Here is a 143,254-nt window from a genome sequence, read left to right on the forward strand (position 1 = left end):
TACAAGTGCCATGACTTCGTTCACAAGGAAAGAGGGGAAAGTGAGGAGCGGGCGTTTTGGGCTACACAGTCCTGGGAGGTGGGCTGTGCTTGCCACAAGGTTTCGTAGACTGGAAAATTCTCCATACATGGGAAAGGGGCTTATATCGTGGGCAGCTAAAGAACCGAAAGGGAACCACAACAACGAGGAGGAGGAGGAGGACACTAGGCTCTCATTCCTTTCACAACTAAACGTCTTTATTTATTTATTTATTTATTTTGTTTATTTTTCGGAGAGAGAGAGACAAAATGCAAGCAGGGGAGGGGCAGAGAGAGGGGGAGACACAGAATCCGAAGCAGGCTCCAGGCTCTGAGCTGTCCACACAGAGCCCGACGCGGGGCTCGATCTCACGGACCGTGAGATCATGACCTGAGCCAAAGTCAGATGCTCAACCAACTGAGTCACCCAGGCGCCCCCGCAGCTAAATTTCTTGAAAGAGTACCCCTGGCTCACTTTTCTCATGGCCCACTTCACTTCTGTAGTAATCAGTTACTACCACACTAATGAGGCAAAATCCAGTGGTTTACAACCACGAGCAGCTATTTTTCTCACTCATGCTTCAGGCTGCATGTCGGCTGGGTTTAGTTCCGGGCTCCAGTCTGGGTTTCTGTCTGCTACACGTCTCTTCTCCACCTGGGACCAGCAGCTCCCAGAGTATGCTACGATGGTGAATGGTAGGAGTGCAGCGGAGTGAACAAAAATATATGACGCCTCTTCAGGTACATTGGCATTTTTGCTCACATTCCATTGGCCGGAAGAAGTCTAGCAGGGAACTATATACTCCATCCACCCTCATGCATGCAAGGTCACGTAGAAAGATGGAGGAAAGAACTGAGGACAATAATCCAGTCTACCGTAACTCTTCACCTGGCTCTGCCCAGCTGAGCCATTTGGGTCCATAATAACTCTACAATTGCCAAATCAAACAGTTTTCAGAGGATGGGGGAGCAGGCAGGTGCCGGGCCAGCAGTACCTTTTCGGGCATGGTTAGGAGTTTGGGTTTTATTCTAAGTGTAGTGAAAGCCATTTAGTGGTTGAATATGTGGTCTTTCTGCAATGCAAATCTGGTCATGCTATGCCCCTACTTAAACTTTCAGTGAATGTCCACTTGACTACAGGACAAGGTACCACAACTCTCACATGGCATTAGAAGTCCACCACGATGGTTCCCTGCTCCACTATCTACCATCACTGCACCCCATTCTGTGCACTCTTTGCGGTTCCCATGTAGTGCTACTTAGATTTTATTTTAGTTTGGACTCTCCTAGGAGCAATCTCTAAGACAAGGACTTGAGAGCCAGTAGTTTATTTGGGAGGTGATGGAAACACCAGTGGAGAAGAGGTGGAAAGTGATACAGGGGAGGAATGTAGCCCATAAAGGATGAGCCATGAAGCTAACTACCACAGTGAATAAGAGGAGCTTAATCCTGTTAAGACACTGGGCAACACATGCCTCAGAATTATCCCATCTGAGGGGTGAAGGAGCTGGTGAATTTACACACCAACTCCTGAGAGTTGTTGGTTGAGGGCTGCTCCCGGGAGGAGTTAACTCCTAGGCACTAATAGTACACTGGGAGTTTGTGCACTGTTTTTTTTTTTTTTTCTTTCCAGTTTTGGGGAGTTGGAAGAAGAGCCTTTGGGCAAAGACAGCATACATAGAGGTCGAGGGATGTGGGTGAGGCACCGACAGCGTCTCCTATGTGGTTTTTCAAATGCAACTTCTCTTCTAGACCACAGTTCCATAAATGTTTCATCCTTCTGCCTAGGATGCTTTTCCTGCCCTCTCTGCCTGCAAAACTCCTACTCATCCTTCCAGACTTTTCCCAGCTTCCTAAACAGAGAGGACCACACTTCACTCTGTTTTTTTTTTTTTTTTTTTTTTGGATATAGTGCACACTTCTTACCTTTATTACTTATCACACTGCTTTACTTATGAGCCCGACTCTCGTACTAGATTATACATTTGTTAAGGGCAGGAGCTGTACTTCACAGCTCTTAATATAGTTTGGTGCCTGGAATATAGTACATGCCAAGGAAAAGCTAGTTGGATGGAAGGATTAATTTCTGTCTACAGAGTCTGGCGATGATCTGCTGGAGTGCGACATTGAACTGTGGCCAACCTGAGGGTAAATAATAGCAGTTTTTACGCTCCTTTTCATCTCGATGACATTACCTACCCTTCCTTCGCCCAATATCCTCCTCTTCTCTCTCCCTATCCTTACATCAAAATCTGCTCCTAGATAACTTCTTTTACATCAAAGGAGGATCAAACCAAGAGACAGGAAATGTGAGTTCCTGTTCCTCTTCACCAGGTCCTTGAGCAATTTCTTCTTCTGAACTTCAGACTCCTCACTTGTAAAGTGATCTTGAATGTCCCTGCCCCTACTAAGGGGCTCTGTAAGAAGATCTCTAGAAGGGGGGCACAGAAGGAACTGGCAACGGTTGCCGCTGAAGGATATATGGGTGGCTCTGGGACAAAGATGAGAGGGAGACCAACTTTTTCTTTACATCCTGGGTTAATTTCTTAGGACTATTGCATCAAATTGCCATTTGGTGACATAAAACAACACAAGTTTGTACTCTCACTGTTCTGAAGCCTGGGAGAGCACAATCAAAGTGCTGGCGGGGCCGTGCTCCCTTTGAGGATTTCAGGAGGAATCCTTTCTTGCCCCTTCTGGGTTCTGGTAGCTCCAGGCATTCCTCGACTCGTGACTGCATCACGCCAATCTCTGCTGCCATAGTCGCACCACCTCCTCCTCTTCTGTCTGTGTCTTCTCTCTTGTAAGGACATTTGTCATTGGGTTTAGGACCCAACCAAGTAAAACAGGACAATCTCGTTTCAAAATTCTTAACGTTATTATTTCCACAAAGACCTCCTTTTCCAAATATGGTAACATTCATAGGTTTCAGAAATTTGGACGCGGACATGTCTTTTGGGAGGCCACCATTCAACCTATTACATACCTATTTGGATGTCTTGAATTGGTATCATGTGCAAGTTTAAGAAAGGAAGATAGGAAAGAGGAAAGAAGGGAAGGAAAAAAGGAAGGACCTGCTTGACAGAATCGTAGGAGATTTTTTTTTTCTAGGATTCCTAATAGTTCAAACAAAGGTGGTCCACTCCTGTTATTGATTACAAGCCCAATACCTCCCATCTCCACGATTTTCTCTTCAAGATATGCCCATAATTAAAAAAAATTTTTTTTAACGTTTTATTTATTTTTGAGAGAGGGAGAGACAGAGCATGAACAGGGGAGGGTCAGAGAGAGAGAGGGAGACACAGAATCTGAAACAGGCTCCAGGCTCTGATCTGTCAGCACAGAGCCCGACGCGGGGCTCGAACTCATGGACTGCGAGATCGTGACCTGAGCCGAAGTCGGATGCTGAACCGACTGAGCCACCCAGGCGCCCCAAGATATCCCCATAATTTTGAACAACAAAACATTTGCTTTCAGTACAGAGCACTCACACAAGAGAGTGGCAAGAAAAAGGAAGGAAAGAAGAGAGACTTGGATGTGACTGAACAGACACTAAGATTTCTATTTTTCTGCTTCCCGTTCAACCCAACTTTGACGGATCTGGCTTTGAACCAGCTTTCTCTCCTCAATTTTTATTTACTGTTGAAACCATGTTGTAGGCGATGAAAATGGAACTCTCATCCCATGCAGGTAGAAGAATAAAGTAGTACAACCACTCTGAAACATGATTGAGGGGTGCATGGGTGGCTCAGTTGGTTGAGTGTCCAACTTCAGCTCAAGTCATGATTTCACAGTTCCTGAGTTTGAGCCCTACTTTGGGCTCACTACTGTTAGTGTACAGCCTACTTCAGATGTTCTGTCCTTCTCTCCCTCTGCCCCCTGCCTCTGCTTGCAGGGCGAAAATAAACATTTTTAAAAAGAAACACAACTGAACACTATTTTGCAAAGTTGAACACATGCACACAGATCAGCAATTGCACTCCTACATTGATGTCCTAGAGAAACCCTTCCCCCCATGCACTTATCCAGGAGACATGGATGAGAGTGTTCATAGCAGCAGAGTTCACACTAGCACAAAATGTGAAACAACTGAGTGCTGATCAGTAGTCACGCAGATAAACTGTGCTATTTCTAAATTTTTTTAAATGTTTATTTATTTTTGAGAGAGACAGAGACAGAATGTGAGTGGGTTAGGGGCAGAGAGAGAGGGAGACACAGAATCTGAAGCAGGCTCCAGGCTCCGAGCTGTCAGCACAGAGCCTGACGTGGGGCTCGAACTCATGAACCGTGAGATCATAACCTGAGCCGAAGTTGGATGCTCAACGGACTGAGCCACCCAGTCTCCCTGAACCTGTGCTGTTTATAAAATGGAATACTGTACAGCAGTGAAAATGAGCAAACTACACTCATCAGTGTGAACTAAAGCTAAATCTCAAAACCCCAGTGTTGTCTAGAAGCAGCAAGCACAGGGGCTCCTGGGTGGCTCAGTCAGTTAATCGTCTGACTTCAGCTTAGGTCATGGTCTCACGGTCCGTGAGTTCAAGCCCCACATCAGGCTCTGTGCTGACAGCTCAGAGTCTGAAGCCTGCTTCCAATTCTGTGTCTCCCTCACTCTCTGCCCCTCTCCCACTCATGCTCTGTCTCTCTCTCTCTCAAAAATGAATAAACGTTAAAAATCTTTTTTTTTTAGGGGCGCCTGGGTGGCGCAGTCGGTTAAGCGTCCGACTTCAGCCAGGTCACGATCTCGCGGTCCGGGAGTTCGAGCCCCGCGTCAGGCTCTGGGCTGATGGCTCAGAGCCTGGAGCCTGTTTCCGATTCTGTGTCTCCCTCTCTCTCTGCCCCTCCCCCGTTCATGTTCAGTCTCTCTCTGTCCCAAAAATAAATAAAAAACGTTGAAAACAAAATTTAAAAAAAAAATCTTTTTTTTTTTAAAGCAGCAAGAAACAGAATAGGTACAATACAATGTCATTACTATAAAGAATACATCGGGGAGCCTGGGTGGCGCAGTCGGTTAAGCGTCCGACTTCAGCCAGGTCACGATCTCGCGGTCCGTGAGTTCAAGCCCCGCGTCGGGCTCTGGGCTGATGGCTCAGAGCCTGGAGCCTGTTTCCGATTCTGTGTCTCCCTCTCTCTCTGCCCCTCGCCCGTTCATGCTCTGTCTCTCTCTGTCCCAAAAATAAATAAACGTTGAAAAAAAAATTAAAAAAAAAAAGAATACATTATTTAAGGTTATGAACATAGGTGGAAAAGTATAAAGAAAGACAAGAGGACAATACAAAACTCTGCACAGTGGTTGTACCTAAAGTGAGGAGGAAGGGGAATGTTAACTGAACACTGTTCAAAATTAAACAAAAATTAGAGACAACAATTGAGGAATATTCACAGAGTGGAACACAATATTAGAGCTACTATGAATCAACTAAAGCTCCATTTATCAACAGAATACTGAATGAAAAAAGCGAGTGGCTGAAGTTTATGTGTAGTGTGGCGCTATTTATAAAGTTTCAAAATGTGAAAAACATGATTATGGACATTCATACGTAAAGTAAAAGTTTGCAACATGCATAGAAAGCTGAACACATAACTCAGGATTGTGGTTTCCATGGAGAAGGGGAGGGGAATAGGACCAAGGAGGAACAAAAAGGGGACTTCAGGTTTACTGTAAATTTTTTGTTTCTTAACCTTGTTCTTATGTGTTCTTTATTCTTTTTTTATGTTTACTTTATCTAAAAAAAATTTTTTTTAATGTTTATTTATTGTTGAGAGACAAAGGGTCACAGAAAGTGAGCAGGGGAGGGGCAGAGAGAGAGGGAGACACAGAATCCCAAGCAGGCTCCAGGCTCCGAGCTGTCAGCACAGAGCCCAACGTGGGGCTCAAACTCACAAACTGTGAGATCATGACCTGAGCTGAAGTCGGATGCTTAACTGACTGAGCCACCCAGATGCCCCTATTTTTTTAATTATTATTATATCATTATTATTATTTAGTCTTTACATCTTTAAATAGTTGAAAAAAACTGAAAAACTAATATTTTATGATGTGAAAATTACATAACATTCACGTTTCTGCATCCAAAAATAAAGTTTTGTGGGAACACAGCTACACTAGTTTATTTTCATATTGTTTGTGGCTGCTTTCATGCTACAGGGCAGAGTTGAGCAGTTTCAACAGAGCCCGTATGGCTGGGAAAGTGGAAAATATTTACAGTCTGGCCCTTTATAGAAAAAGTTTACCTACCCCAGGTTAAATATCTGGCATATATTTCAAAATAGCAAAAAAGAAAAATTCTGGAAATAGAAAGATATATAATTCCACCACCTAACAAAATTTCCTTAATTTTCCTATGTTTTCTTCAGTCTGACAAAACCCATCTATTTTTAAAAAATTTTTTAAATATTTATCCATTTTTGAGAGATGGAGAGAGACAGAGTGCAAGCGGGGGAGGAGCAGAGAGAGAGGGAGATAGAATCCCAAGCAGGCTCCACACTGTTAGCACAGAGTCTGATGCAGGGCTCAAACTCACAAACTGTGAGATCATGGCCTGAGCCGAAACCGAGTCGAACACTTAACCCTACTGAGCCACCCAGGCTCCCCTGTGACCACTCTAACTCCCTTTACTCCAACAACCTCTTGTTCCTTCAGTCTTTTTGCTTATCGCTTTGCCTTCTCTAATATAACTGATTTCTCTCATTTTGCTCTTTCTAGAGGTTGTTTAGATATCGAGAAAGCTCTGTTGCCTTTAGATCCCAGGTTGACCTCACCATCCCTTTGGTAACTCAACAGAACATTCTGTGGTGCATTGTGAGGGCTGCTCCTTGCTCTCCTGTCTTAACCCTTCTTCTCATCACAGGGTCCACTCCACTCCTTTGCAGAGGTTAAAGTCTGCCAGTGATCTCCTGGTAACTCAGTCCAAAGGCTTTTTCCTCGATTTTTATCTTCCCCAATCAGGCTCCTTTTTACTATTCTTCAAGTCTCTCTCCCCCTCTCTCCCTCTCTTTCTTTTTCCTATGGTGTCTCTACTCAGGGCTTATCTCTTCACAGAACTTTCTCTAAGGATTGGGATACACCCACCTCTTTTGAATCCTCCTGCAACCCACACATGGATCATTCCCTTAACTCTACTTTGCCCCCGACTGAGTTGTTTTACTCTCCTTTGAATGAAGATGCAGTTAAGGAGGGAAAGGTTTAAACCTTGCAGGCAGATTACATTGAGAGTCTTCTATTCATACTTTCAAAATAATCAAACCTGGGGTACCTGGCTGGCTCAGTCCGTAGAGCATGGGACTCTTGGCCTCGGTGCTGTGACTTTGAGCCCCACATTGTGTGTAGAGATTACTTTAAAAAATACATTTAAAAAAATCAAATCCTTGAGATAAACTCAAGGGTCAAAGGCCATAAGGTGCTTGAAACAGATCTATGAAGGGAGGTCCACAGATAAGCAGCATCAGTGTCACGGGGGGGCTTATCAGAAATGCAGAATTGTAGGGGCGCCTGGGTGGCTCAATCGGTTAAGCAACTGACTTCGGCTCAGGTCATGATCTCGCGGTTCATGGGTTCGAGCCCCGTGTCGGGCTCTGTGCTGACATCTCGGAGCCTGGAGCCTCCTTCAGATTCTGTGTCTCTCTCTCTCTCTGTTCCTCCCCTGCTCATTCTCTGTCTCTCTCTGTCTCTCAAAAATAAATAAACATAAAAAAAAAAAAACCCAAAAAGAAATGCAGAATCATAGGCTTTAGCCCAGACACGCTGAATCAGAATCTGGGCTTTTAACGTGATCTCTATGTGATCCACATGTATATTAAAGTATGAGAAGACTGGCCTAGAAGCTGCAAAAGAGTTTGAAGAGGACAGTCTTTCCAAGATAGGAAGGGAGACTGTTCTTCAACCAAGAGTAGCGGCAAGCTTGTAGTCTTTGGTAAAGTGGACGCATCCTAGTAGGTGTTAGAAAACATGGTTTGTAACATGTTTTCCAACAACAGCAAAATGTTTATGAACAACATAGAGCCAAAGGACAAGAACAGTTTATACTTTTCGTTTTCCTACTTAGTCAATATTAAGCACCGACTATGTGCCAAGTGCTATCCCAGGTGAGAATAGCAGAAAACAAAACAGGCAAAATCCCTGCCCCAGTGGAGCTTACATCCTAGGGATGGAGATGGGCAACAAAGAAGTGCATAATAGGCCAGGTGGTGATCATGTCTTTTTTTTTTTTTAATGTTTTTATTTATTCTTGAGACAGAGAGAGACAGAGCATGAGCAGGGGAGGGGCACAGAGAGGAGACACAGAATCTGAAGCAGGATCCAGGCTCTGAGCACAGAGCCCAAGGCAGGGCTCGAACTCACAGACTGTGAGATCATGACCGGAGTGAAGTCGGCCGCTTAACCGACTGAGCTACCCAGGCGCCCCGAGAGGGTTTTAAAGAAAAATAGAGTGGTGGGGACCGCTATTTAAGATGAGTGGTCAGGGATGGCATCCCCAATGTGAAGACACTGAGGGAGCAAGCCATCCAGATCTTTGTGGCGAGAGAATTCCAAGCAGAGGAAATGGCTAATACAAAGGCCTGGAGGTAGGAACATGCTTGGAGGATTCAAGGAACAGGGAAACTGCCAGTAAGTGCGGTTGGAGCAGATTAAGCAAGAAAGAGAGTGGAGGGGTCTTTAAGGAGCTTGGATTTTATGCCAAGTGTGATGGAGCCATTGCAAGGTACTGAGCAGAGGAGTGACATAAGGTGACTGACATTTTATTTTATTTTATTTTTCTTCCCCTGAAATATACATGTTTATTATTTTTTTAAGTTTAATTTTTTTTTTCAACGTTTATTTATTTTTGGGACAGAGAGAGACAGAGCATGAATGGGGGAGGGGCAGAGAGAGAGGGAGACACAGAACCGGAAACAGGCTCCAGGCTCTGAGCCATCAGCCCAGAGCCCGACGCGGGGCTCGAACTCACGGACCGCGAGATCGTGACCTGGCTGAAGTCGGACGCTTAACCGACTGCGCCACCCAGGCGCCCCTATTTTTTTAAGTTTAAATCCAAGTGAGTTAACATATAGTGTAATGATGATTTCAGGAATAGAATTTAGTGATTCATCCTTTACGTATGACACGCAGTGCTCATCCCGACGAGTGCCCTTCTTAATGCCCATTGTTCATTTAGCCCATCCCCCCACCCAACGCGCCATCAGCAACCCTCAGTTTGTTCTCTGTATTTAAGAGTCTCTTATGGTTTGTCTCCTTCTCTGTTTTCATCTTAGTTTTGCTTCCTTTCTCTTATGTTCATCTGTTTTTTTTTCTTAAATTCCACATATGAGTGAAATCATATATTTGTCTTTCTTTGACTGACTTATTTTGCTTAGCATAATACCCTCCAGTTCCATCCACATTGTTGCAAATGGCAAGATATTATTCTTTTTGATTGCCGAGTAATACTCCATTGTATATATACCACATCTTTATCCATTCATCAATCAATGGACACATGGGCTCTTTACATACTTTGGCTGTTGTCAGTTGTGACTAACATTTTAGAAGGCTCTCTCTGGATGCTCTCTGGGGAAGAGACTCTAAGGGGGAAAGAGTGTAAGCAGGGAGGACCAATAGGAGGCTGCTGTATAGATGTGGTTGGTTTAGATTTTGATAATGATGGTGGTGGTGGTGAGAAAAGGACCAACAATCTCAACTATCTTAATAGAGACTATTTGGGTTGAGGTGGCTGGGTGCTTAACAAAGACTATTTAAAGGGCCACGTGGGTGGCTCAGTTGGTTAAAGGTTGGACTTCAGCCCAGGTCATGATCTCACGGTTTGTGAGTTCAAGTCCCGCATTGGGCTCTCTTCTGTCAGCACAGAAACCCCCCTCTTATCCCTCCCTCCCCAAAAATAAACACTGGGGTGCCTGGGTGGCTCAGTAGGTTAAGTGTCTGACTCGTGATCTCAGCTCAGGTAATAATCTATAGGTTCATGAGTTCGAGCTCTGCACTGGGCTCTGTGCTAACAGCATGGAGCCTACTTGGAATTCTCTCTCCCTCTCTCTCTGCCCCCACCCCACTCCTGATCACTCTCTCTCTCTCAAAATAAATAAACTTAAAAAAAATAAACATAAAAAAAGACTATTTAAAAAGTTTTTGTCAGATGACAAGAGTGATTTTTTTTTTCCTTTGGGTGAGAAACTGGCTTAGATGTAGAAAACAAAGAGTAGGAATAATAGCACGTCTCTGGATTGAACGATGTTAACAGCATCCCCCGGGAATCAGTGTTATTTAACATCTCATAAACAATTAAGAAAAAGGAATACTTTAAGACATTTTTTGGTGTACACATTACAGTCTGCTTTCCACATAGTGAAATGTCAAGTCAATAGGGAGCATCTTCTGGAATATTTCTAAAGCTATGTGAGTAGGCTGGAAAGTGGCAGGTGACTTGCCACATGGACAGTATAAGGCAGCTAACACAGGGGGACACAATTCTGAACTGCCAGTTACCACCAAAGAAAGGGATCTAGAAGTTGCTGTACATTATTCCTTTGAGATGCCAGCTCTTGTAAAGTCCAAAATGCCAGCAAAAGTTCTGGCTGTCCAGAATAAAGACAAAGCATCAGTTTCAACAAAAACCTCGGGAAACTCCTCGTGGAGCCCAGTATGCAGTGCTGGTCACTGCATTCGAAGAAAAAGAAAAGCCAAAGAAAGGCAGCTAAAATGATTTAAAGGCTAGAAGGGCTTTTGTTTTTTGGATTAAGTGCCCATAAAGGTGATTATCTGAGACTATGAAAGTCTATGAAAGCTTGAAAAATTTATAGAAAGTAAAATAGCCCGTTTCATGGTTGCAAAATTTACAAAAGAAGCTTGAAAATGGGGGTAATGTCTATATAGAAAAAGGCCATTGGAGGGCATATGTTCTTTTTTAGACAGGGGGTCCTTAAATGTTCTCCAATATGTGGGAGGATGTGTTGTAACAGCAAACAGAAGCTGGGATGGAGGACAAGCAGCCCATCTCAACAGTTCTTTTTTAGGACAAACATTACTTTGGACTAGGGTGTGCTCTCTGCCCACCCCCTCATTCTCCCTGCTCACCCCAATCACTGTAGTATACAACCACAGAAACTCACAAAGAGCAAAAAACACTGACAAGACATTCAAAGGATTCAAAAACGCTGTATCAAATCTCATTCCAAGTGAAAACTAGATTGAAAATGAATTCAAGGGTGATAGATTTATAATAGATTAATAAAGGGGATTAAAGATGTTTGGGGGTATACCCTTAATCTTTGTGATTCACGCCTTGGAGATATGCTATGTCCCGGCAGGAAATGTTACTTAGTAGTCTGAATTGGATGGAAAAAAATAAGAGCATGTCCTAAACAGTCAGTTATCTGGCTTCTCATAGTCAGAAAGTGGCAGTTAATGATAGAAACACGGATTAAATTATTTGAATTTTACCCCCAGAACAAATCCTTTACTAGTGATCAATTACCAGACGAATGGGAGACTCTTATGAACCAACCGTTACTCATGTGTTGAACAGTTAGCAACCCTGGGCTATTGGATACATATTGATCTTCCTTCATAGATTTAACAAAAAAAAAAAAAAAAAAAAAAAAAGACTCCAAACGGAACAGGGAAGGGTGAGGAGGATAATAACCAGAGTGACATTGATTTGGGAGATGTTAAAAATGGGCTGCAACCACCACATGGCCGTTATTTTTAGGTCAAAGATTTATATATATAAATACATATGCTCTGTCTTTCCAAAAAATATTAGGCTCAGGAACCTCATTCCCTCCCGAAAGAAAACAGTACTCTTTCTTCCTTCCCCATAGGCCCCTTTCTTTACCTGCTTCTTCCACTCCCAGGGTTAAGGAACTTTCAGCTCCGCCTCCCTGCTCTTCCAAGCTCCTCCTTCCCGGTCCACCTGTGTGCCCAGTGCCTGATGTCACTTTTCGGCTTCAGCGGCCTGCAGGATTCCGGCTCCCTATTGGTCTGTCTGACCACGGCCTGCGCAACCCACCAATGGCAGCGGCGCTGGGTGGGGGGGTGCCCACATCCAAGATGGCGCCCCCAGGAGCTGGGAGCGGGTGACCGGCGGCGGGGAAGCGGCCTGGGTTGGCCCTCCGATTACGGGGTCCTGGGGGCATCTCGCCGGGTACCCCCTGGCCCGCCTGCAAGGCCTTCCCCGGCCAGAGCAATGGCCGCCGAGAACAGCAAGCAGTTTTGGAAGAGGAGCGCCAAGCTGCCGGGGAGGTAAGCCCAGGACGCCGAGAGGAAGAGATTGGACCAAACCCTTCCAGATCCTAAGCCCTAAATCCCGCGGCCCTGGGGCGCCACCGACCTCGAAAGGCTGGTTTGGGGGAACCTGGGCTGGGGGAGGTGGGACTGCCTGGTGGCGGCGGGGCAGCTGTCGAGCAAAGGTAGCGGGCAGCGAGCTTTGGGAATGGCTGGGTGTGGGAGCACACCAGGGTCTGGGAGCGGAGGGCGCCGAAGCCGGTGCCCTCCGCCGGAGGTGGCCGGAGTCTGGGTGTAAAGGACAGGAGTTGGGTGGATAGCCAGTGTCGGTCCTGGATTTGGAGGGTCATCCCCAAAGCTGTCTCTCACTTTAAATATAACTCCTTCTTGGGGGTCTCTATCACGCACAGGTGGTTGCTTGCATAAGGGCTGGCCCCTTCCCTTGCTTCCCCAGATCTTTACGTATGAATCTTTTCTTGGACTCTCAAAAGATTCTGGTGGGAGCTTGGGATCGTATGCAGGGGGACAGAAAAAGTGAGGAAAATTCTCCAGCTCGACCTTGCTTTATCTTGAGTTGGCTACTTCCCATTAGGAATTATTACAGAGTGACTCAAGGATCGAGGTTATTTCTTTAGCATTTTCTATGGATTTGTTTAACCCCAAGTGACCTCTTCCCTCTGCGTTGTAATGTTCTTGTGCAAATGCACGAGATTCTTTCATTCTTCATAGTTTAGTTGGAGAGCAGACCTTTTAAGCTACTCGACTCCCCTCCCCTTTTTGATGTATGTTGAGAGCTTAGCATTTGTACATCCATCAATCTGCTGTTGGTTTATAGTTTCAATTTGTTTTGGGCAGAGCCCTGAGAAGCATAAGGAATGTATGTCTCAGTCAGGAATTTAAGATTTCCACCAGCCATAGGCCACTGGGTGATGAAATACATGTTTGCTTGTGCCCCACATGCTACTTTTCTTAATGGATAAAAGGTCTTTTCCTTCAGGGACAATCCTTTGAATTTGTGTGTATATGTGGATTTTTTTTTTTTTTAATAGCAAAATGGAAATTAGGGTCAGTGATGGCTATGTAGCAGTCTTATTTAGGATCCTATTAGACATAGGGAGAATGGGAATCAGCTTTTAGTAACACATTATTAGAATAATGCAAGAGAATGCAGAAATAGCTTCAGATTAAAGTGCTGTGGAATTACAGTGTTAATACTAATGCTAAAGACTTCTATGTTTTTAGATAGGCACCGTTTCCTGCCAACTGATTTGTTTTCCTTCCTGGTCTAGGGAGCTCTCCAGTGTCACAACTGCTGTTTTCTGGGGTTTTCCATGGTGAGATCATTCAATTTTGACATCCTAAGGTTATAGTCAGAATCAGTGGGAAAACTGTTAAGTCAGGAAGCAGTATTTGAGATGTGGGATATGGCGGGGTCTTTTACGCCTGCTGACTGCTGATTGTTATGAACAATTTTTTGTTTTCCGTATTTCCTCTTTTGGACTATAGGAGCAGTCAACTTTTTTCAGAGCATTGCTTTTGTGCTCTGTAAGTAAGAGGAGTCTTTTCTGTTTCTTCAAGTTTCTGGCTTCCTTTTTCATTTTGAAGAGGAATAGAGGAGAGAACATTTGAGTTCAGAAAGGCCTGAGTTATTACTTGGACTCTTACCTGTGTGATCAATGACAAATGATTTACTCAATCTCTCTAGACCTCAATTTTCTTATCTACGAAGTGAGGATAAAAATACTTCCTCGGGGTTACTATCAGGACTAAATTAAACATCCTATTTGTAAAGAACCTAGAACGATGTTTATTTAGCACATTATAGTTGCTTAATAAATACTAGTTATGAGGATTCTTGTTATTAGAGCAAGTAAACATTTAAAAGAATATTTCTCAGCTCCTTACTCCAGTACTAGGTATTTATGTTTATTGTTTATCTTAAGGCATTGAAATGTTGGCACAGCTCATAACAGTTTTTAGTACCTTGCTGGTTGAAGAGAACTATTGTTTAGCTGTGTTCTTTCAGTGGGGAGCCCTAGCAGCTGTTGGTTATGGGAGAAAATTAAAGTTTTTTTAGATAGAAGGTGCTTTGATTTAAGGAAAAGACTAGGGCGTTTTCCCAAGAATAGAAGTTTTGCATTTGTACTCTTTCAGTGTTTGTGAAGAACTTTCTCCTGGGTGGGGAAATGACATCAGTAACTTTCTAGGTCCATGGCAGCCTAGAAGTGAAACTAGTTTTCTCTGCAAATTGAAAGGTAAAAATTCAAAGTGATGACAGTTACTTTCAGTTTCTTTGATCATGGTCTAGCAACCTTAATGACAACAAATAGGAATTTTATTTCGTAAATTAGCCTAAGTTCAAAATGAATGAAACATCCTTTTTAAAAATAACATCCTTTGTTAACAATAGCTTTATTGAGATGTAATTCACATACTATGAACATGCGTCCTTTTGAAGTGTACAGTTCAGTGGTATTTGGTATATTCGTCCAAAGTATAGATGGTTTTGTGCAACCAGCACCACCAATTTCAGTACATTTTCATCACCCCACAAAGAAGCCTTGTATTCGTCCCCTCACCTCGGCCCTCGGCAACCACTAATCCTTCTATTTCAATGGATTTACCTTTTCTGGGACATTCCATGTAAATGGAATAATGTGAGGGGCGCCTGTTGGCTCAGTTGGTTAAGCGTCCAGCTCTCGATTTCAGCTCAGGTCCTGATCTCACAGTTTGTGAGTTCGAACCCTGTGTCTGGCTCTGTGCTGGCTCTGTTTTTGAAGGCTCGCCCATGTTGTAGCATGTATCAGTATGTTGTTCCTTTTTATGGCTAGATAACATTCCACCGATTATACTTCATTTTGTGTATCCATTCATCAGTTGATGACGTTTGGGTTGTTTCCACTTTTGGGCTATTGTAAACAATGTTATGAAATTCACGTGCAGGTTTTTGTGTGGATGTGTGTTTTCCATTCTTTGGAGTTTATGTAGAAGTGCTGAGTTATATGGTAACTGGATAGAATTAAACATCTTTTAAAATTTTATTAATTTATTTAAGTTTAGTTTATTGAGAGAGAGAGAGAGAAAGAGAAAATCCTAAGCAGGCTCCCCACTGTCAGCACAGAGCCCGATGCAGGGCTTGAAGTCACAAACCATGAGATCATGACCTGAGCCAAAATCAAGAGTCAGACACTTCACCAACTGAGCCACCCAGGCGCCCCTGTTTTTTATTTCTTGAGAGAGAGAGAGAGAGAGAGAGAGAGAGAGAGAGAGAGAGAGAGAGAGAAAACGCTTGAGCAGGGGAGAGGGGCAGAGGGAGAGAGAGGGTAACTCTTAAGTAGGTTTCATGCTCAGTGCAGAGCATGACTGGGGGCTTGATCCCATCATCCTGGGATCATAACCCGGGCTGAAATCAAGAGTCGGATGCTCAACCCGACTGAGCCACCCAGGCACTCCTTAAACATCTTTTAAGATTCTCTCAGTTATTTATAAGAGCCTTACGTACTTACTACATCAAATGGTTCTTCTCTAGATGCCTAGAAAGATAGGCAACACTCTATACCATGTGGTTAAGAGTTTAGGCTCTGGAAACTTGCAACTAGGATAAATAAGTTCTGGAGATCTCATGTACAGCACAGTGATTATAGTCAACAACACCGTATTATAAACTTCAAAGTTGCTAAGAGACTGGGTCTTAATTGTTCTCACCACAAAAAAGAAATGATAATTATGTGACTTGATAGAGGTGTTAGCTAATGCTAAGGTGGTAAACACTCTGTACACTTTAAAATTTTTTTTTAATTTATATTAGAGAGAGCACGAGCGGAAAAGGGACAGAGAGAGAGGGAGATGGAGACAGAATCTGAAGCAGGCTCCAGGCTCTGAGCTGTCAGCACAGAGCCCAACCGGGGCTGGAACGCGCAAACTGAGATCATGACTTGAGTTGAAGTCGGATGCTTAAATGGCTGAGCGACCCAGGCGCCCCTGCACTCTGTACACTTTAAACTTATGCAATGTTTTATGTCAATTATATCTCAAAAAAAAAAAATGCAGATTCTGGAACCTGACTGCCTGGGTTCAAATCCCAGCTTTGCCACTTTCTAGCTGTGTGACCCTGGGCAAGATACATAACTTCTCTGTGCCTCAATTTCTTTATCTATAAAATGGGAGCAGAGTACCTATCTCATAAGGCTGTTGGGAGGATTAATGAGATAATACATAGAGAGTGCATAAGAAGGACTCAATAACATTAGCTATTATGAAAATGATAGTTATGGTTGTAGTAGCTCATTTTTAATTTGTTTCTCCCCCTTGCTCTAGTTTCTGAAACTGGGATTCAAATTGGGCCGCCTGGGTGGCTCAGTCGGTCAAGTGTCCGACTTCGGCTTGGTTCATGATCTCACGGTTCGCGAGTTCGAGCCCCGCGTCGGGCTCTGTGCTGACAGCTCAGAGCCCGGAGCCTGCTTCGGATTCTGTCTCTCCCTCTTTCTCTGCCCCTCCCCTGCTCACACTCTGTCTCCCTCTCTCAAAAATAAATAAACATTGAGACTGGAATTCAAAAACTTTGATCACTGGTATGTCTGGAGCCCCCAGTGAGTCCTGGGTAAAGAAGAAAACCCCAAACAAAGCACCCCCTATTGCTAATCAGGCAGAAGATTTACAGAGACGCAAAGAAGCCTAATGCAGGGCAGCTGTGGCTATCAGGTGTTCATTACCACCGAGGAGTATGATTGTGAGCAGCGGTCCTAAAACTTTAGACTTTGGTGAGTCACCTGCAGGGCTTGTTGAAACATAGATTGCCAGGTTTCTGATCCAGTAGGTCTGAGATGGGACCTGAGAAGTAGACTTTCTCAGAAGTTCCCAAGTGATTACTGCTGCTGCTAATCTGGGGGCTGCATTTTGAGAACCACTGGGATAAGAGCCCTGAATCAAACTGAAAGCAGCCTGAGTTCCAGCGTTGGGAGCCTTTGCCATGTGGATTTTGAACATTTAACACATCTCCGCTTGGCTGTGCGATAAGTGTCTCATGCTGAACGCACCCACACAGAACTCCTGATTTCCACATGTGCCCTCTCCTGCCAAGCCACTCATTCCATTTCATTTAATGGTCCCGCCATTCACCAAAATCCTAACGTCTGATCCTTCTCTTTCCTTTCCTGCCTCATTCAGTTCATCAGCAAGTCCTGTTGGCTCGTCGCAATATACTCTGGGTCTGAGCCGTTCTCTCCTCTCTCTTGCCTGGACTACTGCGTCAGCCTTCTAACTGGTGTTCCCGTTTCTCTTCTTGCCCCTCTCTCTCATTTGTAATTAGAACGAAATCCAAACTCTCTATGTCTTCCAGGCCCTTCATGTTGGAAAGATAGGCCGAGTTAAGGACTTTGATATTTATCCCAAGAGCAGTGGGATGCCGTTAGAAGGTTGGTGGGGGTAGGGGCGCCTGGGTGGCGCAGTCGGTTAAGCGTCCGACTTCAGCCAGGTCACGATCTCGCGGTCCGGGAGTTCGAGCCCCGCGTCGGGCTCTGGGCTGATGGCTCAGAGCCTGGAGCCTGTTTCCGATTCTGTGTCTCCCTCTCTCTCTGCCCCTCCCCCGTTCATGCTCTGTCTCTCTCTGTCCCAAAAATAAATAAACGTTGAAAAAAAAAAAATTAAAAAAAAAAAAAAAGAAGGTTGGTGGGGGCTGTGGCACGATCAGATTCACATGTATAAAAAAATATTCTGGGTGCCCTGAGGAAAATGGCCTGGACCAGCATTTTCTTTCTTTTTTTTTTTTTAATTTTTTTTTAACGTTTATTTATGAGACAGAGAGAGACACAGCATGAATGGGGGAGGGGCAGAGAGAGAGGGAGACACAGAACCGGAAGCAGGCTCCAGGCTCCGAGCCATCAGCCCAGAGCCCGATGCGAGGCTCGAACTCAGGGACCGCGAGATCGTGACCTGAGCCGAAGTCGGACGCTCAACCGACTGAGCCACCCAGGCGCCCCATGGACCAGTATTTTCAACAGTTAGGGATGGGAGACACACAGTTGGTGTTTTGGGTGGGTTAAATCTGGGCTGTACTGGACTGTGGGATGTTTAACACCCCTGGCCCTTGCCCACTAAGTGCCAGGAAGACCCACCATTTATTGGGACAAACACCTTTCCCACATACAAGTTTCCAAACACTTCAGTCACCACCCACCCCTGCCCCCCACTGGGGATCAGGATGAGTATAGTTAGGTGGCCACTGCAGTCAGTGGAAGGAGAGGTGATGATGGCTTAGACTAGGGCAATGGCACATAGAGGTCAAGTTTGAGAATATCAAGAGGCCTTGGTAAACCACTGGATTTAGGGAGTGAGGGAGAAGGAGATGCCATTCCCAGGTTTCTGACTTAGCTGGTCAGGTAAGAGTGTGATGTCATGCACTTAGAGAAAAAGCCAAGTTTCAGGACCAAGTACTTAAATACTCTATGCTCAGTTTCCATATCTATGAAATGAGAGTTTTGGATTGAGTGACCTCTAAGGCTGAAGCTGAGGATTAAGTTTAAAGTTCAACTAGTATTCAACGAGCTTCAACTCATGTCAATGGGTATTTCTCTTTTGCTTTGTCACTCACACCCGGCATGACTGATAGGTAAGAGTAGATGGTGTGGGGGCCACTGAAGGTGGGCTTTTCTATCTCGTGCTTTTGGAAGTAGCAAATTGCTGGCCCCGTGAGCATCTGAGTGTCGTGAAACTGTAGAATGTCTAAGGCCACTGCAGGTAAGGAAACTGAGGCCAGAGAGGGAAAGTGACTTGCCCCAAATCACGCTGTATAGCTGCAGATTTCTTGACTCTGGGTCCGGTGCTTTTTCTGCTACTTCTTCCCTCAGTCAGTCTCTGCCAAGATTAGGACACCTGTCGAGGCACCTCATCCAGGCCAGGGGTGTAGACGCTTCCAGTGAAAAGATGTAGATAAGACCTGGAATAGGAGAGACCACTGTGAGCCAAAGCCCAGCTAGTTTCCCACATTCTTATTTCCAGTCCTTCTGGGAAGGGCTTCTCCCTCTTTTTAAGCAAATGTGTTTATTGTTAAAATTAGGGAGGGGTGCCTGGGTAGCTCAGTCGGTTAAACGTCCGACTTCGGTTCAGGTCATGATCTCACTGTTCATGAGTTTGAGCCCCGTGTCAGACTCTGTGCTGACAGCTCAGAGCCTGGAGCCTGCTTTGGATTCTGTGTCTCCTTCTCTCTCTGTCCTTGCCCTGCTCATACTGTCTCTCTCTGCCTCTCAAAAAATGAATAAATACTAAAAAAAAAATTAAAATCAGGGAGTGCTTTTTAGCATTAAATGAAGTTGAGAAAAGTGTCTAATCACTTAAATTATTTAGGAGCTTGCAGATTTGCAACTAAAAACCTCTGTCATTTGGTTATTTTCCATAACACTTATGAATCTGATAGTGGACTCAGTGTTATGGTCCCAGCCTGTCTGGGCACGTACACTGTATTACAACCTATTCTTAGTTTGGAAATGTGTGACTGATAAAATTAAGTGGCTAGAAGATACTAAATTATCACAGAGACAGCATAGAACCCCAGTTCTGGAAGACTTCCATCAAATGAGTGTGTGAACCTGAATCAGTTGCCAACATGTTTGGCTTTAAATCACATAGGTCTGTTCCCATATTTGCTTTTGCTCCTTTGTCAGCACTCAGCAAACACCTGTTGAATTTTCCTACCAACGGTTTTGCACTATGGCGACGATGCAAACCAGCTATATGCCAATACACCCTGTGGTGTTGGTTTTATTAAGGAGAACGTCGGAGGTTGACCAGGAGTTTTGCTCACTTTTGTCTCCATTGCGGTACGTGCTATGGCATTCATTTCTCTGCATGTGCAGCGTGATTTCTCCCAAGATGCCGGGTTTGCCTCTAGTGTTGAGGTTTAATGAGCCACTAGTCTGCCTAAGCAGAGGCCTGGGGTTTGTAGAGTTCCAGTCTTCGCTCATTAAATTTTGTGTGTGTGTGTGTTTTGAAGTTTATTTTTTGTTTATTTAGAGAGAGTGAGTGCACACACGTGCACAACCAGGGGAGGGGCAGAGAGAGAGAGAGGAAGAGGGAGAGAATCCCAAGCAGGCTCTGAGTGCGGACCTGATGCCAGGCTCGAACTCACAAACCGCGAGATCGTGGCCTGAGCCGAAGTCGGACGCTTAACCGACTGAGCCACCCAGGCGCCCCTCGTTAAGTATTGTTAGTAAGTGCCTGCTGGAGTGTGTTGCACTCTGCCGGGTGGTGAGGGGACTGCAAAACAAGACATGGCGTCACCACTGCTCCCTAGAAGTGGGAAGTCTGCTTGGCACCGTGGCTTCCCCCGTGAGGACGCTGTGTATCATTGACTCTTGGGTTTCTCCACCACACATATGTTACTCTGCAATCAGAAAAACTGAAAAGTGCAGCGGGGTGAAAACACACTGTTGAGTGAGAAAAGCAAGACGTGGAAAGGTAAGTGGCGTGTGGTCTTTTGTGTACGGTTTTAACACAAAACAGTATTTTATGTATGCATGTGTGTGTAGAAGTATAAAAACAGATGGAACGGATTTCATACCCACTTCAGGAGAGTGGTTATCTCTTGGGGACAAAGGGGAACAGGATGGGGGACTGCACTTGGGACTTCAGTAGTCTTCCCCAATTTTATTTTCTTAAAAAAAGAAATGTGACACATATTAACATTTGTTAAATCAGAGTGATGGGCTCATGGATGTTTGTTAATTTTTCTCTGTACTTGTCTTTTTGTTTGAAAATGTGAATAAAGTGCTTTCTGCACTTGTGTGGAGCAAATGGTTTTCAAATTTTGTGTTGGAGAGACCAGTTAGCCAGCCATGAAATTAAGTAAATTTAAAGTAGCATTTATGACTTAGGGTCAAAATAAGTCATATGTATAGTGTGGTGCCATTTATATAAAGTTTTAAAACACATGGAAAAAATACTATAATACTATAATATTCTTTAGAATATTATTTGGAAAATAAAAACATGAAGACAAAAATAAGGGTGAAAAATGCCAGATGCAGTAAAGTGGCTTCTGAGGACGGGAGGGAGGAAGAGGTTGGCAGGGTTTGAAACCCATGATGTCTTCTTTCTTTTTTTTTTTTTATTAACTTGTTTTATTTTTTATTATTATTTTTAATTTTTTTTTAATGTTTATTTATTTTTGAGACAGAGACAGAGCATGAATGGGGGAGGGTCAGAGAGAGAGGGAGACACAGAATCTGAAGCAGGCTCCAGGCTCTGAGCTGTCAGCACAGAGCCTGAGGTGGGGCTCAAACTCACGGACCGTGAGATCATGACCTGAGCCGAAGTTGGACGCTGAACCGACTGAGCCACCCAGGCGCCCCTATTTTTTATTTTTTTTAATTTACATCCAAATTAGTTAGCATATAGTGAAACAGTGATTTCAGGAGTAGATTCCTTAGTGCCCCTTACCCATTTAGCCCATCCCCCCCCCCACAACCCCTCCAGCAACCCTCAGTTTGTTCTCCATATTTATGAGTCTCTTATGCTTTGTCCCCCTCCCTGTTTTTATGTTATTTTTGCTTCCCTTCCCTTATGTTCATCTGTTTTGTCTCTTAAAGTCCTCATATGAGTGAAGTCATATGATTTTTGTCTTTCTCTAATTTCACTTAGCACAATACCCTCCAGTTCCATCCACGTAATTGCAAATGGCAAGATTTCATTCTTTTTGATTGCTGAGTAATAATCCACTGTGTATATATATATATATATATATATATATATATATACACACACACACACTACATCTTCTTTATCCATTCATCTGTCGATGGACATTTGGGCTCTTTCCATACTTGGGCTATTGTTGATAGTGCTGCTATAAACATGGGGGTGCATGTGTCCCTTCGAAACAGCACACCTGTATCCCGTGGATAAATGCCTAGTAGTGCAATTGCTGGGTCGTAGGGTAGTTTTATTTTTAGTTTTTTGAGGAACCTCCATACTTCCAGAGTGGCTGCACCAGCTTGCATTCCCAATGATGTCTTATTTCTTATGTACGAGTGGAGCACTGACCTCGGTATGCCTTGTATTATGATCTAAATCGAATTCATTTAAAAAAGTTATTTACTTATGGGGTGCCTGTGTGACTCAGTCAGTTAAGCGTCTGATTTTGGCTCAGGTCATGATCTCGTGGTTTGTGAGTTCGAGCCCCGTGTCGGGCTCTGTGCTGACAGCTCAGAGCCTGGAGCCTGCTTTGGATTCTGTGTCTCCCTCTCTTTCTGCCCTTCCCCTGCTCGCACTCTGTGCGTGTGTGTCTCTCTTTCTCCAAAATAAATAATAAAAAATTTTTAAAAAAGTTATTTACTTATTAGAAGTAGTATAAGCCCTGATTTATATATTTTAGGGAATCAGAGAAGGCATGGGTTAATGGATGCTATGGGGTAGCGTCCGGGAAAATCTCATGGTGGAAAGTATAGAATTTGAAGGGAATGTTTCACTTAACAGAAACCCATGGGGGAAGGGAAGGAAAAAAAAAAAAAAGAGGTTAGAGTGGGAGAGAGCCAAAACATAAGAGACTGTTAAAGACTGAGAACAAACTGAGGGTTGATGGGGGGTGGGAGGGAGGGGAGGGTGGGTGATGGGTATTGAGGAGGGCACCTTTGGGGATGAGCACTGGGTGTTGTCTGGAAACCAATTTGACAATAAATTTCATATATTAAAAAAAAATGAAGGGAATGTTTCAGATTGGATATGATATTGAAATGGGAGAAGAGCCTGATTCAGTAGCTAAGAAATATTTGGAAGGCAGAGTGGAGACCAGCCCGCTCTAGAGTTGAGTGTGGTTTGGGAGGAGTAGGGATGGTCCAGGCTGACAGGTGAATTATAAATGCTGAGAAATTGAGCACCTTAATCACCAGGCTTTCAGTCAGTCTGCATTTAGTCTCTGTTTCATCTTCGTTTCTCTTTCTTTTCAAATGTCTGGGCTACTTTTTGAGATTCCGTAAACTGATTAATTAAAGTGTTTTAGGTACAGATGCATCATGGTTTTTTAGTTCAAGAGTACGTTAACAAATTCAACATGGGCTCTGATACCTTTGCTGAAGAAGTCCATCACTTACCTTGGCCTTTCTGGCTGTGCCGACACCTTGAGGCTGACATAGACAAAACAGCCTACCAGGCACCTGGGTGACTCGGCTGGTTAGGTGTCCAACTTGGGTCGTGATCTCATGTTTGTGGGTTCGAGTTCCACACTGGGCTCTGTGCTGGTGGCGCAGAGCCTGCTTGGGATTCATTCTCTCTCTGCCCCCCTCTCTCTACCCCTCCCCCACTTGCTGTCTGTCTCTCTCAAAATAAGTACACTTTTAAAAAATTAAAAATATGGGGGAGAGGGGAAAATGGGTGATGGGCATTGAGGAGGGCGCTTGTTGGGATGAGCACTGGGTGTTGTATGGAAGCGATGAACCACGGGAATCTACCCCAAAACCAAAAGCACACTGTACACACTATATGTTAGCCAATTTGACAATAAATTATACTAAAAAAAACAAACAAAAGCAAATAAAAATAAAACACAGCCTACCATGATTTTAAGATCTCCTTCCTGGATGGTAATTAATAGACCTGCACAATTAGGATTGCTTGTTTTTCTGCATGGACTACTGGCAGGTGGTATTACTTTTTTAAAAGGGAGACTCTAAGGACCTTCTCTTATTTTTCTGTCCATTCACCCAGTCTAACCAGCCTGTTGAAATCTTCCTGCAGGGTTTATCCTCTGGTCTTTATATTTTACTGTAAAGAGGCTTGTGGAGTTGGAGAACTCAAGCGTACTCACCTGCGAGTGTTTGCAAATATTAAAATACAAAGAAGTGGCCCTTAAAAAAAGTTTTTATTTTAATTCCAGTTAGTTAACTGTTGTATTAGTTTCAGGTGTACAGCATAGTGATTCAGCAGTTTCGTACATTACTCATCATGCCAAGTGCACTCCTTAATCCCCTTAAACCATCACTTAACTCACCCCGCCCCCCCCCCCCCCCCCCCCCCCCCCCCGCCAGCCTTTCCCTCTGGTAACCATCAGTTCTCTATAATTAAGATTCTGGGGCGTCTGACTTCGGCTCAGGTCATGGTCTCGCTGTTCGTGGGTTTGAGCCCCACAGCGGGCTCTGCTGTCAGCGCCGAGCCCACTTCAGACCCCTTGTCTCCCTTTCTCTCTGCCCCTCCCCTGTTTGTGTTCTCTCTCTTTCTCTCTCTCTCCCCTCAAATAAACATTAAAAAAAGATTTTCTTTCTGGATTTGTCTCTCTCTTTTTTCCCTTTGCTCATTTGTTTTGTTTCTTAAATTCTACATATGAGGGAAATCATATGCTATTGGTCTCTCTCTGATTGACTTATTTTGCTTAGCATTATATTCTCTAGCCCCATCCATGATGTTGCAAATGGCAAGATTTAATTCATTTTTATGGTTGGATAATATTCCGTTGTGTATGTGTGTGTATATATATATATATACACACACACACACACCGCATCTTCTTTATCCACTCATCAATTGATAGACACTTGGGCTATTTCTATATCTTGGCTATTGTAAATAATGCTGCTATAAATATAGGGGTGCAGGTATCCCTTTGAAATAGTGTTTTTGTAGTCTTTGGGTAAATATCCAGCAATATGAATCCTGGGTCATATGGTAATGTTATTCGTAACTTTTTTTAAGTTTATATTTACTTTTTAGTAATCTGTACACCCAACGTAGGGCTTGGACTCACGACTCTGAGATCAAGAGTCACATGCTCTTCCAGCTGAGCCAGTCAGGTGCCCCTATTTTTAACTTTTTCAAGAGCCTCCATAGTCATTTCCACAATGGTTGCACCAGTTTGCATTCCCACCTACAGTGCAAGAGGGTTCCCTTTTCTCCACATCTTCACCAACACCTATCATTTCTTGTGTTCTTGATTTTAGCCATTCTGACAGGTATGAGGTGATATCTCATTATAGTTTTGATTTGTATTTCCCTGATAATCAGTGTTGATGAGTATCTTTTCGTGTGTCTATTGGTCATCTGTGTGTCTTCTTGGAGAAATGTCTGTTTATGTCGTCTACCCATTTTTAAATTGGATTATTTGGTTTTTGGGTGTTGAGTTTTATAAGTTCTTTCTATATTTTAGATACTAACCCTTTCTCAAATAGGTCATTTGCAAATATCTTTTCCCATTCAGTAGATTGTCTTTTAGTCCTGTTGATTGTTTCCTTCGCTGTGCAGAAACTTATTGTTTTGATGTAGTCCCAATAGTTTATTTTTGCCTTTGTTTCCCTTACCTCATAAGACATATCTAGGAAAGATTTGCTATGTCTGATGTCCAAGAGGTTGCTACCTATGTTCTCTTCTAGGATTTTTTGGTTTCAGGTCTCACATTTAGGTCTTTAATCCATTTTGAGTTTATTTTTGTATATGGTTGTGTATGTGTGTGTATATATATATTATATATATATATATATATATAGTCTTTAATCCATTTTGAGTTTATTTTTGTATATGGTGTAAGAAAGTGGTCTAGTTTCTTTCTTTTGCACATTGCTGTCCAGTTTTCCCGACACCATTTGTTGAAGAGACAGTCCTTTTCCCATTGGATATACTTTCCTGCTTTGTTGAAGATTAATTGACCATATAGTTGTGGGTTTATTTCTGGGTGTTCTAGTCTGTTCCATTGATCTATGCCTTTTGGCTTTTTTGCTTGTGTTTTCATTTTTGTTTTGTGTCAGCCTTCTCTCTGTATGCCAGACTTTCCCGTTATTCTTTGATCCCTCTTATTTTCTTTCTCCTTTTTCTCTGCCTAGGAATCTCTGTAAACATGTTAAAATTGTATTTGTATCTCTATAGTAGTATAGGTAATGGTTTGTTTACAAATTACTGAAGAACCTTTCAGAAAAGTTTGGGGAGTTAGAGATTCTTAATAGCTAAAAAGGTCAGAGCTATATCCATAAAGATTGTACATAAGAACATTCCCGCTGGAATCTTAGTAGAAATCAATATGAAAATGATTGAATTGGCTGCATTTTTATTTAAAAGCAACTTTGGGATCACACTGGTTATGTCAAACAAGGTAGTTGGTAAACTTGTTCTACTTTCTAAATGTTGGTAAGGAATAAATTACCAAAATGGGAGGGAGGAAGAAAGCCAACATTTCTTGGGCAATGAGCATGTGCCAGGTGGCATTCTGGATGTTTGCAAATCTACCTCATTACCTGCTAGTATTACTACCCGCCAGGAATTGTGCTAAAGGGCTTTTTACACGTTGACTCATTTAAACCTCCCAACTCTCTTAAGATTGCTTCATTTATTTCCTAAAAAGGTGATACATGTCCATGATACCAATTCAGAAAGTTTGTAGTAAAAACTCAGCCTCTCTGCTGCCGGGTTCTCCAGTTCCTCTTCTAAACCCCTGCTGCTGGTGTCATGTGTATTCTCTCAGAGATCTCTAATCATAGAGAAGTATGCGGATTTGTTTTATTTTAAAGGTTTTCCACAGAAATGACGGCATGTTATGCATACAGTTCTGCATCTTTTTTTTAATGTTTTGTTTATTTTTGACAGAGCACAAGTGGGAGGGGGCAGAGAGAGGGGGGGACACGGACAGCAGCGTGCCCCTGCATATGTTTTTAATTAAAACATTTAATTGATGTTTTAGAGTTTGTTTCGTGCCAATGGGTATAGAATTGCCCCATTCTTTTTTACAGATGTACCAGCATTTATTTAATCAGTCCCCTCTAAATAATAATTTTCTTTTAATGGGTAAGTTCAGCCCTTTTGTATTTGCTGGAATGACTGATATATTTTATTGTAGCTCTGTTTTTAATGTTTTCTTAAAAAAATATTTCACTGTAAGGACTACTTGCTTTGGGAGAGCGTGTGCATGTGTATATTCTGATAATTGGGAAAGTTTGTGTTTTTATTCTAGTGATTGCATTTATAACTCTATACTGTATTTCTTGAGACATCTATTGACCGCCTACCGTGATCAATGATGAAATTGGTAGTTGCATTTCTTGCCCTTTCCTCATCTGCTTTTACTTGATTATATTATTTTTCTCAAAGTTTTTTTTTTTAATTTTTTAAAATGTTTGTGTGTGTGTGTATGTGTGTGTGTGTGAGAGAGAGAGAGAGAGAGAGAGAGAGAGAGAGAGAGAGAGAGACCGGGCATGAGCAGGGGAGGGGCAGAGAGGGAGGAAACACAGAATCTGAAGCAGGCTCTGGGCTCTGAGCTGTCAGCACAGAGCCTGATGCGGAGCTCGAACCCACAAACTACAAGATCATGACCTGAGCCAAAGTCTGACATCTGACCAACTGAGCCACCCAGGCACCCCTCAATTAAAGTTTTTTTTTTTTTTTAATTTATGTATTTATTTTTGAGAGTGGGAGAGAGAGAGCACGAGAGCAAAGGAAGGGCAGAAAAAGGAGGAGAGAGAGAATCCCAAGCAGGCTCTGTGCTGTTAGCACAGAGCCCAGTGTGGGGCCTGAACTCACAAACTGTGAGATCATGGCCTGAGCCGAAACTAAGAGTCAGGCACTGAACCAACTGAGCCACCCAGGTACCCCTATTTTTCTCAGTTTATCTCCTGTCCTAAAACATACTTATGCCTCTATGACTTGAGCTATCACCTTTAAATATCTTTTGAGCCTTGTCCGTGAAAGATGAAGAAACCAACATACTTTTTAAAAAAAATTTTTTTAATGTATATTTATTTTTTGAGAGAGACAGAATGTGAGCTGGGGGGTGGGGGCAGAGAGGAGGGAGACACAGATTCTGAAGGAGTCTCCAGGCTCTGAGCTGTCAGCACAGAGCCTGACTCGGGGCTCAGACTCACAAACCGTGACATCATGACCTGAGCCAGGGTTGGACGTTTCACTGACTGAGCTGCCCAGGTGTCCCAGCCAACATACTTATTTGTCCACTCCATCCTCTGTTCCATTTTAACCTATGCCACTTACATTGTTTTTACATTCTCTTCTCTAATCATGAAGCCTCAAATTTAAGACTTAGTCTTAAGGCTAAATTCACTAAATTCTTTACACGAGTCCTTTCACTGTAGTTTCTCTATCTCATTGTTCATTGAAGTTTTTCTTCTAGTAGTTTCTTCAGGAAGGAGTCAAGGAAACCATATTTCCTGGGTTCTTGCATCTTGCAACATGTTTTTCTGTCACCTTTGTATTTGAACAACAGTTTGGCTGGACATATAATTATTCTCAAGTCACTCTTTTAATGTTAATTTCAAGAGTGAGTGTGAGTGGGGGAGGGGCAGAGAGAGAGGAGTGAGAGAGAATCCCAAGCAGGCTCTGCACCATCAGCACAAAGCCCAATGTGGGGCTCAACCCTACGAAACGTGAGGTCATGACCTGGGTTGAAACCAGGAGTTGGTCTCTCAACTAACTGAGCCACCCAGGCACCTGGCCCCTCAAGTCACTCTTTTTTATTGTGACCTATTCCATAAAACAGTTGTGTGGTATGATAACTTGATGAATAATCACAAAGTGAACACCCCAGAAGTGAGCAGGTCAGAAGCCCCTGGATCTGTTCTCGACCACAACTCTCTCCTTCCCTCTGAAGTAACCACATCCTTTTGTGTTAATCCCTCCTTCCTTTATGGGGTTATTGCTATGGATGCATCCCTAAATATATAAATCCTTTTTGCTGTTTTTGAAGTGTATATAAATAGAACAATACAGTATTTACCCTTTTATTTTTTGCTTGTTTTGCTCAGCACATTTGGAATACTCATGCACATTATTACTTGTGTGCCCCATTTTGTATGTTTATGTTGCTATATAATATTCTATTTTACGAACACATTACAGTTTCTGTTGGACACTTGGGTTATTTCTAGTTTTATTTCTTTTCTAGTTTTATTTATTTTTATTTCTAGGAACTATAATGCTATGAATAGTCTTATATATGTCTTCTGATACACATATGTATGTATTTCTATTAAGATACAGATTTGAGAAGAATATGCTAGGCTTTAGGGTATGCATATTTCGTTCCTCCTGGATATTGCCAACCTGTTTTTTTGAAGTGGGTTGTATCACTTTATGCGCCCACCAGCCATCAGTGAGTCACTTGGGTCACCCTTCCCTTGGTAGCTAGTGTTGCTTCACTGTTGTTTAGCCCAGGTGATCTTTTGGGGTAGGTGATCCTCTCATTTTACAGACGAGAAAACTGGCTCAAAGTGGTCCAGTAATTTCGCGCAAGTTTACAGAGGTGGCGGATGCCAGAACTCGAGTTCTGGTTCAAACCATGCTGTCTCCAGCTCAAAAGCCTGTTATCTTTCTGTGCTGTCGTCTTTACCGATAGGACTTCCAGTCTGTCAGGTATATAAGGTGCTGAAGCCCCAGTGGGAAATGAACATTCTCCAGAGACTTAATTTTTTTTATGTTTATTTAATCTGTATACCCAACGTCCGGCTTGAACTCATGACCCCGAGATCAAGAATCACACACTCTGCCTGCCCCCAGGCTGAAAGGCTTGGATGTGGTTGTCTTGGAGGAGACCTGTTTCCCAAAGTCCCTTCCAATTTTGTGATGCAGATGATACTTACCTGACATATTTAGCTTTCTGACAATTTTCTTCTTTCTTTTTTTCTTGGTTCCAGCATCCAGCCTGTGTACGGAGCACAACACCCCCCTCTGGACCCTCGGCTCACCAAAAAGTAAGTCAAGATAGTTTTCCTTTCATGCATGTACTTCTTTTTTTTTTTTTTTTTTTTAATTTTTTTTTTTCAACGTTTATTTATTTTTGGGACAGAGAGAGACAGAGCATGAATGGGGGAGGGGCAGAGAGAGAAGGAGACACAGAATCGGAAACAGGCTCCAGGCTCTGAGCCATCAGCCCAGAGCCTGACGCGGGGCTCGAACTCACGGACTGCGAGATCGTGACCTGGCTGAAGTCGGACGCTTAACCGACTGCGCCACCCAGGCGCCCCTAATGCATGTACTTCTTTTAAAACTCTCAAACCTTCCCCTACTTTGTTGAAATGACAGTTTCTACTTTGATCTTTTCTGGCTTCTCCCCTGCTCTATTTTGGATCAAGAGATGAGCAATCTTCTTACCTCTAAATGATCTATTATTAAGTGGGAAATTAACTCACACCAGAGATTTATTTTCCTGCATTGGAAGCTGGTATATGCAGGGTTTGGTGTTGGACCCTTTGTTCTGATGGAAGGGTCTTTATTGGTTAAATATCGTCTCCAAATTGGATGACTGATGACCTTCTGGTAGGAGCCTCCTTTCTGGGGTTCATTGCTTCTGAATATATATAGGTCTGCCATCTTGTCTTCACTTATACTATGAGGACTGGGGCGAATAGAATATAACTGTAGGGCTGGTATTCTTCAGGTCCTCTTTCTCCAGCCTCAAAGAAATCTAGCCATACAGTAGAGTTAAAAGCTCCCTGGAGGTTATTTCTCTAGTAAAATTCTAATAAGTTATTTTCGAACACAATAGAAACCCTGGTCAAACCCAAGATGTGTGCGTGTGTATTCATACCCCCAATTATCACTTCATCGCTCCTTTCTCTCATGGGCCATCAATCAGCCACAGTGAATTTAAATGAAGAGATGCATCATCTTCTCAGATTTTCTAAGAATTTTGGGCTCTGTCTCTGGGCACGCTTCATCTTAAGACTTATTTCCAGGAAAGCTGTAGTTTGTGGTGAAAGCTGAATGATTTGAGAGGTACAGGAGACCTAAGTTGTCATCTTTCTGGGGCCCATGTAATAATATCTACCCTTTCTTTCCTTAACAGTCAAGGAAGGAGTAAAGATAATGTATATTAAAGTATTTTGAATACCTACAAAAATGCCATAACAGATGTACATTATCAATGTTTTAATATTTAAAGTTTTTTTTTAATGTTTCTTTTGAGGGAGAGAGTGCATGTGTGTGCACGCAAGCGGGGGTAGGGGCAGAGTGAGCGAGAGAGAGAGAGAATCCCAAGCAGGCACTGCACTGTCAGCACAGAGCCCAGTGGGGGGCTTGATCTCACAAACCGCAAGATCATGACCTGAGCCGAAATCAAGAGTCAAATGCTTAATTGACTGAGCCACCTAGGCACCCCGGCATTTTAATATTAAAAAAAATAATAACTTAGCTGAACATGTGGTGAACTTTCTGTAATTCTACCAACTCATTGCAAAAAGATGGCAATTTGGCCGGTATGTGGAAGGTACGGTCTTCTGAATCACTTTGGAAGCGCGACTGCTATTCTTTTCTGTAATGCACAGTTTTTACACCAGAAGCCACAGTATAAGCTCTTTGAGGGCAGGGATTTTCCTTTATTCACCTCTGTACCCTTAGTACCTAGAAGAGCACGCAGCGCGTACTAGGCACTTAGTAAACATTTATGGGTTGAAGGAATGAAATCATTGCATGCACTTAGACAGTGAGCTTTACTTTAGTGCTTCTTAGTTTGTACCTTGCTCTTCATAGGGGAGCATGTTTTCTGTGACAATTGTGTGGCATTCACATTAAGTAGAATGGATACTCTTTCCTGGTTTTACCAATAGCAGACTATCTGGTCTGTCGGTCGGTACAGCAGGCACTACTTAACTAACAGTCTTCCCTGCCCCTGCCTCTTCCTTGCTCAAGAACCATAATTTTATTCAGCTCTTGAGCAGGTATCTGTATTAGTTTAAGCCTTTTATAATAATCTTTTGGTAATCACAGTGACTGGCCTGCAGTGGGCTTATGTCATTGGTTCTGGCCCATGAGATGTAAAAGTCTCCTGAGGGAGGGTAGCTGGAAAGATGTTCCTGTTCGATCAGAGAGAGATCATTTTGTGAAGAGAGCCTCTTTTTGTCTCTACTCACCTTTCCTGCTTTTGAATGTGGTGGTGTGAAAATAGATGCTGAAAGCTGTAGCAGGTAACTTGTAAACTGAGGGAACGGGTAAGAGACCCTCAGACACCTGCCGAGTAGTGCCTTGGCATCATGGGTCTTTACAATTTAAACATCAGAGGTTGAGGATTCTTTTTTTTTTTTTTTAATGTTTTAATTTATTTTTGAGAGAGAGAGCGAGAGCGAGAGAGCACAAGCCAGGGAGAAGCAGAGAGAGAGGGAGACACAGAATCTGAAGCAGGCTCCAGACTCTGAGGTGTCAGCACAGAGCCGGACATGGGGCTCAAACTCACGAACTGCAAGATCATGACCTGAGCCTAAGTTGGAAGCCCAACCAACTGCGCCACCGAGGTGCTCCCAGAGGTTGAGGATTCTGTTCCTTGTAGCCAGTTCTCTTCACAGCCAGGATTTGTTGATTGGTAGATCCATTCCAGCGTATTTTATAATTGCCTTTGATGAATACGTGGCTAACACAGAAATCACTCAGTCCACCCATGCATAAGGCAGTCGAGGGTACTGTCCTATTTTATGTTCATGTCAGAGTCACCACACCTTGTCTGCATCTGTTATCGAGTGCATTTTCCCTGACTCTGTATTGAGGACAGGTCTTGAGGAACATTCCCATATCCCAAACTGCCAAGACAAATTTTATATACTTTTGTTTTCCCAGCTATTAGTTATATAAAACCACAAAAGTTTTCACTGATCATTCAGGGGAGTTGGAATCAACTTTATTTTCTTTTTTTTTTTATAGGTTTAATTTTTTCTTCGTGTATCTTACTTAAATATCATTCTCCTTTTCTTTATTTTTAAAATTTTGTTTTAGAGAGAGTGAGAGCTAGGGGAGAGGGCAGAGGGAGAGAGAGAGAATATCCCAAGCAGGCTCCACGTTCAGCGTGGAGCCTGATGCAGGGCTCAATCCCACAGCCCTGGGATCATGACCTGAGCTGAAATCAAGAGTTGGACACTCAACCGACTGGGCCACCCAGGCGCCCCTGCAATCATACTTTCAATAGAAGTAATTGCTTAGCTCTGCAATTTGGGGGGAATAGAATTGTCACTGAATAAATTGCCGCCTCTTTTCATGCACTTGGTGGTTTGTTAGCACTCTGCAACATGGGACAACCTCTAGGTCTGCACTGGACCATTTTACAGTTCCAGATTGTTACTATAAAACATTTATCGCCCTTATTTTAGTACCTTTGTTGGGACATTTTTATTACTTTCTCCTCTGTGTGATTATCATTCCACTTCAGACTGCCATTAATTACTGGTGGTTAAGCCCCATCACAGCAGAAGCCTTTACACTGGGTCTTCAATCATCTAAACTGCATGAGCACAGTACATCGTTCCCTGTCTGTATATACTGACTTCAATTTGCCAAATTATTACCATTACTGATAATATTGCCAGCAATAATTTTTACAGCTCGGATGAAGCTAGCCTTACTGCAGAGTGGCCCCATTGGCCACTTGATGGTATGACAAGCCTCTAAATTTATTGTTTTCTGAATTGCACTAAAGTACGATCCTGGTTGCGCGTTACGAAGCTGGTTCACACGCAGCCACACTAGTTATCGGGATGACGGGATTTATTTGAATGTCACCGAATTCCCCGCTTGTTTCACACCCCTCACCAGTGTCAGACATTATTTTTCTGAGTAAATTTGTGTACTGTTTCTGTTAAGCGAGCAGCCATGTCAGTAAAACGGTGTAGCCTCTTTTTTTTTTTTTTTTTCAACGTTTATTTATTTTTGGGACAGAGAGAGACAGAGCATGAACGGGGGAGGGGCAGAGAGAGAGGGAGACACAGAATCGGAAACAGGCTCCAGGCTCTGAGCCATCAGCCCAGAGCCCGACGCGGGGCTCGAACTCACGGACCGCGAGATCGTGACCTGGCTGAAGTCGGACGCTTAACCGACTGCGCCACCCAGGCGCCCCAAAACGGTGTAGCCTCAATCAGATTACAGAATGATTGATCTTTTGTTTCCTAACCAGTAGAACCTGTAGCCACTCTTGTTCAAAACATCCTTTGGGGCTCGTGTCAGCATTCAACAAGTTACCATTCACCAAACGACTGATTTCTCTCAAATGTGCCACTTAATTACGTTTTCAGGAGTTTTAGGGTCGTGTGCACTCCTTGAATCTCTTTTTCTTCACCACTTTCTAGCTCCATGATCTTGGGCAAATTACTTAACCTCTCTGAGTCTCCTCATCCGTGAAATAGAAGTAATAAGACTCAGGTCAGAGTTACTGGGAGAATTAAGAGGTCTCTGTGAAAGTGCTTTTGAAGCTATAATTTGGCATTCGGTCGTAAGGAGGCGCGATGGAGGTGTCTGTGACAGGCCAGTTTGGTTGTAAGTCTGACACAGATCAGTTTGAACGACCTTGGCTGAACTTCAAGCCACACTGTGGTTGTTAGGATACCTCAGGTTGGCTATCAATTAGTTGGGGCCATGTTAAAATGAGGCAGCCTATAAACCAGAGGTACCCCCAGCTGGGATCACCTGGATTGGTTTTTTTCACCGGGCCTCCTGATGTCAAAAGAGAAGAGCGGTGTGTCTCCTCCAGGGGCCATATTCCTGAATTCAGCCTCTTCCCATTCCGGCTACCAACACACACAGCCCGTTCCGTGTAGACAGGAGACGATTGGCACAAGGCTAGAGAGTTAGGGCTGTCAGCTGTGCACACGTGGGGGCACTACGGCTGTGGTGGTATGTACTCCATTTGCCTGGCAACTCCTCTTCCTGGGCTGCAGATCTTACTAGACCTCCTTTTCTAGGTAGATGAGTTAAAGAGTGTATGCAGGCCGTCAGGTCAGGTAGACCTAGATTTGAGCCCAGACTTTGCTGCCTGCTCATGACCTCAGTAAGCCTCAGTTTCCTGATCTGCAAATAGGAATAATAATAATAATAATAATACCTCAAAAAGTAATAGTACCTTATAGCCTTATGAATGAGCATTGATCAGAAAATGGGTATATATAAATATTAGCACAGAACCTGGCACCTAGTAAATAGCCAATACATTCACACTTTAACGTATGTATAAATTTATATTCTCTCCTTCGGAGAGAACAAAATGAATAAACATGGAAATGCTTCAACTTTAAATCATCCCACCGTTGTTGCTGGTCTGCAGATTTTCTTGTTTCCTCTCAGTGGCAACCCAGGAACCTTTTCACTCTGACCTGCCTCTTTCATTCTGTAACTGGTTCTCACCAACCCTCAGTCCTCACACTCCTACCCCTCCTGGTGGTACCAACCCCTTCCTCCATGAAGGCCTCTTTCCAGAAGACGGAGCTGACTTTTTTTGACTGGTTGGTTGCGTTCTGGGTTTTGTGGAATAGGCATCTCTAAAATAATTTCCAGTGGCCTCAAGATGGTCTGCTTTGAGTCTCTTGTCTTCCTGTCACAGGGAATGACAGCCTTTCCTCCTTTCTTTGTTCTTCAGTGTGTTGCAATATGTCCTTCCAGTTTCTATTTGCAGAAGTCTTCACCTGAGTAATTCCAATTCTTAATCTCAATAGTTGACTTATATTGAATCTTCATCTCCTTCAAAAAATGTAATGAAATACTTGAATGCTTAAAAAGATGTAAAGAAAAATATAACAAATCCTCATGTACCCACCACTTGGCTGATTTACCTCCTTTGTTTGTACAGATGTGTTAGAGCCTGAGTCTTAGCATGTCCCATCTCTTGGTGCAATGTTTCCATCCAGTGCAGCGTGTATGTGTGCTTCACCCAGTGTTAAACTATCAGCATCCAGTCACTTCTTTGGCCTGAGTTAAAATTTAGCTTCTTGGGGCGCCTGGATGGCTCAGTCAGTTGAGCGTCTGACTTCAGCTCGGGTCACGATCTCACAGTCTGTGAGTTCGAGCCCCGCGTTGGGCTCTGTGCTGACAGCTCAGAGCCTGGGGCCTGTTTCAGATTCTGTGTCTGCCTCTCTCTCTGACCCTCCCCCGTTCATGCTCTGTCTCTCTCTGTCTCAAAAATAAACAAATGTTAAAAAAAATTTTTTTTAAATAAAAAAAATAAAAAAAATTTAGCTTCTTGATTTGATGGCTTATTTTAAAAATCTTAAAAATATCAAGAGAGTATTTAAGAGGGGCGCCTGGCTGACTTAGTTGGTAGAGCATGTGACTCTTGATTACTGGGTCGTGAGTTCAAGCCCCATGTTGGGTGTGGAGCCTACTTTAAAAAAAAAAAGAGAGAGAGAGAGAGAGTATTTAGGAAACATCAACCAGAAAAACACGGTGGTTAATCTTGGTATCCAAGGTACTCCGTATCAATCAGTTGGGTTCATTGTGTGCAATCTTGAGGTACACATAGCCTCCAAAGAGGAAAACGACAGTAACCACGAACTTGTATGCAGTATTTTATTGGTGGCAGAGCTTTCTTACACATCTGCCTATTTGTTCTTGACAGTGGACCCTCTGAGGTATGTTCTACAGGCAATGGATTCTACATCCCCCTTTACAAAAGAGAAACAGTCATAGTGATGAGTCCAGAACCTGCAGCCTCAGCAGGTCCACAGACGAGTACTTTGCCTCTTCTGGCTTGTGGATGGATTTTTGACAGCAGATATTCACAATGTGTTGTCCCAGTTTTATTTTCTTTGATTTGAGCTCTTGCTCGTTTCTGATCGTTTGTTTAGTAAGTTTATAAGTACCCTTACTTTGGGGACTGATGAAAGCCAACAACCTTATCCACTGGTTAATAATATGCTCACTGTAGAAGACACAAATAATTCAGAGACCTATAGAAATGAAATGAAATATCCCCTATAATTCCACAGCCTAGCGATAAGCACTGTTAACATTTTGATGTATTTTCTTTCTGGTCTTTTCTATGCATATACTTTTTTTTTAATATAGAGATTATAAAAATATATTTTTTTGGCTCCAGTTTTCACTTTATTGAGATTGTTTTCTAGTGTTACTTAATAGCCTGTGAGATGTGCTTTTCAGTGGCATTATAACATTTCATCTGGTGGCTGAACAAATTTCATCATTCCAATTTCTAGATGTTTATGCTGTTTTCAGTTTTTAACCAAAATAACACCATGATAAACTGTCTTAGATCCTTTGACCCTCTGGTTATTTTGTTAGGGTCAGAAATTATAAACCATTTTCGGGCTTATGGTATGTATGTTGCCAGATTGTTTTCCAGAAGGCTGTACAACATACACCCTCACCCGCACCATTAGATGGCGGTCCCACTGCACCCTTGGCAACACTGAAGAGAATGCTGTTTAGATCTTTGCTAACTTGGCGGGTAGAAAATGGTATTTTGTTTCTATCACATTTGAACTGCTGCATCTTGTAATCTAGTTTTCTCCCTTGTATTTTGTGTGATGTCTTCTCTTCCTTTACTCTGTGTAAGACCAGCTTTGAAAACAATGCCTGAGTTAAAATCTTACTCCTTTTCTGATGCTAATAGTAAGGACATATCGATGAGCTGAGCTGTATGAGCTCCCAGACTGTATTTATCAGTGTTAATGACAATTATCTTTTAGGATAAGCATTGGACTCATCGAGGGAGATGAGATGGGTTGTTAGACCACCCACCTCTACCCAAAGGGAAGAAACAGCTCCTGGAAATGGGGAAATTCAGCTTTTCTGGCAGAACCTGGTTTCCGCTCTAGTATCACTGTGCTTTGCTGGAGGAATCAGGGAGGCAATTAGTGATGTCTTTTTTTTTTTTTTCAACATAATACTTAATTTTATTTTTTTAATTTACATCCAAATTAGTTAGCATATAGTGCAACAATGATTTCAGGAGTAGATTCCTTAGTGCCCCTTACCCATTTAGCCCATCCCCCCTCCCACAACCCCTCCAGTAACCCTCTGTTTGTTCTCTATATTTATGAGTCTCTTATGCTTTGTCCCCCTCCCTTTTTTTAATTTTTTTTTTAACGTTTGTTTATTTTTGAGACAGAGAGAGACAGAGCATGAACAGGGGAGGGGCAGAGAGAGAGAGGGAGACACAGAATCTGAAACAGGCTCCAGGTCCGAGCCGTCAGCACAGAGGCCAACGCGGGGCTCGAACTCACGGACCGTGAGATCATGACCTGAGCCGAAGTTGGACGCTTAACCGACCAAGCCATCCAGGCGCCCCCCCACCCTGTTTTTACATTATTTTTCTTTCCCTTCCCTTATGTTCATTTGTTTTGTCTCTTAAAGTCCTTATATGAGTGAAGTCATATCATATTTATCTTTCTCTGACTGATTTCACTTAGCATCATACCCTTCAGTTCCATCCATGTAGTTGCAAATGGCAAGATTTCATTCTTTTTGATTGCCGAGGATTACTCCCTAGTATATATATATACCACGCTTTCTTTATCCATTCATCCATCGCTGGACATTTGGGCTCTTTCCATACTTTGGCTATTGTTGATAGCGCTGCTATAAACATGGGGGTGCATGTGTCCCTTTGAAACAGCACACCCGTATCCCGTGGATAAATGCCTAGTAGTGCAATTGCTGGGTCGTAGGGTAGTTCTATTTTTAGTTTTTTGAGGAACCTCCATACTGTTTTCTAGAGTGGCTGCACCAGCTTGCATTCCCAAGTGATGTCTTTACTCCAGTGCATTCAGGCTCCAGGTGCAAATGTACACAAGGTTTGGGATTTGAGGGATGTTAGACAAGACTGAGTTAGAAATGTCCCAACCACGTAGTCCCCAGGATCCAGAATAAGGGCCCACAGATGTTAAAGGGGAGACCTAAAGAGGAAAAGGTCAGGAAAGTAGGAATGATTCGCATGACTCCTAGGACTAAGCTCTCTTTCCTCAGTGAGTCAATCTAGTTTTCCCAAACTGTCGTCATGTACCATCTTCACGTTTTTTTGCCAAAGTCTGTTCTGTTATTTTACTGAATGCATTTTTTAAAAATAACCTCTTAAAAAACCTCAATTAGATTTGTGTGTGTGTGTGTGTGTGTGTGTGTGTGTGTGTATTTAAGATTTTATTTTTAAGTAATTGCTACACCCAATGTGGGGCTCGAACTCACAACCCTGAGGTCAAGATTCACATGCTCTACCGACTGATCCAGCCAGGCGACCCACATTGATATATATATATATATATATTTTTTTTTTCTTAATATGAAATTTATTGTCAAACTGGTTTCCATACAACACCCAGTGCTCATCCCAACAGGTGCCCTCCTCAATGCCCATCACCCACCCTCCCCTCCCTCCCACCCCCCATCAACCCTCATATTGTTCTCAGTTTTTCAGAGTCTCTTATGGTTTGGCTCCCTCCCTCTCTAACCATTTTTTTTCCTTCCCCTCCCCCATGGTCTTCTGTTAAGTTTCTCAGGATCCACATAAGAGTGAAAACATATGGTATCTGTCTCTCTCTGTATGACTTATTTCTCTTAGCATAGCACTCTCCAGTTCCATCCACGTTGCTACAAAAGGCCATATTTCATTCTTTCTCATTGCCACGTAGTATTCCATTGTGTATATAAACCACAATTTCTTTATCCATTCATCAGATGATGGACATTTAGGCTCTTTCCATAATTCCACATTGATATTTTATCTTTTTTTTTTTTAATTTTTTTAATGTTTATTTATTTTTGAGAGGGAGAGAGAGACAGAGCACGAGTGGGGGAGGGGCAGAGAGAGAGAGGAAGACACAGAATCCGACGCAGGCTCCAGGCTCTGAGCCGTCAGCACAGAGCCCGACGCGGGGCTCGAACCCACGAACCGTGAGATCATGACCTGAGCTGAAGTCGGACACTTAACCGACTGAGCCACCCAGGCTCCCCACATTGATATTTTAAAGTAAACCTCATCACTTCTGTAAATTAGAAGTGGAAAGCTAATTATCATTTGCCAAAAATAGAAGAAGTAACCTTAAAAGTAAACACAGTGAAAAAAACAAAACTCTCTTATTAAGAAAATTCTAAACCAGCTGATGTTGCTTGCAAACATGTTGATCTGAGGCTGTCCTCCCTTTGTTAAAAAATAGTCTTAAAGACAGAGTAGCACCATACTGAGACTGTCTCCTTTAGGCTAGCTGAAGGACTTTAACAGAATGAAAAAGGAACATCTCATTCATTCTGGAACTTGATGTTTCATGCTACATATGGACTGCCTAAAATTATCTCTGGTTCTGCCAGGAGTTCATGTCCTACTCTAAGGAATAGTTTAGGTTATGTTACCGTAGCAGATTAACTCTGGAATCTCAGTGGATTGTCACAACAAAGGTTCATTTATTCCTTCCTCATGCTATGTGTCCAGAGTGGAGTTGAGTGGGAGTGGAGGGCAGGCTCTACCCTACGCAGTCACTCTGCTTCCCAGGTGAGGGAGGCGCCTGGCCAGTTACCACAGTAGAAGAAAGATTATGCAGAGAGAACTCATCCCTGTGCTTGTCTGCTTTGGCTTTGGAGTGATTTCCTCACTTCTCTCCTCAGCTTATTGGCCAGAACTAGTCTTCTAGCCTTGTCTGAATACGGGGCGGGGGTGGGGGGCTGGGAAGTATAAGGAAGCACATGGGATATTTGGTGAGCATTTTTGTCTCTGCTCCTCCATCAGTCTCTGCAGTATAGTAGTGCTGGTCTAGATGCCTCTAGATGAGGAATGGATACAGCTGTTTTTATTTGTAGAAGGTAAAGGTTATGTATCAACTAGTTTGTCGTACTGTTCATATTAAGCCAGTGAAGGTGGTCAGAAGTGTCAGATCATTCCCTGGTAATGGTGTCTCCTTTCTTAAAGCTTCATCAAAGAACGGTCAAAAGTCAACGCAGTTCCTTTGAAGAATAAGAAGGCCTCCAGTTTCCATGAGTTTGCCCGGAATACCAGTGATGCTTGGGACATTGGCGATGATGAGGAAGAGGACTTTTCCTCCCCTTCTTTCCAAACTCTAAACTCAAAAGTTGCTCTGGCGACCGCAGCCCAAGTCCTAGAAAACCACAGCAAGCTGAGGGTGAAACCAGAACGCTCCCAGTCAACAACATCCGATGTTCCTGCCAGCTACAAGGTCATAAAGTCCAGCAGTGACGCTCAGCTGTCCAGAAATTCCAGTAAGTCCATCCTGCCCCCTTCCACAGCCTCACCCTTTTCAGCAGAGTGCACCTCAAGTGAACAGTTTTTCTCTAGGGCATTACTCAGATCTTCCATTGAATGGTAAATGCGAAAGCTCAAGCCTGAGCCCAATAGGTCATAGACTCTGCTTGTTCCGCCCCCACACCTTGATGGCTACTTGGGGCTTCACTTGCTGACACCCCATTTTTGCCTGCCGTTTTGTTCTTCCTTTCCCTGTGATGGGGTCTAGAACTTTTGCTCTTTGGTTGCTTCACATTTCTTTGGGCCTGGTCAGGTTTAAGATTATTGACTCATGTATGTAAAGTTGTTAGTGGCTGAATTTCACAAACGTGTGGCACTGTTGTTTGGCCTGTTCGGCCCTGGGGAGCAGTCACTAGTAAGGTTGTTCCTTTCCTGTTCCTAAGGAATGGAGCAACATGTGCCTGGAGGCTCTGTGTCACAGCCTCAGGTTGGGGGCGGCGTGGGAGGAGACACGCCTTCTGTTTCTTTTTGGGAAACTGGCTTCTGCAAGTGGTTGAGGTAATGGTGGTTTTATCAGATGTTTGGGGTCTCTCAGTGTACCCTCTTAACCATCCATTGCTGTATGTAATTTTGCTCTAGAGGGTTTTATGGAAGCCAGTTATTCTGAGTCAGAGAGGGAAGTGTCATTATTCCAGTGAAAGTTAGAATGGCTGACTGGTAAAGGGCGAAGGGAAGTGGAAGAATGTCAGAGCCTGGCGTGTGTCCCGACTCGTGCTCTAAGAGAACAACTTCTGCAATTTCAGAATAAGCACATGGTCATGAACTTAGGCTGTGAGGCTGTTAAAATGCCACAGCCATTTTCCATCGCCGATCGGGCTCCAGGTTCCACCTTCAGTGCCGTGCCCACGTGGGTGTTCAGTGTTGATTGACTGGCCGTAGCTATAGGCTGTTGGAAGTGTCTGTATGCTGTGATTGAGGGTCTTAAAGGATCTCAAGTGTGAGGAAGCACCCCCCTCCCCGCCCCCATCCCTAGTAAAGGTGCAGCCCTCATACAGCCAGGACTGTCCAGAACATTCCCTTTATGAGGTCCCCTCCTGTGAACATCATGTGTTAATCTGTGATATCAGAGGTGCACATCGCTCTCAGGCCCCCAGTGTGTGGTCTGTGTTTCCTAGGCCCCATGTTACACTAGGCATCCCAGCCAAATACCCTGTGACTGTTGCTTCTGTAAACCTTCTAGTTGTGCATGTTGCTGAGTGCTCATCTTTTTTTTTTTTTTTTTCCAAGAGAGGATTTCTTTATTTTTTATTTAAAAAAAATTTTTTTTTAAGTTCATTTATTTTTGAGAGAGAGAGAGACAGAGCACGAGCAGGGGAGGGGCAGAGAGAGAGGGAGACACAGAATCCAAAGCAGGCTCCAGGCTCTGAGCTGTCAGCACAGAGCCCAACGCGGGGCTCGAACTCACAAACCACGAGATCATGACCTGAGCGGACATTGGACACTTAACCAACTGAGCCACCCAGGCGCCCTGTCTTTCTTTATTTTTTGAAAAATGTTTATTTATTTTGAGAGAGAGAGAGAGCATGCATGCAAGCAGGGGAGGGGCAGAGAGAGAGGGAGAGAGGATCCCAAGCAGACTCCATGCTGTTAACACAGAGCCTGACATGAGGCTTGATCTCACAAACTGTGAGATCATGACCCGAGCCAAATGCTTAACCAGCTGAGCCACCCAGGAACCCCTCATCATTTAATTCTTGTTGTGAGTCCTGCCTTTTTTTTTTTTTAATTTTATTTTTTATTTTTTTAAATTTACATCCAAATTAGTTAGCATATAGTGAAACAATGATTTCAGGAGTAGATTCCTTAATGCCCCTTACCCATTTAGCCCATTTTTTTTTTTTAATGTTTATTTTTGAGAGAAGAGAGAACATGAGCGGGGAAGGGGCAGAGACAGTGGGATAGGATCTGAAGCAGGATCCGTGCTGACAGCACAGAGCCAGATGTGGGGCTTGAACACATGAACTTCGAGATCATGACCTGAGCCGAAGTCAGATGCTTAATTGACTGAGCCACTCAGGTTCCTTGTGACTCCTGCTTTTTAAGGCCCAGATAGATAAAGAACATGAAGTAGTTATGGAAGGACAGTCAGAATTTAAAACTGACTTTACTTTGGGGTAGTAAAATAAATAAGGATTTTGGAATCAGACAGACCTAAGGTGGCATCTCAGGTCTCACTAGCAAATCACTTTTAACCTCTCTGAGCTGTGGTTTCTTCATCTGTAAAGTAATAATTCCTACCATATGTTGCAAGAATCACATGAGAGATCCTATGTAAATGTGACCAGCATGATGCCTTATACATAGTAGGAGCTCAGGAAATGTCAGTCCTATACTGCTCGTTTCTCCTTCCTGTCATCTGGGTTAGAAATGTCAAGAACCAGCCATGTGGTTCTGCTGGGGTCTGTGTTCCTGTTATTTCAGTCATATCCCAGCAGAATTAAAAGCTGGCTCACCTTGGTGGGAAATGTAGGAGCACAGAGGAACCCAAAACAGGGTTGCCTGGGGCCAGAGCCTCTCACCTGCTGTGCAGGGGACATTGATGGGCCAAGAACAGCTTCGAGTTGTGCCGTGGATATTGATCCTCTCAGCCCTTGGGCCAGCTGCATGGGGCCTGGGGCTTCAGGCAAGCAGCCACCTGTTTTTATTACATGTGCCCTACTTACATGCCTAACCGACTGAGCCACTCAGGTTCCCTGTGACTCCTGCTTTTTAAGGCCCAGATAGATAAAGAATATGAAACAGTTATGAAAGGACAGTCAATTTAACTCACTGCTTACGTGCTCCGTGATGTGGAAAGGGAAGGCAAACACTACCTTAGACCGTGTTGCCCCCACATTCAATATTAGGCATGAAGACACATCCCAGGTTGGGGTAGAAAGAAAACATTTGGTTTCCATCCAGAGTTGCCAAAAAAGTTGTCACAGTTGCTACGGCCTCTGGAGTCTGTTAGCACATAAGATGCCTTGGGAGCCTGTGATAAAAATGCAGCCCTTCCTGGGGCGCCTGGGTGGCGCAGTCGGTTAAGCGTCCGACTTCAGCCAGGTCACGATCTCGCGGTCCGTGAGTTTGAGCCCCGCGTCAGGCTCTGGGCTGATGGCTCAGAGCCTGGAGCCTGTTTCCGATTCTGTGTCTCCCTCTCTCTCTGCCCCTCCCCCGTTCATGCTCTGTCTGTCTCTCTCTGTCCCAAAAATAAATAAACGTTGAAAAAAAAAAATTAAAAAAAAAAATGCAGTCCTTCCCCCGGGCAGACGCTTTCCATCCCCTGGCTGCCCTCAGCGGGCACCTTGGGACAGCGCGCCAGCTGCTCGGACCCGATTCTGGCGGAGGGGCCAGTACTGAACCGCCAGCTCAGGCTCCCTCCACATCCATGCTCTACATTGCCGCCTGTTCTCTTTCTCTTTCATTATCACAGGTGACACATGCCTGAGGAATCCACTCCACAAACAGCAGTCACTCCCTCTCCGACCCATCATCCCCCTGGTTGCCCGCATCTCGGACCAGAATGCTTCCGGGGCGCCCCCGATGACTGTCCGGGAGAAAACCCGCCTAGAAAAATTCCGTCAGCTTCTCTCCAGCCACAACACTGACTTAGGTGAGTCCCCATGAGCCCCGGGCAAGGTAGGACCTCTTGGTGACTGGAATTCTCAGAGACCTGGAAGCTATTGCTCTTTATTCTTCCTTCTTTTACTTTTCCAGCATCTCCTGATCTGGTGCCCATTGCAGTGACATGCAGGTATTAAGTCAGAAGTATGTTACTAGAAATTAGGGACCAAATTAGGTGGGACTGGATTCTGCGGCCTGTAGACCATAGTGTAGCTGTTCTGGCTTTGGTCTCCTCTGCCTTGAGGCAACTCTGACTCAAATCCACACCCACGGGTCTCTCTTTGCCCCCCTGAGTCTGATCTCCGAGCTGACTGCATCACTACTGCAGAGCCGTGTCTTCGCCACTTTGCTGCTCAGGGCTGTTGTCTGGGGCTTTCTCCCCGTGCTTGTCGGTAGCCGTTGCTGCTGCTGGTGGTGGTGGTCTTTCTTGAATGGTGGGAGGAATCAGGCAGTGCTGGCTCAGGGTTGTCTCAGGGCATTTGTGGGAAGGGCTAATCCAATCAAGCCGTTGTCCGTTTGCAGATGAACTGAGGAAGTGTAGCTGGCCGGGGGTTCCCAGGGAGGTTCGACCCATAACCTGGAGACTCCTGTCGGTGAGTTCTGCCCGCTGTGTAGAGAAGCGTGAGCCTCACACAGCCCTTCTTACCTGCTGAGGTTAGTGTGGGCACATTCATCTTACTGCATAGACTCCTCCAGTCCCACTGGGTGTGGCAGATCTGTGGGACTGTCGTCTTATTTCTGCGCCTAAATAAACACATCCTTGCGAGTTATTCACGCACGTATAGAAGAGCACAGCTTTTCCCTGTTGGTGTATCCCCCCTTGCTCAACGCCAGGGAGAAAGAGCGTAGTGAGGTAGGGATCTCAGCACTTGTTTGGACAGGCTCCCACACTCCCCAGACTTCACTCTTTCCTCAGTAGGAATAACCAGAGTGGTGGAAAGCGACTCTGGCACTGTGAGGAGGTGAGACATGGGCCTCCCCCAGGAGCCTGCACCAGTCCCGCTCTCACTGAGGGCAGAGCACTGTGCCAGCCTCTGTGATAGGGACGCTCGGACTTCCTGAGCCTGTCACGTTCATTCATTCATTCATTCATTCATTCATCTAGCAAGGAATTATTGAGGGCCTGCTGTCTGCCAGGCATGGTGCCAGCAGCTGCGGGGATACACAACAATGAATGAAGCCTGGTCCCTGCTCTGCAGGCCCTGCCTGGGGAATGTATTACATAAATGTCTGCGAGAGGAAGTGACTCTTTCCTCAGTGTTCCCCACGAGTCCCGATCCTGCAGCCATGTAATCACTGCCTCCGCCACTTCTAATAAGTTTGAATGCCAACAAGAGTAGATTTGGTCGTGGTTTCGGGAACGGGAGCCGCACGAGTTGAGAGTGGGCTCTAGACCAGGAGTGAGGAGGAAAGTTGGCCTGAAGCTTTGGCTAGGCGGGAGGCTGCTGCCAGAAGTTCCGTGTCTGCACGTTGTGGCTGCCCGCGTCACAGATTCCATTCAGCTTTCTAAGCTGGCAGTTCTGAATATTAGCGTGGAGAAGAACGTGTGACTGGCACAGACTTCCAAGGCACACCCCTGGGATGTGCCGTAGAGGTGGCCGTAGGGCTGGGATTCCCGGAAGTATTGCCTTGCACACACGCAGCCCTCCAGAGGCCTCCACTCGGGTCCAGTTCCCTCCCACTGACCTAGATTCATTGCTCTGCCGAGCCAGCTCCGGGGCGCTCACCAGCAGCATGCACTGCAACTACAGTGCAGGGCTGCGGGAGTGTGCACGTAACCCTGGGAAAGCTGGCCTGGCTTCATCTGCCCACATGTGAGTCTCATTGAAGAAGGAGAGAGCAGACGCTGGGCGGCCGGACCCAAAAAGGGAGGATTCTTGTGCTCTTGGCAGCTGTCCTTCCGCCCCTTTGACGGTTGCCAAGCCAATCCTTAGGCTAAAATAAAAATTAAGGACTCGTGCAACCAACGTGTGTCCCCGTCTAACCACGGTCCTGTCTGTAGGGCTATCTCCCAGCAAACACCGAGAGGAGGAAGTTGACCCTGCAGCGGAAGCGGGAGGAATATTTTGGCTTCATTGAGCAGTATTATGACTCTCGAAATGAGGAACATCACCAGGATACCTACCGACAGGTACAGTCATCACCTTTTTGGTTACGAATCATAATTGTCAGATGTCTCTCCTGGGAGAACTGTCATAGTGCAGGATTTCCGAGTCTTCAGGCTGTGGTATGCTGGTTAGGAATTAAATTTATTCCCAGAACTGCTTCCCCTGTTTCTAATGAGTAGCTCTGATTTTAGCCATTTTAAATAGAGTTTTTGTTTTTTTTCTGGTTTTTTTTTTTTTTTTTTTTTTTTTTTTTTTTTTTTTTTTTTTGCACTGATCAGTGGCATTGCTTCCCCAACTTCCACATGCATACAAGTCATCCAGGGTCTTGATAAAATCTCACCCAAGCGTTATGATAAGATGCAGATTCTGATTCAGTGGGTCTGGGTTGAGACCTTCACTTCTGACAAACTCCCAGGCGGTGTCAGCACTACTGGTCCCAGGCCGCAAGTAGTAAGGGTCCCGGGGCACAGAGTGAAAGAGAAGCTCACTCAGGAGTGGTCCAGTCCCTCTAGACTGTGTGACATTAGTATGTCCACCTGGCAGCTAGTGCCGTTTCAGCACCCATGTCTGCCCGTGTGTCTGCAGGAGCAGTAGTTACCAACAGGCTCGGCAGGCAGTGTTCCATCACCCTCACGGTGGTCCCCACCGCCTGCTAAAAGAGGAGGGGAGGAAGAAGAGGGGCGAGGGGAAAAGCCCAGGTTGCTGGCAGCTGTCTTCAGGAAGCCTCAAGAGCCAAAGTAGCTTCTGCTGCTGTCGCCGCCGCGGTCCTTGGGATCGATCGTTAAGGCTCGGAGAAATCCTGAAGCTGAAACCAGCTGTCGTGACCTCTTTGGTAACAGAAGTGAGGACTTGGCAGTGACAGTTACTGAATGCCGGCTCCCTCTGGTTCCCAAGCCAGTCACATGTCTGCCACTTTTAGAGCTCTCTCCGCTCTTGGGAACTATTGATGAGTAAGACTCTGAAAGAGGGACGCACATTTTGATCATTTCTGTTGAGTAAGCACCAGCCCAGAGTGAAACAGACTCCAGGGCGATTCTCTTAGGCCGTGGGTTCTTTAGGTCGTGAAGCCCGTTGCTGTTCGACATAAGTGGTTTATCTGCGGAGGTTTCCTCAGTTTCAGTAAGCTATTGCTGTCATGGAAACGTATTCCAGATGGACAGGCGGGCTTAATTAGACTCTTCTGGTATGTCCGTCAGTTCTTTCTGAAGATACTGTGCTGTCACTCTTACCCCCTTGATTCGCAGATCTTAAGAAAATAACTTCTCAAAAGAACAAACTGGCATTTGTGTTTTTAGACATGACTTCTCTTTTTCAGATTCACATCGACATTCCAAGGACAAATCCTCTCATTCCATTGTTCCAGCAGCCGCTTGTACAGGAGGTAAGGGAAGTACTTAACCGTTCTCGGCCCTTCTCCGCTCCATGTCTCCACAGCACCTGTTCTGCATGTATGTGTCCTAGACCTCCCTCCGGCCGTGGGCAGGTGTGTGGCTAATCATGGGGGTACCTTCTGTTCGGATACGGAGCTGTGGTCCCTGCAGAGCTCTTTCTTGTGCATTCTCGTTTGTTCTCCTCGACAAATCTATGGGCCAGGTCACACTCTGAGAAGTTAAGGGACTTATCCGGGGCTTTAAGGCCACACTGTAACAGAATGAAGGCTAGAACTCATACCTCAGAATTCCTAGTCCTGTGTTTGCTCTACTTTATCAAGCTGGGCTAGTGATGGTCTTTTTATTGTGGTAAGTGTGTGTAACGTGAAATGTCCCATTTTAACCCTTTTTAAGTGCACAGTTCAGCGGCATCAAGTACATTCACACTGTGGTATGACCACCACCTGTCTTTATGACTTTTTTCGTCTGCCCAAACTGAAACTTTGTATCCATTAAATAATAATTCTGGGAGCGCCTGGTGGCTCAGTCAGTTGAGCGTCTGACTCTTGGTTTCAGCTCAGATCGTGATTCCAGGGTCATGGGATCAATCCCCACGTTGGGCTCCGTGCTGACATCAGGGAGCCTACTGGGGATTTTCTCTCTCCTTCTGTCTCTGCCCCTCCCCTCCTCTCTCAAAATGAATAAACATTAAAAAAATAATAATAATTCTCCATCCCCAACAACCACCATCCTACTTTCTGTCTCTATGGGTTTGAATATTTCAGGTACTGCAAACAAGTAAGACCATATATTATCGGTCCTTGCGTTACTTACTGGCTTATTTCACTTGGCATGATAATATCTTCAGAGTTCATCTATGTTGTAACGCGTGTCAGAATTTCCTTCCTCTTAAAACTGAATAATATTCGTTATATGTGTGTAACACAAATTGTCCGTCTACTCTGTCCTCTGTGGACAATTGGATTGCTTCCACTTTGGGTATTATGTCTGTTTGAGTCCCTGTTTTAAATCCTTCTGAGAATATACCCAGAAGTTGAAGTAGTCATGATATTGTGAAATCTGACAAGTCCACAAAACGCATAGAAGGTCTCAGTGGGACTGTTATCTTTTGACCCAAGCAGTAATTATAACCTCCTTGAGACTAGGGATTTCCTTAGCAGCTTCACGGTAGCTAGGACGCTGGGTGTAAGTCCTCTCTGAATCCCGTTTTCAGTTTTCCTCGGAATAGAGAGGGATGGTGGTAAAAATGCTCAAAATAATTTCTATTTGACTTTAGATTATATTCATAATTCTATTTAAATGCAGATCTCCACTGGTGGGATCCCTCATGACTTACCAGTAGCATTAAGAAGATTTGAAGGGGGTGGTGACAGCATTATTTTAACTCTAAGATTCAGCTCAAAGGAAGCTGAAGACCCATTGAGGGTCCCTTTGTGCCTCCCATTGTTTCCCACGGCTCAGCCCTGCTTATGCTTTAACTTGGAGATGTTCAGATACTTCTCTTTTACCTGCGCGTGCTTACTGTAAACTTGGAGACAGGGAACGCAGTTTGTTTAACATGCTTCTAGTAGTAGAATCTGAATACAAAGAAGGGAACTCAAACTACATTCTTTCCATTTTGTCTTGAATCATCTTTGCTTCTAGCTGGCTATAGTCCTCTCACAGAGTATTGCTTAAAATGCCGACCAAGGAGCAGAGAACTAAGCAACACAGAATACTGAAAGGCTTGCTTTGCATATCTGAAAGGTAACTTGAGAATTGACTACAGTAAGGCAGAATTACCCAAGTACAAGGGGTGCAAGAAAAATCTTCAGGGATTATCCCTTCCACTCTTCTCCACAAGGCAAGATTGTCCCAGGTTGTTTTCTGTCATGCAGGTTCCACGGTCTCCCCTGGTAACCAGGCCTGGTGCCAGGCCATGTCTGTGGCATCTTCACTTGTACGGTGTGTGAGCACCTGCATTGTCCCATCTTTAGCAAGCAGGGATTGTCACAGGTCTCCTGATTGTGAGCTGCTGGCCTCCATGCCCTTGGCCACTGTTGAAACCAGTCAGCGAGGATCTGTGTTTTCACGAGGAGCTGACAGTGTGGAGCAGAAGCCCTGGGATTCTCTCTCTCTTTCTGTCTCTGCCCCTCCCCTCCTCTCTCAGAACTAACAGAGACGTCCAGACAGACACAGGCCACAGGAGGCAGGCAGGAGCCCCTTGCGATCTTCCTGAACATGGTGGGTCTAGCCTGAGCTTGGGCTTGTGTTTCAAGGGAGGGAGGAGAGAATGTAAGAGGGCCCCCGTTAAAGTGTTGGGCCTAACCCACGTGAGGATGTCACGCCCTTCCCTCAGCCCCAGAGAGCAAGTGGGCAAGTCTAGTGGAGGCAGAGAGGCCAGCTTGCTTCCTGGTAGGGCTTGTTCTCACTGCCTGTAAGGGCAAGAGTGTTGACAATGGGCGTGTGTCTCATTTCCCTCTGCAGCTGGAAGGCAGACTCAACACGGGGGCTGGGACACATCCTTTATTGTGTCTCTAGATTCTCTACTTCTCTCCTGCGCTAGCTTACCAACTCCAAAGCCATACAAGCATTTCCTTCCCGTTGTTCTCCCTGGGGGGCTTTCTTCCTTGCACCTGACCTCTAAGAAGCCCTCTTCAGTCTGCCCCCAGAGCCCATGTGTGCGCGATGGAGGCCCTCTCATCTCCCGTGCCCCCCACACGTGGTCACCATCAGCTCTGCCGTCCCTCTGGTGTGGCTCACAGAGACACGAGGCAGCCCAGTCAAAGCCAGTGTAAGGAACGTGTCGGACTGGTAGTTTTGGCCACCAGGATGAAGCCCAGGGATGAATAGTATCAGAGAAGATGGGGGGATAGCTGAGAGCCTAATGAAGGCAGAGGGAGTGTAGCTGAATGGGGCAGGACCAGACTCTGAAAAGGGACCCTAAAGATCTTTTCCTTCTCCTCAGTCTAGGTCTCTGGTCTCTTGTGGCTAATATACTTAACCCCGGTGGCTTCCCCATGGAGGCCCAGGCTGATTTCTCTGTTCTCAAATTCCCAGCTGTAGGATTTGTTTTATTTGCTTTCCTTTCCCCAGCGAATGTCTGGGTTGCATCCTGATACACACAATGACTTCCTGCGTTGACAGTTCTCAGTCAGGCTGGGCTAGGAGTAAGTGTAGGTATAAGTTTTCCTCCGTCTCAGCGGGGAGAAAGGGGAGCGTGGTGGGGAAGGCGTTTCTACTCCACATCCTACAATGATAAAAAAAGGTGTGAAAAAGGTATCAGAACTTAGATGTTTTACCATCTTGCTTCTGGAAATCAAGAAATCGTTATCTGCAAATGAGAGTGGGGTGGCCTGGGTTAGGGACATCGATAAACAGACCTTTTCCTAAGCCCTTTGTGTCCCTGCCCTTCCCATTTTCCTCATTTTATTTTTTAACATCCATTTATTTTAGAGAGAGAGAGCGCGCATGTGCACGAGCGGGGGAGGGGCAGAGAGAGAGGGAGACACAGAACCCGTAGCAGGCTTTAGGCTCTGAGCTGTCAGCACAGAGCCCGACATGGGACTCGAACCCCCAAACCGTGAGATCATGACCTGGGCTGAAATCAGATGCTTAACTGACTGAGCCCCCAGGCCCCCCCCCCCCCCCCGTTTTCCCCATTTTATATCACAGTGGCTGGATACTGAAAAGAGAAACAAAGGCAAGAACTGTCTATCTACCCCTGCTTAAAAACAACCAACATCTTAGAAACTTTCTGCATTTATAAACTTCCTTTGTCCCAGAGTAGCTTTAGAATTTTCCTAAAAATTTGGCAGCATCCCTGGGGCAAATTGTGACATAGGTAAATGGAGGGAGGGAGGGTATCCCTATGATTTAACAGTCCTGTCTTCTCTCTCCTTTTCCTAGATCTTCGAAAGAATTCTATTTATTTGGGCCATCCGACACCCTGCCAGTGGGTACGTCCAGGGAATTAATGACCTGGTCACTCCGTTCTTTGTCGTCTTCCTCTCAGAATATGTGGGTAAGAAGCATGAGTACCAAGCTGAACAAACTATTGCTCTTTCTTATCTGCGGTCTGTTTGTTTCTCCCAAGAGTGCAGCCAGTAGGCAAGTCTTGCTAAAAAAGAGGTAGTGGCCTTCGAATACACAGCTAAACCTGTCTGACAGCAGAAGCAGCCTGGCATTTATCTCTAGAGATGGCCACAGACGTCACCCAAAAAGGACCCACCTGGTCCCAGAATGACCAAATGGATACCTTTTTTGCTCTACCGTAAGCAGATGGTTTGATGCTTTATTTGAGGTCCTTTTAGGATTATTTTGAACTCGTCTCAGACACAGGCCCTCATCTGTGGAAGCTGGAGTTTTAGATTGTACACCAGGCCTCCACACTCCAGTTCACATGCTGTATGTTGGCAGCATGAAAGGTGCTGGCATCAGAATCGAGCGCACGTTGGAGGTCCTGGAACAGGCCGAGGAGAGCTGCAGGACCTTGATTTCTCCCCTCCTCCTGCTCCTCTAATCCCACTGGGTTCTTGTCACTTTGGATAGGGTGATTGGATACCGTGGTGGCAGTTAGGTTTTCTTACAGCTTCAGCCTCCTCCTCTGGCCAGGCCTGAATTGGGCAGAGTCTTAAAAGGGGTTGAGGATCCTCCCCTTCTCCTTTTGATTTCTTTATCCGCTTGTGCTTAGAGACTCCCAAGAAAACCCGTGTGTCATGTGTGTTCGCTCAGGCAGTTAAGGAGAAGCTCATGTGGAAATCAGAATGTTGGAGGGGGTCTCAGAACATCATCCATCTATCCTCTCATTTCACCAATGGGTTGTGAGATGCCCTGTCTCCTTGTTGGTGGCAGAGCAAAGACTAGAAGCCTTTCTGTAGGCGCTGGAGGTGGTGGGTTATTGCGGGTGTTGGAGGAAGCCGGTGTGGGAGAGGAGGAGGGTAATGAGAAGTAGACCAGAGTGGAGCCCCTTGGAGGGTAAGGGCATGAAACTATCTCACTCGATCCATCCCATTCATTGTTTTCTCATAGGGCTCAATGGATGGTGTTTTGGTCTTTTATGAGGCAGTTTCCGAAAAGTAAGACGACTAAATGACACCATCCCCCATTCCCTTTATTGGCAGCAAGCTGGGCAGGACTGGGAGGAAGGTCTCTCTTGCCCACTCTATCAGGGGGTCCTAAGCAAAAGAAAGATTAGTTAAAATGTAGCTACGAAAAGCAGATAGGTAATGCTTTTGCTAGAGGACTTTTCATTTTCCCTTTCACATTAATGGGTCAGCTTTCGGAGGCAGCTTAATTCTGTGTGTTTAACTTTATTAAGAGCAGTGCAGCTGATCTGTTGGGATTTGGGGGTTGCTTCCTTGCAATAGTACTCTTCTAAAACACTATTAAAGGATGAGCCTAGGAAGGTAGTAATCCGTTCACTAATCTACATTTGAAGTGTAAATGCTGGCATGGAATCTGGGTAACAGTATCATGCCAGTTACAAATAACCCTCAGCAGCTGCAGTCTCTAATTGGATATTTAATTATCTCGTTAGCTGCCATTTATATTGTATGCCAGATTTTCCTTTCCTTTCTGTAGGCACAGCTCTGTTGGTCCCACCAAGCACTGTGCCTTTCTTTGATAGATATGCCAGCATTCTGATCTTGGTATTGGCAGCTGCATCTGCTGACCCACGGCGTTTATGCAGTAAAGCATGGGCTTCTCCACCCTTCCTTGGAGGCAGTCTTGGCAAGGCCATGCCCAGTTTTACTGCTGCAACAGACTTCAGAAAGGTCTTGGTGCCTCCTCCTAGACTGAGGAAGGTGGGGCCCATTCTTTTTTTTTTTTTTTTTTTTTTTTATGGAAACTTTTGTTAGGTTAAGTTTCAAACAGATGTGAAAGTAGAAAAAAATAATGCCATAAATCTCCATATAGCTCTCGCCCAGCTTTCCCAGCCAGGCTTGTTTTATCTATTCCTCTATCCGTTCTCTTCATCCTTTCCTCTTTGTGAATTATTGGGAAGCAATTAGACATCATATCATTTCATCCATAGATATTTCTATGTGTAGCTCTAGAGGATAGTGATTAAAGAAACTCACAGCCGTAATGCAGTTATTACGTCTAAAAAGTTGTAATAGCTCCATAGTATAATCTCATATATAATCAACATACACGTTTTTCTGATTCTTGTAAATATATTTAATAGTTTGTTTGAATCGGGGTACAGATTGGGTCCACACATTCTAATTGGTTGATGTGTCTCTTAAATCTCTCTTATTCCATCTGTTCCCATCCCTCTTTTTTTCCTTAGGAGTTTGTAGCTTTAGCCCTTGTTTTTCTGGTTTTCAGTTTAGGGCTTTACCACGCCAACCAGGGATAACACCCTGATTCTTAAAGCACTTTACCATTTTGCAAAGCACTGTGGCCTACCAGATTTCATTTAGTAGGCCCCAGTATCTCTTTAAGGTAGATGCACAACTCACTTTACAGGGAGAAATCCCAGGCTCAAGGATTTAATAAGCTTTCCAGACTCAGACCTAGGTCTTTTGACCTTAATACCTGTCCTCTTAATATGACTTGTGCTTTTTCAACTTAGATCCCTGTTTTCAGACTTCTAATGGCTCCCTCTACTCCATTCTCTGTTCCAAAGCAGGCAGTACATTTCTTACTGTTCCTTGCCTTTAAAAAAAAAAAAAAAATTGCAGTACAAAGTACATACTCATTGAAAAAAATCAAAACAGTATAGAAATGCTGTTACCTCCCTTACCTCCCACCCTGATCTGGTGTATATTCTTCTAGACCTTTCCCTGTGTGTACTGCACATACTATTTTTCTTTATTGTGTTGAGAAAAAAATGGGTTTAAACTATTCATACTTTTCTTTCTTTTAAAGATTTTATTTGGGGGGAGGGGCACTTGGCTGGCTTAATGATAGAGTGTATGACTCTTGGTCTTAGGGTCAGGAGTTTGGGCTCCGTGTTGGGCATGGAGCCTACTTAAAATTTAAAAAAATTGTTTGTAAAGATTTTATTTTTAAGTAATCTCTACACCCAGTGGGCTCGAACTCACAGCCCTGCGATCAAGAGTCGCATGCTCTACCAACTGAGCCAGCCCAGTGCTTCAACTATCCATAGTTTTCTTTTCTTCTTTTATTTTTTATTTAAAAAAATTTTTTTTAATATTTATTTATTTTTGAGAGAGCGAAAGAGAGAAACAAAGCATGACCAGGAAAGAGGCAGAGAGAGAGGGGGAAGAGAATCCGAAGCAGGCTCCAGGCTCTGAGCTGTCAGTACAGAGCCCAATGCGGGGCTCAAACTCACAAACTGCAAGATCATGACCTGAGCTGAAGCTGGACGCTTAACCAGCTAAGCCACCCAGGTGCCCAGCTATCCATAGTTTTCTATATCTTGTTTGTCTTCATTAAAAAAAAAAAAAAAAAAAAATCACGGCCAGCTTTCCAAGTCTGGACATACAGATCTACCTCATCATTTTCAGCAATGACATTTGTTCCCCTAATAAGGCTTTACTACAGTTTGTTTATTTAACGATTCCTCTATTGAAGGACATTTAAGTTGTCTACAGTTTTTAGCTATTATAAATAATATTGTACCTATTTTGAATATCCTTATATATATTTTCTTGTGCATTTGTGTTAAACTACGTATTTCTCCTGGGGTGCCTGGCTGGCTCAGTTAGATGAGCGTGCAGCTCTTTATCTCAGGGTTATGAGTTCCAGCTCCACGTTGGATATAGAGATTACTTAAAAATCTTAAAAATAAATAAATAAACAAGCAAAAAACAAACCTTATTTCTCTGAAAGAGAGCCCCAGAAGTGAAATTGCTAGTCCTAAGAGCATGCCAAATAGGTACTTCTTTTTTTTATTCTTTACTTATTTATTTTCAATATTTATTTTTTTGAGAGACAGAGCATGAGGCGGGGAGGGGCAGAGAGCGGAGACACAGAATCGGAAGCAGGCTCCAGGCCCCGAGCTGTCAGTACAGAGCCCAACCAACATGGGGCTTGAACTCACGAACTGTGAGATCATGACCTGAGCCGAAACTGGATGCTTAACCAACTGGGCCACCCAGGCGTCCCTAGGTACTTTTAAATTACACGTCTAAATTCTAAGTTTGTACCAGTTTATACTCCAGCCACTAGCGTGGGGGTGCACTTTTCTTCATATCCTTAGCAGAACTAGATATCCTAATCTAATTCTATTTCACCAATCTGGCAAATGAACCATGGTTTGTGTTCGTTTTTGTTCCGCTTGTTCGTGAGTGAGGTTGTTTATCTTTTCTTCTGTGTACATATTAGCATTTGTTTCTTGGGGATCTGCTTGTTCAGATCCTTTGCCACTTTTTCCTGTTGGATTGTTGGTCTTGTTGTGTAAAAACTTTTTGTAGATTAGATATATTCCTCCTTTACCTGGTATGTGTTAAAAATAGTAGGCTATACCACACAAAATTGCTAATATTCAACCATTTTTGACCCCCCCCACTGCCAGATGAGAATTTTATATGGTTCAGCCTAATATTGTTTTTCTCCCAGACTATCATTTGTCTTTTAACTTTGTTGATTGTGTCTCCTTATATAGAACATCCTGATTTTTATGTAGTCAAATCTGCCCATTTGACAGGTGTTTATTGAGCTCCTGCTGTCTGCCAGGGGATAGAGAGGCTAAAATGACAGAGGTGGGCCCTGCCCTCTAGTGGAGGGGCTCGCAAACAACAAGTACACCAGTCCTGGCAAATGGTGCTGAGGTCGCGAAGGAGACCACTCCTCCTTCATGGTTTAGGGGTTTGGTATCTTGCTTAGGAAATCTTTCCTTCCTCACCTCAAAATTATGAAAATACTCTCTCCTGTTTTCTTCTAATACTCTTGTGGGTTTGTTTTTACATTTAGCTCTTTAAATTTCATTATTAATTTGTTTTCCTGAATGGTGAGGGTTGAGATTAAAGTTCCTGTGCAACTGAATGGTTCATTGTTTCAAACACCATTTATAAATAATGCATCCTTTCTTCACTGGTGTGAAATCCCTCTTGGTAATACAACATAAATTCCTTTATTTACATGGCTCTCCTTCTTTATTCGGTTCCACTTATTTCCATTTCGATGCCAACAGCACACAGTTGGGGTTTTGAGCTTTGTAGTGTGTTTTGTCATTATTCCAGGGCCAGTCCCTTTCACCATCTTTCTTAAAAACTTGGTTTGGCTCTTCTTCCATGTGAACTTTTTTATGTTTCTACCTTCCTTTCTAAATTTTATTTTAATTTTTATTATTTTTAAAAAATGTTTATTTATTTTTGAGACACAGAGAGCGCGAGAGCAGGGGAGGAGCAGAGAGAGAAAGGGAGAGAGAGAATCCCAAGCAGGCTCCGTGATGTCGGCACAGAGCCTGATGTGGGGCTCGATCTCATGAACCATGAGATCATGACCTGAGCCGAAACCAAGAATGGGACATTCCATCAACTGAGCCACCCAGGTGCCCCTCTAAATTTTATTTTAAATTCCAGTATAGGGTCGCCTGGGTGGCTCAGTCGGTTAAGCATCTGACTTTGGCCCAGGTCATGATCTCGCGATTTGTGAGTTTGAGGCCCATGGTGGGCTCTGTGCTGGCCGCTCAGAGCCTGGAGCCTCCTTTGGACTCTGTGTCTCCCCCTCTCTCTGCCCCTCCCGTGCTCATGCTCTGCCTCTCTCTGTCTCTCAATCATAAATAAATGTTAAAAAATACATTAAAAAATTCCAGTATAGTTAACAGGTGTACAATATAGTGATTCAACACTTCCATACAACACCTGGTACTCATCATGACAAGTGCTCCCTTAATCCCCGTCACCTGTCTCGCCCATCCTCCCCACCATGTCTCCTCTGGTAACCGTCAGTTTGTTCTCTCCAGTTAAGAGTCTGTTTCTTGGTTTGCCTTTCTCTCTTTACCCTTTGCTCATTTGTTTTGTTTCTTAAATTCCACGTACAAGTGAAATCATACAGTGTTTGTTTTTTCCTGACTGACTTATTTCCCTTAGCATAATCACACTCTAGCTCCATCCGTGTCATTGCATATGGCAAGATTTCATTCTTTTTTTTTTTTTTGGCTGAATAATATTCCATTGTGTGTATACGCCACTTCTTTATTCATTCATCAGTTGATGGACACTTGGGCTTCCATATCTTGGCTATTGTAAATAATGCTGCTATAAACATGATGATGCATGTATCCCTTTGAATTAGTGTTTTTGTATTTTTTTGGTGAATACCGAGTAGTCCAATTGCTGGATCTATTTTTTTTTTTTAATTTTTTTTTTTTTAACGTTTATTTATTTTTGAGACAGAGAGAGACAGAGCATGAACGGGGGAGGGGCAGAGAGAGAGGGAGACACAGAATCGGGAGCAGGCTCCAGGCTCTGAGCCATCAGCCCAGAGCCCGATGCGGGGCTCGAACTCACGGACTGTGAGATCGTGACCTGAGCTGAAGTCAGACGCTTAACCGACTGAGCCACCCAGGTGCCCCAGGGTAGTTCTATTTTTAGATTAGAAGGTTTTGGGGAACCTTCATACTGTCTTCCGCGGTGGCTACATCAGTTTGCATCCCCACCAACAGAGTGCGAGGGTTCCTTTTTCTCCACATCCTCGCCGACACTTGGTGTCTCTTGTGTTTTCGGTTTTAGCCATTCTGACAGGTGTGAGGTGGTATCTCATTGCAGTTTTGATTTGCATTTTCCTGGTGGTGAATGACGTAGAGCATTTTTCATGTGTTTATTGGCCATTTGGATGTCTTCTTTGGTGAAATGTCCGCTCATTTCTTCTGTCCACTACATGAACTTTAGAATCAACCTGCCAAATTCAGGCAGTGGGAACCTTTTAGAATCTTTACTGGAGTTACAGTGAGTTTATAAATTAAGTTTTGTGGGCTTTTTTATTGTAGTGGCTTTATTGAGATGTAATTCATATACCATACAATTCACCCACTAAAATGTGCAGTTCAGTAGTTTTTAGTATACAGAGTCGTGTAACCATCACTACAATCAATTGAGAACATTTTCATAACCCCCCAAAAGAGAGTCTGTATCCCTTAGCCATCACCCTCAAGCTTCCCATCCCCTCTACCCCTAATTAGTTACTAATCGACTTTCTGTCTTTATGGGTTTGCCTTTTCTGGACATTTCATGTAAATGGAATCTTACAGTGTGTGGTCTTTTGTGCCTAGTTTCTTTCACTTAGCATGTTTTCGAGATTCATCCATGTTGTAGCATTTGTCTGTACTTCATTCTTTTTTTTTGGTCAAATACAAATATCCATTGTGTGGATATACCACGTTTTATTTATGTATTCACCAGTTGATGGATATAAGTTACGTTTTAAAGAAATGAGGCATTCAGACTTCTCCCCAGCCTCAAGGTCGTCTTGAACAGAGATACAATATTGTTTATGACCTTTAAGAATAATTCTTGGGGTGCCTGGCTGGCTCAGTCAGTAGAGCAAGTGACTCTTTGGGGTGGTGAGTTCAAGCCCCACGTTGGGCATAGAGCTTACATTAAAAAAAAGGGGGGGGGGGCGCCTGGGTGGCTCGGTCGGTTAAGCGTCCGACTTCGGCTCAGGTCATGATCTCACGGTCCGTGAGTTCGAGCCCCACGTCGGGCTCTGTGCTGACAGCTCAGAGCCTGGAGCCTGTTTCCGATTCTGTGTCTCCCTCTCTCTCTGCCCCTCCCCTGTTCGTGTTCTGTCTCTCTCGGTCTCAAAAATAAATAAACATTAAAAAATTAAAAAAAAATAATTCTCTTGTTTAGGTAATAATGCTTCTTTCCTCCCCTTCTCTAATGGTGTTGTATCCTAATAAGGCAGCTACTGTAAAAGTCTTTTGCTCTGACACCCCTGCTTCAGGAGGCCTCAGGTATCTTTCACCTGTGGGATAAGCCAGACTCTTGCCTTTGTCATCCTGGGCAGGTGCCACCAGGCAGCCTTGGCCCACTGCCCCATCTCCCTGAACCATAGCTTGAAGGGTCTGCTCTATCAGAGCCTCTCTCCTTTCTCGTCCCCTATTTGCACTGTACCACCTCCGTCATGTCTATAAAGTAGCACCTGAGCTTGCTTCGTGGTATGTCATGTTTGTTGTGAAAAGAGTTAAAAACGGAGATCCAGTGACTCCCTCTGAGTCGATAGAGAAGCTGTCTATAGCTAGCCTGGCCCCCACGCAGCTGCTTTATCTGCTGAAGACAGCTGCTCACGTAGAAGCTTATCTCTGGATAAGCCAGCTGTGTCTGGGCCCAGGGTGACAGTGCTAAAGGAGATCTAGTCTCTGGCCCGTGATCCCTGAGACTGCAGAATACCTGTAAACTCTCATCCACAAGAACGTTTGCGCTTACACAATATTATTGATCTAGCCCCAAACATATTAAGGTCCACCATACCTGATAGTGTGGTCCTCATCAAAACAAACTGCTTATTGGCAACTTTTGAGTGATGCATATGAAAAAATCCTGTAGAAGAGCTGAGCTCATGACCCGTCTTGTTTCCAAAGGCAGAGTGGTATCTATCTGGTGGTTTCCATCAGTACAAAATGAAACCCTCAGTGTCGAATAGCTCTCCCTCTTCTCGTCTGCATGAAGCAGCATAGTAGGATTTTCATTTCAAGTTCTACTTGAAGCGTGATGTTTTCAGAAGCGTCATGGTGATGGAACTGCCAGAAGGGAAGTCTTTCCCAGACCTCTGACTTACGAGTCCCGGCCCCTGTGTGACATTTCCACTTGGATGCGTCATAGATGATCAGTTAGGGCTAGCTTGGCTACGTGTGACTGGGAACCCCAAATAATAGGATCTTAAGCAAGATAGAAAAGCTTGTTTAATTTCTCTCATGTAAAAAGACGAGAGGTCGGGTGCCTGGGTGGCTCAGTCGGTTGAGCGTCCGGCTTCGGCTCAGTTCGTGATCTCAGTTTGTGGGTTCGAGCCCCGCATTGGGCTCTATGCTGACAGCTTAGAGCCTGGAGCTCGCTTTGAATTCTGTGTCTCCCTCTGTCTCTGCTTCCCTTGCTCATGCTCTGTCTCTCTCTCTCCTTCAAAAATAAATAAAAACATTTAAAAAAATTAAAAAAAAAAAAAAAAAAAGACAGGTAAGTAGTCCAGGGCTTGTATCTTAGGGCTTAGCCTGCCCTAACATATCAGGGACCCAGGCTCCTCACTCTTGTTCTTCCGTTTTCAGCATGTGGTTTCTTCTTGTGATCCCAGATAGCTACTTGTGCTCCAGCCATCACGTCTGTATTCCATCCAGTACGGAGAAGGAAGGGAAGAAAGGAATACTCTTTCCATTTAAGGACACTTCCCAAAGTTGTATATGGTGCTTAGGTTTGAATCTCTTTTGTCTACACTTGGTCATGTGAGCATAGCTGGCCAGAAAACAGTCTATATCCCAGGTGGCCAGTACTCTTTAGGGGTCCTTTCACCAAGACGTAAAAGGGAACAGTTATTTGGGGACAGCCTGCAATTTTTGCTACCCCTAGGCTCTTCACACTCCGTGTTTTACCGACTCCTTCTCTCCCCGGACCCAGCCACCCTTTTCTCACAGTTGGCAGAGTTTTTTGACTCTTCAGTCAGAAATGCTAAGAATTGTGCGTGAGTCTCACCCTTCTATATCTAATCATTTACAAGCCTCTGATGATTTTATGTCCTAAACGTTTCTTGCATGTGCCTTGCTCTCTGTTCTTCTGTGACTGCCCTGGGTCAGACCTGGGTTGCTGAAATGGCCACGTGTGTTTCCCCTTCTCGGCTTTTATCCCCTTTCAAGTCCATCTTACATACCATTCAAATACACACTTGCCCATGCGGCTTCTCTACTTAAAGCTCTCCAGTAACATCCCCTCACGTACAGGTTCAAGTGTGTCCAGGTTGCCTAGCTTGTGCAAGGTCCTGTGGGATCTGCTCCCTCCCACACCCCTTAAACTCAGCCGCCCCAAATTGACATTTTTAATCTAAAGCCTGTCCTGCACCATGTCCTTCTTCTCCCCCGGGCTAATCTTTGTGCCTCCTTTACAAAGGAAGCCTGCCCTCACCCTCGCCGTGCCCCCGCCCCCACAACAGTGCTGTGTCCCTAAACCCCCACGTCCGTTTCTTCTATAGCACTTCATCATGCTGGTTGTTGTTTGTATTGTCCTCCTGCCCTCTGCCACCAGATTATATGATTCTTTAAGACTAGAGGCTATTTTAAGTATCTTAGATTCCTAGTGCTTTCGTTTTGATGTCCGAAATAGGCACTCCATACATGTCTAGGTAAATGAGAGAATGAAGAGTTCACGATTAACTTTGTTAGGAATTAGTATGGCATTGCTAGGATTGGCCGCCAGGGGGCAGTGAATTACAATATTTTGATACTGTGCTGAATTAGCCAGAAGTTTTATCTCTTCTAAGAGATGGAGACAGGAGTAGCACTACTCACTCAGCGAGTATTCATTGAGCATCTGTACTGTGCCGGGCACTGCTCTGGGCACTAGGGATACAAACATAAGTAAATAAAGTAGAGGAAAAGCACAGTCTTTTACTGCTAGGTATTTATTCAAGGAAAACGAAAGCTTACAGTATCCAAAAGACTGTACAAGAATATTCATAGCAACTATATTCATATAGACAAAAATTGGAAACAACCCAAATATCTGTTAGCAGGAAAATTCAGTGGATTAGTATTTAGCAATAAAAGAATGAACTATCAATAAACACAACAACATGGAAGAAACCATCCCCAAACCACTGTGTTGAACAAGTCAGATACCAAAAAAGGACACATTGTATCATTCCACGCAAATGGGGTTCAAAAATAATCCATGGCGGTAGAAATCAAAGCAGTGGTTGACTATGGTGGGAGATTGGGAAGAGACTAAGGAAATTTCTGGGGTGCTGGAAATGTTCTCTATTTGGACCGAGATCTTTAAAAAAATTTTTAGTGTTTATTTAATTTTTAGAGAGAGAGAGAGAGAGAGACAGAGTGTGAGTGGGGGAGGAGCAGAGAGAGAGGGAGGCACAGAATCTGAAGCAGGATCCAGTCTCCAAGCTGTCAGCACAGAGCCCAATGCAGGGCTCAAACCCACAAACTGTGAGATCATGACCTGAGCTGAAGTTGGATGCTTAACTGACTGAGCCATCCAGGTGCCCAAGGACTGAGGCATCTTTTACACAGATGTATACGTGGGTCGAGACAACTGTGCACTTATGTGTCGTCTACTGTAAGTAAATCATACATAAAGATGGGGTGCCTGGGTGGCTCAGTCGGTTAAGCGTCTGACTTCGGCTCAGGTCATGATCTCACAGTTTGTGCGTTCAAGCCCCACATTGGGCTCTGTGCTGGCAGCTCCGAGCCTGGAGCCTGCTTCAGGTTCTGTGTCTCCCTCTCTCTCTGACCCTCCCCTGCTCACACTCTGTCTCTGTCTCTCTCTCTCTCTCTCTCTCTCAAAAATGAAAAAAACATTAAAAAAAAATTTTTTTTTTTTAAAGAGTCCTATGCTTGGTCGTCTGAGCCACCTAGGTGCCCTGAGGTTGAATTTTTTAGTGCCCACCGTTTTTGGATGCTTTCCTCAAGGTGCCTCCTGGCCCTGTCTTCCTGGATGAAGCAGCCTTGTACATGATAGGCGGTTGAGGAATACTTGAGGCTCTTCCCGGCCACACACACGTATGTGGGTGTGGCCCCGCCAGAGTGTTGAGCTGAGCCACCTCCAGCTGACACTTGAGAGCAGTGTGAGCATTTGGTGGGACGTCCAGTGCTGGATTTCCTCTCATGTCGGAGGGAAGTTCTCCAAGGGCAGGTTGTGGCTTATCGCCTCGGGAACCTTGAGACCTAGCCTGCTCTCTCGCGGGCAGTGAGCTGAGTGGCACATGCTTGCTTGCTCGCTCTGTCTGCCTGGCATCTGACCCAGGAATCAGCGAGGAATGGTAACAGAGGAGAGATGGTGACAGCTAACATACTCGAGGTGTTTGAGCCCAGATGAAGAGCCTCAGAGCAGCTGACGTGGGGGGCCCTGGACTCCCCAAGCCTGTTCGCATCCACAGTGTCTTGGGGACATGCTGCCTGTCTCTGTGGGTGATCTTTGGACAGGTCCTAGAAGGCTAGGTGTTTGCTGGACCTGGCCCTTCTTTGGCCCATTAACCCAAATACGTAGTCTGGGTTTATGTAATCTGGGCTCCCACAGCCAGTGCCAAGAGGCTGGGGTAACCCCGAGTCAGTAACGTTTGCTAAGTAAACGTTCTACTTTCCTGTAGAAAGTAGAAAAAATGGGGTGGTATGTTGATTTTTAAAACTAATTTTAACCAGGGTCTCATGATGCACGTGTGCTTGGGCTGCTCTACGCTAAGAAGTGAACAGCCAGAGATTGTGTGTCGTTCCGAGTCAACAGTTACCTTTTAGTCACTGCACCGTCAGGCACAGTGTCAGGAAGGGCTCGCTGGTCAGCTGCTTCCCTGCATCTCTGAGACAGCACGCCGCCTCTCTCACGGTCTGCGGCGTGGTCCTCACGAACCAGAATCGACTCCCTGCGGGTCTCTGCTCTGTCGGAGCCTCAGAAGAAGTCTTCCGTCTGACCTCCTCCTTGCAGGAGACCAATTCTCTTTACCCTCCTTGCTCTGCCAGGTCGTCTGACCCTCCAGGAATTAGCCGGGAGCCCCTCCACCCTCCCCGTACTAGAGTTTGCAGTGACATCCTCACCTTGGCTGCTGCCATCGTGTACCTGCCTGAAAATGCCAGATGAATAGTGTCCAGTAATACGTTTATGTCGCATTTTGAACCACTTAAAAATAATTACGTGCAAGTGACACCTTGAATCCCTTGACACTTTTCTTAAAGCGGTGTTTTTCTGGATGTAGTATTTACGTTCTTATTTTATGAGCTGCTTTAGATGGGTGACCAAAATTTTATTTTTCCCTTTCCTCAGTTTACTTTTGTGTTCAGAAAATATTATGTAAGGTATTCATATGTGTCTAGTTTTAAAACTATAAAGACAGGAATCAGGCAAACCAAAGGCTTTAGGAAGTAGAAAGGCTATCTGCAGTCTGATGCCTTGAATCTTCTCCTGCCCACCAGTCGGGCCGAATCGTTCTACCCCAACAGATCACAGAATCTAGAAATTGCCCTGCAATCACAGATGGCTCCTGGGAAATGCCTAGAGCGGCAAAGAGACGAGTTACTCTTGTCAGTTTAAGCACAACTAGTTCTTCCCAAAGCTGTCTTTGAGTATTTGAGGCATACACGAGCCTGATGTCGGGCCCAGGACTTGGGGTTCTCAGAAAAATAAACACTCGACTAGAGTCACCACTCAAGTACGTTTTATCAGCTAATAAATGGACATGTTCTCGTCGAGCCCAGAGTGGGCAATTTGATTCTTATCAAGAGCTTTTGGGTTTCCTCTTTTTGGATGCTTTGCCTTTTAAAATAGCCAGAAAATATCCTTCAAATCTCATTGCCTCCAGTCGGAGTCCTGGCTGTTGTACGCTCTGTAATGACAACCAAAGACGCTGCCCCCATTCGAGACTACATTGCTGGCATGGGTTCCCGTTCCAGCTTCAATTATATGTTGAATTTTCTCAAGTGGAATGTTTAATGATCCTCCTGAACAGACTGTTTATGCTGAATGAAGCTCTTCAGAGAGCATTTGGGCCTTCCTTTCTCTGCTGCTTTTTTGCTGGTGCACTCAGCTCACAGTTTTTGACTGAATGTGTGAATTTTATCCTCCCAGCAGGCAGAACACTAGAACAAAACTCTCCTCCCACTCCCTGAAAGGCTGGTGAACTGTCCCACCGTCTGTGAAAACAAAGGTCTAATGTGCAGGCCAGGCACACAGGGAGACAGAACCCCTGACTCGAGGCCCCCAAAGAGGGCTCAGCATCTTGTCTGTTGGTCCCTCTGCTCCTGGACAGCTAATGGTTTGGAATCGGTTCAGCTCCTGAGAGTGGCATCTTGCCGACTTAAGACCTTACGCTGTTAGATTTTTCCTCCTTTAGACCAAATGGGGGAAACGGAAGGCTTTGAAAATGAGCTAATCTTTAAGGTACACATTGGAGTTAGGTTAGGGGTGGCTGCGAATAACAGAAATCCAAAATAACAGAGGCTCCAAAGAGATGGAAGTTTGCTTGGGCCTCTTTTAATAACGATAATACCAGCTAACATTTACGTCACGCTTCTCGTGCCAGGCACTGTTGTTAGCACATTTCATGTATTAATCCTTGCAGTATCCTGTGACACTGGTAGGGTATTACCACCTTAACAGAGAAGGAATTGAGGCACCAAAGTAAAGTCCTTTCCCAAAGCCACACACCTAGCGAGTGACGGAGCCAGGACTTGAGTCTGGCTCCAGAGTCGGTACTCTGAGCCACGTGCCGTTCAGTCTGACAAAAACGCCACAGGCTGCCAGGGCTGATACGGTAGCTGTGCTCCCCGTTCTCGGGGACCCAGGCTCTTTTCCCCCCATTGCTACTCTGCGGTGGGTAGTTCCCACTCCCAGTTACATTTCCACTGTGGTGTTCTGGAATTGCAGAGTGCCCCGGTCGGGGAGGACTCCTCGAATGATCATGGAGTTCTGGATCCTCATTTGGGAAATGCGTGGGAGCGGCAGGAGTGGTTTCGGTCTTGAGCCTTCCTTGCGGGTCTTTCGGTTTTCTTCCAGCCCCGTTCTGAAAGCGGGGCTCCTGCCTAGGACAGTTAGTGTGAGCAGCCGCGCTCGGTCCGGGAGGCGGCACTCTCCTCGTCGCTGCTGGGCTGGCCCCGGGGAGCGCGCTGCCTGTACCTGTGGCTCAGAGCACTTCCTGTACGGGGCCAGAGGGGTCGTCTCTCAGGGCCTTGTCTGTGGTAGCGGGAGTCGGAGCCACCTGCTATCTGTCCCTAGGGGGGTGGACATGTAAAGTGGTGGAAGGCGTGTGGAGCAGCGAGCTGCGGGTACGGGATGGTCTCAGAAATGTAATAGGAAGCAAAAAGAAAGAGGACGGTTCTGAACTGGGTCTTAGAGCTCAGTATTCTTTAATAGTACGTACATGGCACATAGTAGGTGTTTAAGTTGGTGGGGGGGATGCTATTTAGAAGGTTGTGTTGTTGTTTTTTTTCATGTGATTTCTCAAGTGGACCTTTATATGTTATCTGAAGTCTTAGTTTCTGCAAGCTTAGTGTTAGTTTACAAAGCCTTTATTCCTTTTTGGTGATAAAAGACAGGTGTAGTCAATTGTAGCCCTTTCTTTTCTAAAATAATGTACGTTTTTTTCCCCCGACTGTAAAAATTATGCTTATTGTAGAAATTTTGAGAAGTCGAGTAAAGCTTAAAGAAAATAAAACTCTTTTATCTCTACTACCTAGGGAATAAACACTGTAAACCTCGTGGTATATTTTGTCTTTCCTCTGTGCTTATATAAGCACACATAAATATTGTATGTAGAGTAGTTGAGAGTATACCATAAATAATTTTGTATCTTGCTCTTTTCCCTTAACACTGTGACACACTTTCCTTTGTCGTTACAAATTCTTGATAAGCTTCATCTGAAATAGACTATATTGTACCCACTGTGTGCCAGGCCTGATAGTTAGCACTTTACATGTATTAACTGTGGCTGTACTTGGAGTTGAGCTTGTAGGTTGTTTCCAGGGTTATAGCTTTTCCTTTTTTCTTTAAAAAAATTTTTTTTTTAATGTTTATTTATTTTTGAAAGGGAGAGAGACAGCGCACGAGTGGGAGAGGGGCAGAAAGAGCGGGAGACGCGGAATTCGAAGCGGTCTTCAGGCTCTGAACTGTCGGCACAGAGCCCGACTCAGGGCTCGAACTCCCGAACTGTGAGATCGTGACCTGAGCCAAAGTCGGATGCTCAACTGACTGAACCACCCAGGTGCCCCAGGATTATAGCTTTTCTAACAAAGCACCCTAACCCCCTCAAAAGGGTTTTTACAGTCTTTGATGTCCATTAAAAAATGCTGTTTATACAGAATGAAAATCTGAAAATTGTTACATGTTGTCCCAAGGGGGGTTAGTTGTAGGTCGTAGTAATAATTCTCATAAATGAAAGGGCTGGATTCTGAATATACGTTGTCAGATGCCTGTGTCTTTGGGACTGCAGTGAACATCCTGTTTTCAAAATAAGGCTGTGGGTCTAAGGAGAAAAGCCGCCTTTGGCACAGAACTCCAGCCTGAACATTTGCACGTGTGGCCTCTGCCAGGCATGCTGGGGCCTGTGGGTTGAGGTGGCCTGTCATGTTGGCAAGCAGAGCCTTCTTAGTACTCCCACCTCTGTGGCAGGAAGGACACATCCCATGGCCTTTTCCTTCTTCAGGTTTCTAGAGCACTTCTGATGTTCTCCCCACTTGGATCTCAGAGACAGGCTAGTTCTCACTACTATTACTTAGTGTGGGGTTTCCACGAGAAGCTAAAAGAGGTCTCTAAAAGAGGTCCCTGGGTGCCTGGGTGGTTCAGTCGGTTAAGTGTTCAACTTCAGCTCAGGTCATGATCTCATGGTTCCTGAGTTAGAGTCCCACATCTGTGCTGACAGCACAGAGCCTGCTTCAGATTCTCTGTCCCCTTCTCTTTCTGCCCCTCCCCCACTTGCATGCACACATGCACTCACGCTCTCTCAAAAAGAAAAACAAAAACATTTAAAAAAATAGAATAAATAAAAGAGGTCCTGTGGCTAAAGAAGCCTGGGAAGTCCTGGATAAAAAAGGTTAAATAGATTTACTTAATGCAAAATTTGTTATAATTTCTCAAATCCATTTGTTCGCTATGATCTTTGTGAATCTCCAAGATGAGACTGCCATTTCTCAACCGTACTTGTCTACGGAACGCCCTTCTTCTGGAGTACCCTATAGGTTTGATGTTTTACGGAACCCAGCTTAGGTACTACCAGCCTGGTGAAATTGAGTCCCAGAAGCCCCGTCAGGCTTGAGCCATCTGCCTTCACACCCTCATCTTCATTTCTGAGTGGTCTCAGCAGTGGGTCTGTCAGAATATGGAGATTCTGTCTTTAAAATGAACTGTGGGGGGGGCCAAAGGAAAAAAAAATGAACCACAGGGTCCATCTGATCCCACCTTTCTCAGTCCATGCAGGTGTGCGTATGCTAGACAGGTCACTGAATTTCTGAAATCAAGAATTTTTCCAGACCACCTCCAAGGGTCTGGGTATGTAGCTCACTGAGCATGAGGCCTGAAATATCTTTTCCTAAAGCCGAATGAACAAATACAGCCGAGAAAGATATGTTGGACCCGGTAGAACCAATGTGAGAAGTGGCCTGTTCAGTGTTGTAACGAGATCCTCAAGAGCTCTCCTGGGACCCGCTTGCCCACCTGACCAGGGGAGGAGGACAGGCCCTTACTCCTCGCATCCCTTTAGCCTGGCTGTCCCCTGGCCTGAAGGACCCCATAGAAGATCCCAGTCTCTAGCTTTCTCCACGTTTTAGAGAAGACCTCTGGACTTTCTTCACCTTTTGTTTTACAGAAGAGGACGTGGAGAACTTTGACGTGACCAATTTGTCTCAGGACGTGCTTCGAAGCATTGAAGCCGACAGCTTTTGGTGCATGAGCAAGCTGTTAGATGGGATCCAGGTGAGCCGGCTCTGCCCATGCGGGCTGCCCGGGTCCAGGGACTCCTTGCAGGCCTTTGAGCTCCTTACTGCTCCTCAGCGTCAGCCAGGAGCGCCCCCCCCCCCCCCCCCCCGCCACCGCCCAGCACGGCTCTTCCTCGTTCCTCCACAGCGTAGGGCTCCATCAGGATTTGCCCACCCTCTGCTGTTCTGTAGATTCCTTTGTTCTCCAGAACCCGGGCACCAGCTGTGGAAAACAGCTTGTGCTTTTAAACGTGTTTCAGTGAACTCGAGAGCGGTAGCACGACTTTGGAGTCCCTGTTCATCCCGGGCTCTGTGTCATTTGCAGGATAACTACACCTTTGCACAACCAGGGATCCAGAAGAAGGTCAAGGCGCTGGAAGAGCTCGTCAGCCGGATTGATGGTAGGTTGGAAGAAGAGGGATTCTCTGGTAGCAGCACGGTATGGTTCCGACACAGCCAGTTGTGCTGGTGGGGGCCTCTCCTCTGCCCGCTTCTTTGCCACCACCCTCTCCAGTTCCGTCCGGGCTGTTGGCGCGAGCGCATCCTTCCACACGTCGGCAGGAAGGGGAGGCGAGAGGTCTGCGGGCCCCTCGAGTTCTTTTTTCCCCTTTGTTTTTTGTCACCAAGTTCTGTCCATTCTCTTTAGCATCTCTCTTCACATTCACCCTTTTTTTTTCTTTTTTCCAACCCTTCCTCCCTTTTTCTTCTTTTCAAATTTGCCCTTTCTTCTCCATTTCCCTGGCCACAGCTCTGATCCAGCCATGCCTGGATTTCTGCAGCTTCCTCCTATAAGGACTTGTCTCCTCTGTACTCTTTCCTCTTCTAAACCTTCTGTGATACAACTGCATCTTTCCAGAGCACCATCCTGGTTCCGTCCCTCTCCTGCTCTGAAGCCTCCTGTGGCTCTCCCTTGCTTCTAGTGTCAAGCTGTACTCTGACCTTGTCCTTCAGGTGGTGATGTCATTCAGAACTCCTGGGCTTGACGCAGAGTCCTCTAGTCTGGCTGATATCCGGCAGGCCTTTCCACAGCTCTCTGCGACTAGTTTGGGCTGGGGTGGGGGTGGGGGGTGGCGGGGGCAAGAAGTGAGACATGACTCTTCCTGGCACGGAAGGTCTCTGAGGGGCGAGAGCCCTCCAGTAATTCCTTGGCTCTGGCTTGGAATCATGGAATGTTAGAACTAAAAGGCAAGCTGGGAAGCCCTGCTCTTGACTGATGAGGAAACTGAGGCCCAGAAAGAGAAAGTCAGAATTAAGTTTCATAAAGATAGCCTAGAACCTCACAGCAAGGTCTTCTGTTAAGTGGGCTCCGTAGCACCATTTACATTGTAGAGCTTTTTTAGGACTCTACCAGACACGACACAACCAATAAACCTCATTTCCTGGCTTTCTGTGTGGATTTTGTGCCTCATCAAGGCATTGCCTTTCACCCCGCCCCCATACAAAAACCGCGTATCTTTCTCTCTCCTTCCCCAGCTTCTCTCTTCTTGAAAACCTTCCCTGGTTTGTGCCACTCACTCCAGCTTCCTTTCATGACAAGATTTCCGTCTTCCTGTCTTGTTTGCTGATTTACGGTTGTTTCCGACACATCGTCCGGAGGCGGTTTTTCCCCCTTCTCGCCCTGACCTAGCCGTGAGCTTCAGCGTGGGCTCGGAGGGCAGAGGGCTGTGGTTTCTGCCACCGTCTGCCCTCTCCTTGTTTTTTCTGCCCTCGCGAATACCTGATAAGTAAAGGCATAGTACTTTAGGATATTGGATTAGTAAATGTATATATCTTTATTGTTTCATTGAATCATAGAAGTAATAGACATTATAAAAATTAAGACAATTCAGAGAAGCACAAAATGAAAAGTAAACATCCTCCCCCCTCCTTAAATCCTATTCCCCAGAAATAACTATTGTTATTATTCTTTCAAAAAGTGTATGTCTTATGTATTTACCACATGCCAGGTGCTGCTGTGAGCACTTTTGTTTTCTCATTTTCTCCTCCCCCGAATCTTCTGAGGTACGAATAATTATTTGCATTTTCTAGATTAGGAAACTGAGGAGGATAATAATTTTTTTTTTTTTTTTTTTTAATGCTGTTAAGCACTATTTAAAGGGCTGTCATGTAGAACAGGGATCAGGTTTGTTTGGGGTTGTTCCAGAACACCACACAAACACCAAGGGTGGGAGTCAGGAAGGAGCTAGTTTCTGTTGAATACAGCGAAGCACTTTCTGGCGAATCACTTAATACATCAGTGGGAGAGGCTGCCCTTGATGGAGTCAGTGAACCTCTTTCTCTGGCAGTGTTTAAGTCCCTGCTGGCTGCCATCTGTCAGGGATGCTGAGGAGGAAGTCCTCACTGGCAGGAGGATGGCCAAGGTGACCCCCATGGTTCTGTTCCATTCTGCCTCCTCTGAAGAGTAATGGGGTCAGGCAGCCAAGTGAACCTCACGTCTGCCGCTTTATGGGCAGAGGAGCCCTGTGAAGGAGGAAAGGTACCCAGAGCGTCACCATGGGTGTTAAAATAGTTTTGCCAAGTGTGGGACTGGGTTACCCATGTGGTGTGGCTGTGAGATGGCAGAATCCAACATAAAGGACAGTCGGATGCCAGTTCGGCCCTTCTGTGCCTGTATTCCCCAGGAGAAGCGGGGAGAAGGAGATGGAAACTGCCTTTTTAGCTCATGCGACCCTTTCAGGGTCCAGTCAGTCCCCCAGGTTGTGGTCTTGGGGCCAATGACACTTTCTGTTTCAGAGCAGGTACATAATCACTTCAGGAGGTACGAGGTCGAATACCTACAGTTTGCCTTTCGTTGGATGAACAACCTGCTCATGCGGGAGCTTCCCCTTCGCTGCACCATCCGCCTATGGGACACATACCAGGTATGAGGGGACCCCTGCCCTCTCCATGCCAGGCTGTCTGTCCCTGAGGCCCCCAGCTCCCTGCCCTGGTGGAGAGTAGCTGCTCAGAATCCCCTACCTCCTTTCTATTTCTGTGTCTGCCTTGGCCTCATGGGCAGGGCCTCTACAGAGTCTGTTCAGGCCTCTGTGTGCCCAGCCGTGAAAGGAGTGCCTTGCTGTGCTCCTACCTTGCAGGAGGACCGGGACCGAGAGGACTAGAGCCGGCTCCTTGTCAGGGCCTGGAGACCTAACTGTTCTTTCCCTTCCCAGTCTGAACCGGAAGGGTTCTCCCACTTTCATCTCTACGTGTGTGCAGCCTTCTTGATCAAGTGGAGAAAAGAGATCTTGGATGAGGAGGACTTTCAGGTGAGTGGCCAAGAGCTTAGCCTGGGCTGGGATGAGCATCAGAGCGGGAGCCATTCCGTTAGTGGGGCTGCACAGGGAGAAGGTGCAATGGCGGGCACCTGGCCGAGAGGAGGAAAGGAGACAGGGTGCTCAGAAGGCCGATGGGCCAAGTCAGTGAGCCCCAGAGTTCTTCAGTACGAAAAGGGTTTTAGGGCACCTGGATGGCTCAGTCAGTTAAGCATCTGACTCTTGATCTCAGCTCAGGTCATGATCTCACGGTCCATGGGATCAAGCCTGGAGTTGGGCTCTGTACTGGCGGCACCAAGCCTGCTTGGGATTTTCCCTCTCTCACTCTCTCTCTCTCTCTCTCTCTCTCTCTCAAAATAAATAAATAAATAAGCTTAAAAAATATATATGTATACGTATACATGTATGTATATACATATGTGTGTGTGTATGTGTGTGTATATATATATATATATATTTTTTTTTTTAATAGGTAGTAGTGCTAGAAAGGTTGCAGAGCAGCTAGGCAGGCCTAAGAGATGTCTCATTCATTCATTGACAAGCATTTGCTGAATGCCTGCCATGTGCTAGGCACTGGTGAAGGCATAGGATATACTGGAAAGCAAAATAGACAGATCCCTGTTCCCATAGAGCTTACATGCTGGTTGGGAAGAGACTTAACAATAAACAAGAGCGTAGGAAATTTTATTTTAAGTAGAGCAGGATAAAGGGATTATTAGGTGGTAGGGAAGAGATAGTTTACAATTTCAAATACAATAGGATAGGCTCACTGAGAAGGAGATGTTTGAGCAAAGGCTCAGGGAAGGTGAGAGAGTGAGTCATGGACATCTGGGGGACGAGTGTCCAAGCAGAGGGGACAGTGGGGTTCCCTGGGCTACTTAAGGAATCATGGTGGTGGCCTGGAACAGAGTGGTCCAGGGGAAGAGTAGGAAGAGGTGAGGCCAGAGAAGTCACAAGGGACCTGGATCACAGAGGACTTTGTAGCCACTGTAAGCTTTGGCTTTTACTCTGAGTGGAAGGGGAGCTATAAGAGGGTCGTAAGCAGAGGAGGGCCGTGATCTGACTTACATTTTCAAAGGATCGCTCTGGCTTCTATGTAGACCGTAGGTGTGGACGAAGGTGGAGGCAGGGAGACTGCCCAGCAGGCTGTTGGAGTCCTCCAGGTGAGACACGAGGATGGCTTGGACCTGGATGGTGGCAGTGGAGGTGTGACAAGTGGGCAGATCTTGCTTATATTTTGTGAATAGAGCCAACAGGATCTCCTGATGTGTCGAGTGTAGAGTAGGACAGAGAGGGATGAGTCAGGATGACTCAGTTTATGAGAAGGGTCTAGGAGGAACAGGCTTATGGAGGAATTTCAGGAGTTCAGTTTTGGGCATGCCAAATCGGAAGTGCTTTTAGACACCCAAATGGAGATCTGGAGTAGGCAAATAAATCTTAGGAGTCTGGAGCTGGAGAAGGAGAGAGCTTGGACACACGTTGAGGAGCATTTGGCTAGATGGTCCTTAAAACCAGGACAGTAGATGAGGAGTGAGTGTGGACGGAGGAGGGAAGAGCCCCGGGCCTGAGCCCTGGCACACCTTCCCGAGGAGGCTGGTGGGGAGAGGTGGACAGAGCAAAGGAGGCAGAGGGGACGGCCGGGGAGAGTGAGGCGTCTGGGAAGCCTTGGCTGGGGAACGTGAAGAAGACTGGAGGGCACACGTTGGGTGGTGGAAAGCCAGGCAGCTGCTCCAGGAGGCCCAGGAAAGGGGGAATGGGGAATTAGGGGTCGAGGGGACAGATTGCGAGGCTCTGCAGTCCGCAGACACAGAGGCCTGGAGGTTGTTCGGTGGTCGTTATCTCTGGGGGGCAGCGATGGGCTTTTCTTTTTCTGCTTTGCACATTTCTGGACTAAGCAGTTTCCTTTCTCTTTCTTTCTCCCTTTCTTTGTTTTTTTTTTGTTTTTTTTTTTTTAATTTTTTTTTCAACGTTTATTTATTTTTGGGACAGAGAGAGACAGAGCATGAACGGGGGAGGGGCAGGGAGAGAGGGAGACACAGAATCGGAAACAGGCTCCAGGCTCTGAGCCATCAGCCCAGAGCCCGACGCGGGGCTCAAACTCACGGACCGCGAGATCGTGACCTGGCTGAAGTCGGACGCTTAACCGACTGCGCCACCCAGGCGCCCCTCTCCCTTTCTTTGTTAATGGGCATAAAGCTCTTTTAAAAGCAGGGGTGGCGGGGGGGCGGGGGAAGCCAAAGAAGGTTGAATGTTCTTCTGAGTTCTAACTAATAACGTAGGTGTTCTCAAGAGCAGCAACATCTCTCTGTGACCCCTGGGCTGGACCTCTCCGTAATTGGTGTTAGGTGGTTAAAGAACAGAAGTCTCTTTAGCAGATAGACGGAAAGACGGGACCCAGCCTGCCCAAGTATGGGCTTTGGAAGGAAAAGGAGAGAGTGGGCTTCTGTGAGCAGATGCTGGCTGTGGTGCCGAGAGGCTGCGGCAGCTGACCGCGAGCCACGGCTTCTGCCAACGAGCGGCATATGCGACGTCCTAGGATGAATGAGCACAAGGGGGCCGAATTGGCCGTGTGCTGGGGTGAGCTATCAATTCTGATAATGTGGTTGAGGTGGAGCAGGACATCAAGAGCACGAGGTCTAATTTAGTTATCATGAGCCAGGCTCAGTGGGCCTTGTCATATGTGATAAAAGTGCTTCCCAGATTAGCTCTGAGAGGTGGAGGTGATTCCTGGAATGGCTTTCAGCAATTCACAATCCTGGCAGAACATAGGGCCATAATAGTCTGTGACTTTAAAACTAGAGATGTTCTTCTTTACCGGGTTGCATATTCGATTATCTGGTGGATTTGAGGTCTTTCTTCAGTAACCCACAGAATGACAATGAGGATTTGTGTCTGTTGCTGTATTAACACCTCGATGAGACTACTCGAGGACTGTCATCTCTCTCTTATAGACGAAGTAGAATGGGCAATTAAAGTGGACAGTCCTCAAAGTTCCTCCCAGCCCCACTGTTCCATAATTTTATGGCCAAGAAGAGAAAACCTGTGCCCAGCTGTGTTAAGATCGATGGGCAGGGTCCCTTAGGAGACAGAAGCATGGTGCAGGTGCGAGAGCGTTGTGCGAGATTGTGAGCTACTGGCCCGTGACATGTGCAGAGAAAGAAGGCATGCGCAGCCTGACTGCTGAAGGGCCACCTGTGGTTAAGTCGCTGCAAAGGAAGCTCTGTAAATGAACACAGGTACCCCAGAAAGCCACACTGGCCCAGCCTGGATGAGAGAAGTTTGAGGGCTGAACAGCTGCAGCGACTCAAAGAAAAATTAGGCGAAGCCACTGCAGAAATAAAAAAGAGTTGTGGTGGTTTCAGCAGACCGGCCATTGGTCACCCTTAGTGACAGGGAAGAAGAGCCCCCGGTTAGGGGAGCCAGTGGAGGGGCATCAGGGGGAAGCAGAGACCCTCCTTCGAAAGTTGGGGACTATGTAGAATAGTGCAGTGGTAAAGCCACGGTCTGTGGAGCCAGACTGCCCGGGGTCAGATCCGAGCTCTGCTACCTTTCTAGGTGTGCAGCCAGAAGCAAGTAACTTGGCTCTGTAGGCCTCGGTTTTCTTGCCTGTAAAATGGGGGTGAGTACCTACCTCCAGGGCTACCGTGAGGATTAAATCGTTAATATGTGTGAAGCAGTTAGAATGGTATACGTGGCCTACGGCCTCAGAACAGGGTGCTTATTATCATTAATATTGTTTCCTGAAATGTACTCCCGAATGTCTGAGAAGCAGTGAAGACAAAGCTTTAGGAACCCAAGTCTCTAAGTGGTGTGTAACTTACCAGAGTAAACCATGCTAGGCTAATCGTGGGCGAAGCTGCCAAGCTAGATGGGCAAACAGGACTGGAGAGGGGGTGTCAAAGTTTGCGGGGGTAAAAGGCAGTGTCCCAGCTGTGGCAGAAGCCCCCAGAAGGAAGGGCGCCTGCTTCTCCTTGGCTGAGCAGATATCTGGGCTCATACTGCCTGGGAGAGGGGCCCCAGAACTGACAACAGGAGGATCACTTGAAGATGTTTCCTTCCTGAGGCCTCTGAGCAAGGGAACCTGAGGCAATGTGTGCACAGGTGCTGCAGGGACAGAGTGGCCCGTCCTGTGAGCCATGGGCCACTTGAAGTGAGAGCTTCTAATAAATAGTGCTGGGCCAAGGCTCTGCCCTGGTCTGAGGGGCCCTCAGCCTGGCCTGGTGTAGTGGAACAATGATGATTATATTAGGGTGAAGTTTACAACATTGTTTTCATAGGTCCAAATGTCAGATATTGGCAGTTTCATAAGGTTCGACCTAATAATAACTAATTCTTAGCACTTTTAATGTAGCAGGCAGTAATCTAAACGCTTATTTGTGTTGGGGCGTCTGGGTGGCTCAGTCAGTTAAGTGTCTGACTTTAGCTCAAGTCATGATCTCACAGTTCGTGAGTTTGAGCCCCGAATCAGGCTCAGTGCCGATGGTGCAGAGCCTGCTTGGGATATTCATTCTCTCTCTCTCTCTCTCTCTCTCTTCCCCCCCTCTCCGCGCCCCCCGCCCCTTCCCTGTGCAGGCTCACTCTGTCTCTCTCTCTCTCTCTCTCTCAAAATAAATATATAAACTTTAGGGGCGCCTGGGTGGCGCAGTCGGTTAAGCGTCCGACTTCAGCCAGGTCACGATCTCGCGGTCCGTGAGTTCGAGCCCCGCGTCGGGCTCTGGGCTGATGGCTCAGAGCCTGGAGCCTGTTTCCGATTCTGTGTCTCCCTCTCTCTCTGCCCCTCCCCCGTTCATGCTCTGTCTCTCTCTGTCCCAAAAATAAATAAACGTTGAAAAAAAATTAAAAAAAAAAAATATATAAACTTTAAAAAATAAATTAAAAAAAATCTTAAAATAAATAATAAACAAATAAATGCTTATTTGTGTTTAATTCATTTAATCCTTGCAATAGTCCCACAGAGTAGCTCATAATAACTACCCCCATTTTACAAATGAGCAAACTGAGTCACAGCGAGATTAAGTAACTGGCTCAAGGTCACCCAGGGAGTTAGACACCCAGCATCGTGCCCCACACATGGATTGTGCTCTGTTGCCTCTACCTTGGGGCCTGGCCAGACACCTCCTGGGGCATTTGAGCTGAATTCACATAGCAGTACTCCAGGATCCCGGGCAAGAATCTTCGTCCTCCCCCTCCTCCCCCTTTCCCCTCCTCCTTCCAGGGCTTCCTCTGCCCTCTACCACCCCTCACCTTTCATTGATAATTGCTCACAGGCTTTCTTCTCATGAAGTAAATGTTTAACAAAAGATTGGTTGTTTTAAAACTGAGAAAGAAGTCCTCTAAGGTCCTCCTTTTGGTCTATTCTGGCTCCTGGGTTTTTCTCCTTCCACTGCCAGAAGGGCCTTCAGCCTCCTCGTTCCTTTCCATGCCCTCCTTCCCAGGAGGAAACTAAGGCACTTGCCTCTGTGGGAAAGTGGAGTCCGAAAGACCACCACACCTGGAGGCAACAGGGAGTTCTGGGCACTTGTACACGTTGCTGGAGCCCGGTTGACGGGTGCGGGGGTCTGGGCCTCTGTCTGGGAAGTCCTGGAGCTCCGCCCACGCCCTGAGAGAGCCCCCAGGCTTAGGAGCCCCTGGCGCTCTAGGGGCTGAATGTCAGACTCTGGAGGGGCTGGGGAGGAGGGACTCCACTCAAACCAGGTTTTTAAAAAAGTATCCTCTCTCTTTTACTTTGCAATAATTTTTATCCTTACAAAATGTTGCAGAAATAGTAGAGTTCCCAAATAGCCTACCCATATCCGCTTACTGTTTACATCTTATATTCCGTACTGTGATTAACCAACCAGGACGTTCAGGTTGATGAAATATTAGCAATCTACAGACTTTATTTGAATTTGACCAGTCTTCCCATTAATGTCCTTTTCTGGATGAGGATCCAATTCAGGATCCTAATCTGGGACGATTCCTCAGTCTTTGTCTTCCAGGACAAAATTTTCAAAACTCTTGGAGAGTACGGATTCGTTATTTTGTAGACTGTCCTTTAACGTGGGGTTGTCTAATGTTTTCTTATGACGAAACTGAGGGTCATGCCTTTTGGGGAAGAAACCACAGAGGTGATGTCTGTATGAGGAGGTAGCTGGTGTTGGCAGGTCTCATTCCTGCCGCCTTCGATCGCTTGACTCAGGGGGGTCTCCTGAGTCTCTCCCCTGTGAAGTTACTATTTTCCCTTTGGTAATTGGTAAGTATCTTTTGTAGAGACAGTCTGAGACTATGCAATTCTGATGTTTCTCATCATTCTTTCGCCCACTTTTTAACATTCATGAATGGCTCTTGCCTGTAACAGTCATTACTGTGATGTTTGCCTAATTGTGATTTTCTATTTTCACTGCTTCTGTATTTATTAATTGCTATCCTAACCTAAGGGAGAGCTGTCCCTTCTCTCCCATTTATGTATTCATGTATCTATTTATATCAGTATAGATTCACAGGTATTTATTTCATGGGCTATCTGACATTGTCATTATTTTGCTGTTCAGGTTGTCCCAGCTTTGGCCCTTGGGTTCTCCTTCAAGTTGTCTCCTATGTCTTTTTGATCCCATCATGTTTACCTTTTTAAAAAATGTTTGTTTGTTTGTTTGTTTTGAGAGAGCACGAGCCAGAGAGGGGCAGGGGACAAAGAGAGAGAGAGGGAGAGAGAGAGAGAGTGAGGGAGAGAAAATTTGAGCAGAGGAGGAACAGAGAGAGAGGGAGAGAGGGAGAATCCCAAGCAGGCTCTGAGCTGTCAGCACAGAGCCCAGCACAGGGCTGAAACTCATGAACCGTGAGATCATGACCTGAGCCGAAATTGAGAGTTGGAGGCTTAACTGACAGAGCTACCCAGGCACCCCTGATCCCATCATTTTTAAAGCACTTCCTTACTTTCTGGTGCCATGAGATGCTCCCAGCTTATATTTTCTTTGCCTTACCTTGGAATCAACCATTCTCCAAGGAGCCCTGCTTAAGCCAGTTTTTTGCCACTAAAAAATATTCAGAAGTATCATGATAACTTTGGAAATAAGATTGTAAGGAAAGCATTTATGTGAAGTTCAAACTTCTGATGTCAGGTCACTGGTTGTAGACGCAGAATTGACTGAGAAGGAACATGAATCTTCTGGATGGTGGTTACATATGTAAAAATTGTCCAGCTGTACACTTAAGATTTGCGTAGTTACTGTGTACAAGTTATGCCTCACTGAAAAAAACAAAAAAGATTGACAACAGAGTGCATGATAGGACAAGAGCACATGGTTCAGTTTGCTGCAAGGTCACCATTGAAAGGTGAAAGTGCAATAACACTAAATACAACTAAATACAACCAATACACTAAAATCTCCATACTAAGTAGACAGTTGACTGTGTAAAAATCACCCAAAACAAAATGGGTAAATGAGTCCTTTCTCACATAGGAATCTTGGTATTGAGTGAGGATCTTGATGTTATTTGCATCGTGGGGGCTAGAAGGGCAAAAGGTGACCCTAGGATTCAGGGCTGCTGGCTGGCTGTAGGGGTAGTGGCCGTGCTAGAGGCTGTGTGATGCCGACCGAGGGTGTTGGGGATGGGAGCAGTGACGGTGGGAAACTGTGGCAAAGGGGAAGCTTCAGTGGTGGTCAGAGAGAGCGAGATCTGCCTTGGATGTGAGCGCCCTAATCAGAACCGGCAGGTCTCCTATGTGGCTGTGCACCTGCTGAGGGAGGGATTGGGGCTTCTCTCCCCAGCCGTGAGCCTAGAGAGAGTTCTGTCTGCCTGTCCGCATCTCTTGTAGCTGCCATAGGCACTTGAAGGAGAAGGTGAGCAGAGGGGACTGTCTGGGGACCTAGGCTGAGCAGGTAAGAGCTGGGAGGCCTGCTGTCCCACTCAGCCCTTCCCAGCGCCTGCCCCTGGCCCGCACTTTGCTGGGTGCCGTCTCCCTGGCGGTGAGGAGCAGCCCTGCCAGGGTAAGAGGTTGAGGGGTGGGGGGAGGGAAGAGGCAGAGAGAAGGCAGTGTGGCCGGAGTGTCACAGGGTGAGGGGTGGTGCCGCAAGACCTGATTGTGGAGAAGCCTGTGGAGAGATTGGGCTTGACCCTAAATTGGGGAGGAACTTTCACCCCCATCCCTTGTTGGACCAACAGCCTCCGTCCTAAAGCCTGGCCAGGGATGTCTGGGCCTTGACCCGTGCTGCTAGCTCTTTGGAGATGGAATGAAGAGGGGTGCCTTGGTCCCACCCCACAAGGCCGGCAGAGTGAACTAGGGAGTCACAGGGGTGTACACGCCACTGTGAAGTGACAGAATCATAGCAGTGACAGTGGACTCTCCCGCCCTCTGGCCAAGGCTGAACCTGGCACGTTAAGTGAGCCTGGAGAGCCACAGAATTTGGTCGCTGGAAGACATCTTTATTCCTGACACCCAGTGGCAGAAACACCGTCAGGGCAGGCTGTGGGCGTCAGACTCTGGGGGAGACTTCCCAGAGCAGGCGCGTGTCAAACCCAGAAGGGCAGGAGATGGTTGAGTGAGTTCTGTGCGTGAGGGAACGTGGGCCGGTGCACCATCCCATAATCACAACCAAAACCAAAGGAGTTGCCGGGGCGAAGGAGTGGAGCACCTCAAAAATCAGAACTTCAGTGTGCATTGGAAGGATATGAGCTATGCTGAAATGTGGGTATTCAGGAAAAACGTGTGCAGAGCACTTGTACAGGCCCGCGGTGGTTCCCAGTGGTGGGGGCAGCTCCCTGGAGAACCGGAAGTGAGTAACGTCGTCTCTGAGCACTCTGGGGACACCTGGTAACAATGGACAAAGAGGACAAGTAGGTTCCCAGCAGCGGTGGCGTGCACGGGACCTTTGATCTGATTTGCTCCGTCAGCGTCAGTGACCTGGAGCAGTGAATGTAATAGAGCAAGTCCAGGTTCAGGGGAGCGACCCTGAGGACACAGTGGCCGTGGCCTTCACACCCCCCCTCCATACTGCAGCACGGCCACCCTTGCTGGCCTGTCCGTCAAGGTCAAGCTTTTGTGATCCCTACCCCAGCTTTTCACGACGGACGTACACTTTACACCGGGGTTTCGTTCCTTGGAGCTCGCGGTGTGCAAGCGACAAGAACTGGGTGGCGGCTACCCTGGAGAACACCCATCTGCCGGGGGGTTGTAAACCGGTGACTTGTGGCCAGCTCCTGAGCCTGGCGGCGTCTGGCCTCCAGCCCCACCCAGGGTGAGCTCCTGGCTTTGTTTTCTTGAATCACTGATGATGAGAAACTAACATTTTGTATTTTGTAATAAACTCGTAATTTATATTAAAAAAAAAAAAAAGAAAATTGGTACTGAATGAAGTAACCCACAGGAAGCCTGCAAACTGTTCCACTATGAATAACATATCTGGGAAAAGTGTATGTGCCTGAGTCAGAGAGAACAGGCACCTGAGTGAATGCCCGCTCCCTCGTCCCACAGTCTAAACAGTCATCTCAGGAAAAGCAGCATCTGTGAGAGCCCAGAAGGGCATGGGACCCCACAAGATGTCAGGGCCAACAAGGCCTCAGAGGGCTCAGAACTGATTTTGAGAAGCACCCCGCAGAGGACTCTGAGGACTAATAATCAAAATTCCTTTACATAAAATGGGGACCGGCAAGGGAGTCCGTGGGGCCAGCTGATGCCTCTAAAGCAAGGTGGCAGCTGATCCCAGAATCCCGTGCCTCCATCCTACAGAAGAACACCTTGGAGAGACTCCTATTCTGAAAGCGTCTTCTGTAGGAGGTAGGTCAGAGTTGTTCAGTTCAGTAGTGCCAAGCCTAGAAGATGCTCGCGGCCTAAATAGAAACTAAATGCAAATAAATCCCTTGAATCAGGTGGCATCCACCCACCACTTCTGCAGGAACTCAAGGGTAGGATTTTGGAGCATTGGCCAGTGCAGGCCTCATCTTTACAGACATCCAGTGAGTTGTCGGTGTGAATCCTGCCCGGAAGAAGGGTTCAGAGGGAGCCCTGGGAACTGAAGATCTTTCACCCACAGCAAGCTGGCGTGAGAAAGGGCACGATCCCTAGACATAACACAAGCCATTGAAGAACTCAACCCGGCCTTCTCTGATGGGAAAGTTGCTAAACACACTTTGGGAGAAAACCAGTGAATAAGTTTGACTCTCAGAAAGTTTACATACAAGGACATGGTTTTGAAAATTTATATTGTAACCAGGGGAATTGGTTTGCTAACTCACTGATTCTCAGAACGGGGGATTTGTTTTAAAGAACTGCTTATTTGCCTAGGAAAATATTTTTACATGCCTGAGTACACTTTACATTTGCAAAGGATGTTCCAATATTGCTAAGTGATTCTACACACAGTATCTTATTTAATAGTGTATGTTTTATGGGGTCTTTAAGTTCTTTTGCTGTTAATTACTACACATCCTACCTTTGGTTGTGCTTGGCTCTTATCACTGAGTAAAATCAAACAACTGTTCCACATTTCCTTCAAACAGCGTCTGCCATGACTTCCTTTCTTTTGGTTCCTTCTACGTTATGCCCCATTTCTCTTCTTATTCCAGGGCAAGTGCTGAAATATATAGTGGTTATGAGCACAGGCTCTAGAGCCAGACTGCCTGGGTTCAAATTCCAGCCCAGTACCACTCTGTGCCCCTGGGCAAATTCCTTAATCTCTGTGCCTCAATTTCCTCATCTGTAAGGTGGTGATAATATTATGTATCTCATGGAGTTGGTGGGAAGATTAAATGAGTTAATACAGAGTACACGTAAAGCATGTAGAGCCCCATCTGGTGTGTAGTAAGTGCTCAATAAATGGTAGCTGTCACTATAATGATTATTCTTGGTGTTCTTGCTCTCCACTTCTTCCATCTATTGGACATCCTCTAAGAGGTTTCCCCTATACCTTTTCCTTACAGGGTCTCTTTGGCTATAACCTCTATCCCTTCTCCTTTGACCTCCTTATCTAATTGTTGCCTCCCCCCTACCCACCATGGCACTAATTTCTTTTCTGGCATATTCCTTTTCCTTTAGGATCTGTGGATTCTCAGCTGGTATCTAGGTCAGGTTGTTTTCTGCTATTTTAGCCACTTCCAATTTTTCTTTGGTCCCTTCCCATTAATTTGGAACTCCTCACTGCTGCTTGCCTCATAAGCTGTCTTCTCATGGCTGCAGTGTTTCATGTGACTGCCTGTCATGCTTAGTGCTCCCATGGGCTGGCTTTGTAACAAATCTTCAGTTATTCCCTGCTCCAACTTTGTCTCTTCCCTATCATTAGATAAAAGCCCCTGACTTGTGATTAACATCTTCTTCCCCCAGCCATTTGGTTTCTGCTTCTTTTCTATTATCCCAGATTTATCAATGCGTTGGGCAGGGTTTCCCACTGTTGCAGCACTGTGCGAAGGGATGCAGTTCCTAGACATAGCCGCTAGGTGGCAGAGTGCTCCCTCGCGATGCCTTACTGCCCAGGGGGCATCCGGGGACGTTAACTTGTGCAGTGTTAGAATTATTTCAAGGTTTACCGGAGGTTTCTAGCAGGGTTAGAGGCATTGGAATTATAGGTAGATTCTATCCCAGCAAAGAATATTCCCATCTAGAGATATTACTCTTTTGTTGTTTATCAGTTGTGCACGGGTTGTAATCATTATAAAAAAAATTAGAAACACCAATAAGCAAAAAGAAAAAAGAACTAGATACCTGAAGTTGTGCCACACAAAGGTGCTTTATTTTCTTCCAGATGGTTCCCCACACAGATCTCCACAAATACGTACTGTGTGTATATAGCCATTAATGCAACCATTTTATAACTTGTTTTGTGACCTCTTTTTATCACTTTACAAAATATGGTGGATGTCCTATCTTGTCAAAAACTGTAAATTCCGCCATGTTTATATCTTTTACACATCACATGAGTACATGCTCATACACAAACTGCGAAAACATTAAAATAAATTGGCTACAAGCTATTTTTATTTTATAGATTTCTCTTAGTTTATGTAATGAAAGGTCTCTCTCTGTGTAACATCTAGGGGTTTCCTTCCTTAGGATCTCACCATGAGGCCGGCATCCCAAATATGCTTTTATTCCTGTAGAGCTTTTTAATCCCCCTAGAGGTAAGCCCACACCTGATTGCCCACTGGAATCATTGGGAAAGTGTGGTTACCAGGTCCCATCCCAGGGCTTTAGAATAAAAAAACTCCAGGGATGAGGCTTGGGCTCAGGTTTTTCTAAGAGGTCCTGCAGTTGATTCAGCTTTTGCAGCCTGGTTGGAACCGCCTGGCTGTGATGACAGGACGAACCCAAGGGTTTTTGTTGAGGCTCCCAAGTTCCCAGAGTCTGCTTGCTAATATTCCGGATGAGGCGAACCAAGTACCATTCCTTCACCTCCCCTTCCATGGAAGGCAGGGGTTGGTTCTGAGTCAATGAAATGTGTCCTCAAGAAAAAGGATAACAATTTGACCTCACCCAGCAAGCTGATTGAAAATGGGACTGAAATTCTATAATGACAAAAGCAATTTGAACCAAAAAGAAGAAGGAGAAGAAGGGAAGGAAGGAAGGAAGGAAGGAAGGAAGGAAGGAAGGAAGGAAGGAAGGAAGGAAAAGGAAAGCAAGAAAAAAGTTTTCCAATGAATAAATTAAGTTAAAAATTTAATGTTAATATTAATATGGGTACTTGGGTGTTAAACTTACCTCTGAAGGAAAGTATAATAAGAATTCTTGTTGACTGTGGTGTGAATCAAGAGAAGGGCAAGCTACAAGAGTAAACACTTTCATTTAGGGTCTAAGTTTAGAAGTCAGGAGATCCCAGGGCGCCTGGGTGGCTTAGTCAGTTAAGCGTCTGATTGTTGATCTCAGCTCACGGCTTGTGAGTTCAAGCCCTGCCTCCGGCTCTGTGCTGATGCTGTGGAGCCTGCTTGGAATTCTGTCTCTCCTCTCTGACCGTCACCTACTTGTGTGTTCTCTCTCTCTCTCAAAATAAATAAAATTTAAATACACACACACACACACGCACACGAATTTAAAAGAAAGAAAAAAGGAAAAAAAAGTCGGGACCCCTAGACATGAATGGAAAAAAATTTTCAGTTTTATTTTCGGTAACCCCAAATTCAAAGTTGGCATTTCCTACATTAACAAATGTAACCAGGAAAGCACAGTAATATTAGCGGTACCTTCCTTTGTCACTAACTGCAGGTATTTTCATATCATATTAAGTTGTTACAGATATCTGAATACATTATGTTCATTGCTACTTTGAAATAGTGATAATTATTTAATCTGCCATTAGATCCTGTTACAGAATATATTAATAAAGTACATATACAGCAGTATCATAAATTTGTTTAAAAATATTTTGATAACTTTCAATTTAACGGGCCTCCTTCATGGTACTATGTATTTAATTTTATGTATTTAAAAAATCATAATTCTAAGAAGGGATCCATAGGCTTCTCCAGATAGCCAAAGAGTCTGAGGTATAGAAAAGGTGAGGACCTCTATAGTAGAGAATCTGCCCAAATTAGAATAAAAGTAGACTCCCTGAGGGGCACCTGGGTGGCTCAGTTGGTTAAGCGTTGACTTCGGCTCAGGTCATGATCCCACAGTTTGCGAGTTTGAGCCCTGCATTGGGCTCTGTGCTGACAATTCAGAGCCTGGAGTCTGCTTCAGATTCTGTGTCTCCCCCTCTCTCTGCCCCTCTCCTGCTTGTGCTCTCTTCCTGTCTCTCAAAAATAAACAAACATTAAAAAAAATAGAAAGAAGAAAGAAAGAAAAAGAAAGAAAGAAAAGAAAAGAGAAAAGAAAAGAAAAGAAAAAAGAAAAGAAAGACCTAGAAGAGAGGCCAAGACATCCCAGGGAGAATCGCTAACCACGAGAAAAGCGCACTCCAGAGACATTAGGTCAGCTAATAGTGTATTTAAACGCAACATTAGCATCTGGGTGGGTTGAGTGAAAATCATTAACTGGTTGAGTAAGCTGTCTGGTTGAATGAATTTCGGTAACAACGATGGGATAGTAGAGGGTGGCTAACCTACAGGGTTTGGGGAAGAGAGAGGGAGGTTGATGGCAACCAGGACGGGGGTTGGGGAGGAGGGTTGAACATATGTAGAGAAGCATATAGGCTGATTCCTTTCTCAGTGTGTTCATCCTGTGCATTCACCACCATGTTGACTTAAGGCTTTGAGCTCTCTTCTCAGGCTTGGAAATCTCAGGGAAAAGGGTTATGATTAGAGAACTTTGTTTAGTAAGAGTACTCAGTGCTGGTGGAGATCTACAGAAATGAGCATTTTTCTGGAATGCATTTTCTGAATGAGCGTTAAATACCTTTTAAATGTTCATGTTCTTTGACAGTAATTTCAATCCTAGGAAGTCAGCCCATGGAAATAATCTAAAATATGGCTCTATGCACAAGGCTATTCATTGTAATTTCATTATAGTGAAAAACCAGAAATAATTAAGTACTCAGAACAGGAAGATGTAAAGTAAATTTGGTGCATCTGCATCGTGAGAAATTCTTTAGCCATGAAAATATTTACAAGGAGTTTTTAATATCAAAGGAAATGCTTATGGCAAATGCTAAATAGATTCAAAATTATGTAGATAAAATGTTTCAACTATGGAAAGTGTGCAGAAAAAGGAGTGGAAGGAAATATGCCAAAGTGTTTAAAAGTGACGTCCTTTTGGGGCTCTTGGCTGGCTCAGCCAGTGGAGCATATGACTCTTGATCTTGGCGAGAGAGAGAGAGAGAGAGAGAGAGAGAGAGAGAGAGAGAGAGAGAGATTGGGGTCATGAGTTCAAGCCCCACATTGGGTGTAGAGTTTACTTAAAATCTGTTTTAAGTTTATTTATTTATTTTGAGAGAGAGAGAGAGAGCACAAGCAAGGAGGGGCAAAGAGAGAGAGGGAGAGAGAGAATCCCAAGCAGGTTCCTCACTGTCAGCGCAGAGCCTGATGCGGGGCTCGAACTCACAAACTGCGAAATCATGACCTGAGCCTAAACCAAGAGTCAGACACTTAACCGACTGAGCCACCCAGATGCCCCAATAAATAAATATTTTATTTATTTTATTTTATTTTAATTTAATTTATGTTTATTATTTTGAGAGAGAGCAGAAAGAGAGGGAGACACAGAATCTGAAGCAGGCTCCAGGCTTCGAGCTGTCAGCACAGAGCCCGATGCGGGGCTTGAACCCACGAACCGGGAGATCATGACCTGAGTCAAAGTCAATACTTAACCGACTGAGCCACCCAGGCGCCCCCACCCCCATAAATAAATATTTTAACAAAAAAAGTGGCTTCGTCTTGGTTATGAAATTACGGGTGATTTATTTTCTGCTTTTTTACTTTTTACTAAACAAAACTACCACAGAACACGTATTACTAAAGAGAAAAAGTTCTATCACCCGAGTAATGCATCAACACTTTATTGTAAAAATTGAAAACACAGAGCCCAAAAGATACAGAAGTATAACGGGAAAAAAGTGAAGGTCTCTCATCCCTGAAGGTAGCTACTGTTGTTTACCACCTCACCTTCTAAATTTTTTGTATACATATGTGCATATACAAATATATTGTGTTTTCTCATTTACCTAAGTGGGATCATCCTGTATTTTTCTACAACTTACTTTTCTTTGGTACTTGTAAAATTGTCTTTGTTATCTTTCCACCTCAGTGCACCTAGTCCGGCTTCATTTGTCCCGTGTGCTGCCGTGTGTTTCACGATGTGGATGACCACTGTTTATCCAGCGATTGATTCCCCACTGTTTGAAGCAGTGGTGCATGCCGGGAAGACCCTCCTGCCGGACTGCGAATATTTCCCTAGGACAGGATACAGGGGTGGAGTTGCTGGATCAAAGACCATGTGCATTTCTGATTTTGATAGCTACAGCCTGTCTTTGTTAAGATGATATAAGCTTGTCCCCTGTAACCAAGACCCTAGAATAACAGTGGCTTAAAACCAGACCGTTGTTTACTTCTCCACTGTTCACAGTCTTTCAGCATAAGCAGTCGAGGGCTGACATCCCGGCTCCAGTGTGGCAGGGACTCAGATGTCTTCTGTCTTCTCGCTCTGCCGTCTTCAACGCATGGCTGTAATCTTATGGTCTGAGATGACTGTTCCCCTCCTCCACTCACACCCACTTTCTGGGAAGTGGGGAGGGAGAGGTTTAGGGCAGAACCAAGAACATACACTGTCCCAGAACGGGGCTCTTAAACAGTGATGTACCACAGGCAGCTTTGTGCACAGCTAAGTTTCTGTTTCTAAAGGAAGAAATTTCGTAAAAGATATGCAAGACCTTTCCACTAAAAACTACAAAACATTGCTGGGTGTTCAGAGCAGCTAAAAGCAAGAGTACTCACCGCATGTGTGTTGGGCCATAGGCACTCTGCCTGTTACCTATTCATATTACTCACCTGTTTCTCTATTTGGTGGTTTTCTTATTTCTCAGTGATTTGTAGGCACCCTTTTTGATTATAGATATTAACCTTTTGTCTTTTATAGGTGTTACAAATATTTTCTTACAGTCAGTTTCTTTGTTTTTTATTAATTTTATTTTTTTTAGTTTACATCCAAATTAGTTAGCATATAACTTATAGTCAGTCTCTTAGATTTTACCTTGGTTTTTGGCACCTTTTGACATTTTGAAGTTGTATGTAATCGAGTCTGCCAGTCTTCTTGTGTCTCTGGGTTTTGTCTTGCTACTATTACTTTTATTTTTTTTTTTATTTAAAAAAAATTTTTTTTTCAACGTTTATTTATTTTTGGGACAGAGAGAGACAGAGCATGAACGGGGGAGGGGCAGAGAGAGAGGGAGACACAGAATCGGAAACAGGCTCCAGGCTCCGAGCCATCAGCCCAGAGCCCGACGCGGGGCTCGAACTCACGGACCGCGAGATCGTGACCTGGCTGAAGTCGGATGCTTAACCAACTGCGCCACCCAGGCGCCCCACTACTATTACTTTTATAATCAGAAAAATAAGACTATGCAGTTGATGGGGCACCGAGGTGGTTCATTGGGTTAAATGTCTGACTCTTGATTTCAACTCAGGTCACGATCTCACAGTTTATGAGAGTAAGCCCTGAGTCTGGCTCTGTACTGACAGCATGGAGCCTGCTTAGGATTCTCTGTCCTTCTCTCTCTTTGCCCCTCCCGCTGTCTGTCTGTCTGTCTGTCTGTCTGTCTCTCTCTCTCTCAAAATAAATAAAATTTTAAAAAAGAAGAAGAAGAATATCCAGTTCAAAAAGAGACACAGGGGTGCCTGGCTGGCCTGGTTGGAAGACCATGTGACTCTTGATCTCAGGGTTGTGGGTTCGAGCCCCACATTGGGTGTAGAGATTATTTAAGAATAAATAAGTAAATAAACTTAAAAAACAGAGAAAGAAAAACAACATGAAGCAGCAGCAACAACATGGGTAAATAAATTACAGAGAAAACCTCACATTCGCTTTTTATTCTGTTATCCTCTTTAATAGGGTGTCTCTATGGGAACTGTTAGAGGGACCTGGGCTTTGAGAACTGAATAGGATTGAGGTAGGCAGAGGGGGAAAGGAAAGGTATTCCAAGTGAAAGGAACCAAGTAAACTAAACCACGGAGGCACAGATAAATCTGGCTGAAATGGGACTAGCTGGACGAGGCATGTATACTGGGATAGTAGGAAATGAGCTGGACCGGTAGGTTGAGGACAGGACAGTCTTTGGAGAACAAGGAAGAAGCTAAATATAGTGATTACAAGTGAACACTCGATTAGGAGAAATATGTCAAATGCATAAGGTTATGCATTTATGAATATGAATAAATGAGGGTTTTTTTAATAAATGTTATTTTTAAAGGAAGCAAATTAGGTATCTAACAAAAGATAAATGGTTGAGTACATTTGGGTATAGCTACATACTAACCCTGAGAATAGTCAGTTTTGAAGGCTGCATGGAAAGACACTAAAATTCTAGAGAAAGAAGATGATTAAAAAGCATAAAATCATAATTATGATTACAGCTGTTTAAAGAAATATGCGTGTGAGAAAAAGACTGAAAAGCAGTACTTGGAAATGAAGAGAGTATGTTTGGATGATGAGGGAGATTATTTTTCTCTTTTAAATATCCTTATTTGTCGGTGTCGTTCTCTGTTTATAATATTGTTCAAAGAGGCAGGTGCTAGTGGATATCGGAAAATTAGCAGAGGCTTTTCAGGGCTTTCTGAAGGTGAACTGGGGGCCGGGAGATGTGTGCTGCTCTGGAGGAGGGAGCCCGACCTTGCGGGATGTGTGTGATCCAGGAGGAAGGGACCCCGTCCCAGGGCCTGCTGGTCCCCTGGTCTGTAGTCCCGGGATGGTAAAAACGTCTTTCTTGCATTCCAGGGTCTCCTGATGCTGCTACAAAACCTACCTACGATCCATTGGGGCAACGAAGAGATTGGGCTACTGCTCGCCGAGGCGTACAGACTAAAGTACATGTTTGCCGATGCCCCCAATCACTACCGCCGATAGGTGCTGTCTCCCCAGGGGGGACCCAGACTGTCCCCATCTCTGATGGCAATCTGATCACTGTGGCCACTGTGCGAGCCGTGGACTCAGGCCAGGAACCACTCCTGCTGTAAAAAGCTCACATCCGCCGCCCAGGTCTTAACTCTTTGGCGTGCCTGTCCACCACTCCATGTCTCTGGATATGTTTCTTGGACCACTATCAGTATTCCATGACATGTGGATGGGCCCAGCTCTGGGAGAGGACAGGAAAGGAGGTACAGGGTTGTCTGCCCCTTTCAAAGAAACTGGACAGAAGAAGGGGAAGGCTCAGGGTCTCAACTCACATTGTCCCTACATGGACGGACTGTCTCTTGCCTCCCGGCCCCAACTGATGCCGTTGCTTTTTGTGACATGGTTTCATTTGATCACAGGTCAAAAAACGCCTTATGTTTTCAAAAGACTCCTGGCCCCTCCCCCCTCCCCTCCCTCCCTGGTTCCTAGCCCTTCCCCCTCTGCCCTCGTGTGAGCCGGTGAGGGGCAGTTTTAGACTGTTGTTCTCAGATAGAGGAGGCACTGATGCTTATAAGTCTGGGAAGAGGCCTACACCCAAGGGCTAGGAATTTTAGTTTTCCTTTTCTCACCAGATGTCTGTATGTGTGCCTGCGTTCGTGTGTGTACGTGGGTATCCACACCCCTCGGCATTTAGTTACGTGTCCGAATTCATGTGTCCAGACCAGCCCTGTCACGACCCGCTGGGAAGGGCCCCCCGGTGACCAAGTATATAAGCATCCCTTGAGAAGGATCAGGGCAGGGGGAGGGAGAAGGGGCTTTTTACCTCTCCAAACCCTTTTTCCATGATGACCCACTCCAAGATATTATGTGTAAATTGTGTTATTATGTATATGGGTAAAGATGTACAAATATACGTCCTCTTTGTAGCAGATATGATTTTATATTTATAATGTGCATCAACATGTGAAAGCAATCTAGGTCACTAGCACAGATGACGTCGCCAGGCAGGTGGGCCCGGCGCCTCCAGGTCGGTTTCTGGGCGCCCCCCTGTGAGGGAGCGGGTGGGCGTCTGCAGATGGAGCCGCTCTGACAACCAGCGGTGGCCGTCCCAAGCGTCAGCGGCTGAGTTTTTCTGTCTCCCCCTCTCCCCACCCCTCCCCGGGTCTTTGTGGAGCGTCAGCCCCACTCCTTCCCCCTGTTGGGCAGACAGAGCCCCCCTGCCCCCCACCCCTCACCCCTAGCCACCTCCCAGAGAGCATGTTTTCAGCCCTTCCCTTTCCCCAGGATGCTGGGGGAGAGCTTTCGTTTTTCCGTTTTAAGTCAGCGTTGTATTCAAGACAGAAGCTGTGACTGACTCATCAGTGCCAAGGAAAGGGGTTTCCTGTGTCTCCCTGGGGTTGAGGGCTCTTCTCCGAGAGAAGCATCCAGCGTCCCCCACTGTCACCACCATACCCCGCACCGCTCATGAGATGCGTGAGGTGTGTTTGATTTCTAGAGTTCCGTAGTGGAGAGGCGGGGGGGGGGGGGGGGGGGGATGGTGGCAAGGAGCCGTCGTCCTATTGGGAAGCCGGTCAGTGTCCCCAGTGGGTGACGCCCTTGAGTCTCCGCCAGTGAAGCTCCACCACGCTGGCGTGTTACGTTTCTCATCTGGAGCTGTTTCTCAGGCATTCTTCCCAACCTTCTCCTGTTCCCCTTCAGTGTGCCTCAATAGTCTCCTTCACAGAGCAAGAGGGCGGTGACCCTCCCTCAACCGGACTAATTAAAGAAAGACACTTGTGTTCCCAAGTGGTGGTTTTATTTTTTTAGTTTTTATGTTTGTATGGAAATTGTGGATAAAGTGAAAGAATTGTAAATAAATAGTGTATTTCCTCCTCCACTGCTGATTTTTCTCCCATGGATTTGTGTAACCTGGAACCTAAGGCGTGCCCTTTGGTCAGGTTTTTCTTGCTGACGCCAGTAAGGATGGGGGACACATTTTCCGTAGGGCAAGCCGGGGATCGACAGAGAGTCAGAAGGCGGTCTCGGAGGATGGCGCATCGACTCTGTGCTGGATACTGTGAAAAATACAAAACTGAGCCACATGGTACCTAACCACTGACATTTACAGAGCACCTCGCCATTCGCCAAGTGCTGTGAGAAACACTTGGATGGTTTCCTCACCCAGAACCTCTCCCTGGATTCATTCGAGAGCGTTGCTTGGTTTCAGCAATTAGGAGCTGTCTTAGGGTCAAATGCAGCAACACGCTACAGGAACCCAGACGTAACGGTGGCTTACACACCAAGGGAGCATACCTTCTGCCTCACATCAAAGTCCAAAAGTAGACCACCCTGGGCTAGGATGATGGGTCTGTTTCACAGAGTCTTTAGGATTCTGGACTCTGCCTCGCAGTCTTCACCGGGGAAGATGGGGCTGCCACGCCAGCCACTGCATCCACTTTCCAAGCAACAGGATGGATAAAGAAGGGACAGAGAAAAAGGAATGAAAAAAAAATGTGTCAGCAGTATCTTAAGGAATGTTCCAGAAAGCTGCCCCTTAATACCTCCTTTTACAACTCGGGGAGCGGAACTTAGTCCCACAGTAGGTCACACCTCGTTGTAAGGGAGGTTGGAGGAATAGTCTGTTCCAGGCGGCCATATGCCTGGCTCAAAATCAACAATTTTTGCCCTCAGTAGATACACATATCTTAAAGAACCTGAGAGGAGACACTTACCATTTACGTCCCTCCTTCATTCCTCTGCTTGATCTTAGCCAAAAGGCCGAGAAGCGATTCCTCCTTCATTCCTTAGCCTTCAACATCCCCTCTGAAACTGTGATTTCCCTTCTGCCTGCAAAACTTTCTCGAGAAATTCTCTTAGTGTTCCTTCATCTGAGAATGGTCTTTATTTTGCCTTCAGTCCTGAATATATTTTCTCTAGGTATAGTTCTTCTGGCGCTTTAAAGATGTCGTTCCACTGTCTCTTCCACAGTTTCTGATGAGAAATCCACAGTCATTGAGATCGCTGTTCTATATTTAATTCCACTATTTTTCTCAGACTGTGTTTTTAAAAATTGTGGCAATATGCACAGAACATAGCTTGCCATCTTAGTCATTTTTAAGTGTACAGGTCAGTAGGGATAAGTCCATTTGCATCGTTGTGCGACCATCACCACAACTCGTTTCATCTTGCAAAACTAGAACTCCGTCTTCATTAAACGACAGCTCCCCATTTCCTCCTCCTTACAGCCGGCAACCGCCATTCCGCTTTCTGTCTCTCTGAATTTGCCGAATCTAGGTAAGTTATGTAAGTGAACAATACAGTATATGGGGTTTTTTGATTGGCTTATTTTACTTCGTAATGTCCTCAAGGTTCACCTATGTTGTAGCATGTATCAGAATATCCTTCCTTTTTAAAGAAAAAAATTTTATGTTTATTTTTAAGAATGAGAGCGTGAGCATGGGAGGGGCAGAAAGAGAGGGAGACACAGAATCCGAAGGAGGCTCCAAGCTCTGAGCTGCTAGCACAGAGCCCCATATGGGGCTCAAACCCACAGAATGTGAGATCATGACCTGAGCCGAAGTCAGACACTTAACCGACTGAGCCACCCAGGTGCCCATGAATTTGTACTTCAGGTATTGCAGGCTTTGGTCCTAATATTTCCATTTGATTTTTTTTTTTTTTTTTTTTTTTTTTTTGTGGTTCCTGTTTCTCTCCTGAGTTTTCCCTTCATTTCAAGTGTGTTTACTTTTACCTCATGAAGCATAGCTGTAATACCTGTTTTACATTTTTGTCTGGCATTTTTAACATCTGTCTCATCTTGGGGTTGACATCTTTCAATTGGCTTTCCTCATAAAAATTGACCACCTTTTCCTACATCTTTGAATGTTGAGTAATTTTGGACTGTATCCTGGACATTTTGAATGTTATATGTGAGGTCTTGGTCTTACTAAAATCCCCTAGAGCAAGGGTCAGCAACCTATGGCCTGTGGGCCAAATCCAACCCTCTTCCTCTTTTTATAAATAAAGTTTTATTGAAACACAGCAATACTTATTCATTACCTCTTGTTTTTGGCTTCTTTGACACTCCAGTAGCAGAGTTGAGTAGTTGTGATAGACTGTATGGCCCACAAAGCTTAAAAATATTTTACTTTCTGGTCTTTTATGAAGAAAGTTTGCTGATCTCTGCTCTAGAAAGCACTGACTTCATTTTGCTTTGTTTTAGTAGGCAACCCAGTTAGGTTTTTTTTTTTTTTTAAACTACTTTATTGACAAATGATTGACATACAAAAAACTATACATATTTAATGTGCACAACTTGGTAAGTTTAAGATGTGGCTGTTTTTTTGTTTTTGTTTTTGTTTTTTAATCTACACCCAAGTTAGCATATAGTGCAACAATGATTTCAGGAGTAGATTCTTTAATGCCTCTTACCCACGTAGCCCATCCCCCCTCCCACAACCCCTCCAGCAACCCTCTGTTTGTTCTCCATATTTAAGAGTCACTTATGTTTTGTCCCCCTCCCTGTTTCTTTATTATTTTTGCTTTTCTTCTGTCGATGGACATTTGGGCTCTTTCGTACTTTGGCTATTGTTGACAGTACTGCTATAAACATTGGGGTACATGTGCCCCTTCAAAACAGCATACCTGTATCCTTAGGATAAATACCTAGTAGTGCAATTGCTGGGTCATAGGGTAGTTCTATTTTTAATTTTTTGAGAAACCTCCATACTGTTTTCAGAATGGCTGCACCAGTTTGCATTCCCACCAGCAGTGCGAAAGAGACTCTCTTTCTCCGCACCCTCACCAACATCTGTTGTTACCTGAGTTGTTAATGTTAGCCATTCTGACAGGTGAGAGGTGGTATCTCATTGTGGTTTTTATTTGTATTTCCCTGATGATGAATGATGTTGAGCATTTCTTCATGTGTCGGTTGGCCATCTGGATGTCTTCTTTGGAGAAGTGCCTATTCATGTCTTTTGCCCATTTCTTCACTGGATTATTTGTTTTGGGGTGTTAAGTTTGATAAGTTCTTTATAGATTTTGGATACTAACCTTTAATCTGATGTGTCATTTGCAAGTATCTTCTCCCATTGCATCGGTTGCCTTTTAGTTTTGCTGATCGTTTCCTTCACTGTGCAGAGCTTTTTATTTTGGTGAGGTCCCAATAGTTCATTTTTGCTTTGGTTTCCCTTGCCTCTGGAGACACGTTGAGTAAGAAGTTGCTGCGGCCAACATCAAGGAGGTTTTTGCCTGCTTTCTCCTCAAGGATTGTGATGACTTCCTGTCTTACATTTAGGTCTTTCATCCATTTTGAGTTTATTTTTGTGTATGGTGTAAGAAAGTGGCCCAGGTTCATTTTTCTGCATGTCACTGTCCAGTTTTCCCAGCACCACTTGCTGAAGAGACTGTCTCTATTCCATTGGATATTCTTTCCTGCTTTGTCAAAGATTAGTTGGCCATACATTTGTGGGTCCATTTCTGGGTTCTCTATTCTGTTCCATTGATCTGAATGTCTGTTTTTGTGCCAGTACCATACTGTCTTGATGATTACAGCTTTGTGATACAGCTTGAATTCCGGGCATCCCAGTTAGGTTTAAATGGCAAGTTCTCGGGGCGCCTGGGTGGCGCAGTCGGTTAAGCGTCCGACTTCAGCCAGGTCACGATCTCGCGGTCTGTGAGTTCGAGCCCCGCGTCAGGCTCTGGGCTGATGGCTCAGAGCCTGGAGCCTGCTTCCGATTCTGTGTCTCCCTCTCTCTCTGCCCCTCCCCCGTTCATGCTCTGTCTCTCTCTGTCCCAAAAATAAATAAAAACTTTGAAAAAAAAAATTAAAAAAAAAAAATAAATGGCAAGTTCTCTCTCATCTTCTGAGGGCCATTGTTCTAGTGTCATTTCAGTTTTTCAGAGGTTTTGCTATGCTACTTTGGGTTCGTTTTCACCATGTAAAACTTGTGCCAGTTCATACACAGAATTGGGATCCCCTCTCTAGCTGGCTTCTTTCTGGGATTCCCCCTTGTACTCTTTGGTTCACCGGTGCTCTGTTTCCTAGTCAGCCAGAATGACAGTGTTTCTCTTGAATTTTCTGCTGCCCACACTAGTGCCACCACTGCTGCACGATTTAGTCCTGCCCTTGCGACAGGTCCAGAACAGAAAAAATTAATTGTAGTTCCCCCCACACTCTCTGGCTCACAGAGACCCTTTAACCAAATCACCGGGTCAGGGAGATGTGGTTTGTGACATAATAAGAAATATATATTTGGTCTCTTCCCCCATCCCTGACACAGAGCTCCTAAAACCCTTGGAATTGCCTGAGTGATAGAAGCATCTTTTGTTCACCTTATATTTTGAGGTGACTCATGGTGAGCTCCTGGATAACTTCAAAATGGGTGGTTGGTCATCAGAAAGATCAAGCCATGATTGTAAGCTTGGAACTTTCAGCCCATCCTCATCCTTTGAGGAAGGGAGAGGGGCTGGAGATTGAGTTATTAATCAGTTATGGCTACATGATGAAACCTGCTTTAAAAACCCTTACCAAAGAGGTTCACAAAGCTTCTGGGCTGGTGAACACATCCATATGCCAGGAAGAGTGATGCATCCCGACTCCACAGGGACAGAAGCACCTGTGCTCAGGACCCTTCCAGACCTCACCTTGTGTACTTTATCTGGCTGTTCCTTTGTGATAGACCAGTAAGTGTAAGTAAGTACTTCTCTGAGTTCTGTGAGCCATTGTAGCAAATTATCAAACCTGAGGAAGGGGTTTTGGGAGCCCCCTTATTTGTAGCCACTTGGAAAAGACACAAGTGACAACCTGGGGCATATGACTGGCATCTGAAGTAGGGGCAGTCTTTTGGGTTGGAGCCCATAACCTGTGGGGTCTGTGCTAGCTCCGGGTAGTGTCAGAATTGAGTTGTAGGACATCCTGTTGCCATCCAGAGAGCTGGAGAATTGGTTGATGTGGGGGAAAAAAAAAACCCACACATATGGTGTCAAAAGTGTGAATAGAGTAGAAGAAACAAGAGTTGTTTTCTTTTGGGTTTCTCTCATTTTTTGTTGCCAGTGCTACTGGGAAGCCACTTAACTGGGACCTAATCTCAAGTCAAAGCTGTGAGAGTAAAGATGGAAAAAAAAAACTTTTTTTAATGTTTATTTTTAAGAGAGAGGGAAACAGAGCATGAGGGGGGAGGGGCAGAGAGAGAGGGAGACACAGAATCCCAAGCAGGCTGCAAGCTCCAAGCTGTCAGCACAGAGCCCAACGTGGGGCCTGAACTCACGAACCATGAGATCATGACCTGAGCCGAAGTCAGTAGCTTAACCTACTGAGCCCCCAGGCGCCCCAAGATGGAAAATTTTTTAGAAACTCACCCCCTACAGATAGCTTCTTCAAGCTTTGACTCCCTCCCTAATTTCCCTGCTTGTTTACTTCACAGAGTTCTCAGTGTTAGTTTGTCCAGAATTTTTAGTCATAATAAGCAGCAGAGAGAGACTGCAGTGGGCTTACTCCTTGTCTAGCACCAGAAATCCTCCAACCATCTTTGACCACAACCTACAGTAAAAAACACACTTTACATTGAGCCCAGGACACAGACACACACACACACACACAAATATGAACAACAAACATTTCACAACAGTACATACTGTTCCTATACATGGTGGCCTGTGACCTGTTTTATTCCATTTTTTTTTAAATGCTAGGGTCGCCTTGTGGCTTAGTTGATTAAGCGTCCAACTCCGGCTCAGGTCATGATGTCACAGTTTGTGAGTTTGAGCCCTGCATCATGCTCTGTGCTGATAGCTTAGAGCCTGGAGCCTGCTTTGGATTCTGTGTCTCCCTCTCTCTCTGCCTCTCTCTCTCTCTCTCTCAAAAATGAATAAACATGGGGGCGCCTGGGTGACTCAGTCAGTTGAGCATCAGACTTGGACTCAGGTCGTGATCTCGGGGTTCTTGGGTTCAAGCCCCACATCGGGCTCTGTGCTGACAGCTTGGAGCCTGAAGCCTGCTTTGGATTCTGTGTGTGTGTGTGTGTGTGTGTGTGTGTGTGTCTCTGTCCCTCCCCCACCCACGTCTGTCTCTCAAAAATAAATAAATGTTAACAAATTTTTTTTAAAATGAATAAACCAACAAAAATTTTTTAATGCTGGTTAAGACTCATTACTGAGTGTTAACTTGAGTTTGAAAAACACAACTCTGCGTGTTATTACTGAAATGGAAGAAATAAACCTGCTGCTGGCTAAAATAAGCACATTTCCACAAGTCCTGAATAATAAATGCCACAGCTGATAATGCAGTGAATTTGTTAAGTCGAAAAAGTGTGATGAGAATTGCATTATAACCTTGGATTATAGAACTCAAGGTTCTCCATGTGAGAAACATTTCCACTCTCTCCCCCCCCTTTCCCCAACCCTAGACAAAGGTGAGTTGAATTAGGGATTTTTGCTTTTTGGGTTTTTCTGTAGTCCAAATATAGCCAACTCAGAGTGATAGGATTCAGTTGTAAGTCACCCCAAGCCTATTTTATATTAGCTACCTAATCCCATGTATTACTTGCAAAATAAACAGCCTGAAGCCAACTCTGTCAGAAGAAGAAAACGAGGTAGTAATTATTGATACCTGATTCCTGCTGCCTCTTTCCCTCCCTCTTATCTACCTCCTCTTTTCCTCTCTCCCTCTCCCCTTCAGTAAAATCAGATGGGTAATAAATATTTGAAATGGATACTGATCCTTGGCAAGTTAAAGGATGCTTAAAGAAACAGCCAGAGCCGCAACCAGAAAGGAAGGTGGTGGTTTCCCACAGCACTACTTTCAAGAACCTCTAAAACATCCACCTTAATTCCTGATCACAATACCTCCAGAATACCGTAAACTCGATGAGTCATTATAAGCACTTCCAAAATATAATAAACTTGATTAAAGGTATCAGAAATGTCTTACGAACCCTATACTTAAAACCCTGTTTACATAAAATAGCTGTTAATACACAAGCTGTCCAAAGCAGATGGTGCCTTTTTTCCTTCCTCACCTACTTCTGGTTTTCTAAAACATTCCCTTTCAAAAATGAGACATATTTCCCTGATTCCTTCAGCACAGAGTCTTACATTTGGGGGTGGGCAGAGAAGAAATAGTAGAATAAATGAGTAAAAGAAAAGGTAGAGTGAATGAGACTGTGGAGCCATTAACCCTACCTCCCCATCACATGCACACGCGCATGCACACACACACACACACACACACACACACACACACACACACACTAAGGCTGGATCACTCCATCTGGGATTATACCTCCCCTCAGTCACTCTGAATACCTCCAAGTCTAGAGAACCCATCTGTGTAATCACGGCCCACCCCACCCCCAGGATGACTAAATGTAGCAGTCTATTGAAAAGTTGGCCTGTGATCTCAGGATTAGAGAGACTGAAGGAGAAACACAGGACTTTGCTTGAGATGCTATATCAAGACCCTTTTCTTCTCTGCTCAATCTTTTGAAATCATAATAAAAAAGTTCCACTTCACCTTTATTGAACCTCACACAGGGGAACCACGCTTTAAATCAACCGGCAGAGCTGTGCCCCCAAAATGGACAACGCTTGCTCACATTGGGAACTATTTGCTTTAGACATTTAAAAAAAAACAAAACACAAAACCATCTTGCTTGGAGATGGGTAATAAAAGTCTAAAACTGATTCAAGGGACTTCTAACTTTATAATAAGCCAATTTAAAGAGGGGGAAACATTTTGTTTCCATGTCTCTTAGACAAGAAAACATAGAGAAGGCACAGGGAGATAGACTTTATACCTATAGGAGGTGGCTTCTGCAGAAGCTGAAGCTCCATTCTTCTATAATAGTAGCTAACAATTATAGGGTACTTACTCGGTACCAAGCAAAACTATCTTATAGGAATTCACCAGATTAATCCTCGTAACAATCCTATAAGTTGAGTGTTATCCTTATCATCACCCTTGTCTTATAAATAGGGAAATGGAGGCTTGAAGAAGTCAAATAACTTGCCTGAGGTCTCATATCTAATAAGCAGCTGAGCCAGGATTAGAACTTGGGCAACTTGGCTCCAACCTCCACACATCTCACTGTCATGCCACAATAGCATCTAGTTTCCCACCAAATTAAGGGCTGACCTTTCACAAAACCCACAGAGTGGCCAAAATGTGATCACTGATACTCCATCCTTCTATTCCACCTCTATTCCAGGGAGATAAAGAGAAAGGAGATGGGAGAGAAGAAGAGGAAGAGAAAGCTTTGTTAGGATCATCATTTCAATTCATAAACTTGAATTCTAAAGTCTGCCAGAGTCAGCTAGCTGCCCATCAGAATTCATGTTCCTCTTTCCACGGTGTAGAATAGTTTCCGTGAACTGGCTGATCAACCAGGGATTACATTTCCCAACATTTCTTAGGTCTAAGTAGGATCATGTGACCAATTCTCTTCAATAAAATATGAGCAGAGAGAATGTAACTTTGGGGACAAGACAGTTAAGAAGCAGGTGTGCCTTCTTCATTCTGTCTTTCCCCTGTGTTGCTTTGTAGATACAGAACACTCCAAACTCCAAGCTCTTGGAAGTAGAGAAGCCACAGGATGAAAGAGGTCTGAGTTCCTGAATGATTTTTAAAAAATTTTTTTTACTGTTTATTTTTGAGAAAGAGAGAGACAGAGCACAAACAGGGGAGGGACAGAGAGAGAGGGAGACGCAGAATCTGAAACAGGTTCCAGGGTCCGAGCTGTCAGCACAGAGCCCGATGTGGGGCTTGAACTCATGAACTGCGAGATCATGATCTGAGCCGAAGTTGGACACTTAGCTGACTGAGCCACCTAGGAGCCCCATCCTGAATGATTTAATGACAGGCTGTCCATAAACCAGGAACACTGCACTGAACACTTATGTGAGTAAGAAATAACTTCTATTGTACTAAACCACTGAAACTCAGGGTTTGTATGTTACAGTTGCTAGTATTTCCCTAATATATAAACAGATAACTAACGACTGGCCAGCAGCACCCCCCTCCCACCTTTCCTGTTCTAGTTCTGTATTGCTGTATAACAAACCATCCCAAAACTAAGTGATTTAACACAACCATTGTGTTATGCTCACAGACTCTGGGGGCAGGAACTCAGGTGTGGTACAACAGGAATGACAATTCAGGAACCACTATTCCATGAGGTCTGGGGCCTCAGCTGGAAAGACTCAAAGGCTAGGGTTGAGCCACCGTTGGGGGCTGGTGTCATCTAGGGGTGCCTTAATACCCATGTGTAGCAGTTGATGCTGGTTATCAGCTGGAACCTCAATTGGAGCTATTGGCCAGAACATCTACACATGGCCTCTTCATGTGTTTGTTCTCTCCACTTCCTTTTGGTGACTGGGTTCCAAGAGCATCCCAGAAAAGGTCATGTGGAAACTGTATTATCTTTTATAGCATAACATCACTTCTGCTGGTGTCACATGCCCACCTAGATTCCAGGGGAGGAAATATTGATGCCATCTCCCAAGTTAGGAGTGTCGATATCACATTGTTAAGAGTATGTGGGATGGGAGATCTTATAATCATCTTGGAAAACAGTCTGCCCCACTTCCTTTCCATATTTTTAAAATATTTTTTAATGCTTGTGTTTTGAGAGAGAGGGACAGAACGTGAGCAGGAGATGGGCAGAGTGAGGGAGGGAGACACAGAATCCAAAGCAGGATCCAGGCTCTGGGCTGTCAGCACAGACCGATGCGGGGCTCAAACTCACAAGCTCTGAGATCATGACCTGATCTGAAGTCGGACGCTTAACCGACTGAGCCACCCAGGTACCCCCCCTTTCCGTATTTCTTTCCTCCCTTTTCCTTCCTTCTTCTTGCCTTGTGCTTCCTCCTCTTCTTGTTTTCCATTCTTACTTCCCAAGCCTCTCCACTATCAACTCTTTCTAACACTCCTCAGCTCAGTGTGATTCACAAAAATTGAGCGTATGTAATGAGACAAGTGTCAGATCCACGGATACAGATAACACCCTAGTTCCTTTTCTGCATCCTGCTCTTTCTTTCCTCTCCATTATTCCCTCTTGAGATGGGTATAATGCAAGTCTTCTCAACCTTATCACTATTGGCATTTTGGACTGGATGATGCTTGTTGTGGGACTGTCCTGTGATTTGTAGGATGTTTTGCAGCATCCCTGGCTTCTACTCACTGTACGCCAGTAACACCCCTGCCCCGGTCATGACAATAAAAAGTGCTCCCAGATATTGCTAAATGTCCTCTGGGGGGCAAAATTGCCCCCAGTTGAGATTCACTGTTATAAGGGAATAAACAGGGGAGGTAGAGTTAATAAAATCCCCAAATCTTAGAAGGCAGTATCTCCAAACCATTTTGACCATGCATTCTTAGCAGCAAAAGAAGGTCTGAGCAAAAAGCCCAATATATGTGTATTTATTTATTCGTATAAAGTCTGTATCCTCTATGTTGTCTTTTTATGTGAATATAGAATATTCACAAAAATGAACTTTTTTTTTTTAAAGGATGGGATAATAACCTAGACATCCTAACATATTCTTCCCACAAGCAAATGGGTCATCTTGTGTACTCCCTGGGGGACCATTCCACCTTAGAGATCACTGCTAGACTGTAAGGTGTTCAGCCTTTGGGGTAGATAAGTCCAAGCTCAAGCCATGGCTTCAGTTCCCAGCACTGCCATTTACTAGTTGAGTTGCATTTATTTAGTCAATTAAAATGTCAGGAATACAAGTGAAAACCAGACATGACTCTCAAGAAGTTCACGGATGGGGCGCCTGGGCGGCTCAGTCGGTTAGGCGTCCGACTTCGGCTCAGGTCAAGATCTCGCGGTCTGTGAGTTTGAGCCCCGCGTCGGGCTCTGTGCTGACAGCTCAGAGCTTGGAGCCTGCTTCGGATTCTGTGTCTGCCTCTCTCTCTGACCCTCCCCCGTTCATGCTCTGTCTCTCTCTGTCTCAAAAATAAATAAACGTTTGGGGCGCCTGGGTGGCGCAGTCGGTTGAGCGTCCGACTTCAGCCAGGTCACGATCTCGCGGTCCGTGAGTTCGAGCCCCGCGTCGGGCTCTGGGCTGATGGCTCAGAGCCTGGAGCCTGTTTCCGATTCTGTGTCTCCCTCTCTCTCTGCCCCTCCCCCGTTCATGCTCTGTCTCTCTCTGTCCCAAAACTAAATAAACGTTAAAAAATAAATAAATAAATAAATAAACGTTTAAAAAAAAAAAAAAAGAAGTTCATGGTGAGAAGACCTTGGGCAACCTAGTAGTCTCAGGTTTCTCATAGGTAAGTGGAGCTATGTTGTAGGATGGTGATGAGGATTAAGTAAGATGATATGTGAAAAGCATCTAATACTCATAAGTGGTACCTACTAATTCATTGCCGGGCTATTTACGATAACGAAAGACTAGAAAGAGGCAAACTATATATCATTCAAGGACTGGTGGAAGAAGCAATGGTACATCTGTACAATGGAGTGACCCACGGCCATAAAGGGGAAGAAGGAATATAGGTCCATACTGCTATGGAGTGATCTCCAGGATATGTTGTTAAATAAAACAAACAAGGTACAGGGGTGGAGGAGGGCCAAATAGGTGAGCACAGGAGACTTTTTAGGGTGATGAAACTATTCTCTATGATACTATAAAACATGACGCTATGCATGTGCCAAAAACTCATGGAACTTTACATTATGAAAGTGAACCTTAATGTATATGAATTTTATTTTGTTTTTTAAATGTGTTTATCTTTGAGAGAGAGAGAGCATGAGTGAGGGAGGGGCGGGGGGGGGACAGAGGATCTGAAGCGGGCTCTGCACTGACAGCAGGGAGCCAGATGTGGGGCTCAGACTCACAAACCGTGAGATCATGACCTGAGCCAAAGCTGGAAGCTCAACTGACTGAGCCACCAGGGCACCCTCGATGTATATGAATTTTAAAAGATCATTGTGTGGGGCGCCTGGGTGGCGCAGTCGGTTAAGCGTCCGACTTCAGCCAGGTCACGATCTCGCGGTCCGGGAGTTCGAGCCCCGCGTCAGGCTCTGGGCTGATGGCTCAGAGCCTGGAGCCTGTTTCCGATTCTGTGTCTCCCTCTCTCTCTGCCCCTCCCCCGTTCATGCTCTGTCTCTCTCTGTCCCAAAAATAAATAAACGTTGAAAAAAAAAAAAAAGATCATTGTGGGAGGTCAGGGGATCCCAGATAGAATTCAGACTGTGACAGAAGAATCTAACTAGGAAACAACCTCTTTGAAGGGGGTGGGGAATAGGGTGCTGACCTACGTAACTGTGGAAATGAGTGAAGTCTTTAGACTAAAAGCTAAAGACTTGTTCATGGGTCGTGTACTCTAGTTAATACAGTGTTTCCCAAGGGTGTATTGGTTAGCAATTCTGAAAACACTATACATGTATACAGGAAATGACATGCTTAATGGAAATTAAGTAAATGGATGGCATTTTTGGAGTGGAAGGTTGCAGATAAACAAGGGTGGGGGATGACTAGAATGATCTAGGTACCAGGTGGTAATGCATTAGAGTTGTAAGACATCAGTATGCACACTTTTAACTTACAGATGGAGATATATGTATTACTACATATATACATAAATGCATATAACATACTATGAATAAATGCATACATATATAGTAAACATTCATAGATATGTGGATATAGAGGAGTTAGTATTCATACAAATATTTACTTCCCTGTCAGCTGAGACAAACTAGAAGTAATAACATTCCAATGGCAACAAGCACACCTAGTGTCCAGATCTTGGTTTATAGCACCATTTCCCAATAAAAGGAAGCAGGCCTCCTTGGAGAAATGGCTGATTCTAGGTCTAGAGCATCTTGCGCTAGAAAGTAAGGATGTGCTCAATCAAAATAAAACACAGTGATGGAAGTATGTCAAAGGGACAATGTAGCCAAAGTAGGAACAATCTGAGTAACAAAATAAATAAAGTGGTATTGGATTATAACACAAAGTATAAAATAAGCATCCATGGGTCCATACCAGTATGAATAAATGATTCAATAAATAAATGGGGGAGAAGAGGCAAATCTCCCATGCAGAATTATAAGCAATTTATGTAGATACCCTGCTCTTCAGGAAGTAGAGCATAAATCCCCACTCCTTTTTATTTTAAATATTTATTTATTTTTTATTTTAAAAAATTTAATGTTTATTTATTTTTGTGAGAGAGAGAAAGAGAGAAAGTGTGTGCGTGCGTGAGTGAGCAGGGGAGGGGCAGAGACCGAGGGAGACACAGAATCCAAAGCAGGCTCCAGGTTCTGAGCTGTCAGCACAGAGCCCTACATGGGGCTGGAACTCATGAACTGTGAGATCATGATCTGAGCTGAAGTCAGACGCTTAACAGACTGAACCACTCAGGAGCCCCATTTATTTATTTTTGAGACAGAGAGAGAGAGAGAGAGAGAGAGAGAGAGAGAGGGAGGGAGGGAGAGAACAAGTGGAGGAGGGGCAGAGAAAGAGAAACACAGATTCTAAAGCAGGCTCCAGGCTCCGAGCTGTCAGCACAGAGCCTGATGCAGGGCTTGAACCCACAAACTGTGAGACCAAGACCTGAGCTGAAGAAGCTGGATGCTTAACTGACTGGGCCACCCACTCCTTAGTGTAGGCTGTGTGTAGTGACTTCCAAAAAGCACAGTATTAGAAGAGGGGAGAGACAGTAACTTTACAGAAGAGAAACCTGACAAACATTATCTAACACCTATAGTGATAATTCATGTTGATAGCATGCACCCCCAGTATGATGTGATGAGAATGACATTTAACCTCTGTGGTCTTCTTCCCTAAACCTGTATTCTCAGTCTAGGCTTCTCATGCCAGACAAACAAACACCAGACAAATCTCAATTGAGGGACATTCTACAAAATACCTGGCCAGGTAAGTCTCAAAAACTGTCAAGGTCATCAAAAACAAAGTAAGTCTGAGAAACTGTCACAGCCAAGAAGAGCTTAAGGAGACATGCCAACTAAATGTCAGGATGGCCTCTAGATGCGCTTGCTGTCCCTGGGACAGAATGCTAAGCTGGAATGGAGGCACCAACAGACATGGAATCCAGAGCCTAGGGGAGCATCTGCACCAGTGCAGTTGTGGCTCCCACCAATTTTCCTGGCCCTCTGTGACCTCACAGGCCAAACATTCTCGACAATGCCACCCAGATAAAACTCCACGCTGGGTTTGCAACCATGGTTAGAAAATTAGGTCCTGGAAACGGAACTGAATTGGCATTCTACTCTACCGTGTAACTTGTTACTTCGAGACGGTTGCTAAACTTCTCTGTGCCTCTTTTCTCATGAACCTTAAAATAAGAACTATAATTGTAACCATTATCATACTGTTTGTGAGGAGCATGTTAAGATATGGTGTGTAGGGTGCGTGGTTCAGTACTTGGCACTTGGTTCTCCACAAATGTTAGCCTTTTACTGTTGTGCTTTGTGTGATTCAAATGGAGAAGACAAAAGGGGGTGTTGAGTTATCACAGAGGTACTCATTACAGGGAAGAGCTACCACACTATACTGGAGAATCAAAGGAAAGAATTTGAAGGGTGTGTGTGTGTGTGTGTGTGTGTTTTAACACAGCTTCATTGAGGATAATCTAAATACCATAAAATTCGTCGATTGGGAGTGTATGTAATGCTTCTGTGACTCTTCACTAAATGTATACAACTGTGCAATCACGACAATCGTTTTGGAACATTTCTATCACCCCTCAAATTCTCTCAGGTCTCAGTAACTGATTTCTGCCTCATAGATTTGTTTACTATAAGTTTTGAAAAATTCAGTAGTAAAAGGAGGTCATGCAACACAGATGCTACTTCGGAAACGGACTCGACTCATTGTGGTTCTTTCTTTTCTTCTTTCTCTCTTTTTGTAAGGTCTGCAACCAACGGGGGGCTTGAACTCACCGCGGAGATCAAGAGTCGCACACTGTACACACTGAGCCAGCCAGGTGCCCCCAGACTTACCATATTTTAAAATGATCACAAGTTGTTTAAAAGTTGGTTACAGCTTTTGAGATCATGAAAGCTCGTCATAAAGCAAAATAAAAATTTTAAAGAGGAGCGGGTAAGAGGCTCCGGTCACGGGCGGCTACTACTGGGGTGGTGGGGCTGCAGCGGGAGAGGGGCGCGTGGCGCGAGAGACGCAGCTCCACGGCGATCCCGCCCCACCTGGGGCTAGATAGCTTTCACACCTGCGCCGTCCTCGCCGCCCTCGCTCCGGCGCAGGCGCAGTGACTCGGCCTTGCTGGCTGGGCGGGCGGGGGCGCTGAGCCCTAGCGGGTGTTTGCATCGATCGCGAGCTCGTAGCGATTGCTTCTGTCTGTTGTTTAGGTATGGCGCCGGCGCCGAAGCCGAGAGGCGGCGGGAACCCGGGTGGGGGTCTCGCTCTGTGCTGACCGCGATCCCGGGGCCGAGTGGGCTATGGGGGAGCCCGGCTCGTTGGTCACGGGAGACCGCGCCGGTGGCCGGAGTTGGTGCTTGCGACGAGTGGGGATGGATGCTGAGTGGCTGCTGCTCGAGGACGGAAACGAGGTGAGGAGGAGGGGGTCCTTGAGGGAGCCTAGGGGGTTGAGGAAGCAGGGCCGGGAGGCAGCCGGGGCGTCCGGGTGGGACAGATGAGTGGAGAAGGGGAGGTGGGAGCGGGTTAGAGGGAAGGGATATGAGGAGGGGGGTCCTGGGGGAGGGGAGAAAGGGGTTCTGGGGCGGGCGGTTGAGGGGGGCGAGGTGTTTGTGTGGAGGTAGGACCGCGCCGAAGAAAAGATGGCCCCTTTGAGGGAAGCCGGAGCCTGCGGGGCGAGCCGGGGCTGAAGTCGGGGTTGCCGGAAGGAGCTGGTGGAGGGGCTTGGCGTGAGGTGGGCGTGGGCGTGGAGGACGTGGGGACCGGCTGGGGGTTCGAGGGGGAGGGCCCTGGGACAGCCCCCGTGTGGATTGCACGGAGCGGTGTCCCGGGAGGCGGTGGGGGGGCAGCGGGAGAGCAGGAACTTTGTTAAGTTTTGCGTCGAAAAAGACCCGAGCTGCAGGTCACGTCCCTTACGGTGCCTCGACTTTAACGTAAAAATGCCCGCGTTCCCATCTCTTGAGGTAAATTGACCCCGTGGGCGGGTCTGCAATCGTCCCGTGCGTCTCCGTGCTGCGAGCGGCGCCCCCTCCGACGGGTTGGGGGTGGGGATTCGGAAACACCGGATCTGTCCTCGCCAGAGGCCGCCCGTGGTGTTCTCTAGGGCGCTCCTCCGGGCACACCAGAGAAACAAAGAGGACGGACGAGGCGCGCTTCCACTTGGGGGCTTGCTGGGGTGGGGGCTTAGGGTGTTCGGAGAGGGGGCTGAGCGGATTAGGGTTCAGTCACCTTGGGAAGCAGAGCTGGATCAGGGACGAGCTTGTGACTGGCGACGATTTGGATGCGGGGAATAGTTTGTATGAAAGAGAAGTCTTTTGACGGTGATGTGTGTTTGATTAGGCTTTTTTCTCTAAGCAATATAGTCTGAGTTCAGTCTTCCACGTATTTATTATTTATGGTTTTTCGTGTATCGTGAGACGGACAGATAAGAGCGACTTTGCCGTCAAGAGTTTATTGCTTGAATGGGGAAGCACAGTTTTACACTGGGAAGGCGGAGAACATCCACGCAGGCTGTCCAATCAAGTACCAAGATATGGATTACTTAGTACTCTCCTAGAACAGTGGTTCCTCCGGTCGGAGGGGTTCAGGTCCAGCCTTAACTTGCTGGATTAGGAGGTTTTAAAGGGTTCCTTGTGTGCTGTGATTTGAAGAACACCAGAAAGACACCCCTGCCCTCTTTTTCTATCCAGGTATCAGTATCTAAAGTCCATATTAATCATACTTAATCAACCCTTCCACCAGCTGCTTCCTTCTTTTAGCTTGAGCATTGACCTTCCCCTGCACGCCTTTTCCCAAAAGCATTTTCCCTTTGGGAAGGTTAACAAATGAAGTTAACAAACGAAGACGCCAACACCTGGATAATGGGAGCTGCACCTTATTTTGTATTGGGTTTGGGCTTTTACATGTGTTACTTAACGTGAGCCTTGCAAGTGTACCACACTCACGCTCAGCCTTGTAAAGTTAGTCAAATGTTAACATTCAGATTCAATTGATGAGGATTAATTCATTACTTGTCAATAGCTTGGTAGCCCCAGGAGGGGGAGTAGGAGTAGGAGTTGGGGGCAGAAAGAATGAAAGCTGCTGCAGCAAAGACAAGAGGAATTGTAAAGGACTCCTACACATATTTTAAACTCTTGGTTAATTTTGTGTAGGGCCACTGCTATGGGAAGAGACCCATACAAACCATCGTGAAAGGTAAAGACATAGTGGGAAGACCGACTTGCTCTAGGGGCATGTGTGAGTGACCTGCCAGACCTGGCTGTCTGCAGGGTCAGGTGTTAAGAAGTCGTTGGAGCGTAGCCTGCAGTGTGTATGAAGAGAAGTCTGAATCTAGGCGAGAGATGAAGTCTTACTTATCGTAGTGGCCCCCAGACCGTAACACAAAGTGGTGTGCGGTGTGCACAAGATTTAAGTGTGCTGATAGCATTTAGTTAGAACGGAGTTAGTTTCCTGCCTTTCCAGTTCCCTTTAAAGTCTTAGATTTCCCAGATAAAACAATAAAACAAGATTCCTGTCATTTCACTGAATGGAACATAGTAGTAAATTGACTGAAGTCAACTGAAGAAGTCCTTAAACTTCTTTTTTTCAAAGAAGGCTTTTGTTTGTTTTGTTTTTTAATGTTTATTTATTTATTTTTTGAGAGAGAGAGAAAGGGAGAGAATCCCAAGCAGGCTCTGAGCTGTCAGAGCAGAGCCCGATGCGGGGCTTTAGCTTACAAACCAGGAGATCATGACCTGAGCAGAAATCAAGAGTTGGAAGCTTAACCGACTGAGCTACCCAGGTGCCCCTGTTTTTGTTTTTTTTTTAAGTAATCTCTACACCTAACATGGGGCACAAACTCATGACCCGGAGATCAAGAGTTGCATCTTCCACCAACTGAGCTAGCCAAGCACTGTCCTTAAACTTCTTAAATCAATCCAGAGAGTTTGGTGGAAAAACAAATTAGGTTTTCATGAAGCTTTTTGGGCTAAAGGGGTTGAAAACAGGGAAAGGACGGTTCTACAGTATTTGCTGGCCATTTGGGAAACAATAGGAATCATCCCCGGGAGGAATGGCATAGCAGCAAAAGTGGGTAAGGATTGCAAAATTGTTGTAAATAGAAACAACCCCCCAACATATGCATTGGTGGTTTATTGGCACTCAGTTCCCTTGCAAAGTTTACTTTCATGTGCAAATGGTGCTGGAATATCCGGATAAACTCACCACAGACTCTTTAACCTTGGTGTACGAAGGTAAATTCTAGGAACAGACAGTAAAGGGAAGGACAAAAAAGAATGATTCCTTACGTTCATGGATTCAGAGTCTGCAGGAGGCAATTTCAAAAAAAAATAGCCATTCATCTCCCTTTTCTGTAATGCTTTACCCAGGCAGTTGTCAAGGGCTGTCTGGCTGTCTCTCCATAAGTATTAAAATAGGCTATGGAATACTTCCTTTATTAGAAATAAAGCTACCTACATGAAAATTCTTACTGAATATGGATGACAGATAAACCCTTAAATGTTTCATTTAAAAAAAAATTAACTTTTAAAAATAAGCTACAGGGGCGCCTGGGTGGCGCAGTCGGTTAAGCGTCCGACTTCAGCTCAGGTCACGATCTCGCGGTCCGTGGGTTCAAGCCCCGCGTCGGGCTCTGGGCTGATGGCTCAGAGCCTGGAGCCTGTTTCCGATTCTGTGTCTCCTTCTCTCTCTGCCCCTCCCCCGTTCATGCTCTGTCTCTCTCTGTCTCAAAAATAAATAAACGTTAAAAATAAGCTACATGCCCAGCATGGGGCTTGAACTCATAGCCCTGAGATCAAGAGTCACGTGCTCTACTGACTGAGGGGTGCCTAAGTGGCTGAGTTAGTTAAGTGTCTGACTCTTGATTGTGCCTCAGGTCATGATCTCATGGTTTGATTATGAGATCGAGCTCCACACCTGGCTCTGTGCTGTCACCAAGCCTGCTTGGGATTCTCTCTCCCTTTCCCTCTGCCCCTCCCCCACTCATGCGTGCTTGTTTTTTTTGCTGTCTCTCAAAATAAATAAATAAACTTTAAAAAGTCACATGCTCTACTGATTGAGCCAGCCAGGTGCCCCTAAACATTCCATTTTTGAAGGATATATATGTTAATTCTGAGGAACTTGGATAACAAATGGGATTTCTGGCAAACTGTTCGAAGAACTCAAGAACTTAAGTCAGGTTGTAAGAGTTCCTGGCTGCTGCTCCATAGTTTTCAGAGGTAATAACTGAGTTTCCAACTTCTGAGCTAAAAAATGCTCATCCTAGAATCTGGGAGGATGCATAAGCTCTTTATTCGTCCACTCACAAACTCTTACTAAGTGCTGTCCCAGGTACAGAAACAGTGGTACACGAGACAGATAAGGTCCCTGCTCACGAAATTTGTATTCTAGTAAGGGGGGAGGAATAAATAGGTAAAGCAAACAAGGTAATTTTGGATTGTGACAAGTGCACGCTAACAACATGAAGGAATGCAGTGGTCGGGGAGGGAGCAGGCAACAACTCTAGGGTAATCGGGGTAGGCCCTTGGGGAGCTGAAACTTGAAAGATGAGAAGGAGCCTGTGCAGATGTCTCAGACGAGAGTGTTCCAAGTAGAGGGGACTTGTGAAAAGACCCTCAGACAGTGGTGAGTGTTTCTGTCTGTGGTGTGAGGTAAGACTAAAGAGGTGGAGGGGGTTAGGACATTCAGGCCTTATAGGCTATGGAAGGGAGTTTGGATCATGAATGTAGTTTGAAAAGAAGGGAAATGATCTGATTTAGAGTTTGTATGATACCACTGCAGCTGCTGTGTGAAGAACAAAGTTGGTCTGAGTCAGGGAGTGCAGGGCAGGAACAAGAACAGCCTGACTGGTGGAGGTCAGGTTGTTTGGACCAAGGTATTGGCCATAGAGAGAAATGAACAGATTTAGGATATATTTGAATTACAACCAGCAGAATTTGCTGATGATTTTAATGTCAGGATGAGGGACAGAGAAGAATCAAAGATGGCACCTTGGTTTTGGGCTAAGCAGTTGCTTGGATGGTGGTATCAGTTACTGAGATGAGAGTTTGAGGGGAAGAATAGATTGGGGCAAGGAGAGTCATGGTGGTCCTTGAGGGACTGAGGAGGACAGGCATGATTCTGAAAGATTTTCAAAAGGAGCAAAATGGGTAGCTTATACCAAACCACAGACCATTTGGCTTAATGTTCTCAGCTATGGTTGTGGTATGGGTCGTTAAAGAGGTGGCTTGTGCACCAAGAAGAATAAGCAGGGGATTCTAAGATCTAAATCTCGGGAGAATTTCATTTTCTTCCTTGACAGAGTTATTATAAACTAAACTGGTCTATCAGGAAAGTGTGATGGATGGGAATTGAGGCTTCTTTGCAACCTTTTCCAGAGGCTCTCATGATGTCTTCTCATGGATAAGATAGAAAATATGAACTTGATGCAAAGACTCTTGGTTGAATTACAGCTGGTTAAAGGTATACCCAGATTGTTTGGTATAATGTTTACTAGGCTTTCCTGGGAGCTTTGCCTTTGGCTACATCCTGTTTCAATATTTTTATCTGTGCCCTAAATGAATGTAGAGAGGGTCTCATATCAGTTTGGTAGATGAGTCAAAGCTGGAAGGGATATTGAGTATGTCTGATGGCAGATTAAAAATTCAGAAAGGTCTTGACAAGCTCATGTGATAGGCTGAACTAACAAGATGGAATTTAATAGGAATCAATGTAAGGTCCTGCACTCGAATCCAAATTTACCAACTAGTCAAGTATAGGACAGAAGAGACATGACTTAGCATAGCAATTCTTGGGGGAGGGTTAGACCAAGAAATTTAATCATTCCTAAGCCTGAGGATAGATCTGCCGTGAAAGCTAATGCAATTTATATGCTCCAGTGATAATATCTAGAACTGGGAAAGTGATACTTGCATTTGACTGTGTTACAAAAATTATTTTTTTAATATGGCATCCAGGAATAAAAATAAACCAGGAGTCTCTTCACAGATCTATTAGGATAGCAAAGAGACTCAAACATATGCCATGGGAGTTAGGTTGAAGTAACTGGGAACATAGGGCCAAGAAAAGACTAGGTAGATACTTTATAGCTGTCAAGTGGAAGGAGGATGGGAGATTTTTTCATGGTGCTCAGGGCAGAGCCAGGGCCAAAGGATGGAATTTATAGGGAGAAGGATGCCAAGTCAGGACCATTAAAAAATTGGAGCAGCGGTCTTGTATAGATGTTACAGCTATTGGCAGTGTTTAAGACTAATTGATTGGGGTGTGTGGAAAGGTTTTCCTCCATCTCATGACATTTCAGGGTCCTCCCAACCCTGACATTCCATGATTAACTTCATTCATCTGTTTCTTCATGTCAGAACTTGCTTTTTTCTACCTGGTGGCTCCCATGGTAGCTGAAGGAGATAGCTGATGAGATTGGGTTTCATGAGAGTCTGGTTTCATAAGTCAGGACATGTGCATATTGCTGGTTGACAAGATTGTAAAGGACCTCCCTGTTCAGCAGAATGACTGATTATGTCTCTTACATTGTTGTCTTCCTAGGTAACTATAGGGCGAGGATTTGGTGTCACATACCAACTGGTATCAAAAATCTGCCCTCTGATGATTTCCCGAAACCACTGTGTTTTGAAGCAGAATGTCGAGGGCCAGTGGACAATTATGGACAACAAGGTACAGGAATACATAGATGCCTGTTGACTTCACTAAATTTTTGTTTATTTTTAAATTCCTTTTTTTTTTTTTTTTTTTTTTCGGCACAGGTAGTACATGATACAAAGTTAAAAGGCTCAAAAGTAATATCTTCTCCCCAGCCACCCAGTTTTCTTCTTTGGAGACAGACATTTCTGTATGCTGCCAGGGATTAGATTATACCAAAATAATTTCTAATGACTTGAATGAAAGTATTTTACTTTGAAGGGAATACCTGAATTGGAGCAGTAGGTCCTGCTCCAGAAACTAGACTAAGTTACTGGGGGAATTGGCCTTTGTGGGTCATAGGTCCAGAGACCTTGGAAATCTGATGAATATTCTGGAGTACACCTATGGTTCAGAGCACTGGGAGGAGGAGGGAGCTGAGCTGACTGGAGTTAGCTCCTTCCCTTCCCTATTCCTTTCAATCAGAGCAAATACTTCCCACCCCCTTTTTAATCTGTTTTACATATTCATGTTTTGAGGAAGATTTCCTTTGAATATCTTTGAAAATCACTGGTCTGGTGTGAATACTAGGGGAGGTGAAATAGTGTGTAAAGCCCAGCAATTAGGAAGTGCCTAATGTGCAGATAGATATACAAGCACTCAGGGGTATGGTGAAAATAGAGATTGTGCCGTGAGAGAAATTCTCATGTTGATAGCTAAAAATTAGGAAGTATGAAATGTCTTCAGATGCCATCTTACATTGCTCTGGTTGAAAGGAGTGTAAAGACACCTGTTAGAAAGAAGGGTATTAAATGGTTCTGAGACCAATTCTGAGGTGGGTGCAGTTACCCTCACACCACCAAGCAGTGCTTGGGACACCAGCTTGGAGTCCTACTTACTATTCAACTCAGTTCTGATAGCATCAGATTCCATAGGTTAACCCCTATGCTCCTGACTAACAGCTGTAGATTGGAGGCTTCAGGGACCCCTTCCTTGGACTTCAGATGCCAGTCACAAGTCCAAGTTGTTTACTTGTACTTCTAACCAACTGGAACCAACTGGTTCTAATGACCTCCTTCCCCTTTGGATTTGATTAGTTAGCTAGAGTGGCTCACAGAACTCAGGGAAACATTTACTTAAGTTTACCAGTTTATTATGAAAGGATATGGTAAGGAATTCAGATGAACATCCAGACAGAGGAGATGTGTAGGGCAAGGTATACAGGAAAGGGCACAAGGCTTTCATGTCCTATATGGGTATTCCACTCCCTCAACACCTCCATATAGTCACCAACCCAGAAGCTCCCTGAACCCATCCTTTTGAGTTTTTGTGGAGTCTCTATAACACAGCATGATTGATTAAATCATTGGCTGTTGGTAATCACTTCAGCGACCAGTCCCTCTCCCTTCCCAGGAAGTTGAGGGGTGGGACTGAAAGTTTCAACCCTCCGGTTACTTAGTTGGTTCCCCTAGCAATTAGACCCCCATCCTTAGGTGACCTGGGATGGTCCCAAAGTTGCCTCATTAGCATAACAAAAGACACCTTTCCGTCTCACCACTTAGGAAATTCCAAGAGTTTTTAGGAGCTCCGTGCTTAGAAACAGGGATAAAGGCCAAATGTATATTTCTTATTATAATTCACAGTCTCACAGGTATCCTGCAGGCCTGCCTCATTTTGCATGCTTAAAACTGCTAGATTTAAGCTGTTGAGAAAGTACCTTCCTGACTAGAATTAAGTTGAGTTGGCACTATATTGAAGAAGAGAGTGTAAGTGCTAAGTAAATTGGTTTGGCACTCTTGGCAAGACATTATGAGCAGAATAGAAATTGGCACTGAAAGGGGGCCTTAGAGATGATCAAGGTTAATCTCTTCTGGGAACAGATGAATCTGAGGCCCAGGGAGATAAATTGACTTGCCCAGGGGCCTTCTAACTGACTGTTGAAGTGAATGAATGAACCAGGGCTGGAACTCAAATAAGTCTCTACTATGTCCTGTTGTCAAACACCAAGGAGGTATGCAGTGATTTGCTATACAGATATGTCCTGCTTTTGGAAAGTTCACATTATCTATCCTACATTTTGCTTTTACAAGAGACCTACATTGGTACCTGTATTTGCTAACTAAAAGAAATCAGAAGAGGATTTTCACTTTTACAAAATAAGGTGAAAATAGCGCTTAGCATTTGTTTTGCAGCGAGCTGTTATAGAGGCAGCACGCACCAGAGCATTGAGAGTGGCACCGGGGAGCTCTTTCACCGGGAGCTACACTCAGCATCTCAGCTTCACGGTGCCATAGTTGTGGGGTTTTTTTTTGTTTTGTTTTTTTTGTCTTTAGTTTATTTATTTTGAGAGAGAGAGAACTTGTGCATGAGCGGAGGAGGGGCAGAGAGAGGGAGAGAGAGAATCGCAAGCAGGCTCTGTGCTGTCAGCGCAGAGGCCGACGTGGTGCTCAATTGCACAAACCTCGAGATCCTGACCTGAGCTGAAACCAAGAGTTGGGTGTTTAACCGACTGAGCCACCCAAGCGCCCAAGGTTCCATAGTTTTGAACTGTGTCTGTGAGCATCAGTGTTTTAATCTTGACTTATTTTGTGTTTCCATTAGCAGGTGATGTCCTAAGGTATCAGAAAAGCCTAAAAGAGGCTATATTATGTGTCTGAGAACAATAAAAATATTTTCCCATGTAAGTTAATGGTAGTTGCATCTTTACTTTGCACCAGCGGCTTATGAAGAAGGGCTTCATGGGAGCACTCTCCTTTTGGATAGCAGGGGAAACCTGTACTGGTTGCATGATTTAAAAAAATTAGTTATACATATCTAAGTCATAGACGTCAGGTTTTAAAGCCCCTGCAATAGCTTATATCGAACCACTTTAGGAAAAGACATTTTCCTTATCAGAGTTGGCTGTCTGAGAAATGGGATTACAGTATTATAGAGGTAAGTTCTCCGGTGCTCTTCTCTTTGATGATGTGTAGTATGGGTATACACCATTTATGGGATAGCAGATTTTGAAAGGTTGGGAAGCCACCAACTGACTGATTTTACTGTTCCTTGAACGTCAGCTTCAGGGACAGAGGTGGCCCATGCCAGCGACAGATCATGCCTGTGCTTCTGGGCTGCTCTCCAGTGTTAGCTGTGTATGTTTTCTTCCAGGGCTGTTGTTACCATGAGATTCCTCTCTGAGGTCTCAGACAGATAATACAGAGGAAAGGTAGGCTCCTGATTCTTCCAAGCCTTTTCTGGTTTAAGCCTCTTAGCTTTGATTCCATTTGTGAGGTAACTGATTTTTAAGAGAAGCTGTGAGTCAAGTGTTTTGATGGAGCAACTACTCTTACAGGTAAAAGCACTCCCTCCACATTTTTTTTTTCCTTAACAAACGCTCCTTTCCTTTGTGGCTTTTTTCTGGCACCATGCCTCGGCAGTCCTCTTCTTCTGATGAAGGATTTGAATTTCACGTGCAGGATGTTATTGTTATGGTCATATTTGAAGTCATTTGCCAAGTCTTTTCAAGAGGTAGATACTTCTAAGAATTCAAAACTCAGAACTGCATTCTCTCTTCATTAAATGGTCTCTCTTATATGCTGGAATGGCCAGAAAATGAAAGCTTATCTGTACTTAAGCTTAAGTACAGATACAAAAATTGCAACAAATGCAATTTTAGTTTAAGTTGGCTTAAAAAAAAGAAAAACTGTGGAGGACTGCTGACTCTGCACACAAAATATTGTAGTTGTGTGCATTTCAGTTGGAAAGCTCTTCAGATGGCTCATTGTAGGTATTCATATCCAGCTGTTTCAGAAAATTGGTTGTTTGAGGGTCCATCTGAAATGCCTTGGTGTGTTTTCTTGCCTTCAGTCCTAGAGATTTGGGCATGGAGTTTGAACCTTTCTCCTCCTATCGTGTTGTTATTCATCTGCTCCCTGGTGAGTCCCACCTTCATGCTTCTGTACAGTATGGCATTTCATGTCTCTGGTGAATTATACTGTCTGTGAACACACCTTGTTGCTTGGGACAGTTCAACTTCTGGTCTTCCAGCAGCTGGAGCAGTGATTGTCAACCCTGTTTCCAGTTTTTGTGCTTACCTGGGGTTCTTTTAAAACATACTCGTGGTGGGGCGCCTGAGTGGCACAGTCGGTTAAGCGTCCGACTTCAGCCAGGTCACGATCTCGCGGTCCGGGAGTTCGAGCCCCGCGTCGGGCTCTGGGCTGATGGCTCAGAGCCTGGAGCCTGTTTCCGATTCTGTGTCTCCCTCTCTCTCTCTTCCCCTCCCCCGTTCATGCTCTGTCTCTCTCTGTCCCAAAAATAAATAAACGTTGAAAAAAAAAAAATAAAACATACTCGTGGTATCATATTAAAATTGAGAACTTCCATTCATCAAAAGACACCATTAAGAAAGTGAAAGGCAAACTCAGAGTGGAAGATATTTGCTGCACATAACCAATGAAGGACTTTATATTTGAATATGTACATAACTCCAAATCAATAAGAAAAAGAAAGATAATCCAGTTTTAAAAATGGGCAAGAGCCGGACACTTCACAAAAGATTATATCCAAATGTTCAGTGTTCATGAGAAGTTGTTCAGCCTCATTAATGATAAGGGAAATGCAAATTAAAACCACAGTGGAATACCACTACATATCCACCAGAGTGGCTAAAATTAAATACTGATGATGCCAGGTATTGTCAAGTTGTCTTTTGGTAGAGGTATAGATTGGCATAACAAATTTGGAAAATTATTTGGCATTATTTATTAAAGTTGCATACACACACACACACACACACCTCACAACAATATTTTCACTCCCAAGGAAACAACCCAAGTGTTTATCAATGGTAGAATCTTAAAATGAAACACTATACTAGAATGAATGTGAATGAGCTACCACTATATCCAGCAGCATGGATAAATGTCACAAACAATATTGAGTTAGAGAAGACAGACACAAAAGAATACATATTATATGATGCCATTTATATAATTGTCAAAACCAGGCAAAACTAATATGTGACATCAAGCCAGGCTGACAGTCCCCTTATGTATGGAGGGGGAGGGGCTTAGTGACTAGAAGGAAGCCCAGGGGGTCTCTGGGATGCTGAGAATGTGTAATTTTTTTTTTTTTAACCTTGTGGTAGTTACACTGAGATGTTCACTTTGTGATTATTCATCTAGTTATACATTTATGATTTGTGCACTTTTATGTTTGTATGTTATATTTTAGTAAAGAATTTCTAATGCCAAGTGCTGGTAAGGATGCAGAGTAACTGGAACTCTTAACCATTGCAAGTGAGAATACAAAATGATATCAGCACTTTGAAAACCAGTTTGGCAGTTTCTTCCAGTTAAACATGTACTTATCCAACATTCCTTTTCCTGTCCCAAATTAATAAAAACTTATGTTCTTACAGAAACTTGTATGTGGATGTTCTTGTGGCTTTATTCATAGTCACCAGAAACTGGAAGAAACAACTAGGGACTGGATAAACAAACTGGTAACACCCATGACCTAGGATATTATTCAGCAGTAAAAATGTCAAACTGCTGTTAATGCAACAAAGTAGATAAATCTTAAAGTCATTATGCTAGGTGAAAGAAGCCAGATTCAAAAGGATACATACTGGTGTGGTTCCATTTATACAACATTCTGGAAAAGGCAAACCTATGTAGGGCAGAGAATAGATGAGTAGTTGCCTGGGAATGAGGGAAGGGTCGACTGCAAAGGGGCACTGTGTCTTGATACAAATTGCATATTCTGTGTTTGTATATAAACTGGATTTTTAAAATTCTGGTGTCTAGTCCCCATCTCAGACCATTTAACCCAGTCACTATTTCTTGTAAACATTTTCAGGTGATTTCACTGTACATCAGGGTTGAGAACCACTGGGTTACATAAATCATTTGATGAACTGCATGAAAACATTGCCCGTTGGCTTTGGGTTTCCACTCAAACGGATTAAAAATGCTGGACAGAGATTGAGCATCAAGTGAAGTAATTGGTGTTGAAGGGGGTACAGGTGATCCCACTTTTTTCCCATTGATGGCTGAGAGTCACTGGGCAGGCTTTTCTTTGGTTATCACTTTGCTGCTGCTGACAGTGCTCAAACTGGTGATTGTGAAAACTATCAAGAAAGGCTTGGTGGGGTCTGGGTGGCACAGTTGCTTAAGCGTTTAACTTTGGCTCAGGCCATGATCTCATGGTTTGTGGATTCAAGCCCCGCATCGGACTCTGTGCTGACAGGTGAGAGCCTGGAGCTTACTTCAGATTCTGTGTCTCCTTCTCTCTCTGCTTCTCCCCTTCTCACGCTCTCTCTCTCTCAAAAATGAATGTTAAAAAAAAAAAAAAAGGCTTAAACACAGTTTGAGATATATTTAAATGTTTATTCTTAAGAGAGGGGCAGAGTGCGAGTGGGGGAGGGGCAGAGAGAGACGGGGAGACACAGAATCTGAAGCAGGCTCCAGGCTCTGAGCTGTTAGCACAGAGCCGGAGGCGGGGCTTGAACTCACAAACCAGGAAGATCGTGACCTGAGCTGAAGTTAGATGCTCAACTGACAGCCACCCAAGTGCCCCCAGTTTGATTTATTTAAGCTGTTGCATTTGAGATCATATCCTGGGCAGTACATGATTGTTCTTATACAGCCGTGGTAATTTCATCCTTTTCTACCGTCGCCCTGTGAACAGACCTGAGTTGGGGCTGTGGTCCAAAGTATACCACTAGATGTCACCAAGGAGTGATGAATGGATAAACAGAGGGATCCAGGGATAAAAAGTGATGGGAAAATTTTGAGAGTTTATTTTCCAGATCTCAAAGGGCTCTCAAGGAGGCAGGTTACTGCAGAGGATCTCGCGGAGGGTTGCAATACGTCTTGAAAGTTCACCCTAGCTTTTTAGGGTTTTGTTCACTCTAGTCTTAGGTTGCTTCTATAGCCTCCTTAACCTTCTCTTTGTCTTTGAGATTCTTCTTAAATGTCTATACCTTGGCAGTAGGTGGCCTCCTGTGTCATACTACTTTTCCTGAAACCTTTTTCCTATGTATAATCTATAATTGACTATTCTGCTATAGAACTGTTCTCAAATACATTTTTGGGCCTCCCTCCCCCTCCTTTTTATTCCTGCATATGTTGTTTCAGAAATCAGAACTGATCACTCTCCATAATTTCTCAGGCTGAATATGAGTAGAAAAGTTGGGAGAAGGTTGGTCAGATAAGCCAGGTTAGGGCCAAGGCAGTCTTTCTGTATGTATCTATGCTCGTCTTTCTCTCCCTCTCCCCACTCTGGCCAGATAACACAAAACCAGAAACAAGGGCCTAAAACCAATCCAGAACTGAGATCCAATCTCTATTCTTCATCCTTTGTGCCTTATGGTCAAGCCTCCCATCCCTCATATTTGGGCTGATCAGGTATTTTTTCTAGCCGTGAGGAGGTAGCTATTGTTACCAACTTGAATATAGTCTTAGTCCCAGTTCATATGTGACCTTCATCTCTGGCCTGTGTCCCAAAGATACGTTCTTATTATGGGTTAAATTGTCCACTTGTCTCTTTCCTTCTCTTCACTCTCCTCTTTCTTCCTTTCCTCTTTCTTTCTTTCCTTCCTTCCTTCTTTCCTTCCTTCCTTCCTTCCTTCCTTCCTTCCTTCCTTCCTTCCTTCCTATGGGTTAAAATGTCCACTTGTCTCTTTTCTTTTTTCTCTTTCCTTCCTCCCTCCTTCTCTCCCTCCCTCCCTTCCTTCCATCCAAGTTTATTTATTTAAGTGATCTCTACCCCCAGCATGGGGCTTGAACTCATGCCCCGAAATCAAGAGTCACATGCTCTTCTGACCAAGCCAACCAGGCACACTCCCACTTGTCTCTTTAAACTTTAAATCCTACATTTGTTTCAAGTCTGTTTTAGAATGCGTCATCTCTGTTTAGCATCTCTTCTCTAGCCCAGCTCTATATGATACTCCTTTGCATTTATAGGCTGTGCTGTGTAATCCCACATTTACTTATGTGTGCCCTCATGTTTTCCTTTCCATAGTCAGCTGCTAAAAGTTGTTTTCATATCTTCTACTTTTGTGCTCAGTATATTTACCTTGCAAGATGCTGAGCATAGAATTGAAATAACTGTTGATAAGTCAATTGAGCCAGAACATAATAATAGTAGTGAACACTTATATAATACTTACCATGTGCCAGGCACTTTTCTGAGTACATTACATATGTCATCTCATTAAATCCACACAGACTCCATGAGGGAGAGACTATTATTATCCTCCATTTTATAGATGTGATAACTGGAGCATGGAGAGGTTAAGAAAGTCACCCAAAGTTACACAGCTATTAAGTGATGGAGCCAGATTATAAATCCAGGCAGTCCGACTCCTGGGTCCATGCTCTTAACCCCTACAGTATGGCTTAATTTAAGTCATTAAAGTAAATATATATTGAGCATTTATTATATGTGAGTCACTGTGCTTAGTGTTTTACATGTATTATCTCATTCTTCACAGAACAGTATGAGTTAGGAACTGTACTATCCCTATTTTACAGGTAAAACTGAGACACAGAGGTTAAGTAAATCGCTGAAGGCCATGCAACTAATAAACCCAAGGTGGTGCATTTGGGCTATGAACTCAAGTCTGTCTGAGCCAAAGCTCCAGCTCTTAACCACTGTGCTGTATTACCCCCTGGACCTTTGGTGCTATTAATTGGGTCAGATCCCACCTGCAGGTTGACCCCAGTACAAGGTATTGATACACTCTTTTTAGGTTTATGTATGTGTGCTGGGAAGTGCTTTGCTCATTCACCAATGTGTTCAGGGACCACATTTAGAGACAGTGCTTGTGTGATTTTCCTGGCTAAGCCTATCTTTTGAACCTCATCATTAGATACTACTTCCTTCGCTAATAGCCATTTTTCCAGTCTTGGGCCATTGCCCCCAGTTTAGGTCAATAGGAGCTATTCAGTTGCAGTTTCTTTTAATGCTGCTGCATTTATTTGAGTAATTCATCTGCCAGTAATAAGGTAATTCCTGCCTGTTACACAGGCAGTTCTCTGTGGAGGCATGGATGTGAAATATAGGTAAAAAGCCAAAGCTGTTTCAGGAATGCTATTTCTAAGGGTGATGGTTTATCAACCTTTTCTGTTTGTTCTCAGGGGTTTTCCTTCTGAAAAGGCAGAAGTTTTTGTAGCATCAGGAGAAACGTTCCATTAAGAGGAGGAAAATCATGAAGCTTATTTTGTCTTTATTTCCCTTTCTCTAGAGTCTGAATGGTGTTTGGCTGAACAGACAACGTCTAGAACCGTTAAATGTCTATTCTATCCATAAGGGAGACCACATCCAGCTTGGGGTACCTCTGGAAAATAAGGAGAATGCAGAGTATGAATATGAAGTTACTGAAGAAGAGTGGGACAGGATGTATCCTTGTCTTGCCCCAAAGAATGACCAGATGACGGGAAAAAATAAGGGATTGAGAACTAAAAGGAAATTTAGTTTGGATGAATTAGAGGGCCCTGGAGCTGAAGGCCCCTCAAATTTGAAATCCAAAATAAGTAAAGTATCTTGTGAATCTGGTCAACCAGTGAAGTCTCATGGGAAAGGTGAAGTGGCCAGTCAGCCCTCTGAATATTTGGATCTTAAGTTGACTTCTCTTGAGCCAAGTGAGAAGGCCACAGAGGTTCATGTTTACCCTGGCTCCACAAAAGTCATAGAGCTTCATCATAAGAAGCAGAAAGCCTCAAACCCTTCAGCATCTCACAGCAGCTTAGCACTGTTCAGGGTGACCATGTCCAGGATTCTGAAGCTGAAAACACAAATGCAGGAAAAACAGGTAGCTGTACTGAATGTGAAAAAACAGACCCAAAAAGGGAACTCAAAGAAAATCGTAAAAATGGAGCAGGAGCTGCAGGACTTACAGTCCCAGCTATGTGCAGAGCAGGCCCAGCAACAGGCCAGAGTGGAACAGCTAGAGAAGACTTTCCAGGAAGAGGAACAGCATCTCCAGGTACGACATAGGAGGAAGGGACACCAGTGCTCCTCAGGGGTGGGTAGGCCTTTGGTGGGCCTCTGGCCATAGCTCTCTGTTTCTGGGTCAGGGACCACATGCTGAGTGCCAGGAACAGGAGGTAGAATGGGAGAAGAAGACTTAGATGGGAGAAGGGAGTTGAGTGCAGGGTTAAGGCTTCAGCACGATGACCAAGAGCCAGAGTTTGGGTGCTGTGTTGGCTGAAGGGGGCTGGGAGAGCCAGCCAGGATGCAATTGATCTCAGGATATAAAGCTGAGGCACCTGAGAACTGAGGCAGATTCAGAGAGGGGTTGGATGAAGGTCAGGATGCCACAGAACCACAGTACACTCCAACTAAACCAGTAGTTGTCCCTAGGAATTATCTTTCTTTGGTGTGTCAAAGCCAAACCAGTTAGCCTCAAGGCAGCTCTGAGTCAGGTGGTTACTCTGCCCTTGTTGTACCTGGCAACTTACTAGCTCTGATGGTTAGTTAACTCTAGCTAACCTAGGAAGTGGGAGCCTAGAAAGGCAGAAAATGTTTTTGTTTCTATCCTGAGCAACTAGCATTGGAGGGGACAAGTATACTGTGACTCAGTTGTTGGGTTGAGTGGTAAGCCACTTTCCACAGTGCCTTTAGCAGGGAGGCAGAATGATTGTCTTAGCTGTATCAAGGTAAGACCAAATGTGTCCCCATCCCTGAGTCATTTGCTTAGATGACAAGCTCTTGCACAAAGCCTCTAGGCTAGAGCTGATTTCTGGTCCTGCTGAAAATGTCACTTCCAATCTGGCTAGAAGCATACATTTTACTCCCATCTCGTTGCTCAGGTAATATTGAATGTCAAGAATTCCCCATTGTTGACTTAGAAATAAAAAGGACCAATCAGGATTGAAGTGAATAAGCTTCTCTGTTTTGTTTACTTTGCTCAGGGTGAGGAATAACCAGTAGTGTTGACTAAATTTGGAACAATTTAAAAATTTCATTCTAATCTCTGCTTTCCACTTGAACTGGTAGCATTAGCAAAGGCCATGGATTAAATAGGTCTTTCTCAGGATATTCATTGCTTGTTTATGTGTACCTTTTTGCTTCCCTTACCCAGCCTGGACTAGTTCTTGAAGCTAATAGAGGGAGGCTTATCTCTACATATTTAGTGTATGACACCTTCACCAGAGCAGAAGCCTCTTTAAAGGCTAATGTGTTCAGGAACAAGAGTTATTATTAATTAATATGTGTGGCTGCTCTGGGTATGCTTCAGGATATAGTTATAAAATCTTTTTCTATATCAGAATGGTAGAGAAAGGCAAAAAGGACTGGCTTAGAGAATTTCTGTGGGTATTAGAGGGTCATATAGAAATGGCTCATGGTGAAATGTATCTAGTCCTTTGTTTATTAGCTGCATTTCCCTTTGCCACCAAGCCCTAGGGATTTATTCTTCTCCTACTACTTCACACAGATTTTTTTTTAGCACCTATGGCAGTATACTTAGACATCAGGTGGTTATTAAGAGGCTTAATAAATGGTTCTTGCCATTAAGAAATATAATAATCAGAACAGTTTTAAGTTAATATATTTAAATTAGAGAACAATTTCTTTTTTTTAACTTTTTTTTTTTTTTTTTTAGCGTTTATTTATTTTTGAGACAAGAGACAGAGCATGAACAGGGGAGGGGCAGAGAGAGAGGGAGACACAGAATCGGAAACAGGCTCCAGGCTCTGAGCCGTCAGCACAGAGCCCGACGTGGGGCTCGAATTCACGGAGCGTGAGATCATGACCTGAGCCGAAGTCGGACGCTTAACCGACCAAGCCACCCAGGCGCCCCTAGAGAACAATTTCCAGTTGGCATATTAAATGGGTAGGCAGTTCTTAACGAGGGAAAGGCTCAGAGGTTCTTGTAGAAGGTGCTGAATGTAGGGCAATGATGATGTGGAAGACATCCACATCACAGGGGGCTGACAGAGAAAACAGCATAAGCTCAGGCAAGGGGGAGAAGCAGTCCAGAAGAGATACTCACACTAAGAGACAGCATGGCCAGAATTGAGCGAAGAAACATGGTGGAGCTTGTGAGTGTCAACCTGCGGGATTATATCCCGAGTTTAGATATTTGGTGGCTTAGAATCTCTCAGTTTACATCTTTCTGGGGGTCATGACATTAGCCAGTGAAGGACACTTGGAGTATTACCCCAGGGTTTCTCTCCAGAACAACCTGAGTGGCAGCTTGCAGGTGACAGCCCTCAGGTGTGCAGTGTTTGAGCAGTTAACTCTGCTCAGATCCCTTCCTGCCAAGAGCCTGAAGTGAAACGGGAGGTTTTCCACCTGCTCCCTGCCCCCTATCGTTTCCAGATGCTCTCAGGAGCCAGTCTGCTCTGCTTGTTGCTAGATTTTGTTTCTTCCCCCCCCCTCCCTGCAGGGAAATTTTCCATTTTGTTTTTGGCTTTGCAGGATTTGGAGAAGGAACAAGGAGAAGAGGACCTGAAGCAACAGCTGGCCCAGGCTCTACAGGAGGTAACTTACCTCTTGCCACTGTACTGAGATTATAGTGGGCTGGGGAGTGGGGGGCAGCCAGACCTCACATGGCCACTGGCTGCCTCTTCTGCTTAGCACACACCTCTGTGGCATCTCCAGTCTGCAGACAACAGCTGCTCATACCATCAGGTCGGAGATTTGGCCTCACAGACATGCCAGACCTCAGCATGAAAACGTACATCTTCATCTGAGCAGAAGTTGCTCTAGTGAAGATGGAACTGAGCCTGTAGCAATTAGGAGGCTCTCTGGGGAAGTGTCTGCACTTCCAGAAAGGTGAGGGCAGCAGAGGGGAATTTCAAGCTATGACTTGGCCACCAGAGCCTGCAAGGGCCTTTATTACCTCACTGTTCCTGAGCTGAAACCATCCAGAAACCATTCAAGAATGTTCCAATTAAGCGTTTTAGGTCAGGTTGAGAATGTAGTTTAACAGTCAGCAGAACATACCGAGTTACTGAAAGGGCAAGGCTCACAGGAATAAAATTCCCCTAAAAGGTTGTCTGTAATTTATTTCATGTAACTTGACTATCTTCTGATTATTTTTTTACAAGCTCTTTTGCATCTTTTAAACCCACTTTATCTTCTGAACTTTATGTGTTTATGATTAGTAGTTTAATGCAAGTTTTGTCAGGAGGTTAGTGAGATGGTTCAAATCTCCTTGATCAATTGCATTAGAATTTGTTTAGGTGAATTTATCCTTATGGTCTTTTATTGCATATCTACTTCACAACCTTCATAGAGTGCCAACAGCCCTGTATTATTGTAATCTTTGTGGGGATGTCTGCCTTGATTTCCTTGAGGGGTGCACAAATAGTCTTGAAAAGAATTAGATGAAAATTTATTCAGTCTTTTTGAATTTTATTTTCTAAGCTTGTTTATTTTCTAGGGTGGGAAGGTAGGTATATTTCTCATTTAGAGCTTTATTAAATTGTATTGAGATACCGTTTTGAAATTGGCTGGAAAAGAGTAAGGTTCTGCTGCTTGGAAATCACCAAGTGATCATTGAGTACCTTGTACCCACGACTCCTCACCCTTTCCCCAGAGACAGGAAAATATTTAGCATGAGGTGCTTGGCCAATCTCCATTCATTAGCCTAAAATGGGAAACTTTTAGGTCATGGTTTTTAACAACATGCCTGAGGGACATACCACTTTCTCAACTGAAACAGTGGTTGTTTCTTGGTCTACCTTGTTGGTCCCTCTGTGACAATTCTTTTTTACTTACTAGGCAATTTTTAAAACTTCTGAATGCTTTCATATCTGTTATTTTCTTATCAACACTGATGTAGGATGGGGCACCTGTTTTCCCATTTTATAGATGAGAAAGTTAGGCACATACATCTAATCAGTGGTCAAGATGAATACCCAGGCCATCTGATATAACTTTTTTTGGGAGACCACACATTTTAAAATTTGTTTCTTGAGTAATATCTTTTCAGAAATACTTACCTTTATTCCACCTTCTTTAAAAAAGGATTGGAGGTGAGATTTAAAGTGTAAGCTATACTTAAGCGTGAGGGTGCTCAGAAATTCTCATAGATGTGGAATCTCTTGACATGCATTGTAGGCAGTAAGTCACAATAAATGAACTGTCAGCTTCCAGAAGACACAGGCAGGGTTCAGGCAGTACTGCCTCACAAGTATGTAGTATGTGATTTGTAGAATAAATAGGTTAAAGGTCTTTTTTATTTCAATGAAAACGATGATCTAGAAATCCCATTTCTCCCTGATTATTAAAAGCCACTCCCATTACTGGGTAGCCTCAGATTTACTTACTTGTTCTTGAGTTCCTGAGTTCCTAGAATCACTTGGGTAGCTTTAGAAAAAATGCACATTCCTGAGCCCCCAACCAAACCTACAGAATCTGGAAGGCAGTGTAAAGTTCCTTAGTTGATTTGGATGGCCATTGAGGTTGGGTTATTTTCAGAGGGGTTAATGGATTTGATGACCTTCTCCCTACCTCCCCCCCTTCTCTAAAAAAAAGCAGCAGGTAAGTGGGATGTCCTGAAGGAACAAAGGCTATCTTGAAATTGCCAATCCCTTGATCCCTTGAACCAAAGCTACTGATGGAAGGAGCAGGCTCATGTATGGAGAAAAGGAAATATGTAGTGTAGCCCATTTTGAATACATATCTGCTATGTTTCTGCAGCATCGGGCTCTAATGGAAGAGCTAAACCGCAGCAAGAAGGACTTTGAAGCAATTATTCAAGCCAAGAACAAAGAATTGGAACAGACCAAGGTACTAGAAAAAAGATAAAGGTTTAGAATTTGGTCAATACATGCAACTCAGCATTTCCAACGGTGCAAGGGTTGCTGTGGTGAATAAAGAGAGAGATTATGGCTGTTCCCTGCCTTAGGGGAAATAATCTGTAAAATGATTCAGGCCTATGGAAGGGTCTGCCTCTAAGACAATATTTTTTTCCTTCCCTCATGAAGAAGTGAAATGCTGGGAATGAGACTCACGTCCTGCAGTCTAGTCCATTGGCTGTGGTAGATGCTCCTTCAGAGTAGTCCACTGACACAAGCTAAGGGGTAGTGTAGTCAAAACACAGTTCATCCTGATGCATTTAGGTAATTATTTCTCACATCAAATCAGTGGAATGCTTAAATTAGGGGTTATAAACTCAGGTGCCCCCCAGGGTTAGAGTGGTAATAGAAGTGAGTGAAGTGGCCTGGATACAAGATCACAGTAGGAAGGGGTGCCTGGGTGGCTCAGTTGGTTGAGCATCTGACTTTGGCTCAGGTCATGATCTCGCGGTCTGTGAGTTCGAGCCCTGTGTTGGGTCTGTGCTGGCAGCTCAGAGCCTGGAGCCTGCTTTGGATTCTGTGTCTCCCTCTCTTTCTGCCCCTTCCCCGCTCATGCTCTCTCTCTGTCTCTGTGTCAAAAATAAATAAACATTAAAAAATTTTTTTTAATTAAAAAAAAAAAAAGATCACAGTAGGAAGCTGCAGGGACAGAGACACACCAGAAAGGGGCACTTGCCACCCCTCCCCAACCCCATCCCGAAGAGGCAGCCCTTCTTTGCTGAGCCACTTGTTGCTGCCCAGAAATGCAAGCTCAGTGTTGTCAGATCCTTTGACTTTTCCACAGAAGATAGAAATCCAAATGTTTATGTGAACTATCCCAATTTTCAAATATTAGCAACAAGTTCAATTTTATTCTATTTTGTTCTTTAATACCTGAGGGCCAAACTAAACAAATCTGCCAGGTAGATCCAGTCCACAGGCCACCAGTTTGGAACCTCTGACCTGAAATTGATGTCCAAGACTGTCTGTATCTCTCAGCCCACCCTTCCCCACAGACAGACCTGCAGCAGAATACAGAAAGGAGAAGACTCAGTTTTCATTTGGTTTGCTATCCTTATCCTTGGCTTAAATCATATAGTACCTTTCTTAACTTCCAAAAAGCCACCATATCTTTTTAAACCTCGCAATTTGTAGGTTTTCAGGGAACTGGACTTTAATGAAAATGGGTACATACATACTCTCTTCACTACCCTAAGCAGTGTTATAGTCTTTGCTTTGATTAGAAGGGACAATAAAAGATGAAAAATTAGCCACTCAAATATGCCCTAAATAGCTTTTCTTTCCCCTCAGGGGCTCCTGGCACTTTCAGTTTTAGGGATGAGAGCTAATTTAGACAAATGTCTTCAAGAGAGCACACCTAGGGTCCTCCCCAAAATGTATGTCTACAAGTGGTCTGACCTCTTGGGGAAAGCACAGGGAAATTGGACTGCAGACCTCTGCAGGAGTAGGAGGTGGCAAGCATCATAGAGTTTGGATCCTGAAGGTACTTGAAGAGGCCATCTCTCAGCCTCCCGTCTCCAGGGAGTAGAAGTATTATCCTTATTTTATAGAAGAGGCAGCTGCAAGGAACACAGGGGACCTTATAAACTAATTCAGCCTTCCTGCCCCTATGGATTGTTTTCTTTCATGTCTAGTGAGTCCTTGGTTGCTTGGGATGATTTTATATCACCTCTAAACTGCTGTTAATTATAGGATACTTAATGCCTCATTCTGGTTTTGGGTGGCTGCTGGGGTTAGTACGCTGCCTTCAGTTTTTCTCATTTGGTTAGCTCTGGGAAAGGAGACAGAAGCTACGGTGCAAATACAGAAAAAGTGGAGAGAGGAAAGAAAGGAAGACCATGCCCTATATTAGAAAGCCGTTCTGAGGAACAGTCACCCTTAGAGAAAGGGTTTTTATTCTCAAGACACTGTGCCAGGTTGAATTTTTAATTTAGAATCTTGAATCCTATTTCAGACAATTAACCCTGTTCCCTGTCCTGTTTTGCATTCTTGTTGGGTCATCCACATGACAGGTGGGGTTATGTGTCTTTGCAGGAGGAGAAGGAGAAGGTGCAAGCACAGAAGGAGGAAGTTCTTAGCCACGTGAATGATGTGCTGGAGAATGAGCTCCAATGTATTATTTGCTCAGAATACTTCATTGAGGTAATTATCAGCAGTGGCTTATGTCTTCTTGATCTCTCAACCCTCAATGGAGCCTTGGCTACGCCAGTTCTGTTATAGGGAAACATTCTGAAGAGATTTTTATTCTAGGAACCTATTGTAGTTATTTGACTTCAAAGTGACCTCTAGAGATGGCCATGTCTCATTTGTTTTTGTAGTCATCTTTACCTTCACTGATCCTTTTTCTTATTTCATGTGGTGTTGAGTGTTTATTTGGTACAATCACTATTTTTAGCTGCAGTGAAGCCTTTATTTCTTTGCTGTTCAGAGAAAACAGGGCCACATGGCATTAGATTTTTGAAGTATCGGTAAAGCTGCTCAGTAAAGCTTCTCTTTCTTTACTCTGAATGGACGCAGTTCTGAGAGTGGGCGTATAGTGCAGCCTTTAACAGGGTGGTAAATGTCACTGATGTGTGGTCACTTGGGGAATTCAGCAGCCAAGTGGAACATATTTCAGGGACTCTGAGGCTCCCTATGAAAATGAAACATCTCCTAGGTTACCATTTGTTATCCTGTCATATTTTTGCATAGACCTTATTTTTCACAAATTCTACCATTTGTGACTAGTTCATCTTACACTGATCTTAAACTCAAGTTTTGTTAAGTGACCGTGCTTTTCGGATTTCGTTAAAAAGGAAAATGCATGCACACACTCGTTCCTTCTTTCTGGTAGTCTTTTGGGAGGTTGAGCCTATTAGCCTCCCGAGAAATCCCTCTCAAGCAGATCTGTTTCTTTTGCTCTGGATCCAATTTGACTTCAGGTCATAATTTCCCTCCATAGTTTCTAGTCATTTGATTCCCTAGTTTGGAGAAACTCCATGTTGCTTTGACAGGATTCTGCTAGAGGAAGGCAAGGAAAGGGGGGTTGGGATTGGAGATGAGTTAGCCAACCTAGGGCATCTGCACAGACATCTAAGAGACAACCTGACCTGTGCTTTGTTTACAGCACACTGCCTGACTTTTTCTACGGTCACCTCTTAAAGTCAGCATTGGAAAGAGGTTTTACTTTAATCAGACAGGTTTTTAGTCCTATTTGTGAGGCTTTATCTCATACAGTTAACAAAATATCTCCTAGTTGGCTTTCTGTGCTCAACTTAGCATTTGAAAACTGCATAATTTCTGTTATTTTCCGCTGCCATCCTAAAAGCAGGAATGAAGACTTTTGAGCCTCAGAAAAACTTGTATCTTAGGAGATGTACCTAAACAGACTATTGAAGAGGATGGTTTATATTTTTAGAAGTGAAAAGGACCCTAGAAGAAATCTGACCATTGGAATTACTCCTTTTGCTTTCCCTCTTCTGACAGGTTTATTTACTTAAGAGTTCAGTCACTGTCAGTGAACCCATTACATTTTTTCTATTATCTTGGTTCCTTTCTCCCCAGACTTTTTAGTCATTTTTTACATATATTTTACTTTTTTAAGTTTCTTTTGAGTAGAGATATGCCTCCTACCATTCTATGTACTGAGTATTTAGAATGTGCTTCCCTTCGTATATTAAAATTGAAGTTCTGATTCACCATTAGCAGGATATATATTTATTTTCCATGAGGGAATTAGTGGTGTATTTGTATATTCACTCGCTTCCTAGTCCTACTTGTGTCCAGTGACATTTGTTTGCAAGGTAGCTAATCTGCGTTGACAGTGTTGTCTGAATTGGTGGAACGAGGTAGACAAATCAGCCTGTGTCTACGAACTTACCTTTGAGAAAGAAAATGAATCATCTAACTTAAACCTTAAAATTTCTCATCCCCAGGAATGACTCTGATACCCTCCATAAGCCCTGTAGATGGGATTATTGTTAAATTTCCATTTGGCCTTGGGAATGAACTCCTGTCTTAGCATTGAGATCACAACTGCCCTGGGAAAGTAAGCATGACGGTTCTGTTATGTGTGTTCACATTCCCATTGTAGGCTGTCACCTTGAACTGTGCCCACAGTTTCTGCTCCTACTGTATCAGTGAATGGATGAAGCGAAAGGTAGAATGTCCCATTTGTCGGAAGGACATCAAATCCCAAACCCACTCCCTGGTTCTGGACAATTGCATTAATAAGATGGTAGATAATCTGAGCTCAGAAGTGAAAGAACGACGAATTGTCCTCATTAGGGAACGAAAAGGTGAGTCAGTGTGAACAAGAAGGTGAGTCCCCTCAACAAAAGACTTATAAACTTAAGCAGATTTTTTTGGCGGGGTAAGAGAGTCAGATAAATGATTCTTAGGCCAAAGAAGAGGAGGGAAAAATGGGAAAAAATAAAGAGAGTTAAAGGTAATGAGTATGTGATTAAGAGTTGAGGGAGAATGGGTGCATGTATTTGAGCAGTGGGGAAGGGGGAGGCTTAAGTATATGGATGTGCGTAGAAAACACAAGGTCAGATGGTTTGTTGTGCTGATAACTAGATGGTGCTGTTGTTCAAGACAGTTCAATTGCTGTCCAAGTGTTGGAAAAACCTTGGGTTGGGTACACTATCAGTTATAAATAGGTAAACAGAGATTCACAAATTGGAGAATGCTTGAAGAAAACACATACAGGTTTTATAATAAGTCACAGCTTAATTACACAAAGTGGACATAATGTTAAACTAGAGAGATAAATTTAATCTTTGGGGATCCTAATATGTTTACCAACTAGTCTCCTAGTTGGAAAGAATTGGGATAAAGAGATTGGGGAAGTGGGGGTGGGTGAGTTCCCCTAATGAACCATTCTTCCTTGGTGAATATCTGTTCATTCAAACGAGTGATCTCCTCATGCTTGGAGCTTGCTGTGTTGGGGGTTATAGAGCCTCTCCGCTTGAGACTCGAATATCCTTGTGGCAAAAGATGTGTCCTGAGGCCGGGCACAAGGAAACCAATGGATAGGAGGAAGGATTGGTTGGTTATTGGGCAGGGACGACAGTGCATAGAAGCAGGGTGGATCTGGTTATCATGTTCAGTACCTCTAAGAATCCAGCACAGCACTACCTTCTGGGAAGTCACCAGAGCCAAAGTGCCATGAAGTCCGTTGGCTGCACAAAAAGGCTGAGCAGAGAAGACAACCAAGAAGCTCACTGCCTTTACACGTGCTTCCCACCACCTGGCCATTGATAACCCATATTCATATGTTATGGGTTTGGATATACCTTTCTCTAAGTCCAGAGGAACAGAAGGCCTAACAGCTACACTGCTAAGAGTAGGATCTTCTGTCCACTGCTTTCTTTTCTTCTAGCCCTTCCACAGACGTCAGCCACTTTGAGTAGGGCCAGGAATCTGATGCTGATGTGCAGGCAGCTGTGGTGTGAAACTGGACCTCAGCTGGTCAGCCAGAGTGGAGGCAGCAAGCCTGTTGCAGAGCCAGGCAAAGCGGGTGCTGAGCAGGAAGTATGCTTGAGCCTGTTCTGCCGAAGGAAGGCTTTGTGACCTGTGGGAGAGTGGGACAGCTCTCAGGTGGTTCTTTGGAACCAGGATGTTTTCCACTGTTCTGACAGCTGTGTGCTAATAGATTTTGTGGCCAGTCTGAGCTCTCATAGATCTTTTACCTCCCAGGAGCCACTTGATTCTGGCAGAGTCCTGTTGTTCTTCTCCTCACTTTTTACTTCATCAACTTTTACAGGAACAGTACCTCCATACCAAGATAAAGAGATACATAAGGCGTCGTCTCAGTTCTCACAGCACTCAGTCTATGGAGGAGGTAGAAAGGCAGGTCGGAAGTGTGACAATTTCCCCACGAGGGTGCTAGGACACTGCAGAGGAGCAGACAGTTTGGCCTGGGCAGGTAGAGGTACAGTAGAAAGCCGCATGGAAGTAGTGTCATTTGAACTGAGTCTTAGAGGTTCCCAGGGCTGTAGCTTTCCAAGCAGAGGCTTCAGCACAAACAAAGCACAGGCCTGAGAAGCAGTGACATGTTCATAGCAGTGCCCCCCTGGTGGCCCATACATGACAGAATATCTACATGGTGCTGGAGCAGCATGAGGACAGCCAAGACCTAAGAAGTGTCTGCCGAGGCGTCGTAGATGCCTTCGGTTTTCTTTTTTCTTCCCTTTCTGAGAGGAGCAGTGACCTGGGACCCAGATTTAGCCAAGGTCAGCCTTTGGCTTGGGTCTGTGTCAGGGTGGGGACACCCATGTACTTTCTTCCCCCAAACCAATGATTGGGTTTCTTCTCACAAATGCAAGCACAGTAGATGGCTTCGTGTAGTACTAGAAAGGGAAAGAAGAGCCCTATGTCCTAAGTTCACCTCTGGCTCCCCTCACACAGAGTTAATTATGCACATTAAATTATATCACACACGCTTTTCCCTCCAAAGGCTAAAGAGGGTGCCTGTCTGCCTTTTTGGTAAACCTAGGAGCCTACACAGTAAACTGAAGCAGCCTCCCTGTTGCACTCGATGGCACTAGGCTCAGTTTCCACAGGGAGTGCAGCTTTGAGGTTTTCTCCAGAGACCGACAGAAGGCCCTGAGTACCGATTTAGGGAAATATGTGCCAGAGCCATCAGTGGCTTCACTGGTCTGCAGTGTAGGGGTTAGAGGAAATTCTTAGTTCAAATACCAACCTTCCTTACCAACTGAAAACTGCTTTAATCCCCAGTGCATGGGAATTTTGAAAAGGACCAAACTAAGGATCTGGGAACCAGGATTGGCAAGCCTATAATTGTCAGAGTTCTGACACTGTGGTAGGGCTATTTTTCTCCTGGACAAGGGTTGCTCTTATCACAAATTCAGGGAGGGAAACCTGTCTGTCTTGTGGCAGCGTAGTATGCTGATTCCACCAAGGCAGCCCCACTCCAGGCCTCCCTGGCTGCTTGTTGTCTTCTAGTTCCATATCCCCATGGGAGAAGTGATGCCTCATGACTGATGAGCCATTGATCCCTTGTAAACTCTGTGAGGCCAGATTATACAGAGGACATGAGGAGAGTATTAGGATACTAGATCCTCTGTTAGAGAAAGGATGCTCTGAAGCTGGGGCAGATAACAAACATCTAGTAAGTGCTTGTCACGTGAGTAATTGTGGCTCTCTGGGATATTGACATGAGATTTTCTGAAAGGAAGACATTTTTTTGACATTCCCTATGGAGGATCTCCCTCTGGAGCTGGTGAGGAGCTAGAGCAGAGTCTTCTGTCGGCTCCTCCTCTTCCTCCATTTGTTCTGTTCTCGTTAAATGTTGGTTGACAGAGTGTTAACGTTCTCACTTTTAGCTTTCCCTTGCAGTTTCTTTGGGTTGTGCTCAGAAAAGAAGAAACCAAATTATCTAGAAATAAAATCTTGTTGGTCCTTTAAAATAGTGATTTGCAGTCTAGGGGCTTTTTCAGACTACAATTCCCTGACTCCCTTGATGCTGTTGTATTGAACCAAGGCTACTGGTGGGAGTGCGCCATGGCCTTCAGGTATGTTGAGGTGGGGAGAAAGGTGTATAGGCCACAGCTTTCCTGAATCTGTGAGACAGAGGCCCCTCCAGAGGTTAAGGGTCTCTAGGAAGATAGACGCGGGTCACACCACTTGGCCTGTGGCTCTTGCCAATTTCCCGTAGGCTATGTGGAGGGTGATCCAGACCCAGGACAGGAGAAACTGGCAGCTGCTTAAGATAGTATCTGCCTGCCCATTTGGAACGCTTTCCTTGATATTGCCCATCACCCGTTGCTGAAAGCCTTATACAGGAGTATGTGGGAATGGCAGTAACAGTGTCTGGCAAGTTGACCTCATCCAGAGAGAATACTTGTTAGCAAGTACTTTTAGTCCACCCAGTCCTGCCACTAGAGACTCGTGTGCATGTAGTCAGCATGCCTGGCTGGCTTTACAACAGTTTGTCTAGGGGAAACGGCTCTCAACAAGGTTGGCATGGGGTGGGGTGTCCACATGCATGCACTCAAATAGTGTGTAACACTGAACTCTTAAAATTTTTGACTTTTAAAAATTCTCCCTTTGCAAAATTGTCACGGGATACAAAATTAGAATTATTACTAGAAGCTTTTTTCTTATTTCTCCATCACCACCCCCCGTTTTTGCCCCTTATTTTTCCTTTCCTTCCCTTCTTTTGTCTGTTGTCTTTCCTTTCCTTGTCCTTTGATGGGTGTCTCCCCCATCACCCTTATTGGCATCTCTGAATGCATAGTTGGAAACAACAAGGGCAGCACAGGAACTGTCCGCCCAGTTGGGGAAGGGAATGTGATCTTAGTAGAAGTCAGCTATGGGATTAATTGGAATATGTGGAATAGCAGCCCATGAAGTCCTAGAACCTCAGATTTTTTGCTGACTATATAGAGTCCTTTAGACTTGTGAGTGTCCTTCCCTCTAGAGGTCAAAAGCCTGTTGCTGACGTTAGTGCTCTGTCATGGAGTGTCTTCTCCCCTTCACCAAAAGCACCTTACTGTAGGAACCTTGGGAAAGTTTAGGAGAGTGGCCTTCCTGGATGCAATTAAAGATCCTTCACTGTACCCCAAATGTATAGATGACTGGTTTGAGAGAACCATACCATACCAGAGCAAAGAGACCTTGACTACCTGCCCACTGAGTTAGGAACTCTGGTGAGCCCCTGACATGCTTACTGGCCAGGGCTTGTCCACCTGGGGAAAAGGGTCTGGGGGAAGAACATGAGCACACGCTATAGCATCAAAAGAAGTAAGTATTGAGCAGCTCTGGCCATCTCTAGGGGTGTAGCAGGAGGTACTTTAGATCATTCATTGCTGTTTTCCTCAGCAGAAGTTTCTCCTGGGCTTTTTTGTCTTCTTAATGATAAAATAGAGTTATTTTGGTTTTCTGAAAAAATGGATCTTCCCTCCCCGTGAACATGTAACTTAATGATTTGCTTTATATAGAAATACTTTCAGGAACTTCTTATTATAGACCACCTGTGTAAATACAGAGTAGTGTCGTTAACCAAAACAGATTTTCCTTTAGCGTTTCTTGGTTCCTACACTTAACTCTAGATGAACACAGAGCGTGTTGGTTGGTTGGTTGGTTGGTTGGTTGGTTGGTTTTTAAGTAGGCTTCACACCCAGCTCAGAGCCCAACATGAGGCTTGAACTCATGACCTGAGATCAAGACCTGAGCTGAGATCAAGAGTCAGTCAGCCCCAGCTGACTGAGCTGCCCAGGAGCCCCAAACACAGGACATGTTTAGATTTCAGTGAACCGATCTTGGAGAGTGACTGGGGTCACTGAATATGCCTCTTCCTCCCGCTCCCATAGAATATCATAGAATCAGGTATATCACCATTGAAGCTTCTCTGCACTAGCTGGATATATATGTTGCCGAACTGCCTACTACTGTGTTCTTAAGAAATCTGATAAGACCAAGGACACCTGGGTGACTCAGCTGGCTAAGCGTCCAACTTCGACTCAGGTTATGATCTCATGATTCTTGAGTTTGAGCCCCGCACCAGACTGTCTGCTGTCAGCACAGAGCCTGCTTCCAATCCTCTGTCCCCGTCTCTCACACTGCCCCTTCCTCACTCTCTCTCTCAAAAATAATAAACATTAAAAAAAAAAAAAAAATCTGATAAGACCTGTCATGTCCTATTCCTGACTAGGGCTTCTGCTTTAACTGCTTTCTGCTTTCCTACTCTGGAGAGTTTGGACCTCTTTTACCTTTGTCTCATGAAACCTGAACCAGAACCAACCCCCAAAAAACATCTCTTCCTTGCTTCCTTTCTTTTCGGCCTTTCCTTCTTAGTTTCTACTAAGTGCCAGGTGCTGAGGCTAAAAGTGAGCAGGCATAAGGATGAAAAATTGCCCTTTGGATGCAGCAGGAATGTAGGACATTGATGACTTTATTTAGTACAAGTTTGAGGCATGGTGGGGTCAGAGCTAGTTTTCAGTGAATTAGAGAATGAATGTGAGATTAAGGAGTAGAGAAAACAGAAAAGTAAGATAGACCAGGTCTTCTAAGAAATTTGGCTACGACTAAGACCATAGGGACAGCATGAAGAGAAGGCTGTAGTTGGAGGAGGAAGGTTTTGTTTTGTTTTGTTTTGTTTTAAAGAAATGAGAGCTCTGTGTGGTGTTCAGTTGCTGAGCCTGTGAAGGAGATGCTGGGAACCTGGGATGGTGGGTAGGGCCAGATTCTTTGGAAGGCAGGGTAGGGAATGCAGAGCACAGATGGGGGGATTAGCCTTTAAAAGTGGGAGGGTGGGGTGCCTGGGTGGCTCGGTCTATTAAGCTTGCGACTCTGGCTCAGGTCATGATCTCACGGTTCATGGGTTTGAGCCCCATGTTGGTCTCTGTGCTGACAGCTTGAAGCCTGGAACCTGCTTCGCATTCTGTGTCCGTCTCTCGGCCCCCACCCCCTGCTTGCGCTCTTTCTTTCTCAAAAATAAATAAAACATTAAAAAAAGGTTTTTTTAAGTGAAAGGGTACATCCTATCTTCTAGAGAGAAGGGCTTCATGTGGGAGGGTGGGCAAGGAAATTTGCTTGAGAGAATTTCTTTTTTGTGGCTTCTGTATTTTTCTGTGAGCTACTAGGTGAGGCCATTAGCTGCACGCAAGAGAGTCTTGCTTGGCTCTCTCAGCTCTCTAAGGCTGCCCACAAGTAGAGAAAAGGAACTTTTACAATCCTTTCAGTCCTCCTACCAAGTCTTTAGGACCTCAGTCTCAGGGAAGGGGACAGTCTCCTTGGTGGCTTTGTTGTGTCCTTAGGCCAGGATCCCTGCTTCCCCGAATTGAGGAAGCAGAAACAGTAAATAGCAGTAAATTGTCCCTCCCACCCCCACTGTCCCCACCTCTCCCTGCCTAGTGCTGTGTATATAATTCCTTCATTCTCCAACACATGTTCATTGAGGGCCAGCTTTGTGCCAAGCTGCTCTAGGTTCCAGAAATAGAAAGAGAAGTGAAAATCTAATAAGTTTGATGTGATTAGTGCTATGGAGAAAAACAAAGCAAGGGATCAGGGAGTGATGGGAAGAGCATTGCCATTTTTGATAAGGTAGCCTAGGAAGGCATCACCAATAAGGCAGTACTAGAGTAAAGCCCCGAAGGCAGCAGCCGTGTTGCCACGTGGGGAAGAGTGTCACGTGGGGAGTGTACTTGGGGAGGTGGAGGGGCAGCGAAGCTGTCGGTGTGGCTGGAATGGGGCGTGTGATGGGGGAGGACTAGGAGGTGGGGCAGCACAGATTTTGTAGGACCTCAGGGGCCTTTGGAAGGAATGGGACTTGAACTCTTACTCTTGGGACGAATGAGGATCAGGCTCTGAACAGAGTGATGTACTCTGAGGTCTGTTTTCTTGGTTCACTGTGTGGGGAAGAGGTGGAGCGTGGCAGCAGGGAGGCCAGGCCAGGGAAATGCAGGCTCCTCCTTTAATTCTCTTTTCTTTCTCTTCAAAGCAAAGAGACTGTCCTGAAGACCATGCTCCAGGGGCATTCGAAGGACTGCCAGGCAGTGGGAGCTTGGAGCTTGGGATGGTCTAGAGGATTCTCTGTGGACAGACCTGTGGACAGGTCTTGGGCCGCTCTGAGATAGAGCATGGGATGGAGCCACGTGGGACAGAGACTGAGTTAGGAAGTCCTCCTGAGCCTCCATGTCGGCCAGCCTTGTGGCCACCATTGTCTGAAGAGCCACTGGTCCTCACCGCACCGACTGCTTCAGGGTACTCAGTAGACTCGGCTTCACTGCACGTTGAATGGGTTATGTATTTCTGTTCTGCTTTTTAAATTTATTGTTGTTGTTACTGTTTCGGTACCTCAGAAGCACCTCTGTCGACATTTGTTTTGGATGGGTTGGGTGTACCCTTACGGCTGCCCCTAAAAGCTAAGACAGCTTCTCTTGGAGAAGACGGCATACCTCTTTGTGAAAACAAGATGTCATTTCCTGGAAATAAAATGTAAAGCCTATCAGTTGTGCAGCTGGGCTTTGGTGTATTTATCTTCTTCCCTTCCAGCTCCCACACAGTCTCACAAGTAAACACTGGCAGCTCATAAATTGCAACCAAGAAAGTGACTGTATCAGATGATAGACTCAAGTGAATGTCAGCATAAGAAGCCAAGCCCAAGATCATGACCATCGCAGACGGGCTCTGTCAAGGCCCTGACTGTTGTTTTTCCTTTTCATTCCAGAGGTGGGTCACTGTTTACCTGGTTTTGAAACAGGGTTGGTTTCTTCTTTCAGCTGAGGTTTAGAAGTGGTTCCCAAACTATTTTATTTATTAATTATTATTATTATATATATTTTTTAAGTAAACCCCACACCCAACATGGGGCTCAAACTTATGACCCTGAGTTCAAGAATGACATGTCCCACCAACTGAGCCAGCCAGGCACTTCCCAAATCTATTTTACCCGGTGTCAGAAAACAAGGGCAATGGTTTTATGAGAATGTGGTATTTATTTATTTATTTATTTATTTATTTATTTATTTATTTATTTATTATTAAAAATCATTTATCTTTTACTGCTTCTCCTTTTTAAACAGAAAGAAAACTAGTTTGATGTTTGGGAGATAGAAGCTTAGGAAAACCTGTGGTCTCCTTGGTTACCAGTGAGGAGAATGAGGGAAGATGCAGGAAGCTGAAGAGTAGTCATTTGAAACGAGGAGCTCTCTAGTCAGATTATGAAACTGCGCATTATGTCGTTCAGCAATTTGCTTCCAGATGGAAAGGTATTTTCCTCTCCCTTTTTACTGTCTACCTGGAGAATCCTACTTTGTATGCTTTATTTATACCCCTGTGTTTTCATTAAGGATTGGTAACTGTTGACTCACCAGCTTTCTAGGGGTGGTAGATTTGCAACACTGACTTTCCGTGTACATGTGTTCTGTTTATATGATGGCGTGAGCATGTATAAATTTTTGTATATTTGGTTTTTTAAGCTCACACATTCACTTTTAGAAGAGTGCAGATATACATTTTTTGAATAGGTTATATGGTCACATACCTTAAAATCAGAAGGCACAGAAGGACCTAAAGTGAGAAGCCTGTCACCCTTGCCCCCCAGTGACCACTTCCCTGCACTGAGGTGATGGGTGTTACTAGTTCTTTGGGTACCTTTCGAGACATCTCTGTACAAGCAAACATACACATAGTCTTTTCCCTTCTTTCACATGAATTATGAGAGACTCTACACTCTGTATACCTTGCTTCTTTCAGATATATCTTTGTGATGGTTCCATATCAGAACATGAGGAACTTGCTGTTTCTTAGTTATATCT

At 44.7% G+C, this 143,254-nt stretch overlaps 2 protein-coding genes and 1 pseudogene across 5 annotated transcripts; 2 read left to right on the forward strand and 1 right to left on the reverse strand.

The window, feature by feature from the left end:
• The first annotated feature begins 12,056 nt into the window (after positions 1-12,056).
• On the forward strand, positions 12,057-93,331 carry TBC1D22B (TBC1 domain family member 22B). The gene is made up of 13 exons (XM_030315407.2): positions 12,057-12,249; positions 29,838-29,894; positions 40,805-41,112; positions 44,568-44,747; positions 45,281-45,351; positions 46,761-46,889; positions 48,182-48,247; positions 52,146-52,260; positions 69,654-69,760; positions 70,088-70,163; positions 72,496-72,623; positions 72,912-73,007; positions 91,339-93,331. Exons 1-13 carry the CDS (start codon positions 12,194-12,196, stop codon positions 91,465-91,467), a joined length of 1,518 nt encoding a protein of 505 aa, XP_030171267.1. The 5' UTR covers positions 12,057-12,193; the 3' UTR covers positions 91,468-93,331.
• A 15,424-nt stretch (positions 93,332-108,755) lies between these two features.
• On the forward strand, positions 108,756-141,953 carry RNF8 (ring finger protein 8). 4 transcript variants are annotated; one of them, XM_030315409.1, is made up of 8 exons: positions 108,756-108,974; positions 115,099-115,227; positions 124,424-125,164; positions 127,603-127,665; positions 129,832-129,921; positions 132,024-132,131; positions 134,062-134,266; positions 141,436-141,953. In XM_030315409.1, exons 1-8 carry the CDS (start codon positions 108,864-108,866, stop codon positions 141,450-141,452), a joined length of 1,464 nt encoding a protein of 487 aa, XP_030171269.1. In that variant the 5' UTR covers positions 108,756-108,863; the 3' UTR covers positions 141,453-141,953. The 4 variants fall into 4 exon arrangements, with proteins under 4 accessions (XP_030171269.1, XP_030171268.1, XP_030171270.1 ...); XM_030315408.1 differs by lacking the exon at positions 141,436-141,953 and adding an exon at positions 139,307-139,479; XM_030315410.1 differs by lacking the exons at positions 129,832-129,921; positions 141,436-141,953 and adding an exon at positions 139,307-139,480.
• Positions 141,860-143,254, reverse strand: part of LOC115514911 — a 2,485-nt pseudogene continuing 1,090 nt past the window's right edge.

Source organism: Lynx canadensis, chromosome B2, assembly GCF_007474595.2.
Source record: "Lynx canadensis isolate LIC74 chromosome B2, mLynCan4.pri.v2, whole genome shotgun sequence".
NCBI classification, from domain to species: Eukaryota; Metazoa; Chordata; class Mammalia; order Carnivora; family Felidae; genus Lynx; species Lynx canadensis.

Excerpts from the sequence above, each read along its gene's own strand:
- TBC1D22B (XM_030315407.2), top strand. The coding sequence starts at position 12,194 with ATGGCCGCCGAGAACAGCAAGCAGTTTTGGAAGAGGAGCGCCAAGCTG. Across the intron at positions 41,113-44,567 it reads TCAGCTGTCCAGAAATTCCA|GTGACACATGCCTGAGGAAT; the intron begins GTAAGTCCATCC and ends TCATTATCACAG. Across the intron at positions 45,352-46,760 it reads TAACCTGGAGACTCCTGTCG|GGCTATCTCCCAGCAAACAC; the intron begins GTGAGTTCTGCC and ends TCCTGTCTGTAG.
- RNF8 (XM_030315408.1), top strand. The coding sequence starts at position 108,864 with ATGGGGGAGCCCGGCTCGTTGGTCACGGGAGACCGCGCCGGTGGCCGG. Across the intron at positions 108,975-115,098 it reads TGCTCGAGGACGGAAACGAG|GTAACTATAGGGCGAGGATT; the intron begins GTGAGGAGGAGG and ends TTGTCTTCCTAG. Across the intron at positions 134,267-139,306 it reads CCTCATTAGGGAACGAAAAG|AATATCATAGAATCAGGTAT; the intron begins GTGAGTCAGTGT and ends CCGCTCCCATAG.